At 47.2% G+C, this 144,179-nt stretch overlaps 5 long non-coding RNA genes across 11 annotated transcripts; all 5 read right to left on the bottom strand.

Moving 5' to 3' along the window:
- Positions 1–4,119: 4,119 nt before the first annotated feature.
- LOC134433297 (uncharacterized) lies at positions 4,120–8,370 on the bottom strand. Of its 3 annotated transcripts, none has more exons than XR_010031529.1 (7): positions 8,094–8,370; positions 7,500–7,564; positions 6,815–6,878; positions 6,050–6,125; positions 5,669–5,928; positions 5,161–5,278; positions 4,120–4,566 (listed from the first exon to the last, which is right to left on the bottom strand). It is a non-coding gene; the product is annotated as an uncharacterized LOC134433297 (long non-coding RNA). The 3 variants fall into 3 exon arrangements; XR_010031530.1 differs by having other exon boundaries at positions 4,120–4,500; XR_010031531.1 differs by having other exon boundaries at positions 4,120–4,388.
- A 19,712-nt stretch (positions 8,371–28,082) lies between these two features.
- Positions 28,083–32,615, bottom strand: LOC134433302 (uncharacterized). Of its 2 annotated transcripts, none has more exons than XR_010031540.1 (3): positions 31,691–32,615; positions 30,925–31,000; positions 28,083–30,156 (listed from the first exon to the last, which is right to left on the bottom strand). It is a non-coding gene; the product is annotated as an uncharacterized LOC134433302 (long non-coding RNA). The 2 variants fall into 2 exon arrangements; XR_010031539.1 differs by having other exon boundaries at positions 28,083–31,000; positions 31,691–31,865; positions 32,373–32,615.
- Positions 32,616–52,394: 19,779 nt separating this feature from the next.
- LOC134433300 (uncharacterized) lies at positions 52,395–56,927 on the bottom strand. 2 transcript variants are annotated; one of them, XR_010031536.1, is made up of 4 exons: positions 56,685–56,927; positions 56,003–56,177; positions 55,237–55,312; positions 52,395–54,468 (listed from the first exon to the last, which is right to left on the bottom strand). It is a non-coding gene; the product is annotated as an uncharacterized LOC134433300 (long non-coding RNA). The 2 variants fall into 2 exon arrangements; XR_010031535.1 differs by having other exon boundaries at positions 56,003–56,927.
- Positions 56,928–76,640: 19,713 nt separating this feature from the next.
- On the bottom strand, positions 76,641–81,173 carry LOC134433301 (uncharacterized). 2 transcript variants are annotated; one of them, XR_010031538.1, is made up of 4 exons: positions 80,931–81,173; positions 80,249–80,423; positions 79,483–79,558; positions 76,641–78,714 (listed from the first exon to the last, which is right to left on the bottom strand). It is a non-coding gene; the product is annotated as an uncharacterized LOC134433301 (long non-coding RNA). The 2 variants fall into 2 exon arrangements; XR_010031537.1 differs by having other exon boundaries at positions 80,249–81,173.
- Positions 81,174–100,953: 19,780 nt separating this feature from the next.
- On the bottom strand, positions 100,954–105,486 carry LOC134433299 (uncharacterized). Of its 2 annotated transcripts, none has more exons than XR_010031534.1 (3): positions 104,562–105,486; positions 103,796–103,871; positions 100,954–103,027 (listed from the first exon to the last, which is right to left on the bottom strand). It is a non-coding gene; the product is annotated as an uncharacterized LOC134433299 (long non-coding RNA). The 2 variants fall into 2 exon arrangements; XR_010031533.1 differs by having other exon boundaries at positions 100,954–103,871; positions 104,562–104,736; positions 105,244–105,486.
- Positions 105,487–144,179: the final 38,693 nt, after the last annotated feature.

Below are 144,179 nucleotides of genomic sequence, written 5' to 3'. Positions count from 1 at the left end.
CAAGTACAGCCCACGTCACAAATTCCAACTCCCCATGGTTTGTCCTACTGAAGCACACCATGCGGCAGGGCAGAACAGCTCCGGCACAAATACCTGCAGACACCCGTGACACAGAACGTGACAAACAGGGGGACATGAAACACGACACATCATGCTTGTGGTGGGGGCCTCGAGGGAAGAGGGCAAAAGGGACCCCAAAGACACACTAGGGAACACGGCACACCGGACAACACGACGCACACCGGAGCTGTTCTGCACTGCCCACCTGAAAGCTGCCATCAAAAGTAGAGCCTCTCCCTTTAGCTGTCCTAAGAGGCCCTTGGACAAGATTGCCTTTCCCTCTGCTCATTTTTAAATCTGCCCCAAGAACTCCCAACCCACTATTCACTCATCTCCAGGCCATGGCCCCCGACTTATCTTTTGGATGATCGGTGACGTGGATCCACGTTGCACCTGAAATGAGTCTGCCTCCGAGGGCCTCGTGAGCGCCTATGAGCCTCTTGGTCAGCTACAATAAAGTAAACCGAAACCAAAGTGTGAGTCCAGAGTTATGCGGGCCAAATCCCTGCAAGGCAGCTACTTGCCCTTTCCTGAGTGTGCCTGGCTCCCTCAGGCTCCAGCTTCATCCTGATTCCAAGGCTGTGGCCTTCATTAGGGTTGGTACCTGGGTAAGAGAAAGGCAAAGTTAAATGGCATTGCTGTGAGTGCAGTGGATGACCTTGTGTGCTGTAAGACACGGGAATGCCTCTGCTAGGCTTCTGAACAGCCTTGTGTGGGGGGGCCCTCAAATAAACAAATAAACACCCTTTCTCACCCTGCTGCCTGCAAACCTCCCTCCATCCACAATAACTCCTAACTGGACACGTGCTCACCCTCCCTCTCCCCATCACAATCCTCAACTCATCAGAAGCCTCAGTCTCAAACATCATCTTGGACACTGGGCAGATCCCTCTTAAGACATCATGAATCTGCTGAAAATTTGTTGTGCTTGACACAGCTTGGTATTTCAGGGAGTCTCACTCCTCAATTAAAAAAAAAAAAAAAAAAAAAAAAAAAAAAAAAAAAAAAAAAACCAAAAAAAAAACCAGGGCAAAACCAAAAATTACAAAGGCACCTTACCACCCCTAAACACAAAACCCAAAATCACAAACCTAAACATTCCCTGTGTTCTATGCTGTTTTCTTCACAGAATCTTCCAAGCCTCTGTGCTTTAGATGGCCAGCAACACCTGCTGAAAACAAGCTGAGACGAGATGAAAGAGCCTCTTCGCTGAAATGGGAGGAGAGCTCTTACCCCAACACATCCCAGACAGGGTATGAAGCCCCTCAGCCACGGCTGGGGTTAATAACCCCTGGTGGTGCCCGCCTCTCGTTCCCATGCCACCCAGGAAAAGGGAGGGAGCTAATCCCACCAAGCCCTCAGAGCAGCTGCAGCTGTTTAGCTCTGACTCAGATTCAAGGGGAGTAAAGGGCTTGTTAGAGAAGCAAGTTCTTCAGAAAAATAGCAGTACTTTCTTTTTTGCAACAACTACTTGGAGTAGAAGAACAGAAAACTGGCAAGATATAAAACTTTGTGGTAAGGTTACATAGCTGGATAAATTGGGTAATTGAGTAATTTGCTGTTACCTTCTATAATTATTCTGTGTTTAACAAAAGCCATCTAATAAATTCACACCCAAAACTCCAGCAGCCCAGCTGGCCCTACCAAATCTCTATGTTTATGCATACAGTAAACAAAACCAAAATCCCAGTAATACCTATCAGAAGTCTATGAAAGAAACCTATTGAAATTAATCCTACCTCAAATACAAAACAACCCATCCAAAGTTAGCTTCACTCAAAAAACAATTTACACAGAGTTAATAACACCAAGAAATAAAACAACACACCATATACCACCAATGAATATAACAGTGAAGAAAAAAAAACCACTTTTTTTTTTTTTTTGTTTTTTAAACTAACTTCTTTTATTAGCTAGAACAAAAGATTTTGCCAGGACTGTAACAACAACAACTTCTTCTTCTGAAATGTCCCTTCTTCTTCCCAAATTCCTTAAAACTTCTGAGTTTCCATCCAAGCAAAAAGCAAAATTCGTGCACTTGTGCATTCGATGCTCCTGTCAGATTCTCTGTTTCCCTCCACATCTTCTTACACTTTCAGTCTTCACGCTGTGCTGCCGTGATGAGTTTGACGGAAGAATTGGTAAACGTTAAGAGAGGATTTCCCTGCCTCCCTCCCCAAAGCTGGTTTCCTTAGTGCATTTCACTCAATCCCAAACCGGCAATGATGCACGCTCACCTCAAGGCTCACAGCTGCTCGGCTAAACTCGGCTATTGTCGGCTGCATTCGGCTGTACTCGCCTCTTCAGCGCGGCTCTGCTCTCTGCGCTTCGGCCGAACTCGGAGCCGCTCTCTGCGCTCGGCGCGGCTCGACTCGCTTCGGCAGAACTCGGAGCCGCTCAGCGCACTCGGCGCGGCTCGGCTCGCCTCGCTTCGGCGGAACTCGGAGCCGCTCTGTACGTTCGGCGCGGCTCGGCTCGCCTCGCTTCGGCCGAACTCGGAGCCGCTCAGTGCGCTCGACGCGACTCCGCTCGGCTCCCTGAGAGCGGGCAAGCGGCGGCGCCTCACGTTAAACTCGCCCGGCTCGGGGCTCTCCTGCTGCCGCGTCCCGCGGGCGGCCCGGCCATCACACCGACACGATCGGGAGCGCGGCGTGCCGCAGGAGCTCATTAGGCTGTGACCGCGCTCGCGCTAATTAGCGCGCACGAGAGCAGCGGGCTCGGTTCGGCTGAGCTCGGCTCGGTTCAGGCAGCCTCGCAAGCCTGGCCTCGGTTCGCTCGAGGCCGTCAGGTTCGGCCGGTCTCGCCTTGGTTCGGCTGAGCTCGTTCCATTCGGCCGAAGGCGGCGTCGTTCGTTCGTGTTTTTATAAATATCTTTCTATATTGACTGTATATTTCTATATTTAGATTTATATTTCTATAATATTTCTTTTATTCAAAATAAAACCCCCATCTCTAGCCAAATAAATACAAAAAACCACCTTCTTTCAAACGATATTGAAATATTTTTATACTTAGTATAATTATACGCACATTTATAGTTAGTTTCTTTTGATGCAGTGTATTATTAATTACATATAATATACATAAAATTCTAGAAATGGATTTAAATTATTATTTATGTATCATATCTACTGCTACAACTAATTTTTTCTTGTTTTTAAACTTTTTATATATATATATATCTGTATTTATTTATGATATATTCCTATACTTACATTTCTACCTTCATATTATTTGTATTTATAATTTTTATAATCAAAACCCTGCCTATTGACAAATAAAAAAAGCCTGCTTTATGTAACGATTTTAAAAAATACTTTCATATTTATAATTTTCATATTTATATTTATAATTTATTCTATATTACATGAGAACACATCTGCTCCTGCACCCCAGTGGGGCTCCCTCTCCTGGGGACCTTGGGGTGCCCCAACGGCATCAGAGCCCAGAGTCTTCACCCTCTTCTCCTCTATTTAGAAACTACACTACAACTCTTTTCTGGAAACAAAGATATTACCTAAATCCTCTCCCCATGTCCCAGACAGATAGATATTCAGTTATTAGTTGGCTGGGCAGCAGTTTCTTAAATAGAATGATAAACAAGACGTGAACATTTTAGCTACAAGCAAATAGGCAAATCTGAACAAGGTACTGATGGCCAGCCACAGAAGTTATTTTGAAGCAATTTTTTAAACAATAAAATACTGATACCACAAAAATAAAGCAAAAAGCTAACTACTGGCTAAAAAAAAATTAACTTTTGACAGCAACAACATTCCAACCACACAGGTTTTTTCCCGATGTCATACTTTATAACTACCTCTCTTGGGAATTCTCATCATGTATCCCAAAAGGAATAAATACCTTAGAGCGTCCTAAAGCAAAAAGTAGCACACATGAGCTCCTCACACTCCCGGGAGGCCAGCACAGCGTGCACTGAGTCAGCAATGAATTCTGCTCAGTGAAGGTCTGCAAACAAAGGTTCAACTGATGAATTTAACTGATTTTAAAGGGAGGTTTTCTAAGCACTGAAGCACAACAAAGAACAAGCAACAACAATTCTTAAAAAAATCTGCAAGTTTTATTTAGCATATATGTGACTGATTTCCACGCTGTGGCTTCTCACTTTGATTTGTCTGTAGGTTCAGGAAGATGACAATGCACACTCTGCCCTCCCTGAGCCCCCCACAGCAGCTGAGCGCTGCTCTGTGTGCTCAGATCATCAGGAACTGGATTACACGTGCCCGGATGGACTGGAACTGCTCTGCTGCAGATTCAGGAGACGATGGCACAGAGGGGCTGGCCGAGGCGTCGTCCCAATTCCATTTCTGTGTGACGAGAAGCAGTTCGTTCCCAACAGCTGCAACAATCCCCAGCTCCCTTCCACGGTGAGTACCGATGGCACACAAATGGCAGCCCGAGGAAATCGTGTTCTGGGCTCTAAGTGGTTGGGACAGGGTCTGATTTGTTGTTTTGTACTTGTATGAAGATTAGTACAACAGGGCTCTGATTGATGACATGGCAACACAGAATTAAAAACTCCTCGATAGGATTACATCGACTTCTAGGAAAAGACAAAAGCTTAGGACCCTTCTGAAATCTACTTTTAATCCAAAGCACGGGGATTGTCAGCATGCTGCACCTTCCAGCTTTTCAAAGCAGCTTCCCTCTGAAGACCAGGAAACATTGATTTCTACAGAAACAACGGGCAACCCCCAGGCTAATCTCAGCACTACTGTTTAATAGGGGACCTGCCAGCGTGCCAGTCCAGCTTCAAGTGTGCTTTACTTCAGTCTAACATCCCCACAAAATTCTTCTCACAACTTCCAACCCTGAAATCTTATCTTCCCCTAAAGCTTCTCTTCATTAGCAATTTCCAAGTAACATGGTATTTTTACAACATTCAAAAATGTCATGCTGGACTGTGCTAGAGAGTAATCTGCAAATATAAGCTTAGCAAAGTTTGAATTGACTTGTCCAGAGAAAAAAACTACAAGTGAACACCTACACCTGCCTACAAAGAGCTAACAAGCCCCTGGCAGCTGCCAGCATCAAAGCGCAGCGGATGTCTCTAATACAGGGTAAGGATAACAATATCACCTTCTGTTCTCTCCAGCTTCTTTTCCCTGCAGTCGTATTTTGCTTCTTATGATTTTTTTAGTCCCCGTATCTTCTTGGACAGCACCGAGCCCGACGACAAGGACACGAGAGTCTTTCCCTGCCGGGCGGAGAGAACCAGGAAAACAGTTAAAATAAGAACAGGGCAGTTTGAAATTCATACTTGCAACGAGAAGCAGCGCCTAACCAACAGAACAAAAGTAAACAAAGCATGACACCTCCCTGGGGACAGAAGACTCACAAACTCTCCAGGATTTACAATTCTAGCCACCAACCCCTTCAGGACAGCAGCCAAGTGTCCCCTGGGGTGGTGCTGCACCAAAGAACCATCTGAGAGGTTCCAAAGAGTGAAATGCACAGTATTTTGCAAAGACAAAAAATCTTGCAAAATAACAAAAATACAATAGATGTAAACTACAGGGTAAGAGTACAAGTGTTCACTTTAAGAGCTGGAACCATCCAGGTGAGCACCTGATAACTGGATCCTCACCAGAGTTTGAACCCTTCAGGACACAGAAGGGTTTTCCCCAGAAACTTCACAGACTGAGTTTTGATAGAGGCACGCTCGCCGGATCCTCAGAAACGTCGCCCATTCTCCAGGCGTCTGGAGAGAACTGCAAATGGCTCTCACGTAGTTGGAGCTGCTTCTGTAAGGTCTCAGGGTGAATTTCACCAGATGCAACCAAATTGGGCAACTCCCAGTGGGACAGAAGGAACCCAAAGCTTGGGTAAGCAGAGCTGCAGCAAATACTGAGGAAACAAACATAACAGCGTAAAAGATAATAAACCATCCTTTTTTTTCCCTTGCTTTTGTTTTTTTTTTTTCTTATTCAGATCAGCATAGCAATTAAAGAGAAGGTGAAAAACTCACCATTACTGAACATTTCATCACCTGTAAGCTGAGCATCCTTAGCATAGGGGACTCCAAAGTTAAAATTCACCGATCCCTGGGAAATGAAACCAAATATCGTATGGTAAACAATCAAACAGCAGACATAAAAATTTGTTTCCTCTAAGGACTTTCAGGTACGTATGTATCTTTGCATTACACATTAGAACATACACTTTATACCATCACCTAATACATAATAATTTACCTTTAAATTTTGATAGTATAGCATGAATTTTTAACTTAAACTGGTGATCTATTATTATTAAGTTGGTGCTTAAAGTTATTTCTGCTGTCACGTTCAAAAAAACATGAATTTTTTTTACTGGAATGAGCAATTGATTTCAAAGTCATCAAAAGCCCACCAAAACACAAAGCTGGGTTCACTGGACGGGTCTGTGAGCTAGAAGTAGTTAGGCTTGTACTTCCCTCTTGTTCTTCCAGAACCAATAAATGCTGTCAACAAAACCAGGATCTTTAGCCCACTGCTGTGAAAGATTCTACAAGGATGATGGTTTGATTTGTGTTTAGAAGTTTTGATTTGAAATGGCCAGTCCAATGGATAAAGACAGTTTAAGTAGTATTACATTACTATTGTTATTATTTCTATTATGATTTTTACTAGTACTACTACTATTATTATCACCTGCTACTGGAAGAAACAAACCAGTAGTACCTATACTTAATTACTTTTATTTCCAGAAAATAATAAAGAAAAAGAACCAAACCAAAAAAGTCACTTCCTACCTTTTATATCAAGGGATGAAAAATTTCTCTTGGGCTCTTCTCCAATTGATCAAGACTCATAGCACTGAAAGGCAAACAAAACAGTGCTTTATAGAAGGCCAAGTGCACGTTTCAAGGCTGAACCACCAACTGACTGCAGTGACAGCACTTACAACATGAATCGTTCCCAGAGCCTCTGTTCAATGGAATGTTCTGTGGAACTGCCATTTCTTTCCCAAAACACTAACTTCCAACACTTCCTAAACTTATCTTGTATTTTAAAACCACAGAAGTTAGTGAGACTCTGTGCGGAGGTCAGCTTTAAATTTATTTCCTTCTAAAGCACAGAGCTCTGTTCCATCACCCTTCCCTTCGGCTCTACACTGGATCATGGTGAGCATTTGAGGAGTGCTCAAGAACCAATTCGATTTCTCTCTTTTTCTAGTTCTCTCTACTCTTAAATAATGCAAGACAAGTCAAATGAAAAATGACAAGTTCAGCATCAAAGCCACACTTTTTCCCTTTGTCTGCTCAAGAACAGGCTCTAAATCCACTTCTTGCTGCCTTCAACGATTCAGACTTGCAAAACCATTTTGACATGTTTTACAGCTTTATCATAAAACCCACAGAACGCAAGCTCTGTATTACAGGAAAAGGTAATTCACAGGCCAATATCTAAAGAGACCACTTACTTGTAAATACATACCTTGATAGAGATCGCACTGAGAACGTTTCTGTGGGACTCTAAGGGAGACATATTTTCTGAGTATCCTGTAAACAAGAAAAGCTACGATATATTACAAGACATCCCCACTTTTTCTACATATTCAAATAGGATTTTTAATAAAAACAATTCAGTTGAAAAAGAAGGAAGAAAATCAAGGTAATTTTACTCAGCTATATTTACTCCTGATTTAGAGGGAAAAAAAAGTCACGGGTGCTGCAAAGAAAAAAAAAGTGAACCATAAACGCTTACAGTAGAATTTTAAAACAAGTGCTTGCATAAAAGAATCTTACGGAACGTGAAGTAGAACAAAAAGTGAAACCACTATCAGACCTGCCTATTTTCTCACCATTGTACAAGAAAATCCTAAAAGCATTATAAAGTCGCTGCCTAAAACCGGTCATGGGATGTAACCAAGAACAATTGAGGCATTTGCTAATCTAGACAGAAACCTTTTCTGGATGCAAGTGTCAGATCACAAGTTTTGTCTTTCAGAAGCTCGACAATGCTGGAAAGCATTTTCCCTGGGGCTCGGGAGGGCAGGGGCAGAAGGGGGGGTGACTTTGCAGCTCGCACCTGTGCCATCCGAAGCATACAGCCCGCCCGCTCCCTGCGCTGGGCATTCTCCCGGCCATCTCTGGCTTTACCGCTCAGCGCCGCTCCATCCGCTGTCACGGCACAAAGAGCCACGAGCACTAACGCAGGCAGCAACCCCGTCATGCCGGCGATACCGCAGCGCTCCCTGCTCGCAGCGCCCAACACGCGGCGGAGCCGCCTCCGCCCGCAGCACCGGCAGCAGCCCGAGGGAGACGGCTGCAGCTCGGGGGCTCCTCCGGCGCCTCCGCCAGCCCGAGGGCGGCCGCCCCACTGGGACCGCGGCAGCGCCCGGCGCCGCTCGCCCGGGGCGGCTCCTGCAGCTCCCGGCCCGCGGCAGCAAAGCACTGCCTCGCCCTCCGCCATCGGCGGGCGGCAGCGCCCCCGCCCCCGGCACCGCTGAGTGCGGCCGAGGAACCGGGCGGACGCTCCTTCCGCGCTGCTCAGCTCCGGGCGGGCGGCCAGACGGAGGCTGCGCCCCTCCAGCGTCGCTGTCCCGCGCGGGAGAGGCGCCGGCAGCTGCGCGCGCACAGCCCCGCGCGGCCGCCTGGCACGCCAGCCACTCATGTGCCGCGTCAGCCGTTGCGTCACACGCCGCGCCAGCAGCACGGCCTGCCGGGAGTTGTAGTCTCGGGCTGACAGCCACGGCTCCGTCCCCCGCCACCGGGAGCTGCAGTCCCTCCTGGGCATCAAACAGGTCCTTCGCCCCAGGGCTGGGAAGGACCTGAGGCAGCACCGCTCCTCTCCAATGCCCTCTCTTTTTCCCTCCAACTCTTTTTACTTTTTTCACTCTGTTTTTCACCACTTCCCTTCCCCTTCCCTTCCCCTTTCCTTCCCCTTTCCTTTCCTTCCCCTTTCCTTTCCTTTCCTTTCCTTTCCTTTCCTTTCCTTTCCTTTCCTTTCCTTTCCTTTCCTTTCCTTTCCTTTCCTTTCCTTTCCTTTCCTTTCCTTTCCTTTCCTTCCCCTTTCCTTCCCCTTCCCTTTCCCTTCCCCTTTCTTGTATTTCTAATCTTGGTTTACCTTTCCACCTTTAGAATAAAAAAGCAGCAGTAGAAACTTTCAGGCTACCCGAGAGTAAAAAAAAAAAAAATCCAAAACGAAAATGATTTAAAGAAAACTATTTATTCCCTGGGAGCCTGAAATTTTCTACTGCTGCACGTGACATAGAGCTTTTATTCCTTCTTACAGATAGTTGATATTTTATATATATTTATCGTTTATATTGATGCATTATATTAATAACTATATATAATATGCACCTTATTCAAAAAATATACGGGAAATATTTTTTAAATTATTTACCATATCTACTGCTACAACTTATTTTTCCTTATATTTCTAATTTTTATATGAATCTTTAATGTGTTTATGATATATTTCTATACTTATATTTCTACCTTTATATTATTTGTATTTGTAATTTTTACACAAAAACCCCTGCTTTGGCAAAGAAAAAACAAAACCATCCATTATTTTAAACTACCTAAATGTTTCTTTATATTAATATTTATCATAATATACAACAAATGATAGATATAGATAGATAGATATATCACATCCGTATTTATATCTATTTTATATCCATTTCCGATAATATTTTTCATAAAATAAAATATATTTTCATAAAATATAATATGCAGTATTACTTGTATTATATATTGTATCAATTTATGTTATTTTACATTTACAATTTAATATTAATTTTTTATAGATCTGCATATAGTTGCAATACATTTATATATTTGTATTTTTGTTTGGGTTGTATTTACATTTATATTCTCTATTCATATATCTAAAAACATACACAATACTCTATTAAAATCAGAATAACTTATTGTAACATATAATGACTTATGTTACATGTTAAATTTTAAAAATTGACCGAATATATAAAAATAAAATTGGCTCATTCCCATTGCTACACATCTATTTCTTTTGTTTCAATATAGTTAGAGTCATAATTGCATATTTAAAATCCAATTCCTAAATGAAACGACGAAACAAACAGCGTCAAATTCCCACCAATGTCTTCCAAAAACATCAAGATACCTCCAACAGCCAAACAAGTGTCAGCAAAAAAACAAAGAACACTCTTTTCAATAACAATTCTCATCAGGACAGAAAAATGGAACCAAAATAAAAGAAAATCCTATAGAAACACACACAGCAAATTACAAAAAGTACTAAAAAAAAGTCAAACCAATCTACTCAACTCAAGCCAGTGCCACTCACCCTGAATGACGTTACTAAAAAAAAAAACCCAACAAAATTCTACCTCTACACTAACTCAAGGAATAAACAATCCTCTGTAAAAATAACTTTAAAACCTGAACTAATTAACAAAATGGAAAAACATCTCAACCACTAAAAACTAAGAAATTAACTACCCAAATAAATAAATACTTTAAAAACCCACCATATAAATACCCATGTTCCCAAAGAAAACGCTGATAAACAATACTCAAATACATTAAAAGACAACAACAACAACAACAAGAAAATAAAGAAACCAACAACAAGAATAATACCAAAAACCAGATAAACTTAAAACTGCAACAAAAAAATTATTCCCAACTGAATAAACCCATAGTGCCTCAAGCTATCAAAATAAAAATACCACCTAGAAACAAACACAAAGACTAAAGACAAACGTAACCATAAACAATGTCCCCCAAATTACCCGTAACCATAAAACACACACTACAATCAAATAAACCAAACAAATAAAAGCCCTGGAAGACGATAAACACACATGCAATTATAAAGATTAAAAACCCGCTGCTATGAACGACAGGACGCTACCTCAAGCCCCCCAAAACAAACACTACACACTCACGCTAATAAAAGCCACCGCAACAGAATTAAAATGCGAACCGCTGCTTCACGCTACGACCCGTAAAAACCACTGCGCGCCCTTCTAAACATAATACCCGGGAAAAAAAAAAAAAAAAATCCGACTACAAAACCCAATCCAAAACAAACCATTATCATCCCTACCGGCACCGAGAACCGTGCCCCTCAGGAAGAACACCGTATCCCTTAGCAGACACCCGCTGCAAACCAAACCCAGCGATGCCACCCAGCCTCCAAAGCGCCTCCGAGCCACGGCACCGCCGAACCTGGTGCGGCCGAACCCCGCGCTCACTGCCGGCCCCGGACGGAGCGCGGCTCCCGGCAGGAAAGCGGCTCCTGCGGCGGCTGCTCCGGCACGCGGGGCCGGCGCCGCCCCGGGGAGCCCCGCCCGCTGCCCCTGCCCGGCGGGGCCGGCACCGGGCCCGGGGCTACCGGCGGCGCCCGAGCCCCGCGCCCGGAGCGGACGGAGCGGCCGGCACCGCCCGGGCCGGCGCAGCAGCGCCCGCGCCGCCTCTGCCGCCCTTGGCCGGCCCGGCCCGGCTCCCCTCGGCTCCGCGCGGCTCGCACCGGCGCGGCTCCGCCACTGCCGCCCTTGGCCGGCCCGGCCGCGCCGAATCCCCCGTGCGCCCCGGCAGCTGCCCGGGCCGTGCCAGCAGCGCTCCCGAGCGGGAACGTTCCGGGCCGGGAACGTTCCGGGCCGGGCCGCGGGCACGAGAAGCGCCCTCCAATGCAGCGGCACAGCCCCATTGCAGCCCTGCAAACGCTGCCGGAGCTGCGGCTTCCCGCAAGCCAACCCCGAAACCGCAGACGGGGCGCACCTCACTTCAACAAGGGCAAAGAAATTCTCCCCTAAAATTTCACCCCCTAGGAGAGCAGAAAAGAAGGGGCGCTCCCCAAATGAAAGCCTTCGACTGATGGGAAAGGGCGATTTCGACCTCCATTCAAACCCTTCAAAAGGAGGCACACAAGGGCTGCCCCCTCCATTTAAACCCTAGGGTGATGAAAATGGGGTGGGCTGCCTTCAAATCAAACCCATAATGCCACAAGAATACTTTTCCCATTCCCCTTAGAATAGAATGCAAGGATTCCCTGTCACCCCCGGGATACCCCTAACAGCCTGGAAAAGGCAGCTTTTCCTGCAATCAACACCCTTAAATCCACAAGTCAAGAGGGATCCCCTCAGGTCAAACGCAGACAATAAAAGAAGAGGAGCTGCTTCCTTCTCCTTAATTCCTTTTGTCTTCATAAGCTCCATTTTTGTTCCTGGGGAACCGGGGAGGGACTAGCAAGATGAAATTGCAAAGGGGAAGGAGAAAATTCCCCGCTCCAAACCCACACGGGCTCACCTGTTCGGCTGCTGCTCCCCGGCACAAAGATTCGTCCCTCGGCGCCTCCTTTAAGCGATGCTCCACGTACCCAAGCGCGGATCCAGGTGTCCCCCCGACCCTGTGGGAAGCTCTCGCAGTCCTTCCATGAGACAGCGCCGGGAGCGGCCCATAAACCCCTCCACTCAGCAGTTCCATGCAAAAGGGAGCTGAGGCAAAGCCTCCCCCTAAAACAGCCTCGTCCTGGCCCCTCATCATCCTCACACTCACACCTGGTGCTGATCTGAGCCCCCATCATCCTCACACTCACACCTGGGCTGCTCCGAGCCCCCATCATCCTAACAGCTCACACCTGGGCTGCTCCGAGCCCCCATCATCCTCACACACACCTGGTGCTGATCTGAGGCCCCATCATATATTTTTCATATTTATAGTCGCATGTATATTTAGAATTTATATTACTGTATAATAAAAATTATATTATATATTGCATCTCTTCATGTTAGTTACATAGATTTCTATTTCTATTCATAGTTTGGTATTATATTTTTGTATCTCTATATATTTATTATATATTTCTGTGTGTCAATTTACATTTCTATAGTACTTATATTATTTAAAATAAAACCCTGCCTCTAACGAAATAAAAAGCAAAGACACCCCTTTATTTAAAACACATTTAAAAGTTTAAAAATAATTTTGTTTGTCATAATTCTATTCACATCTATATTTGTAATTTTCATTTGTTATATTTATAGATATTATATATATTGGAGAGAATACCTTTTTATATAATAATAGATATTTTCTTTTGACACAATAGATTTCTTTTACTTATATTTATATGTATTAAATATTTATTGATATCGACATATATATATGGTATATTTGGATTTCTAGTTTTATATTTTTTATGAAATCTCCAGCCCATACCCCAACAAAAGCCAAACAATCCCCAATTTATTTAAACTATATTTAAACATAAATCCTGTCACGGCCGCATTGCACAGCAGTGCCCCAAACTAATCTGACACTTGCTCATCTCCTGGACCTGAAACTGAACCCGCTCACCTTGATCGCACCTGGCAGAACCATTTTCGTACCTTTTTCTGGCATATCTTGTTTTTGTTTTTTTTTGTCTTGAGTTTTTGTGGCCTTCATTGCCACTCTTTCTTGCCTTGTTTCTTGGGGCTTTTACTCCCTTTTTCCTTGATTTTTTTCTGGCATTTCTTGGGGTTTTTTCTTCATTTCTTCTTGCCCATCTTGTTGGGGATTTTTTTGGTTTTTCCTTGCCCCCCTTTGGGTTTTTTTTTTCAGGTGTTTTTTGTTTTTTGTTGTTTTTTTTTTTTTTCCCTGGGTTTTCTTGGCCTTTTTTTTTTTCTTTTCTGGATTTTTTCTTCCCCATCTTGGTTTTTTGTTCTGATTTTATTTCTTGCCCACTTTGGGGTTTTTCTCTGGTCTGTTTTCAGGGATTTTTCTTGCCCGTCTTGGGTTCTTTTGTGGGTTTTTTTTTTTTTTTTCTCTGCCTTTCTTACGGTTTTTTCTGTTTCTTTTTATTTTTTTTTTTCCTGGGATTTTTCTCCCCCATCTTGGGGGTTTATTCTGGACTTTTTCATGCCCATCTTGGGGTTTTCTTCTGCGTTTTTTTCTTGCCCATCTTGTTCTTGTTTTTGGTTTTTTTTTTTTTTTTTTTTTTTTTTTTTTTATTTTCTTTATTTTGTTTTTTTCCTGTTTTTTTTTTTCTGTGGTATTTCTGGGATTTTTCTTGCCCATCTTGGATTTTTCGGGGAGGGGAGGTTTCTCACCCATCTCGAGGTTTTTTTTTATGTTGGTTTGTTTTTTGTTGTTTTTTTTTTTTTTTTTCTTTTTCGTTTTCTTTTTTGTTTTGTTTTTTTTTCCCCTAGGTTTCTCCTTGCCCTCCTCGTTTTTGGGTTTTTTGTCTGTCTCCCTTCCTCCCTTCCTGTCCTTCCTTCTTTCTTCCTTTCATTTCATTTCCTTTCCTTATTTTCTTTTATTCTTTTTCTTTCTTTCTTTCCCTGCATTTCTAATCTTGGTTTTCCTTTCTAGCTTTAGAATAAAAGAGCAGCAGTAGTAACTTTCAAGCTACCTGGGATTAAAAAAACTCCAAAACGAAAATGATTTAAAGAAAACGAGTTATTCCCTGGGAGCCTGAAATTTTCTACTGCTGACCCTGATATAGAGCTTTTATTCCTTCTTATAGATAGTTGATATTTTACACTTTATACAGCGCCCCCTGCCGTGTGCATGGGCGCACTGCAGGCACAGCGCTCCCTGCCGTCTGCACAGGCGCACTGCAGGCACAGCGCTGCGGCGTCGCCTTTTACGACAGTCGCGCTTTACGGCAGTCTTTACGACAGTCGCGCTTTACGGCAGTCTTTACGGCAGTCGCGCTTTACGGCACCTTTTGCGACAGTCGCGCTTTACGGCACCTTTTGCGACAGTCGCGCTTTACGGCACCTTTTGCGACAGTCGCGCTTCACAGCAGTCTTTGCGACAGCTTTGCTTTACGGCACCCTTTACGACAGTCGCGCTTTACGGCAGTCTTTACGACAGTCGCGCTTTACGGTACCTTTTACGACAGTCGCGCTTTACGGCACCTTTTACGACAGTCGCGCTTTACGGCACTCTTTACGACAGTCGCGCTTTACGGCACCTTTTACGACAGTCGCGCTTTACGGCACCTTTTACGACAGTTTTTTCTTGCCCATCTTGGCGTTTTTTCTGTTTTTTTTTCTTGCCAGTCTTGGGGGGTTATTTCCAGATTGCTTCTTGCCCATCTTGGGGGATTTTTTCTGAGTTTTTTCCTGGATTGCTCTTGCCCATCCTTGGGTTTTTTTCCAGTTTTTTTTTCTGTTTTTTTTTTTTTTCTTGGTTTTTTAAGGTTTTTCTCTGGGCTATCTTGTTTTTTTTTCCTGGGAGTTTTCTCGCCCATCTTGGGGTTTTTTCCTTGGTTTTCTGTGGGTGTTTTCTGGGTTTTTTCTTGCCCATCTTGGGGTTTTTTTTCTTGTTTTTTTCCCTGTTTTTTTTTTTCCTGGTTTTCCCGGGGTTTTTTCTGGTCCATTTAGCATTTTTTTTCTGGGATTCTTCTTGCCGATCTTGGTGTTTTTTCTGGTTTTTCCTTGCCCCCTTGGGTTTTTTTTTTCAGGTTTTTTTTTTTTTTTTTCCTGGGTTTTTCTTTTCTGGATTTTTTCTTCCCCATCTTGGTTTTTTGTTGTGATTTTTTTTCTTACCCATCTTGGGATTTTTCTCTGGTCTGTTTTCAGGGATTTTTCTTGCCCCTCTTGGTTTTTTTCTGTGTTTTTTTTTTCCTCTGCCTTTCTTACGTATTTTTCTGTTTTTTTGTTTTTTTTTTTTTTTTCTGGGCTTTTTCATGCCCATCTTGAGGTTTTCTTCTGCGTTTTTTTCTTGCCCTTGATGTTGTTTTATGGGTATTTTTGGTTTTGTCTTTATTTTGTTTTTTTCCTGTTTTTTTTTCTGTGGTATTTCTGGGATTTTTCTTGCCCATCTTGGATTTTTCGGGGGGGGGGGGGGGGGTTTCCTCGCCCATCCCGAGGTTTTTTTCTGTGGGTTTTTTTTTTGGTTTTTTTTTCTTTTGTTTTTCTTTTTCCTAGGTTTCTCCTTGCCCTTCTAGTTTTTGGGTTTTTTTGTCTGTCTTTCTTTCTTTCTTTCTTTCTTTCTCTCTCTCTCTCTCTCTTTCTCTCTCTGCATTTCTAATCTTGGTTTTCCTTTCTAGCTTTAGAATAAAAAAGCAGCAGTAGTAACTTTCAGGCTACCTGGGAGTAAAAAAAACTCTTAAACAAAAATGATCTAAAGAAAACTATTCATTCCCTGGGAGCCTGAAATTTTCTACTGCTGCACTTGACAGAGAGCTTTTATCCCTTCTTATCGATAGTTGATATTTTATACTTTATACAGCGCCCCCTGCCGTCTGCACCGGCGCACTGCAGGCACAGCACTTCGCCGTCATTCAGTTCTGTTTAAACTCGGCTGAATGCGGCTTGGTTCGGCTCTTGGTCTAAACTCGTTTCAGTTCAGCTCTTCGGCTAAATTCGGTCGTATTCGGCACGTTGTCTAAATGCGGCTCAAGTCGGCTACAGTCTGCTATCGGTTCCAGTCGTCTATCATCGGCTCTTCGTGTAAACTCGGCTATTTCCGGCTGCACTGGGCTCTTCGGTTCAAGTTGGCTGTTTCCGGCCACGCTCGGCTCTTCGGTTCAAGTTGGCTGTTTCCGGCCACGCTCGGCTCTTCGGTTCAAGTAGGCTGTTTCTGGCCACACTCGGCTCTTCGGAACAATTCAGCCCGGCTCGGCTGCCTCAGGGCAGGAAAGTGGACGCGAGAGGACCCCAGCACAGCGAGGCATTTACCCAGATGCCTGTAACAAACCCGCCAAAATACGCTTGCCCGCGGCGCCCCTGAGCCCACAGCATGTCTTGAGTACACATGAAACGCCACAAAAAAATCCGTCGGGGCCGCAATGACGTCGGTATTCCGTGCAGGCAGTCCAGCTACACCCACCCAGTCCTCCACTTCCCCGCCCTTTTCGCCGCCATCTTGAGAAGGTCAACCAAAACTCCGTGACATCAGCCACGCGCCACTCCCAAGCTGGCGGCCTCTCGGTGCACGGCTGCAGTACCACGCTCTGCCCACAAGGCGGCAGCACTGCCGCCCGCCCCAGCCGGGGGCGCAGCGCGCCTCGGGGCTGCAGAAGCGAAGGCGGCAATAAAGAACAGGGGCGACCCCTGCCGAAAACTGCTCTGAAATAAATGCCCCAAAACAACCGGGAAGAGGGAAAAAAAACCATCTGCCTCTAATCTAATAGGATAAAAGACAAAACAAAAACACTACACAAGAAAAAAAAAAAAAAAAAAAAACACAAAAAGACATCAATTTATTTTAAAAATATTTAAGTTTTTTTTAAATATTTTTTCATATTAACATTCACATTTCTATTTACAATGTATATTGATGTACACTGTCCATTTATACATTTCTTTTTATAAATACATTTCTATTCCATATTGCATATATCCCTAAAACTTAAACGTATTTTTGTATTTTTATACATATTTTTACATAGTAAGTATATATTTCTGTTACGATTTTTACTTCTGTAACACTTGGATGATTTAAAATAAAACCTTTACCTCCATCCAAATTAAAGCCAAAAAGAACCCCTTTTTTCTAAAGTGTATTTAAATATTTTTTAAAATTCTATTTTTCAGGTCCATATTCACATGTACATTTAAAATGTATACTTATGTATACTGTTATTTGTATTCTTCATTACATCTCTTCCTGTTATTTGTGTTTCTTTGTATTTTGTGTTTATATATATTTATATCTTGTTTGTATATCTCAATATTTAGAAATATATGACAATAATATCTACACTCATATTATTTAAAATAAAAACCCTGCCTCTAACACAATACGACTAAAAAAGACCCCAACCCTTTATTTTAAACAAAATTTAAATAGGTTTTATCCTAATGTTCAATTTTTATATTCATATTTGTATTTATAATGTATATTTAATGTATATTGCTTACTTACACATTTATCTTTACCAATGTCAATTTAAAACTAAATTTATATTCTATATTAGATCTGATGCGAGTAGTTTTTCATAATTTTTATATCTTTTTATTCATATTTTTTTATATTTGATTAAATATTTCTGCGTCAAAATTTCTACTTCTGGAATTTTTACTACGGCAGCAGGCCATGCGGCAGGGCAGAACAGCTCCAGCACAAATGTGTGCACACACCCGTGACACAGAACGTGACAAACAGGGGGACATGAAACACGACACATCATGCTTGTGCTGAGGGGATTGAGGTGGGAAGGCAAAAGGGACCCAAAAGACACACTAGGGAACATGGCACACCGGACAACACGACACAGACCAGAGCTGTTCTGCACTGCCCGCCTGAAAGCTGCCATCAAAAGCAGAGCCTCTCCCTTTAGCCGTCCTAAGAGGCCCTTGCAGAAGATTGCTTTTCCCACTGCCAATTTTTAAATCTGCCCCAGGGATTCCCAACCTGCTACTCGCCCATCTCCAGGCCGTGGCCCTCAACTTAGCTTTTGGATGCTCGGGGATGTGCATCCACGTTGCACCTGAAATCAGTCTGCCTCGGAGGGCCCCGTGATCACCTGTTAGTCTCTGGTCAGCTACAATAAAGAAAACCAAAACCAAAGTGTGAGTCAAGAGTTATGTGGGCCAAATCCCAGGCAGTCAGCTACTTCCCCTTTCCTGAGTGTGCCTGGCTCCCTCAGGCTCCAGCTTCATCCTGATTCCAAGGCTGTGGCCTTCATTAGGGGTGGCACCTGGGTTAGAGAAAGGCAAAGTTAAATGGCATTCCTGTGAGTGCACTGGATGACCTTGTGTGCTCTAAGACATGGCAATGCCTCTGCTAGGCTTCTGAACAGCCTTGTGTGGGGGGGCCCTCAAATAAACACCCTTACTCACCCTGTTGCCTGCAAACCCCCCCCCAGTAACTCCTAACTGGATACCTGCTCACCCTCCCTCTCCCAGTCACAATCCCCAACTCACCTGAAGCCTCAATCTCAAACATCATCCTTGACACTGGGAAGATCCCTCTTGGGACACAATGAATCTGCTGAAAAATTGTTGTGCTTGAGAGCTGAGCAATAACAACCACTTCTCTCCGCTGCTCACCTTGGCTGCTGGTATCCAGATTGACTTCCTAAAAGAAAGACAAAGAACAGTGCTGTAACACAGTCACCATACACACTTCTGCTGCAGAGACAAATGGGGCCTCACCTGCTTGGGGCAATCCCCTCACCTGGGATGGGGCCCTCTGGCACAGATTTAATCCATCTCAATCTGAAAAGAAAGTTAGGACAAGAGTCAAACTGTTGCAGGATAACTGATGAGCTCCAGATATGATGAGTCCATCTACAAATCCCATCTAGAGTCCAACTACACCCCACATTACACATTCCAGGTCCCCGGGCCCTCTCCTATTGCAGCTGGCTATGCGGCAGGGCAGAGCAGCCCCGTCCCAAATGCGTGCAGACACCCGTGACACAGGACACACAAGACATGACAAACACCGGGGACACAACAGGAACAGAAATCTCTTAGCAAGGAAAATGGCTGCAAGGACTGAGAGAACGCAAAAGAAGAAGAGTTGAAGATGATGGCGAGCTGATGAGGCTCAGAGAACCCTGGAGGAAGAAGATGCAAACGGAATGATTTATTCCAAAAACTGCAAAGATGGATGCTCGAGAATCCTACAGTCAGAATCCTCTCCCTAACATCACATCCTTACAAGTCCCAGTCTGCTATAATGGATCATTGCACAGCATGGCTGTCCGTACAGCTCAGAACAAGACCTGACAAGACATCTGACTGGATGCTTCTAAAGAGAGATGCATTTCTGATGCCTGTGTGAGCTCCCCAGTCAAAAGTTCTATGGCACGGGTGCCAGGGCGAGGAACACTGAGATCACGGATACTAGGAAAGGTTTCTGAGAGGCCCCTCACAGGGCTAAGATAAGAGACATGAGATATCCAGACAACACACAATACACAAAAGACAAGTGACACGAGACACACCGGGACTGCTCTGCCCTGCTGCGCACCTCAGCACTGTGATCAAAAGGGAGACTTTGCTTTTATAGGGCCTAAGGGGCAACATCTTGGCTACCCTCATTGCCAGAGCCAACTCAGACCCCCAACTCAGGGAGTCCTGACCCAGCACCCCACGTTCATCCCCTCTGTGGGTCACAGCCCTCTACTTATCTCTCAGACATCTGGGGATGCTGGTCCCTGTCAGGTGTGAAGGAAGGCCACCTCGTCACCTGGGAAGGTCCTGCTGGCACCGGGCTGGGGTCTCTCAGACAGCTGGATTAAAGAGAACCAAACATCAGTGCCTGACCTTGGCACCGCATCGGTCAAAACCCCACCACTCTGCTACTCACAGTGCTCCTAAGAAGGCCCGGCACCTCCTAACCCTGACCCTCTGCATGCACACCTGAAAGAAAGTTAGAACATATGTCAAACACCTCCACAATAACTCACAAGCTTCAAACGCCCTATGTCAATCTAGGAACAGCATCTAGAGCCCAAGTACAGCCCACGCCACAAATTCCAACTCCCCATGGTTTGTCCTACTGAAGCACGCCATGCGGCAGGGCAGAACAGCTCCGGCAAAAATACCTGCAGACACCCGTGACACAGAACGTGACAAACAGGGGGACATGAAACACGACACATCATGCTTGTGGTGAGGGCCTCGAGGGGAAAAGGCAAAAGGGATCCCAAAGACACACCAGGGAACACGACACACACCAGAGCTGTTCTGCACTGCCCGCCTGAAAGCTGCCATCAAAAGCAGAGCCTCTCCCTTCAGCTGTCCTAAGAGGCCCTTGCAGAAGAGATTGCTTTCCCCTCTGCTCATTTGTAAATCTGTCCCAGGGATTCCCAACCTGCTACTCCGCCATCTCCAGGCCGTGGCCCCCGACTTATCTTTTGGATGATCAGTCATGAGAATCCACGCTGCACCTGAAATGAGTCTGCCTTGGAGGGCCTCGTGATGGCCTGTGAGCCTCTCGGTCAGCTGCAATAAAGAAAACCAAACCCAAAGTATGAGTCCAGAGTTATGTGGGCCAAATCCCTGCAAGTCAGCTACTTGCCCTTTCCTGAGCGTGCCTGGCTCCCTCAGGCTCCAGCTTCATCCTGATTCCAAGGCTGTGGCCTTCATTAGGGGTGGCACCTGGGTTAGAGAAAGGCAAAGTTAAATGGCATTCCTGTGAGTGCACTGGATGACCTTGTGTGCTCTAAGACATGGCAATGCCTCTGCTAGGCTTCTGAACAGCCTTGTGGGGGGGGGGCCTCAAATAAACACCCTTACTCACCCTGCTGCCTGCAAAACCCCCCCAATAACTCCTAACTGGATACCTGCTCACCCTCCCTCTCCCAGTCACAATCCCCAACTCACCTGAAGCCTCAATCTCAAACATCATCCTTGACACTGGGAAGATCCCTCTTGGGACACAATGAATCTGCTGAAAAATTGTTGTGCTTGAGAGCTGAGCAATAACAACCACTTCTCTCCGCTGCTCACCTTGGCTGCTGGTATCCAGATTGATTTCCTAAAAGAAAGACAAAGAACAGTGCTGTAACACAGTCACCATACACACTTCTGCTGCAGAGACAAATGGGGCCTCACCTGCTTGGGGCAATCCCCTCACCTGGGATGGGGCCCTCTGGCACAGATTTAATCCATCTCAATCTGAAAAGAAAGTTAGGACAAGAGTCAAACAGTTGCAGGATAGCTGAGGAGCTCCAGATATCCTGTGTCCATCTACAAATCCCACCTAGAGTCCAACTACACCCCACATTACACATTCCAAGTCCCTGGGACTTCTCCTATCGCACCAGGCTGTGCGGCAGGGCAGAGCAGCTCCGGCACATACGTGTGCTGACACCCGTGACACAGGACAGACAGGACAGGACAGGACAAACACTGGGGACACAACAGGAACAGAAATCTCTTAGCAAGGAAAATGGCTGCAAGGACTGAGAGAACGCAAAAGAAGAAGAGTTGAAGCTGACGGTCAGCTGATGAGGCTCAGAGAACCCTGGAGGAAGAAGATGCAAACGGAATGATTTATTCCAAAAACTGCAAAGATGGTGGCTCGGGAATCCTACAGTCAGAATCCTCTCCCTAACCTCACAACCTTACAAGTCCTAGTCTGCTATAATGGATCATTGCGCAGCATGGCTGTCCATACAGCTCAGAACAAGACATGACAAGACATCTGACTGGACGCTTCTAAAGAGAGATGCATTTCTGATGCCTGTGTGAGCTCCCCAGTCAAAAGTTCCATGGCATGGGTGCCAGGGCGAGGAACACTGAGATCACGGATGCTAGGAAAGGTTTCTGAGAGGCTCCTCACAGGGCTAAGATAAGAGACATGAGATATCCAGACAACACACAATACACAAAAGACAAGTGACACGAGACACACCGGGACTGCTCTGCCCTGCTGCGCACCTCAGCACTGTGATCAAAAGGGAGACGTTGCTTTTATGGGGCCTAAGGGCCACATCTTGGCTACCCTCATTGCCAGAGCCAACTCAGACCCCCACCTCAGGGAGTCCTGACCCAGCACCCCACGTTCATCTCCTCTGTGGGTCACAGCCCTCTACTTATCTCTCAGACATCTGGGGATGCTGGTCCCTGTCAGGTGCAAAGAAAGGCCACCTCGTCACCTGGGAAGGTCCTGCTGGCACCGGGCTGGGGTCTCTCAGACAGCTGGATTAAAGAGAACCAAACATCAGTGCCTGACCTTGGCACCGCATCGGTCAAAACCCCACCATTCTGCTACTCACAGTGCTCCTAAGAAGGCCCGGCACCTCCTAACCCTGACCCTCTGCCACACATGGAATGCAGCTGCACCTGAAAGAAAGTTAGAACATATGTCAAACAACACCAGGATAACTCAAAAGCTGCGAACACCTTATGTCAATCTAGGAAGAGCAGCTAGAGCCCAAGTACAGCCCACGCCACAAATTCCAACTCCCCATGGTTTGTCCTACTGAAGCACGCCATGCAGCAGGGCAGAACAGCTCCGGCAAAAATACCTGCAGACACCCGTGACACAGAACGTGACAAACAGGGGGACATGAAACACGACACATCATGCTTGTGGTGAGGGTCTCGAGGGAAGAGGGCAAAAGGGACCCCAAAGACACACTAGGGAAGACGGCACACACCGGAGCTGTTCTGCACTGCCCACCTGAAAGCTGCCATCAAAAGTAGAGCCTCTCCCTTTAGCTGTCCTAAGAGGCACTTGGAGAAGAATGCTTTTCCCTTTGCTAATTTCTAAATCTGCCCCAAGAACTCCCAACCCACTATTCTCTCATCTCCAGGCCGTGGCCCTCAACTTATCTTTTGGATGATCGGCGATGTGGATCCACCTTGCACCTGAAATGCGTCTGCCTCGGAGGGCCTCGTGAGCACCTATGAGCCTCTTGGTCAGCTACAATAAAGAAAACCAAAACCAAAGTGTGAGTCCAGAGTTATGTGGGCCAAATCCCTGCAAGTCAGCTACTTGCCCTTTCCTGAGCGTGCCTGGCTCCCTCAGGCTCCACCTTCATCCTGATTTCAAGGCTGTGGCCTTCATTAGGGTTGGTACCTGGGTAAGAGAAAGGCAAAGTTAAATGGCATTGCTGTGAGTGCAGTGGATGACCTTGTGTGCTGCAAGACATGGGAATGCCTCTGCTAGGCTTCTGAACAGCCTTGTGTGGGAGGGCCCTCAAATAAACAAATAAACACCCTTTCTCACCCTGCTGCCTGCAAACCCCCTCCCAAGAACTCCTAACTGGATACCTGATCACCCTCCCTCTCCCAGTCACAATCCTGAATCACCTGAAGCCTCAATCTCAAACATCATCCTTGACACTGGGCAGATCTCTCTTGCGACACGATGAATCTTCTGAAAAATTGTTGTGCTTGAGAGCTGAGCAATAACAACCACTTCTCTCCGCTGCTCACCTTGGCTGCTGGTATCCAGATTGATTTCCTAAAAAGAAAGACAAAGAACAGTGCTGTAACACAGTCACCATACACACTTCTGCTGCAGAGACACACGGGGCCTCACCTGCTCGGGGCAATCCCCTCACCCGGGACGGGGCCCTCTGGCACAGATTTAATCCATCTCAACCTGAGGAAAAAATTAGGACAAGAGTCAAACAGTTGCAGGATAACTGAGGAGCTCCAGATATCCTGTGTCCATCTACAAATCCCACCTAGAGTCCAACTACACCCCACATTACACATTCCAAGTCCCCGGGCCCTCTCCTATCGCACCAGGCTGTGCGGCAGGGCAGAGCAGCTCCGGCACATACGTGTGCTGACACCCGTGACACAGGACAGACAGGACAGGACAGGACAGACAACGGGGACACAACAGGAACAGAAATCTCTTGGCAAGGAAAATGGCTGCAAGGACTGAGAGAATGCTAAGAGAGATGACTGAGTTCAAACTGACGGTCAGCTGATGAGGCTCAGAGAACCCTGGAGGAAGAAGATGCTAACTGAATGATTTATTCCAAGAACAGCAAAGATCGATGCCTAGGAATCCTATGGTCAGAATCCTCTGCCTGCCCTCACATTCTTACAAGTCCTAATCCACCATAATGGATCCAGGTGGGGCATAGCTGTCCAGACAGCTCAGAACAAGACCTGACAAGACACCTGACTGGATGCTTCCAAAGAGAGAAGAGAGTCTGATGCCTGTCTGAGCTCCCCAGTCAAAAGTTCTATGGCCTGGGTGCCAGGCCAAGGAATGCAGAGATCACAGATGCTAACAATGATGCCAAGGTTTCTGACAGGCCCCCCTAAGGTAAAAGACATGGGATACACAAACAACACATAATGCACAACAGACAAAGGACACGAGACACACCGGGACTGCTCTGCCCTGCACACCTCAGCACTGTGATCAAAAGTGAGACATGGCTATTATGGGGCCTAAGGGGCCACTTCATGAACACCCCCTACCTCCAAATTGGACTCAAAAACCCCTCCCAGTAGTTCCCAAACCAGCACCATGCCTTCATCCCCTCTGTGGGTCACAGCCCTCTACTTATCTCTCAGACATCAGGGGATGTCAGTCTGTGTCAGGTGCATAGAAAGGCCACCTCGTCACCTGGGAAGGTCCTGCTGGCACTGGGCTGGTGTCTCTCAGGTGTCAGCTACAATAAAGAAAACCAAAACCAAAGTGTGAGTCCAGAGTTATGTGGGCCAAATCCCACCAAGGCAGCTACTTGCTTTTTCCTGAGTATGCCTGGCTGCCTCAGGCTCCAGCTTCATCCTGATTCCAAGGCTGTGGCCTTCATTAGGGGTGGCACCTGGGTAAGAGAAAGGCAAAGTTAAATGGCATTGCTGTGAGTGCAGTGGCTGACCTTGTGTGCTGTATGGGAATGCCTCTGCTAGGCTTCTGAACAGCCTTGTGTGGGAGGGCCCTCAAATAAACAAATAAACACCCTTTCTCACCCTGCTGCCTGCAAACCTCCCCCCTTCCACAATAACTCCTAACTGGATACCTGATCACCCTCCCTCTCCCAGTCACAATCCTCAACTCATCAGAAGCCTGAGTCTCAAACATCATCTTGGACACTGGGCAGATCCCTCTGAAGACATGATGAATCTGCTGAGAATTTGTTGTGCTTGACACAGCTTGGAATTTCAGGGAGTCTCACTCCTCAATTTAACAAAAAAAAAAAAAAAAAAAACAAAAAAACCAAAAAACAAAACAAAACAAAACAAAAAAAAAAAACTAAATCAGAAAACAAAAATAAAAAACCCAAAACACCTAAATCCCCACAAAAAAATAAAAAAAAAATACAGAAACCACCAAAAAATCAAAGAAAGCAACGAAAACCAACCAAAAACCCCAAAAAGAAAACCTAAGAAACCAAAATTTCCACCAAAAAAAAAATCCAACAACAAAAAAAAAAAAAAAAACAGAGCAAAACCAAAAATTACAAAGGCACTTTACCACCCCTAAACACAAAACCCAAAATCACAAACCTAAACATTCCCTGTGTTCTATGCTGTTTTCTTCACAGAATCTTCCAAGCCTCTGTGCTTCAGATGCCCAGAAACACTTGCTGAAAACAAGCTGAGATGAGCTGAAAGAGCCTCTTCCCTGAAATGAGGAGAGCTCTTGCCCCAGCACATCCCAGAGAGGGTATGAAGCCCCTCAGCCACGGCTGGGGTTAATAACCCCTGATTGTGCCCCGCCTCTCGTTCCCATGGCACCCAGGAAAAGGGAGGGGGCAATCCCACCAAGCCCTCAGAGCAGCTGCAGCTGTTTGGCTCCTCTGACTCACATTCAAGGGCAGTAAAGGGCTTGTCATAGAAGAAAGTTCTTCAGAAGAATAGCAGTACTTTCTTTTTTGCAACAACTACCTGGAGCAGAAGAACAGAAAACTGGCAAGATATAAAACTTTGTGGTAAGGTTACATAGCTGGATAAATTGGGTAATTGAGTAATTTGCTGTTACCTTCTATAATTATTCTGTGTTTAACAAAAGCCATCTAATAAATTCACACCCAAAACTCCAGCAGCCCAGCTGGCCCTACCAAATCTCTATGTTTATGCATACAGTAAACAAAACCAAAATCCCAGTAATACCTATCAGAAGTCTGTGAAAGAAATCTATTGAAATTGATCCTACCTCAAATACAAAACAACCGATGCAAAGTTAGCTTCACTCAAAAAACAATTTACACAGAGCTAATAACACCAAGAAATAAAACAACACACCATATACCAGCAAAGAATATAATAGTGAAGAAAAAAGAAACCACTTTTTTTTTTTTTTAATTTAAACTAACTTCTTTTATTAGCTAGAACAAAAGCTTCCCAAATTCCTTACAACTTCTGAGTTTCCATCCAAGCAAAAAAGCAAAATTCGTGCACTTGTGCGTTCGATGCTCCTGTCAGATTCTCTGTTTCTCTCCACATCTTCTTACACTTTCAGTCTTCACGCTGTGCTGCCGTGATGAGTTTGACGGAAGAATTGGTAAACGTTAGGAGAGGATTTCCCTGCCTCCCTCCCCAAAGCTGGTTTCCTTAGTGCATTTCACTCAATCCCAGGCCGGCAACGATGCACGCTCACCTCAAGGCTCACAGCTGCTCGGCTAAATTCGGCTGTAATCGGCTAAACTCGGCCACTGTCATCTGCATTCGGCCAGACTCGACCCTTCGGCACAGCTCGGCTCGCTTCGGCCGAACTCGGAGCCGCTCAGTGCGCTCGGCGCGGCTCGGCTCGCTTCGGCCGAACTCGGAGCCGCTCTCTGCGCTCGGGCCACCTCGGCTCGCTTCGGCCGAACTCGGTACCGCTCTGTGCGCTCGGCGCGGCCCGGCTCGCTTCGGCCCAACTCGGAGCCGCTCTCTGCGCTCGGCGCGCCTCGGCTCGCCTCGCTTCGGCCGAACTCGGAGCCGCTCAGTGCGCTCGGTGCGGCTCGGCTCGCTTCGGCCGAACTCGGAGCCGCTCTCTGCGCTCGGCGCGGCTCGGCTCGCTTCGGCCGAACTCGGAGCCGCTCTCTGCGCTCGGCGCGGCCCGGCTCGCTTCGGCCGAACTCGGAGCCGCTCTCTGCGCGTTCGGCTGAGCTCGGCTCCCTGAGGGCGGGCAAGCGGCGGCGCCTCGCGTTAAACTCGCCCGGCTCGGGGCTCTCCTGCTGCCGCGTCCCGCGGGCGGCCCGGCCATCCCACGGACACGATCTGGAGCGCGGCGTGGCACAGGAGCTTATTAGGCTGTGACCGCACTCGCGCTAATTAGCGCGCACGAGAGCAGCGGGCTCGGTTCGGCTGAGCTCGGCTCGGTTCAGGCAGCCTCGCAAGCCTGGCCTCGGTTCGCTCGAGGCCGTCAGGTTCGGCCGGTCTCGCCTTGGTTCGGCTGAGCTCATTCCATTCGGCCGAAGGAGGCGTCGTTCGCTCGTGTTTTTATAAATATCTTTCTATATTGACTGTATAATTCTATATTTAGTTTTATACTTCTATAATACTTCCATTATTCCAAATAAAAACCCCGTCTCTAACCAAATATATAAAAAAACCCCTTCTTTTAAAGGATATTGAAATATTTTTTATTTATACTTTGTATAATTATACATTCATATTTTAATTTATCGTTTCTTTGGATGTATTACATTAATTATGATATATATATACAATTTTAAAATAGATTTAAATTAGTATTTAAATTATGTATAATATCTACTGCTACAACTAATTTTTTCTTATATTTTTAATTTTTATATTTATCTGTATGTATTTATTATATATTTCTAAACTTAGATTTCTACCTTTATATTATTTGTATTTATAATTTTTACAATCAAAACCCTGCCTATTGACCAATAAAGAAAACCTGCTTTATTTAAGTATTTTAAAAATATTTTCATGTTTATAATTTTCATATTTATAATTTGTTCAATATTAGATGAGAACACACCTGCTCCTGCACCGCAGTGGGGCTCCCTCTCCTGGGGACCTTGGGGTGCCCCAACGGCATCAGAGCCCAGAGTCTTCACCCCCTTCTCCTCTGTTTAGAAAGTACACTGGAACTTTTTTCTGGAAACAAAGACATTACCTAAATCCTCTCCCCGTGTCCTAGACAGATGGATATTCAGTTATTAGTTGGCTGGGCAGCAGTTTCTTAAATAGAATGATAATCAAGATGTGAACATTTCAGCTACAAGCAAATAGGCAAATCTGAACAAGGTACTGGTGGGCGACCACTGAAGTTATTTTGAAGGAATTTTTTAAACAATAAAATACTGATACCACAAAAATAAAGCAAAAAGCTAACTACTGGCTAAGAATGAAGGAAAAATTAACTTTTGACAGCAACAACATTCCAACCACACAGGCTTTTTCCCAATGTCATACCTTATAACTACCTCTCTTGGGAATTCTCATCACGTATCCCAAAAGGAATAAATACCTCAGAGCGTCCTAAAGCAAAAAGTAGCACACATGAGCTCCTCACACTCCCGGGAGGCCGGCACAGCGTGCACTGAGTCTGCAACAAATTCTGCTCACTGAGGGTCTGCAAACAAAGGTTCAACTGATGAACTGAACTGATTTTAAAGGGAGGTTTTCTAAGCACAGAAGCACAACAAAGAACAAGCAAAAACAATTCTTAAAAACAACCTGCAAGTTTTGTTTAGCATATATGCAACTGATTTCCACCCTGTGGCTTCTCACTTTGATTTGTCTGTAGGTTCAGGAAGATGACAATGCACACTCTGCCTTCCCTGAGCCCCCCACAGCAGCTGAGCACTGCTCCGTGTGCTCAGATCATCAGGAACTGGATTGCACGTGCCCGGATGGACTGGAACTGCTCTGCTGCAGATTCAGGAGACGATGGCACAGAGGGGCTGGCCGAGGCGTCGTCCCAATTCCATTTCTGTGTGACAAGAAGCGGTTTGTTCCCAACGGGTGCAACAATCCCCAGCTCGCTTCCATGGTGAGTACCGATGGCACACAAATGGCAGCCTGAGGAAATCGTATTCTGGGCTCTAAGTGCTTGGGACGGGGTCTGATTTTTTGTTTTGCATCTGTATGATGATTAGTACGACAGGGCCCTGATTGATGACATGGCAGCACAGAATTAAAAACTCCTCGACAGGATTACATCGACTTCTAGGAAAAGACAAAAGCCTAGGACCCTTCTGAAATCTATTTTTAATGCGAAGCACACGGATTGTCACTATGCTGCGCCTTCCAGCTTTTCAAAGCAGCTTACTTCTGAAGACCAGAAAACATTTATTTCTACAGAAACAATGGGCAACCCCCAGGCTAATCTCAGCACTACTGTTTAATAGGGGATCTGCCAGCATGCCAGTCCAGCTTCAAGTGTGCTTTATTTCAGTCTAACATCCCCTCAAAATTCTTCTCACATCTCCCAACACTGACATCTTATTTTCCCCTAAAGCTTCTCATCATTAGCAATTTCCAAGTAACATGGTATTTTTACAACATTCAAAAATGTCATGCTGGACTGTGCTAGAGAGTAATTTGCATATATAAGCTTAGCAAAGTTTGAATTGACTTGTCCAGAGAAAAAACCTACAAGTGAACACCTACACCTGCCTACAAAGAGCTAACAAGCCCCTGGCAGCTGCCAGCATCAAGGCACAGCGGATGTTTCTAATACAGGGTAAGGATAACAATATCACATTCTGTTCTCTCCAGCTTCTTTTCCCTGCAGTCATATTTTGCTGCTTATGATTTTTTTAGTCTCTGTATCTTCTTGGACAGCACCGAGCCCGACGACGAGGATATGAGAGTCTTTCCCTGTCGGACGGAGAGAACCAGGAAAACAGTTAAAATAAGAACAGGGCAGTTTGAAATTCATACTTGCAACGAGAAGCAGCGCCTAACAAACAGAACAAAAGTAAACAAAGCATGGTACCTCCCTGGGGACAGAAGACTTATAAACTCTCCAGAATTTACAATTCTAGTGACCATCCCCTTCAGGACAGCAGCCAAGTGTCCCATGGGGTGGTGCTGCACCAAAGAACCATCTGAGAGGTTCCAAAGAGTGAAATGCACAATATTTTGCAAAGACAAAAAATCTTGCAAAATAACAAAAATACAATAGATGTAAACTACAGGGTAAGAGTACAAGTGTTCACTTTAAGAGCTGGAACCATCCAGGTGAGCACCTGATAAATGGATCCTCACAGGAGTTTGAACCCTTCAGGACACAGAAGGGTTTTCCCCAGAAACTTCACAGACTGAGTTTTGATAGAAGTACACTTGCCAGACCCTCAGAAACGTCACCCATTCTCCAGGTGTCTGGAGAGAACTGCAAATGGCTCTCACGTAGTTTGAGCTAGTTGTGTAAGGTCTCAGGGTGAATTTCACCAGATGCAACCAAACTGGGCAACTCCCAGTGGGACAGAAGGAACACAAAGCTTGGGTAAGCAGAGCTGCAGCAAATACTGAGGAAACAAACATAACAGCGTAAAAAATAATAAACCATCCTTTTTTTTCCCTCTTGCTTTTGTTTTTTTCTTATTCAGATCAGCACAGCAATTAAAGAGAACGTGAAAAACTCACCATTACTGAACATTTCATCATCTGTAAGCTGAGCATCCTTAGCATAGAGGACTCCAAAGTTAAAATTCACCGATCCCTGGGAAATAAAACCAAATATCGTATGGTAAACAATCAAACAGCAGTCATAAAAATTTGTTTCCTCTAAGGACTATCTGGTATGTATGTATCTTTGCATTACACATTAGAACATACACTTTATACCATCTCCTAATAGGTAATAATTTACCTTTGAACTTTGTTAGTATAGCATGAATTTTTAACTTAAACTGGTGATCTATTATTATTAAGTTGGTGCTTAAAGTTATTTCTGCTGTCACGTTCAAAAAAACATGAATTTTTTTTACTGGAATGAGCAATTGATTTCAAAGTCATCAAAAGCCCACCAAAACACAAAGCTGGGTTCACTGGACGGGTCTGTGAGCTAGAAGTAGTTAGGCTTGTACTTCCCTCTTGCTCTTCCAGAACCAATAAATCCTGTCAACAAAACCAGGATCTTTAGCCCGCTGCTGTGAAAGATTCTACAAGGATGATGGTTTGATTTGTGTTTAGAAGTTTTGATTTGAAATGGCCAGTCCAATGGATAAAGACAGTTTAGGTAGTATTACATTGCTATTATTATTATTTCTATTATTATTTTTACTATTACTACTGCTATTGTTATCATCTGCTACTGGAAGAAACAAACCAGTAGTACCTATACTTAATTACTTTTATTTCCAGGAAATAATAAAGAAAAAGAACCAAACCAAAAAAAGTCACTTCCTACCTTTTATATCAAGGGATGAAAAATTTCTCTTGGGCTCTTCTCCAATTTATCAAGACTCATAGCAATGAAAGGCAAACAAAACAGCGCTTTATAGAAGGCCAAGTGCACGTTTCAAGGCTGAACCACCAACTGATTGCAGTGACAGCAGTTACAACATGAATCCTTCCTAGAGCCTCTGTGAAATGGAATGTTCTGTGGAACTGCCGTTTCTTTCCCAAAATACTAACTTCCAACACTTCCTAAACGTATTTTGTATTTTAAAACCACAGAAGTTAGTGAGACTCTGTGCGGAGATCAGGTTTAAATTTATTTCCTTCCAAAGCACAGAGCTCTGTTCCATCACCCTTCCCTTTGGCTCTACACTGAATTATGGTGAGCATTTGAGGACTGCTCAATAATCGATTCTATTTCTCTCTTTTTCTAGTTCTCTCTATTCCTAAATCATTCAAGACAAGTCAAATGAAAAATGACAAGTTCAGCATCAGAGTCACACTTTTTCCCTTTGTCTGCTCAAGAACAGGCTCTAAATCCACTTATTGCTGCCTTCAACGATTCAGACTTGCAAAACCATTCTTACATGTTTTACAGCTTTATCATACAACCCACAGAACGCAAGCTCTGAATTACAGGAAAAGGTACACAGGCAAATATCTAAAGGGATCACTTATTTGTAAATACATACCTTGATAGAGAGCGCACTGAGAACCTTTCTGTGGGACTCTAAGGGACGCATGCTTTCTGAGCACCCTGTAAACAAGAAAAGCTACGATATATTACAGGACATCCCCACTTTTTCTACATATTCAAATAGAATTTTTAATAAAAACAGTTCAGTTACAAAAGAAGGAAGAAAACCAAGCTAATTTTACTCAGCTGTATTTACTGCCGATTTAGAGAAAAATGCCGGGCCGCGTCGGCCGTTGCGTCACACGCCGCGCCGGCAGCAGGGCCTGCCGGGAGTTGGAGTCTCGGGCTGGCAGCCACTCACGTGCCGCGTCAGCCGCTGCGTCACACGCCGCGCCGGCAACAGGGCCTGCCGGGAGTTGTAGTCTCGGGCTGACAGCCACGGCTCCGTCCCCCGCCACCGGGAGCTGCAGTCCCTCCTGGGCATCAAACGGGTCCTTCGCCCCAGGGCGGGGAAGGACCTGAGGCAGCACCGCTCCTCCCGGATGCCCTCTCTTTTTTCCTCCAACTCTTTTTACTTTTTTCACTCTGTTTTTTTTTTCACCACTTCCCTTCCCCCTTGCTCTCCTGCTTCCTTTCATTTCCTTTCCTTTCCTTCCCTTCCCTTTGCCTTTCTTCTATTTCTGATCTTGGTTTACCTTTCCACCTTCAGAATAAAAAAGCAGCAGTAGAAACTTTCAGGCTACCCGGGAGTAAAAATAAAACTCCAAAACGAAAATGCTTTAAAGAAAACGATTTATTCCCTGGGAGCCTGAAATTTTCTACTGCTGCATGTGACACAGAGCTTTTATTCCTTCTTATAGATAGTTGATATTTTATATATATTTATAGTTTATGTTGATGCATTATATTAATAACTACATATAATAGGCACCTTATTCAAAAAATATACGGGAATTATTTTTTAAATTATTTACCATATCTACTGCTACAACTTATTTTTCCTTATATTTCTAATTTTTATATAAATCTTTAATGTGTTTATGATATATTTCTATACTTATATTTCTACCTTTATATTATTTGTATTTGTAATTTTTACACTAAAACCCCTGCTTTGGCAAAGAAAAAACAAAACCATCCATTATTTTAAACTACCTAAATTTTTTTTATATTTATATTTATCATAATATACAACAAATGATAGATATAAGTAGATAGATATATCACACCCGCATTTATATCTATTTTATATCCATTTCCTATAATATTTTTCATAAAATATATGCAGTATTACGTGTATTATATATTGTATCAATTTATGTTATTTTACATTTACAATTTATTAATAAGTTTTTATAGATCTGCATATAGTTGCAATACATTTATATATTTGTATTTTTGCTTGGCTTGTATTTACATTTATATTCTCTATTCATATATCTATAAACATACACAATACTCTATTAAAATTAGAGTAACTTATTGTAACATATAATGACTTATGTTACATGTTAAATTTTAAAAATTGACCGAATATATAAAAATAAAATTGGCTCATTCCCATTGCTACACATCTATTTCTTTTGTTTCACTATAGTTAGAGTCATAATTGCATATTTAAAATCCAATTCCTAAATGAAATGACAAAACAAACAGCATCAAATTCTCACCAATATCTTCCAAAAACATCAAGATACCTCCAACAGCCAAACAAGTGTCAGCGAAAAAACCAAGAACACTCTTTTCAATAACAATTCTCATCACGACAGAAAAATGGAACCAAAATAAAAGAAAATCCTATAGAAACACACACAGCAAATTACAAAAAGTACTAAAAAAAAGTCAAACCAATCTACTCAACTCAAGCCAGTGCCGCTCACCCTGAACGACATTACTAAAAAAGAAAAAACCAACAAAATTCTACCTCTACGCTAACTTAACGAATAAACAATCCTCTGTAAAAGTAACTTTAAAACCTGAACTAATTAACAAAATGGAAAAACATCTTAACCACTAAAAACTAAGAAATTAACTACCCAAATAAATAAATAGTTTTAAAAACCACCATATAAATACCCATGTTCCCAAAATAAACCCTGATAAACAATACTCAAAAAAATTAAAAGACAACAACAACAACAACAAAAAAAAAGAAAATAAAGAAACCAACAAGAATAATACCAAAAACCAGATAAACTTAAAACTGCAACAAAAAAATTATTCCCAACTGAATAAACCCATAGTGCCTCAAGCTATCAAAATAAAAATACCACCTAGAAACAAACACAAAGACTAAAGACAAACGTAACCATAAACAATGTCCCCCAAATTACCCGTAACCATAAAACATACACTACAATCAAATAAACCAACCAAATAAAAGCCCTGGAAGACGATAAACACACATGCAATTATAAAGATTAAAAACCCGCTGCTATGAACGACACGACGCTACCTCAAGCCCTCCAAAACAAACACTACAGACTCACGCTAATAAAAGCCACCACAACAGAATTAAAATCCGAACCGCTGCTTCACGCTATGACCCGTAAAAATCATTGCACGCCCTTCTAAACATAATACCCCGGGAAAAAAAAAAAAACTCCGACTACAAAACTCAATCCAAAACAAACCTTTATCATCCCTACCGGCACCGAGAACCGTACCACTCAGGAAGAACACCGTAACCCTTAGCGTACACCCGCTGCAAACCGAACACAGCGATGCAATCAACGCCTCCAAAGCGCCTCCGAGCCACGGCACCGCCGAACTATGAGCGGCCGAACCCCGCGCTCGCTGCCGGCCCCGGACGGAGCGCGGCTCCCGGCAGGAAAGCGGCTCCTGCGGCGGCCGCTCCGGCACGCGGGGCCGGCGCCGTCCCGGGGAGCCCCGCCCGCTGCCCCTGCCCGGCGGGGCCGGTACCGGGCCCGGGGCTACCGGCGGCGCCCGAGCCCCGCGCCTGGAGCGGACGGAGCGGCCAGCACCGCCCGGGCCGGTGCAGCAGCGCCCGCGCCGCCTCTGCCGCCCTTGGCCGGCCCGGCCTGGCTCCGCTCGGCTCCGCATGGCTCGCACCGGCGCGGCTCCGCCACTGCCGCCCTGGCCACGCCAAAACCCCGTGCGCCCCGGCAGCTGCTCGGGCCGTGCCAGCAGCACTCCCGAGCGGGAACGTTCCGGGCCGGGAACGTTCCGGGCCGGGAACGTTCCGGGCCGGGCCGCGGGCACGAGGAGCGCCCTCCAATGCAGCGGCACAGCCCCATTGCAGCCCTGCAAACGCTGCCGGAGCTGCGGCTTCCCGCAAGCCAACCCCGAAACCTACGCCGCAGGCGGGGCTCACCTCACTTCAACAAGGGCAAAGAAATGTGTTCTCCCCTCCAATTTCACCCCCTAGGAGAGCAGAAAAGAAGGGGTGCTCCTCAAATGAAAGCCTTCGACTGATGGGAAAGGGCGATTTCAAACCCTTGAAAAGGAGGGACACCAGGGCTGCCCCCTCCATTTAAACCCTAGGGTGATGAAAATGGGGTGGGCTGCCTTCAAATCAAACCCATAATACCACAAGAATACTTTTCCCATTCCCCTTAAAATAGAACGCAGGGATTCCCTGTCACCCCCGGGATACCCCTAACAGCCTGGAAAAGGCAGCTTTTCCTGCAATCAACACCCTTAAAACCACAAGTGAAGAGGGATCCCCTCAGTTCAAACACAGACAATAAGAGAAGAGGAGCTGCTTCCTTCTCCGTAATTCCTTTTGTCTTCATAAGCTCCACTTTTGTTCCTGGGGAACCGGGGAGGGACTGGCAAGATGAAATTGCAAAGGGGAAGGAGAAAAGTCCCCGCTCCAAACCCACACGGGCTCACCTGTTCGGCTGCTGCTCCCCGCCACAAAGATTCATCCCTCGGCACCTCCTTTAAGCGATGCTCCACGTACCCAAGCGCGGATCCAGGCGTTTCCCCGACCCTGTGGGAAGCTCCCGCAGTCCTTCCATGAGACAGCGCCGGGAGCGCCCCATAAACCCCTTCACTCAGCAGCTCCATGCAAAAGGGAGCTGAGGCAAAGCCTCGCCCCGGCAGGAGCCGGCCCCTCATCATCCTCACACTCACACCTGGGCTGCTCTGAGCCCCCATCATCCTCACACTCGCACCTGGGTTGCTCCGAGCCCCCCATCATATATTTTTCATATTTATATTTGCATGTATATTTAGAATTTATATTACTGTATAATAAAAATTATATTATATATTGCATCTCTTTATGTTACTTACATAGATTTCTATTTCTATTTCTATTCATAGTTTGGTATTATATCTTTATATCTCTATATATTTATTATATATTTCTGTATGTCGGTTTACATTTCTATAGTACTTACATTATTTAAAATAAAACCTCTGCCTCTAATGAAATAAAAAGCAAAGACACCCCTTTCTTTAAAACACATTTAAAATTTTAAAAATAATTTTGTTTGTCATAATTCTATTCACATCTATATTTGTAATTTCCATTTGTTATATTTATAGGTATTATATATATTGGAGAGAATACCTTTTTATATAATAATAGATATATTCTTTTGACACAATAGATTTCTTTTACTTATATCTATATATATTAAATATTTATTGATATTGACATATATATGATATATTTGGATTTCTAGTTTTATATTTTTTATGAAATCTCCAGCCTATACCCCAATAAAAGCCAAACAATCCCCAATTTATTTAAACTATATTTAAACATAAATCCTGTCACAGCTGCATTGCACAGCAGTGCCCCAAGCTAATCTGACACTTGTTCATCTCCTGGACCTGAATCTGAACCCGCTCACCTTGATCGCACCTGGCAGAACCATTTTCGTACCTTTTCTGGCATATCTTGTTTTTGGTTTTTTTTGTCTTGAGTTTTTGTGGCCTTTATTGCCACTCTTTCTTGCCTTGTTTCTTGGGGCTTTTACTCCCTTTTTCCTTGATTTTTTTCTGGCATTTCTTGGAGTTTTTTCTTTGTTTCTTCTTGCCCATTTTGGTGTTTTTTCTGGTTTTTCCTTGCCCCTTGGGATTTTTTTTTTCTGTTTATTTTTTTTTCTGGGTTTTTCTTTGCCATTTTGGTTTTTTTTTTTTTTTTCCTGGATTTTTCTTCCCCATCTTAGTATTTTGTTCTGATTTTATTTCTTGCCCATCTTGGGGTTTTTCCCTGGTCAGTTTCAGGGGATTTTTCTTGCCCATCTTGGGTTCTTTTCTGGTTTTTTTTTCTGGGTTTTTCTTAGGGTTTTTGTCCGTATTTTTTTTTTTCTGGGATTTTTCTCGCCCATCTCGGGGTTCTATTGTGGGCTTTTCCTTGCCCATCTTGGGGTTTTCTTCTGCTTTGTTTTCTTACCCATTTTGTTGTTGTTGTTGTTTGGGATTTTTGGTTGTTTGGTTTTGGGGTTATTTTTCCTGTTTTTTTTTTTTTTTCCTGAGGTATTTCTGGGATTTTTCTTACCCATCTTGGGGTTTTTTTCGGGGGGGGGGGCGGTTTTCTCGCCCATCTCGAGGTTTTTTCTGTGGGTTTGTTTTTTGTTGCATTTTCTTTCTTTTCTTTTTCTTTTTTTACCCCCTAGGTTACTCCGTGCCCTCCTGGTTTTTTCTTTACGGCCGTATTTACGACAGTCGCGCTTTACGGCACCTTTTACGACAGTCGCGCTTTACGGCCGTATTTACGACAGTCGCGCTTTACGGCACCTTTTACGACAGTCGCGCTTTACGGCACCTTTTACGACAGTCGCGCTTTACGGCCGTATTTACGACAGTCGCGCTTTACGGCCGTATTTACGGCAGTCGCGCTTTACGGCCGTATTTACGACAGTCGCGCTTTACGGCCGTATTTACGGCAGTCGCGCTTTACGGCCGTATTTACGACAGTCGCGCTTTACGGCCGTATTTACGACAGTCGCGATTTACGGCCGTATTTACGACAGTCGCGCTTTAGGGCCGTATTTACGACAGTCGCGATTTACGGCCGTATTTACGACAGTCGCGATTTACGGCACCTTTTACGACAGTCGCGCTTTACGGCACCTTTTACGACAGTCGCGATTTACGGCCGTATTTACGACAGTCGCGCTTTACGGCCGTATTTACGGCAGTCGCGCTTTACGGCCGTATTTACGACAGTCGCGCTTTACGGCCGTATTTTCGACAGCCGCGCTTTACGGCACCTTTTACGACAGTCGCGCTTTACGGCCGTATTTACGGCAGTCGCGCTTTACGGCCGTATTTACGGCAGTCGCGCTTTACGGCCGTATTTACGGCAGTCGCGCTTTACGGCCGTATTTACGACAGTCGCGCTTTACGGCCGTATTTACGGCAGTCGCGCTTTACGGCCGTATTTACGGCAGTCGCGCTTTACGGCACCTTTTACGACAGTCGCGATTTACGGCCGTATTTACGACAGTCGCGCTTTACGGCACCTTTTACGACAGTCGCGATTTACGGCCGTATTTACGACAGTCGCGCTTTACGGCCGTATTTACGGCAGTCGCGCTTTACGGCCGTATTTACGGCAGTCGCGCTTTACGGCCGTATTTACGACAGTCGCGCTTTACGGCCGTATTTACGGCAGTCGCGCTTTACGGCCGTATTTACGGCAGTCGCGCTTTACGGCCGTATTTACGACAGCCGCGCTTTACGGCACCTTTTGCGACAGTCGCGCTTTACGGCACCTTTTGCGACAGTCGCGCTTTACGGCACCTTTTGCGACAGTCGCGCTTCACAGCAGTCTTTGCGACAGCTTTGCTTTACGGCACCCTTTACGACAGTCGCGCTTTACGGCAGTCTTTACGACAGTCGCGCTTTACGGTACCTTTTACGACAGTCGCGCTTTACGGCACCTTTTATGACAGTCGCGCTTTACGGCACTCTTTACGACAGTCGCGCTTTACGGCACCTTTTACGACAGTCGCGCTTTACGGCACCTTTTACGACAGTTTTTTCTTGCCCATCTTGGCGTTTTTTCTGTTTTTTTTTCTTGCCAGTCTTGGGGGGTTATTTCCAGATTGCTTCTTGCCCATCTTGGGGGATTTTTTCTGAGTTTTTTCCTGGATTGCTCTTGCCCATCCTTGGGTTTTTTTCCAGTTTTTTTTTCTGTTTTTTTTTTTTTTCTTGGTTTTTTAAGGTTTTTCTCTGGGCTATCTTGTTTTTTTTTCCTGGGAGTTTTCTCGCCCATCTTGGGGTTTTTTCCTTGGTTTTCTGTGGGTGTTTTCTGGGTTTTTTCTTGCCCATCTTGGGGTTTTTTTTCTTGTTTTTTTCCCTGTTTTTTTTTTTCCTGGTTTTCCCGGGGTTTTTTCTGGTCCATTTAGCATTTTTTTTCTGGGATTCTTCTTGCCGATCTTGGTGTTTTTTCTGGTTTTTCCTTGCCCCCTTGGGTTTTTTTTTTCAGGTTTTTTTTTTTTTTTTTCCTGGGTTTTTCTTTTCTGGATTTTTTCTTCCCCATCTTGGTTTTTTGTTGTGATTTTTTTTCTTACCCATCTTGGGATTTTTCTCTGGTCTGTTTTCAGGGATTTTTCTTGCCCCTCTTGGTTTTTTTCTGTGTTTTTTTTTTCCTCTGCCTTTCTTACGTATTTTTCTGTTTTTTTGTTTTTTTTTTTTTTTTCTGGGCTTTTTCATGCCCATCTTGAGGTTTTCTTCTGCGTTTTTTTCTTGCCCTTGATGTTGTTTTATGGGTATTTTTGGTTTTGTCTTTATTTTGTTTTTTTCCTGTTTTTTTTTCTGTGGTATTTCTGGGATTTTTCTTGCCCATCTTGGATTTTTCGGGGGGGGGGGGGGGGGGTTTCCTCGCCCATCCCGAGGTTTTTTTCTGTGGGTTTTTTTTTTGGTTTTTTTTTCTTTTGTTTTTCTTTTTCCTAGGTTTCTCCTTGCCCTTCTAGTTTTTGGGTTTTTTTGTCTGTCTTTCTTTCTTTCTTTCTTTCTTTCTCTCTCTCTCTCTCTCTTTCTCTCTCTGCATTTCTAATCTTGGTTTTCCTTTCTAGCTTTAGAATAAAAAAGCAGCAGTAGTAACTTTCAGGCTACCTGGGAGTAAAAAAAACTCTTAAACGAAAATGATCTAAAGAAAACTATTCATTCCCTGGGAGCCTGAAATTTTCTACTGCTGCACTTGACAGAGAGCTTTTATCCCTTCTTATCGATAGTTGATATTTTATACTTTATACAGCGCCCCCTGCCGTCTGCACCGGCGCACTGCAGGCACAGCACTTCGCCGTCATTCAGTTCTGTTTAAACTCGGCTGAATGCGGCTTGGTTCGGCTCTTGGTCTAAACTCGTTTCAGTTCAGCTCTTCGGCTAAATTCGGTCGTATTCGGCACGTTGTCTAAATGCGGCTCAAGTCGGCTACAGTCTGCTATCGGTTCCAGTCGTCTATCATCGGCTCTTCGTGTAAACTCGGCTATTTCCGGCTGCACTGGGCTCTTCGGTTCAAGTTGGCTGTTTCCGGCCACGCTCGGCTCTTCGGTTCAAGTTGGCTGTTTCCGGCCACGCTCGGCTCTTCGGTTCAAGTAGGCTGTTTCCGGCCACGCTCGGCTCTTCGGTTCAAGTAGGCTGTTTCTGGCCACACTCGGCTCTTCGGAACAATTCAGCCCGGCTCGGCTGCCTCAGGGCAGGAAAGTGGACGCGAGAGGACCCCAGCACAGCGAGGCATTTACCCAGATGCCTGTAACAAACCCGCCAAAATACGCTTGCCCGCGGCGCCCCTGAGCCCACAGCATGTCTTGAGTACACATGAAACGCCACAAAAAAATCCGTCGGGGCCGCAATGACGTCGGTATTCCGTGCAGGCAGTCCAGCTACACCCACCCAGTCCTCCACTTCCCCGCCCTTTTCGCCGCCATCTTGAGAAGGTCAACCAAAACTCCGTGACATCAGCCACGCGCCACTCCCAAGCTGGCGGCCTCTCGGTGCACGGCTGCAGTACCACGCTCTGCCCACAAGGCGGCAGCACTGCCGCCCGCCCCAGCCGGGGGCGCAGCGCGCCTCGGGGCTGCAGAAGCGAAGGCGGCAATAAAGAACAGGGGCGACCCCTGCCGAAAACTGCTCTGAAATAAATGCCCCAAAACAACCGGGAAGAGGGAAAAAAAACCATCTGCCTCTAATCTAATAGGATAAAAGACAAAACAAAAACACTACACAAGAAAAAAAAAAAAAAAAAAAACACAAAAAGACATCAATTTATTTTAAAAATATTTAAGTTTTTTTTAAATATTTTTTCATATTAACATTCACATTTCTATTTACAATGTATATTGATGTACACTGTCCATTTATACATTTCTTTTTATAAATACATTTCTATTCCATATTGCATATATCCCTAAAACTTAAACGTATTTTTGTATTTTTATACATATTTTTACATAGTAAGTATATATTTCTGTTACGATTTTTACTTCTGTAACACTTGGATGATTTAAAATAAAACCTTTACCTCCATCCAAATTAAAGCCAAAAAGAACCCCTTTTTTCTAAAGTGTATTTAAATATTTTTTAAAATTCTATTTTTCAGGTCCATATTCACATGTACATTTAAAATGTATACTTATGTATACTGTTATTTGTATTCTTCATTACATCTCTTCCTGTTATTTGTGTTTCTTTGTATTTTGTGTTTATATATATTTATATCTTGTTTGTATATCTCAATATTTAGAAATATATGACAATAATATCTACACTCATATTATTTAAAATAAAAACCCTGCCTCTAACACAATACGACTAAAAAAGACCCCAACCCTTTATTTTAAACAAAATTTAAATAGGTTTTATCCTAATGTTCAATTTTTATATTCATATTTGTATTTATAATGTATATTTAATGTATATTGCTTACTTACACATTTATCTTTACCAATGTCAATTTAAAACTAAATTTATATTCTATATTAGATCTGATGCGAGTAGTTTTTCATAATTTTTATATCTTTTTATTCATATTTTTTTATATTTGATTAAATATTTCTGCGTCAAAATTTCTACTTCTGGAATTTTTACTACGGCAGCAGGCCATGCGGCAGGGCAGAACAGCTCCAGCACAAATGTGTGCACACACCCGTGACACAGAACGTGACAAACAGGGGGACATGAAACACGACACATCATGCTTGTGCTGAGGGGATTGAGGTGGGAAGGCAAAAGGGACCCAAAAGACACACTAGGGAACATGGCACACCGGACAACACGACACAGACCAGAGCTGTTCTGCACTGCCCGCCTGAAAGCTGCCATCAAAAGCAGAGCCTCTCCCTTTAGCCGTCCTAAGAGGCCCTTGCAGAAGATTGCTTTTCCCACTGCCAATTTTTAAATCTGCCCCAGGGATTCCCAACCTGCTACTCGCCCATCTCCAGGCCGTGGCCCTCAACTTAGCTTTTGGATGCTCGGGGATGTGCATCCACGTTGCACCTGAAATCAGTCTGCCTCGGAGGGCCCCGTGATCACCTGTTAGTCTCTGGTCAGCTACAATAAAGAAAACCAAAACCAAAGTGTGAGTCAAGAGTTATGTGGGCCAAATCCCAGGCAGTCAGCTACTTCCCCTTTCCTGAGTGTGCCTGGCTCCCTCAGGCTCCAGCTTCATCCTGATTCCAAGGCTGTGGCCTTCATTAGGGGTGGCACCTGGGTTAGAGAAAGGCAAAGTTAAATGGCATTCCTGTGAGTGCACTGGATGACCTTGTGTGCTCTAAGACATGGCAATGCCTCTGCTAGGCTTCTGAACAGCCTTGTGTGGGGGGGCCCTCAAATAAACACCCTTACTCACCCTGCTGCCTGCAAACCCCCCCCCAGTAACTCCTAACTGGATACCTGCTCACCCTCCCTCTCCCAGTCACAATCCCCAACTCACCTGAAGCCTCAATCTCAAACATCATCCTTGACACTGGGAAGATCCCTCTTGGGACACAATGAATCTGCTGAAAAATTGTTGTGCTTGAGAGCTGAGCAATAACAACCACTTCTCTCCGCTGCTCACCTTGGCTGCTGGTATCCAGATTGACTTCCTAAAAGAAAGACAAAGAACAGTGCTGTAACACAGTCACCATACACACTTCTGCTGCAGAGACAAATGGGGCCTCACCTGCTTGGGGCAATCCCCTCACCTGGGATGGGGCCCTCTGGCACAGATTTAATCCATCTCAATCTGAAAAGAAAGTTAGGACAAGAGTCAAACTGTTGCAGGATAACTGATGAGCTCCAGATATGATGAGTCCATCTACAAATCCCATCTAGAGTCCAACTACACCCCACATTACACATTCCAGGTCCCCGGGCCCTCTCCTATTGCAGCTGGCTATGCGGCAGGGCAGAGCAGCCCCGTCCCAAATGCGTGCAGACACCCGTGACACAGGACACACAAGACATGACAAACACCGGGGACACAACAGGAACAGAAATCTCTTAGCAAGGAAAATGGCTGCAAGGACTGAGAGAACGCAAAAGAAGAAGAGTTGAAGATGATGGCGAGCTGATGAGGCTCAGAGAACCCTGGAGGAAGAAGATGCAAACGGAATGATTTATTCCAAAAACTGCAAAGATGGATGCTCGAGAATCCTACAGTCAGAATCCTCTCCCTAACATCACATCCTTACAAGTCCCAGTCTGCTATAATGGATCATTGCACAGCATGGCTGTCCGTACAGCTCAGAACAAGACCTGACAAGACATCTGACTGGATGCTTCTAAAGAGAGATGCATTTCTGATGCCTGTGTGAGCTCCCCAGTCAAAAGTTCTATGGCACGGGTGCCAGGGCGAGGAACACTGAGATCACGGATACTAGGAAAGGTTTCTGAGAGGCCCCTCACAGGGCTAAGATAAGAGACATGAGATATCCAGACAACACACAATACACAAAAGACAAGTGACACGAGACACACCGGGACTGCTCTGCCCTGCTGCGCACCTCAGCACTGTGATCAAAAGGGAGACTTTGCTTTTATAGGGCCTAAGGGGCAACATCTTGGCTACCCTCATTGCCAGAGCCAACTCAGACCCCCAACTCAGGGAGTCCTGACCCAGCACCCCACGTTCATCCCCTCTGTGGGTCACAGCCCTCTACTTATCTCTCAGACATCTGGGGATGCTGGTCCCTGTCAGGTGTGAAGGAAGGCCACCTCGTCACCTGGGAAGGTCCTGCTGGCACCGGGCTGGGGTCTCTCAGACAGCTGGATTAAAGAGAACCAAACATCAGTGCCTGACCTTGGCACCGCATCGGTCAAAACCCCACCACTCTGCTACTCACAGTGCTCCTAAGAAGGCCCGGCACCTCCTAACCCTGACCCTCTGCATGCACACCTGAAAGAAAGTTAGAACATATGTCAAACACCTCCACAATAACTCACAAGCTTCAAACGCCCTATGTCAATCTAGGAACAGCATCTAGAGCCCAAGTACAGCCCACGCCACAAATTCCAACTCCCCATGGTTTGTCCTACTGAAGCACGCCATGCGGCAGGGCAGAACAGCTCCGGCAAAAATACCTGCAGACACCCGTGACACAGAACGTGACAAACAGGGGGACATGAAACACGACACATCATGCTTGTGGTGAGGGCCTCGAGGGGAAAAGGCAAAAGGGATCCCAAAGACACACCAGGGAACACGACACACACCAGAGCTGTTCTGCACTGCCCGCCTGAAAGCTGCCATCAAAAGCAGAGCCTCTCCCTTCAGCTGTCCTAAGAGGCCCTTGCAGAAGAGATTGCTTTCCCCTCTGCTCATTTGTAAATCTGTCCCAGGGATTCCCAACCTGCTACTCCGCCATCTCCAGGCCGTGGCCCCCGACTTATCTTTTGGATGATCAGTCATGAGAATCCACGCTGCACCTGAAATGAGTCTGCCTTGGAGGGCCTCGTGATGGCCTGTGAGCCTCTCGGTCAGCTGCAATAAAGAAAACCAAACCCAAAGTATGAGTCCAGAGTTATGTGGGCCAAATCCCTGCAAGTCAGCTACTTGCCCTTTCCTGAGCGTGCCTGGCTCCCTCAGGCTCCAGCTTCATCCTGATTCCAAGGCTGTGGCCTTCATTAGGGGTGGCACCTGGGTTAGAGAAAGGCAAAGTTAAATGGCATTCCTGTGAGTGCACTGGATGACCTTGTGTGCTCTAAGACATGGCAATGCCTCTGCTAGGCTTCTGAACAGCCTTGTGGGGGGGGGGCCTCAAATAAACACCCTTACTCACCCTGCTGCCTGCAAAACCCCCCCAATAACTCCTAACTGGATACCTGCTCACCCTCCCTCTCCCAGTCACAATCCCCAACTCACCTGAAGCCTCAATCTCAAACATCATCCTTGACACTGGGAAGATCCCTCTTGGGACACAATGAATCTGCTGAAAAATTGTTGTGCTTGAGAGCTGAGCAATAACAACCACTTCTCTCCGCTGCTCACCTTGGCTGCTGGTATCCAGATTGATTTCCTAAAAGAAAGACAAAGAACAGTGCTGTAACACAGTCACCATACACACTTCTGCTGCAGAGACAAATGGGGCCTCACCTGCTTGGGGCAATCCCCTCACCTGGGATGGGGCCCTCTGGCACAGATTTAATCCATCTCAATCTGAAAAGAAAGTTAGGACAAGAGTCAAACAGTTGCAGGATAGCTGAGGAGCTCCAGATATCCTGTGTCCATCTACAAATCCCACCTAGAGTCCAACTACACCCCACATTACACATTCCAAGTCCCTGGGACTTCTCCTATCGCACCAGGCTGTGCGGCAGGGCAGAGCAGCTCCGGCACATACGTGTGCTGACACCCGTGACACAGGACAGACAGGACAGGACAGGACAAACACTGGGGACACAACAGGAACAGAAATCTCTTAGCAAGGAAAATGGCTGCAAGGACTGAGAGAACGCAAAAGAAGAAGAGTTGAAGCTGACGGTCAGCTGATGAGGCTCAGAGAACCCTGGAGGAAGAAGATGCAAACGGAATGATTTATTCCAAAAACTGCAAAGATGGTGGCTCGGGAATCCTACAGTCAGAATCCTCTCCCTAACCTCACAACCTTACAAGTCCTAGTCTGCTATAATGGATCATTGCGCAGCATGGCTGTCCATACAGCTCAGAACAAGACATGACAAGACATCTGACTGGACGCTTCTAAAGAGAGATGCATTTCTGATGCCTGTGTGAGCTCCCCAGTCAAAAGTTCCATGGCATGGGTGCCAGGGCGAGGAACACTGAGATCACGGATGCTAGGAAAGGTTTCTGAGAGGCTCCTCACAGGGCTAAGATAAGAGACATGAGATATCCAGACAACACACAATACACAAAAGACAAGTGACACGAGACACACCGGGACTGCTCTGCCCTGCTGCGCACCTCAGCACTGTGATCAAAAGGGAGACGTTGCTTTTATGGGGCCTAAGGGCCACATCTTGGCTACCCTCATTGCCAGAGCCAACTCAGACCCCCACCTCAGGGAGTCCTGACCCAGCACCCCACGTTCATCTCCTCTGTGGGTCACAGCCCTCTACTTATCTCTCAGACATCTGGGGATGCTGGTCCCTGTCAGGTGCAAAGAAAGGCCACCTCGTCACCTGGGAAGGTCCTGCTGGCACCGGGCTGGGGTCTCTCAGACAGCTGGATTAAAGAGAACCAAACATCAGTGCCTGACCTTGGCACCGCATCGGTCAAAACCCCACCATTCTGCTACTCACAGTGCTCCTAAGAAGGCCCGGCACCTCCTAACCCTGACCCTCTGCCACACATGGAATGCAGCTGCACCTGAAAGAAAGTTAGAACATATGTCAAACAACACCAGGATAACTCAAAAGCTGCGAACACCTTATGTCAATCTAGGAAGAGCAGCTAGAGCCCAAGTACAGCCCACGCCACAAATTCCAACTCCCCATGGTTTGTCCTACTGAAGCACGCCATGCAGCAGGGCAGAACAGCTCCGGCAAAAATACCTGCAGACACCCGTGACACAGAACGTGACAAACAGGGGGACATGAAACACGACACATCATGCTTGTGGTGAGGGTCTCGAGGGAAGAGGGCAAAAGGGACCCCAAAGACACACTAGGGAAGACGGCACACACCGGAGCTGTTCTGCACTGCCCACCTGAAAGCTGCCATCAAAAGTAGAGCCTCTCCCTTTAGCTGTCCTAAGAGGCACTTGGAGAAGAATGCTTTTCCCTTTGCTAATTTCTAAATCTGCCCCAAGAACTCCCAACCCACTATTCTCTCATCTCCAGGCCGTGGCCCTCAACTTATCTTTTGGATGATCGGCGATGTGGATCCACCTTGCACCTGAAATGCGTCTGCCTCGGAGGGCCTCGTGAGCACCTATGAGCCTCTTGGTCAGCTACAATAAAGAAAACCAAAACCAAAGTGTGAGTCCAGAGTTATGTGGGCCAAATCCCTGCAAGTCAGCTACTTGCCCTTTCCTGAGCGTGCCTGGCTCCCTCAGGCTCCACCTTCATCCTGATTTCAAGGCTGTGGCCTTCATTAGGGTTGGTACCTGGGTAAGAGAAAGGCAAAGTTAAATGGCATTGCTGTGAGTGCAGTGGATGACCTTGTGTGCTGCAAGACATGGGAATGCCTCTGCTAGGCTTCTGAACAGCCTTGTGTGGGAGGGCCCTCAAATAAACAAATAAACACCCTTTCTCACCCTGCTGCCTGCAAACCCCCTCCCAAGAACTCCTAACTGGATACCTGATCACCCTCCCTCTCCCAGTCACAATCCTGAATCACCTGAAGCCTCAATCTCAAACATCATCCTTGACACTGGGCAGATCTCTCTTGCGACACGATGAATCTTCTGAAAAATTGTTGTGCTTGAGAGCTGAGCAATAACAACCACTTCTCTCCGCTGCTCACCTTGGCTGCTGGTATCCAGATTGATTTCCTAAAAAGAAAGACAAAGAACAGTGCTGTAACACAGTCACCATACACACTTCTGCTGCAGAGACACACGGGGCCTCACCTGCTCGGGGCAATCCCCTCACCCGGGACGGGGCCCTCTGGCACAGATTTAATCCATCTCAACCTGAGGAAAAAATTAGGACAAGAGTCAAACAGTTGCAGGATAACTGAGGAGCTCCAGATATCCTGTGTCCATCTACAAATCCCACCTAGAGTCCAACTACACCCCACATTACACATTCCAAGTCCCCGGGCCCTCTCCTATCGCACCAGGCTGTGCGGCAGGGCAGAGCAGCTCCGGCACATACGTGTGCTGACACCCGTGACACAGGACAGACAGGACAGGACAGGACAGACAACGGGGACACAACAGGAACAGAAATCTCTTGGCAAGGAAAATGGCTGCAAGGACTGAGAGAATGCTAAGAGAGATGACTGAGTTCAAACTGACGGTCAGCTGATGAGGCTCAGAGAACCCTGGAGGAAGAAGATGCTAACTGAATGATTTATTCCAAGAACAGCAAAGATCGATGCCTAGGAATCCTATGGTCAGAATCCTCTGCCTGCCCTCACATTCTTACAAGTCCTAATCCACCATAATGGATCCAGGTGGGGCATAGCTGTCCAGACAGCTCAGAACAAGACCTGACAAGACACCTGACTGGATGCTTCCAAAGAGAGAAGAGAGTCTGATGCCTGTCTGAGCTCCCCAGTCAAAAGTTCTATGGCCTGGGTGCCAGGCCAAGGAATGCAGAGATCACAGATGCTAACAATGATGCCAAGGTTTCTGACAGGCCCCCCTAAGGTAAAAGACATGGGATACACAAACAACACATAATGCACAACAGACAAAGGACACGAGACACACCGGGACTGCTCTGCCCTGCACACCTCAGCACTGTGATCAAAAGTGAGACATGGCTATTATGGGGCCTAAGGGGCCACTTCATGAACACCCCCTACCTCCAAATTGGACTCAAAAACCCCTCCCAGTAGTTCCCAAACCAGCACCATGCCTTCATCCCCTCTGTGGGTCACAGCCCTCTACTTATCTCTCAGACATCAGGGGATGTCAGTCTGTGTCAGGTGCATAGAAAGGCCACCTCGTCACCTGGGAAGGTCCTGCTGGCACTGGGCTGGTGTCTCTCAGGTGTCAGCTACAATAAAGAAAACCAAAACCAAAGTGTGAGTCCAGAGTTATGTGGGCCAAATCCCACCAAGGCAGCTACTTGCTTTTTCCTGAGTATGCCTGGCTGCCTCAGGCTCCAGCTTCATCCTGATTCCAAGGCTGTGGCCTTCATTAGGGGTGGCACCTGGGTAAGAGAAAGGCAAAGTTAAATGGCATTGCTGTGAGTGCAGTGGCTGACCTTGTGTGCTGTATGGGAATGCCTCTGCTAGGCTTCTGAACAGCCTTGTGTGGGAGGGCCCTCAAATAAACAAATAAACACCCTTTCTCACCCTGCTGCCTGCAAACCTCCCCCCTTCCACAATAACTCCTAACTGGATACCTGATCACCCTCCCTCTCCCAGTCACAATCCTCAACTCATCAGAAGCCTGAGTCTCAAACATCATCTTGGACACTGGGCAGATCCCTCTGAAGACATGATGAATCTGCTGAGAATTTGTTGTGCTTGACACAGCTTGGAATTTCAGGGAGTCTCACTCCTCAATTTAACAAAAAAAAAAAAAAAAAAAACAAAAAAACCAAAAAACAAAACAAAACAAAACAAAAAAAAAAAACTAAATCAGAAAACAAAAATAAAAAACCCAAAACACCTAAATCCCCACAAAAAAATAAAAAAAAAATACAGAAACCACCAAAAAATCAAAGAAAGCAACGAAAACCAACCAAAAACCCCAAAAAGAAAACCTAAGAAACCAAAATTTCCACCAAAAAAAAAATCCAACAACAAAAAAAAAAAAAAAAACAGAGCAAAACCAAAAATTACAAAGGCACTTTACCACCCCTAAACACAAAACCCAAAATCACAAACCTAAACATTCCCTGTGTTCTATGCTGTTTTCTTCACAGAATCTTCCAAGCCTCTGTGCTTCAGATGCCCAGAAACACTTGCTGAAAACAAGCTGAGATGAGCTGAAAGAGCCTCTTCCCTGAAATGAGGAGAGCTCTTGCCCCAGCACATCCCAGAGAGGGTATGAAGCCCCTCAGCCACGGCTGGGGTTAATAACCCCTGATTGTGCCCCGCCTCTCGTTCCCATGGCACCCAGGAAAAGGGAGGGGGCAATCCCACCAAGCCCTCAGAGCAGCTGCAGCTGTTTGGCTCCTCTGACTCACATTCAAGGGCAGTAAAGGGCTTGTCATAGAAGAAAGTTCTTCAGAAGAATAGCAGTACTTTCTTTTTTGCAACAACTACCTGGAGCAGAAGAACAGAAAACTGGCAAGATATAAAACTTTGTGGTAAGGTTACATAGCTGGATAAATTGGGTAATTGAGTAATTTGCTGTTACCTTCTATAATTATTCTGTGTTTAACAAAAGCCATCTAATAAATTCACACCCAAAACTCCAGCAGCCCAGCTGGCCCTACCAAATCTCTATGTTTATGCATACAGTAAACAAAACCAAAATCCCAGTAATACCTATCAGAAGTCTGTGAAAGAAATCTATTGAAATTGATCCTACCTCAAATACAAAACAACCGATGCAAAGTTAGCTTCACTCAAAAAACAATTTACACAGAGCTAATAACACCAAGAAATAAAACAACACACCATATACCAGCAAAGAATATAATAGTGAAGAAAAAAGAAACCACTTTTTTTTTTTTTTTAATTTAAACTAACTTCTTTTATTAGCTAGAACAAAAGCTTCCCAAATTCCTTACAACTTCTGAGTTTCCATCCAAGCAAAAAAGCAAAATTCGTGCACTTGTGCGTTCGATGCTCCTGTCAGATTCTCTGTTTCTCTCCACATCTTCTTACACTTTCAGTCTTCACGCTGTGCTGCCGTGATGAGTTTGACGGAAGAATTGGTAAACGTTAGGAGAGGATTTCCCTGCCTCCCTCCCCAAAGCTGGTTTCCTTAGTGCATTTCACTCAATCCCAGGCCGGCAACGATGCACGCTCACCTCAAGGCTCACAGCTGCTCGGCTAAATTCGGCTGTAATCGGCTAAACTCGGCCACTGTCATCTGCATTCGGCCAGACTCGACCCTTCGGCACAGCTCGGCTCGCTTCGGCCGAACTCGGAGCCGCTCAGTGCGCTCGGCGCGGCTCGGCTCGCTTCGGCCGAACTCGGAGCCGCTCTCTGCGCTCGGGCCACCTCGGCTCGCTTCGGCCGAACTCGGTACCGCTCTGTGCGCTCGGCGCGGCCCGGCTCGCTTCGGCCCAACTCGGAGCCGCTCTCTGCGCTCGGCGCGCCTCGGCTCGCCTCGCTTCGGCCGAACTCGGAGCCGCTCAGTGCGCTCGGTGCGGCTCGGCTCGCTTCGGCCGAACTCGGAGCCGCTCTCTGCGCTCGGCGCGGCTCGGCTCGCTTCGGCCGAACTCGGAGCCGCTCTCTGCGCTCGGCGCGGCCCGGCTCGCTTCGGCCGAACTCGGAGCCGCTCTCTGCGCGTTCGGCTGAGCTCGGCTCCCTGAGGGCGGGCAAGCGGCGGCGCCTCGCGTTAAACTCGCCCGGCTCGGGGCTCTCCTGCTGCCGCGTCCCGCGGGCGGCCCGGCCATCCCACGGACACGATCTGGAGCGCGGCGTGGCACAGGAGCTTATTAGGCTGTGACCGCACTCGCGCTAATTAGCGCGCACGAGAGCAGCGGGCTCGGTTCGGCTGAGCTCGGCTCGGTTCAGGCAGCCTCGCAAGCCTGGCCTCGGTTCGCTCGAGGCCGTCAGGTTCGGCCGGTCTCGCCTTGGTTCGGCTGAGCTCATTCCATTCGGCCGAAGGAGGCGTCGTTCGCTCGTGTTTTTATAAATATCTTTCTATATTGACTGTATAATTCTATATTTAGTTTTATACTTCTATAATACTTCCATTATTCCAAATAAAAACCCCGTCTCTAACCAAATATATAAAAAAACCCCTTCTTTTAAAGGATATTGAAATATTTTTTATTTATACTTTGTATAATTATACATTCATATTTTAATTTATCGTTTCTTTGGATGTATTACATTAATTATGATATATATATACAATTTTAAAATAGATTTAAATTAGTATTTAAATTATGTATAATATCTACTGCTACAACTAATTTTTTCTTATATTTTTAATTTTTATATTTATCTGTATGTATTTATTATATATTTCTAAACTTAGATTTCTACCTTTATATTATTTGTATTTATAATTTTTACAATCAAAACCCTGCCTATTGACCAATAAAGAAAACCTGCTTTATTTAAGTATTTTAAAAATATTTTCATGTTTATAATTTTCATATTTATAATTTGTTCAATATTAGATGAGAACACACCTGCTCCTGCACCGCAGTGGGGCTCCCTCTCCTGGGGACCTTGGGGTGCCCCAACGGCATCAGAGCCCAGAGTCTTCACCCCCTTCTCCTCTGTTTAGAAAGTACACTGGAACTTTTTTCTGGAAACAAAGACATTACCTAAATCCTCTCCCCGTGTCCTAGACAGATGGATATTCAGTTATTAGTTGGCTGGGCAGCAGTTTCTTAAATAGAATGATAATCAAGATGTGAACATTTCAGCTACAAGCAAATAGGCAAATCTGAACAAGGTACTGGTGGGCGACCACTGAAGTTATTTTGAAGGAATTTTTTAAACAATAAAATACTGATACCACAAAAATAAAGCAAAAAGCTAACTACTGGCTAAGAATGAAGGAAAAATTAACTTTTGACAGCAACAACATTCCAACCACACAGGCTTTTTCCCAATGTCATACCTTATAACTACCTCTCTTGGGAATTCTCATCACGTATCCCAAAAGGAATAAATACCTCAGAGCGTCCTAAAGCAAAAAGTAGCACACATGAGCTCCTCACACTCCCGGGAGGCCGGCACAGCGTGCACTGAGTCTGCAACAAATTCTGCTCACTGAGGGTCTGCAAACAAAGGTTCAACTGATGAACTGAACTGATTTTAAAGGGAGGTTTTCTAAGCACAGAAGCACAACAAAGAACAAGCAAAAACAATTCTTAAAAACAACCTGCAAGTTTTGTTTAGCATATATGCAACTGATTTCCACCCTGTGGCTTCTCACTTTGATTTGTCTGTAGGTTCAGGAAGATGACAATGCACACTCTGCCTTCCCTGAGCCCCCCACAGCAGCTGAGCACTGCTCCGTGTGCTCAGATCATCAGGAACTGGATTGCACGTGCCCGGATGGACTGGAACTGCTCTGCTGCAGATTCAGGAGACGATGGCACAGAGGGGCTGGCCGAGGCGTCGTCCCAATTCCATTTCTGTGTGACAAGAAGCGGTTTGTTCCCAACGGGTGCAACAATCCCCAGCTCGCTTCCATGGTGAGTACCGATGGCACACAAATGGCAGCCTGAGGAAATCGTATTCTGGGCTCTAAGTGCTTGGGACGGGGTCTGATTTTTTGTTTTGCATCTGTATGATGATTAGTACGACAGGGCCCTGATTGATGACATGGCAGCACAGAATTAAAAACTCCTCGACAGGATTACATCGACTTCTAGGAAAAGACAAAAGCCTAGGACCCTTCTGAAATCTATTTTTAATGCGAAGCACACGGATTGTCACTATGCTGCGCCTTCCAGCTTTTCAAAGCAGCTTACTTCTGAAGACCAGAAAACATTTATTTCTACAGAAACAATGGGCAACCCCCAGGCTAATCTCAGCACTACTGTTTAATAGGGGATCTGCCAGCATGCCAGTCCAGCTTCAAGTGTGCTTTATTTCAGTCTAACATCCCCTCAAAATTCTTCTCACATCTCCCAACACTGACATCTTATTTTCCCCTAAAGCTTCTCATCATTAGCAATTTCCAAGTAACATGGTATTTTTACAACATTCAAAAATGTCATGCTGGACTGTGCTAGAGAGTAATTTGCATATATAAGCTTAGCAAAGTTTGAATTGACTTGTCCAGAGAAAAAACCTACAAGTGAACACCTACACCTGCCTACAAAGAGCTAACAAGCCCCTGGCAGCTGCCAGCATCAAGGCACAGCGGATGTTTCTAATACAGGGTAAGGATAACAATATCACATTCTGTTCTCTCCAGCTTCTTTTCCCTGCAGTCATATTTTGCTGCTTATGATTTTTTTAGTCTCTGTATCTTCTTGGACAGCACCGAGCCCGACGACGAGGATATGAGAGTCTTTCCCTGTCGGACGGAGAGAACCAGGAAAACAGTTAAAATAAGAACAGGGCAGTTTGAAATTCATACTTGCAACGAGAAGCAGCGCCTAACAAACAGAACAAAAGTAAACAAAGCATGGTACCTCCCTGGGGACAGAAGACTTATAAACTCTCCAGAATTTACAATTCTAGTGACCATCCCCTTCAGGACAGCAGCCAAGTGTCCCATGGGGTGGTGCTGCACCAAAGAACCATCTGAGAGGTTCCAAAGAGTGAAATGCACAATATTTTGCAAAGACAAAAAATCTTGCAAAATAACAAAAATACAATAGATGTAAACTACAGGGTAAGAGTACAAGTGTTCACTTTAAGAGCTGGAACCATCCAGGTGAGCACCTGATAAATGGATCCTCACAGGAGTTTGAACCCTTCAGGACACAGAAGGGTTTTCCCCAGAAACTTCACAGACTGAGTTTTGATAGAAGTACACTTGCCAGACCCTCAGAAACGTCACCCATTCTCCAGGTGTCTGGAGAGAACTGCAAATGGCTCTCACGTAGTTTGAGCTAGTTGTGTAAGGTCTCAGGGTGAATTTCACCAGATGCAACCAAACTGGGCAACTCCCAGTGGGACAGAAGGAACACAAAGCTTGGGTAAGCAGAGCTGCAGCAAATACTGAGGAAACAAACATAACAGCGTAAAAAATAATAAACCATCCTTTTTTTTCCCTCTTGCTTTTGTTTTTTTCTTATTCAGATCAGCACAGCAATTAAAGAGAACGTGAAAAACTCACCATTACTGAACATTTCATCATCTGTAAGCTGAGCATCCTTAGCATAGAGGACTCCAAAGTTAAAATTCACCGATCCCTGGGAAATAAAACCAAATATCGTATGGTAAACAATCAAACAGCAGTCATAAAAATTTGTTTCCTCTAAGGACTATCTGGTATGTATGTATCTTTGCATTACACATTAGAACATACACTTTATACCATCTCCTAATAGGTAATAATTTACCTTTGAACTTTGTTAGTATAGCATGAATTTTTAACTTAAACTGGTGATCTATTATTATTAAGTTGGTGCTTAAAGTTATTTCTGCTGTCACGTTCAAAAAAACATGAATTTTTTTTACTGGAATGAGCAATTGATTTCAAAGTCATCAAAAGCCCACCAAAACACAAAGCTGGGTTCACTGGACGGGTCTGTGAGCTAGAAGTAGTTAGGCTTGTACTTCCCTCTTGCTCTTCCAGAACCAATAAATCCTGTCAACAAAACCAGGATCTTTAGCCCGCTGCTGTGAAAGATTCTACAAGGATGATGGTTTGATTTGTGTTTAGAAGTTTTGATTTGAAATGGCCAGTCCAATGGATAAAGACAGTTTAGGTAGTATTACATTGCTATTATTATTATTTCTATTATTATTTTTACTATTACTACTGCTATTGTTATCATCTGCTACTGGAAGAAACAAACCAGTAGTACCTATACTTAATTACTTTTATTTCCAGGAAATAATAAAGAAAAAGAACCAAACCAAAAAAAGTCACTTCCTACCTTTTATATCAAGGGATGAAAAATTTCTCTTGGGCTCTTCTCCAATTTATCAAGACTCATAGCAATGAAAGGCAAACAAAACAGCGCTTTATAGAAGGCCAAGTGCACGTTTCAAGGCTGAACCACCAACTGATTGCAGTGACAGCAGTTACAACATGAATCCTTCCTAGAGCCTCTGTGAAATGGAATGTTCTGTGGAACTGCCGTTTCTTTCCCAAAATACTAACTTCCAACACTTCCTAAACGTATTTTGTATTTTAAAACCACAGAAGTTAGTGAGACTCTGTGCGGAGATCAGGTTTAAATTTATTTCCTTCCAAAGCACAGAGCTCTGTTCCATCACCCTTCCCTTTGGCTCTACACTGAATTATGGTGAGCATTTGAGGACTGCTCAATAATCGATTCTATTTCTCTCTTTTTCTAGTTCTCTCTATTCCTAAATCATTCAAGACAAGTCAAATGAAAAATGACAAGTTCAGCATCAGAGTCACACTTTTTCCCTTTGTCTGCTCAAGAACAGGCTCTAAATCCACTTATTGCTGCCTTCAACGATTCAGACTTGCAAAACCATTCTTACATGTTTTACAGCTTTATCATACAACCCACAGAACGCAAGCTCTGAATTACAGGAAAAGGTACACAGGCAAATATCTAAAGGGATCACTTATTTGTAAATACATACCTTGATAGAGAGCGCACTGAGAACCTTTCTGTGGGACTCTAAGGGACGCATGCTTTCTGAGCACCCTGTAAACAAGAAAAGCTACGATATATTACAGGACATCCCCACTTTTTCTACATATTCAAATAGAATTTTTAATAAAAACAGTTCAGTTACAAAAGAAGGAAGAAAACCAAGCTAATTTTACTCAGCTGTATTTACTGCCGATTTAGAGAAAAATGCCGGGCCGCGTCGGCCGTTGCGTCACACGCCGCGCCGGCAGCAGGGCCTGCCGGGAGTTGGAGTCTCGGGCTGGCAGCCACTCACGTGCCGCGTCAGCCGCTGCGTCACACGCCGCGCCGGCAACAGGGCCTGCCGGGAGTTGTAGTCTCGGGCTGACAGCCACGGCTCCGTCCCCCGCCACCGGGAGCTGCAGTCCCTCCTGGGCATCAAACGGGTCCTTCGCCCCAGGGCGGGGAAGGACCTGAGGCAGCACCGCTCCTCCCGGATGCCCTCTCTTTTTTCCTCCAACTCTTTTTACTTTTTTCACTCTGTTTTTTTTTTCACCACTTCCCTTCCCCCTTGCTCTCCTGCTTCCTTTCATTTCCTTTCCTTTCCTTCCCTTCCCTTTGCCTTTCTTCTATTTCTGATCTTGGTTTACCTTTCCACCTTCAGAATAAAAAAGCAGCAGTAGAAACTTTCAGGCTACCCGGGAGTAAAAATAAAACTCCAAAACGAAAATGCTTTAAAGAAAACGATTTATTCCCTGGGAGCCTGAAATTTTCTACTGCTGCATGTGACACAGAGCTTTTATTCCTTCTTATAGATAGTTGATATTTTATATATATTTATAGTTTATGTTGATGCATTATATTAATAACTACATATAATAGGCACCTTATTCAAAAAATATACGGGAATTATTTTTTAAATTATTTACCATATCTACTGCTACAACTTATTTTTCCTTATATTTCTAATTTTTATATAAATCTTTAATGTGTTTATGATATATTTCTATACTTATATTTCTACCTTTATATTATTTGTATTTGTAATTTTTACACTAAAACCCCTGCTTTGGCAAAGAAAAAACAAAACCATCCATTATTTTAAACTACCTAAATTTTTTTTATATTTATATTTATCATAATATACAACAAATGATAGATATAAGTAGATAGATATATCACACCCGCATTTATATCTATTTTATATCCATTTCCTATAATATTTTTCATAAAATATATGCAGTATTACGTGTATTATATATTGTATCAATTTATGTTATTTTACATTTACAATTTATTAATAAGTTTTTATAGATCTGCATATAGTTGCAATACATTTATATATTTGTATTTTTGCTTGGCTTGTATTTACATTTATATTCTCTATTCATATATCTATAAACATACACAATACTCTATTAAAATTAGAGTAACTTATTGTAACATATAATGACTTATGTTACATGTTAAATTTTAAAAATTGACCGAATATATAAAAATAAAATTGGCTCATTCCCATTGCTACACATCTATTTCTTTTGTTTCACTATAGTTAGAGTCATAATTGCATATTTAAAATCCAATTCCTAAATGAAATGACAAAACAAACAGCATCAAATTCTCACCAATATCTTCCAAAAACATCAAGATACCTCCAACAGCCAAACAAGTGTCAGCGAAAAAACCAAGAACACTCTTTTCAATAACAATTCTCATCACGACAGAAAAATGGAACCAAAATAAAAGAAAATCCTATAGAAACACACACAGCAAATTACAAAAAGTACTAAAAAAAAGTCAAACCAATCTACTCAACTCAAGCCAGTGCCGCTCACCCTGAACGACATTACTAAAAAAGAAAAAACCAACAAAATTCTACCTCTACGCTAACTTAACGAATAAACAATCCTCTGTAAAAGTAACTTTAAAACCTGAACTAATTAACAAAATGGAAAAACATCTTAACCACTAAAAACTAAGAAATTAACTACCCAAATAAATAAATAGTTTTAAAAACCACCATATAAATACCCATGTTCCCAAAATAAACCCTGATAAACAATACTCAAAAAAATTAAAAGACAACAACAACAACAACAAAAAAAAAGAAAATAAAGAAACCAACAAGAATAATACCAAAAACCAGATAAACTTAAAACTGCAACAAAAAAATTATTCCCAACTGAATAAACCCATAGTGCCTCAAGCTATCAAAATAAAAATACCACCTAGAAACAAACACAAAGACTAAAGACAAACGTAACCATAAACAATGTCCCCCAAATTACCCGTAACCATAAAACATACACTACAATCAAATAAACCAACCAAATAAAAGCCCTGGAAGACGATAAACACACATGCAATTATAAAGATTAAAAACCCGCTGCTATGAACGACACGACGCTACCTCAAGCCCTCCAAAACAAACACTACAGACTCACGCTAATAAAAGCCACCACAACAGAATTAAAATCCGAACCGCTGCTTCACGCTATGACCCGTAAAAATCATTGCACGCCCTTCTAAACATAATACCCCGGGAAAAAAAAAAAAACTCCGACTACAAAACTCAATCCAAAACAAACCTTTATCATCCCTACCGGCACCGAGAACCGTACCACTCAGGAAGAACACCGTAACCCTTAGCGTACACCCGCTGCAAACCGAACACAGCGATGCAATCAACGCCTCCAAAGCGCCTCCGAGCCACGGCACCGCCGAACTATGAGCGGCCGAACCCCGCGCTCGCTGCCGGCCCCGGACGGAGCGCGGCTCCCGGCAGGAAAGCGGCTCCTGCGGCGGCCGCTCCGGCACGCGGGGCCGGCGCCGTCCCGGGGAGCCCCGCCCGCTGCCCCTGCCCGGCGGGGCCGGTACCGGGCCCGGGGCTACCGGCGGCGCCCGAGCCCCGCGCCTGGAGCGGACGGAGCGGCCAGCACCGCCCGGGCCGGTGCAGCAGCGCCCGCGCCGCCTCTGCCGCCCTTGGCCGGCCCGGCCTGGCTCCGCTCGGCTCCGCATGGCTCGCACCGGCGCGGCTCCGCCACTGCCGCCCTGGCCACGCCAAAACCCCGTGCGCCCCGGCAGCTGCTCGGGCCGTGCCAGCAGCACTCCCGAGCGGGAACGTTCCGGGCCGGGAACGTTCCGGGCCGGGAACGTTCCGGGCCGGGCCGCGGGCACGAGGAGCGCCCTCCAATGCAGCGGCACAGCCCCATTGCAGCCCTGCAAACGCTGCCGGAGCTGCGGCTTCCCGCAAGCCAACCCCGAAACCTACGCCGCAGGCGGGGCTCACCTCACTTCAACAAGGGCAAAGAAATGTGTTCTCCCCTCCAATTTCACCCCCTAGGAGAGCAGAAAAGAAGGGGTGCTCCTCAAATGAAAGCCTTCGACTGATGGGAAAGGGCGATTTCAAACCCTTGAAAAGGAGGGACACCAGGGCTGCCCCCTCCATTTAAACCCTAGGGTGATGAAAATGGGGTGGGCTGCCTTCAAATCAAACCCATAATACCACAAGAATACTTTTCCCATTCCCCTTAAAATAGAACGCAGGGATTCCCTGTCACCCCCGGGATACCCCTAACAGCCTGGAAAAGGCAGCTTTTCCTGCAATCAACACCCTTAAAACCACAAGTGAAGAGGGATCCCCTCAGTTCAAACACAGACAATAAGAGAAGAGGAGCTGCTTCCTTCTCCGTAATTCCTTTTGTCTTCATAAGCTCCACTTTTGTTCCTGGGGAACCGGGGAGGGACTGGCAAGATGAAATTGCAAAGGGGAAGGAGAAAAGTCCCCGCTCCAAACCCACACGGGCTCACCTGTTCGGCTGCTGCTCCCCGCCACAAAGATTCATCCCTCGGCACCTCCTTTAAGCGATGCTCCACGTACCCAAGCGCGGATCCAGGCGTTTCCCCGACCCTGTGGGAAGCTCCCGCAGTCCTTCCATGAGACAGCGCCGGGAGCGCCCCATAAACCCCTTCACTCAGCAGCTCCATGCAAAAGGGAGCTGAGGCAAAGCCTCGCCCCGGCAGGAGCCGGCCCCTCATCATCCTCACACTCACACCTGGGCTGCTCTGAGCCCCCATCATCCTCACACTCGCACCTGGGTTGCTCCGAGCCCCCCATCATATATTTTTCATATTTATATTTGCATGTATATTTAGAATTTATATTACTGTATAATAAAAATTATATTATATATTGCATCTCTTTATGTTACTTACATAGATTTCTATTTCTATTTCTATTCATAGTTTGGTATTATATCTTTATATCTCTATATATTTATTATATATTTCTGTATGTCGGTTTACATTTCTATAGTACTTACATTATTTAAAATAAAACCTCTGCCTCTAATGAAATAAAAAGCAAAGACACCCCTTTCTTTAAAACACATTTAAAATTTTAAAAATAATTTTGTTTGTCATAATTCTATTCACATCTATATTTGTAATTTCCATTTGTTATATTTATAGGTATTATATATATTGGAGAGAATACCTTTTTATATAATAATAGATATATTCTTTTGACACAATAGATTTCTTTTACTTATATCTATATATATTAAATATTTATTGATATTGACATATATATGATATATTTGGATTTCTAGTTTTATATTTTTTATGAAATCTCCAGCCTATACCCCAATAAAAGCCAAACAATCCCCAATTTATTTAAACTATATTTAAACATAAATCCTGTCACAGCTGCATTGCACAGCAGTGCCCCAAGCTAATCTGACACTTGTTCATCTCCTGGACCTGAATCTGAACCCGCTCACCTTGATCGCACCTGGCAGAACCATTTTCGTACCTTTTCTGGCATATCTTGTTTTTGGTTTTTTTTGTCTTGAGTTTTTGTGGCCTTTATTGCCACTCTTTCTTGCCTTGTTTCTTGGGGCTTTTACTCCCTTTTTCCTTGATTTTTTTCTGGCATTTCTTGGAGTTTTTTCTTTGTTTCTTCTTGCCCATTTTGGTGTTTTTTCTGGTTTTTCCTTGCCCCTTGGGATTTTTTTTTTCTGTTTATTTTTTTTTCTGGGTTTTTCTTTGCCATTTTGGTTTTTTTTTTTTTTTTCCTGGATTTTTCTTCCCCATCTTAGTATTTTGTTCTGATTTTATTTCTTGCCCATCTTGGGGTTTTTCCCTGGTCAGTTTCAGGGGATTTTTCTTGCCCATCTTGGGTTCTTTTCTGGTTTTTTTTTCTGGGTTTTTCTTAGGGTTTTTGTCCGTATTTTTTTTTTTCTGGGATTTTTCTCGCCCATCTCGGGGTTCTATTGTGGGCTTTTCCTTGCCCATCTTGGGGTTTTCTTCTGCTTTGTTTTCTTACCCATTTTGTTGTTGTTGTTGTTTGGGATTTTTGGTTGTTTGGTTTTGGGGTTATTTTTCCTGTTTTTTTTTTTTTTTCCTGAGGTATTTCTGGGATTTTTCTTACCCATCTTGGGGTTTTTTTCGGGGGGGGGGGCGGTTTTCTCGCCCATCTCGAGGTTTTTTCTGTGGGTTTGTTTTTTGTTGCATTTTCTTTCTTTTCTTTTTCTTTTTTTACCCCCTAGGTTACTCCGTGCCCTCCTGGTTTTTTCTTTACGGCCGTATTTACGACAGTCGCGCTTTACGGCACCTTTTACGACAGTCGCGCTTTACGGCCGTATTTACGACAGTCGCGCTTTACGGCACCTTTTACGACAGTCGCGCTTTACGGCACCTTTTACGACAGTCGCGCTTTACGGCCGTATTTACGACAGTCGCGCTTTACGGCCGTATTTACGGCAGTCGCGCTTTACGGCCGTATTTACGACAGTCGCGCTTTACGGCCGTATTTACGGCAGTCGCGCTTTACGGCCGTATTTACGACAGTCGCGCTTTACGGCCGTATTTACGACAGTCGCGATTTACGGCCGTATTTACGACAGTCGCGCTTTAGGGCCGTATTTACGACAGTCGCGATTTACGGCCGTATTTACGACAGTCGCGATTTACGGCACCTTTTACGACAGTCGCGCTTTACGGCACCTTTTACGACAGTCGCGATTTACGGCCGTATTTACGACAGTCGCGCTTTACGGCCGTATTTACGGCAGTCGCGCTTTACGGCCGTATTTACGACAGTCGCGCTTTACGGCCGTATTTTCGACAGCCGCGCTTTACGGCACCTTTTACGACAGTCGCGCTTTACGGCCGTATTTACGGCAGTCGCGCTTTACGGCCGTATTTACGGCAGTCGCGCTTTACGGCCGTATTTACGGCAGTCGCGCTTTACGGCCGTATTTACGACAGTCGCGCTTTACGGCCGTATTTACGGCAGTCGCGCTTTACGGCCGTATTTACGGCAGTCGCGCTTTACGGCACCTTTTACGACAGTCGCGATTTACGGCCGTATTTACGACAGTCGCGCTTTACGGCACCTTTTACGACAGTCGCGATTTACGGCCGTATTTACGACAGTCGCGCTTTACGGCCGTATTTACGGCAGTCGCGCTTTACGGCCGTATTTACGGCAGTCGCGCTTTACGGCCGTATTTACGACAGTCGCGCTTTACGGCCGTATTTACGGCAGTCGCGCTTTACGGCCGTATTTACGACAGCCGCGCTTTACGGCACCTTTTGCGACAGTCGCGCTTTACGGCACCTTTTGCGACAGTCGCGCTTTACGGCACCTTTTGCGACAGTCGCGCTTCACAGCAGTCTTTGCGACAGCTTTGCTTTACGGCACCCTTTACGACAGTCGCGCTTTACGGCAGTCTTTACGACAGTCGCGCTTTACGGTACCTTTTACGACAGTCGCGCTTTACGGCACCTTTTACGACAGTCGCGCTTTACGGCACTCTTTACGACAGTCGCGCTTTACGGCACCTTTTACGACAGTCGCGCTTTACGGCACCTTTTACGACAGTTTTTTCTTGCCCATCTTGGCGTTTTTTCTGTTTTTTTTTCTTGCCAGTCTTGGGGGGTTATTTCCAGATTGCTTCTTGCCCATCTTGGGGGATTTTTTCTGAGTTTTTTCCTGGATTGCTCTTGCCCATCCTTGGGTTTTTTTCCAGTTTTTTTTTCTGTTTTTTTTTTTTTTCTTGGTTTTTTAAGGTTTTTCTCTGGGCTATCTTGTTTTTTTTTCCTGGGAGTTTTCTCGCCCATCTTGGGGTTTTTTCCTTGGTTTTCTGTGGGTGTTTTCTGGGTTTTTTCTTGCCCATCTTGGGGTTTTTTTTCTTGTTTTTTTCCCTGTTTTTTTTTTTCCTGGTTTTCCCGGGGTTTTTTCTGGTCCATTTAGCATTTTTTTTCTGGGATTCTTCTTGCCGATCTTGGTGTTTTTTCTGGTTTTTCCTTGCCCCCTTGGGTTTTTTTTTTCAGGTTTTTTTTTTTTTTTTTCCTGGGTTTTTCTTTTCTGGATTTTTTCTTCCCCATCTTGGTTTTTTGTTGTGATTTTTTTTCTTACCCATCTTGGGATTTTTCTCTGGTCTGTTTTCAGGGATTTTTCTTGCCCCTCTTGGTTTTTTTCTGTGTTTTTTTTTTCCTCTGCCTTTCTTACGTATTTTTCTGTTTTTTTGTTTTTTTTTTTTTTTTCTGGGCTTTTTCATGCCCATCTTGAGGTTTTCTTCTGCGTTTTTTTCTTGCCCTTGATGTTGTTTTATGGGTATTTTTGGTTTTGTCTTTATTTTGTTTTTTTCCTGTTTTTTTTTCTGTGGTATTTCTGGGATTTTTCTTGCCCATCTTGGATTTTTCGGGGGGGGGGGGGGGGGGTTTCCTCGCCCATCCCGAGGTTTTTTTCTGTGGGTTTTTTTTTTGGTTTTTTTTTCTTTTGTTTTTCTTTTTCCTAGGTTTCTCCTTGCCCTTCTAGTTTTTGGGTTTTTTTGTCTGTCTTTCTTTCTTTCTTTCTTTCTTTCTCTCTCTCTCTCTCTCTTTCTCTCTCTGCATTTCTAATCTTGGTTTTCCTTTCTAGCTTTAGAATAAAAAAGCAGCAGTAGTAACTTTCAGGCTACCTGGGAGTAAAAAAAACTCTTAAACAAAAATGATCTAAAGAAAACTATTCATTCCCTGGGAGCCTGAAATTTTCTACTGCTGCACTTGACAGAGAGCTTTTATCCCTTCTTATCGATAGTTGATATTTTATACTTTATACAGCGCCCCCTGCCGTCTGCACCGGCGCACTGCAGGCACAGCACTTCGCCGTCATTCAGTTCTGTTTAAACTCGGCTGAATGCGGCTTGGTTCGGCTCTTGGTCTAAACTCGTTTCAGTTCAGCTCTTCGGCTAAATTCGGTCGTATTCGGCACGTTGTCTAAATGCGGCTCAAGTCGGCTACAGTCTGCTATCGGTTCCAGTCGTCTATCATCGGCTCTTCGTGTAAACTCGGCTATTTCCGGCTGCACTGGGCTCTTCGGTTCAAGTTGGCTGTTTCCGGCCACGCTCGGCTCTTCGGTTCAAGTTGGCTGTTTCCGGCCACGCTCGGCTCTTCGGTTCAAGTAGGCTGTTTCTGGCCACACTCGGCTCTTCGGAACAATTCAGCCCGGCTCGGCTGCCTCAGGGCAGGAAAGTGGACGCGAGAGGACCCCAGCACAGCGAGGCATTTACCCAGATGCCTGTAACAAACCCGCCAAAATACGCTTGCCCGCGGCGCCCCTGAGCCCACAGCATGTCTTGAGTACACATGAAACGCCACAAAAAAATCCGTCGGGGCCGCAATGACGTCGGTATTCCGTGCAGGCAGTCCAGCTACACCCACCCAGTCCTCCACTTCCCCGCCCTTTTCGCCGCCATCTTGAGAAGGTCAACCAAAACTCCGTGACATCAGCCACGCGCCACTCCCAAGCTGGCGGCCTCTCGGTGCACGGCTGCAGTACCACGCTCTGCCCACAAGGCGGCAGCACTGCCGCCCGCCCCAGCCGGGGGCGCAGCGCGCCTCGGGGCTGCAGAAGCGAAGGCGGCAATAAAGAACAGGGGCGACCCCTGCCGAAAACTGCTCTGAAATAAATGCCCCAAAACAACCGGGAAGAGGGAAAAAAAACCATCTGCCTCTAATCTAATAGGATAAAAGACAAAACAAAAACACTACACAAGAAAAAAAAAAAAAAAAAAAAACACAAAAAGACATCAATTTATTTTAAAAATATTTAAGTTTTTTTTAAATATTTTTTCATATTAACATTCACATTTCTATTTACAATGTATATTGATGTACACTGTCCATTTATACATTTCTTTTTATAAATACATTTCTATTCCATATTGCATATATCCCTAAAACTTAAACGTATTTTTGTATTTTTATACATATTTTTACATAGTAAGTATATATTTCTGTTACGATTTTTACTTCTGTAACACTTGGATGATTTAAAATAAAACCTTTACCTCCATCCAAATTAAAGCCAAAAAGAACCCCTTTTTTCTAAAGTGTATTTAAATATTTTTTAAAATTCTATTTTTCAGGTCCATATTCACATGTACATTTAAAATGTATACTTATGTATACTGTTATTTGTATTCTTCATTACATCTCTTCCTGTTATTTGTGTTTCTTTGTATTTTGTGTTTATATATATTTATATCTTGTTTGTATATCTCAATATTTAGAAATATATGACAATAATATCTACACTCATATTATTTAAAATAAAAACCCTGCCTCTAACACAATACGACTAAAAAAGACCCCAACCCTTTATTTTAAACAAAATTTAAATAGGTTTTATCCTAATGTTCAATTTTTATATTCATATTTGTATTTATAATGTATATTTAATGTATATTGCTTACTTACACATTTATCTTTACCAATGTCAATTTAAAACTAAATTTATATTCTATATTAGATCTGATGCGAGTAGTTTTTCATAATTTTTATATCTTTTTATTCATATTTTTTTATATTTGATTAAATATTTCTGCGTCAAAATTTCTACTTCTGGAATTTTTACTACGGCAGCAGGCCATGCGGCAGGGCAGAACAGCTCCAGCACAAATGTGTGCACACACCCGTGACACAGAACGTGACAAACAGGGGGACATGAAACACGACACATCATGCTTGTGCTGAGGGGATTGAGGTGGGAAGGCAAAAGGGACCCAAAAGACACACTAGGGAACATGGCACACCGGACAACACGACACAGACCAGAGCTGTTCTGCACTGCCCGCCTGAAAGCTGCCATCAAAAGCAGAGCCTCTCCCTTTAGCCGTCCTAAGAGGCCCTTGCAGAAGATTGCTTTTCCCACTGCCAATTTTTAAATCTGCCCCAGGGATTCCCAACCTGCTACTCGCCCATCTCCAGGCCGTGGCCCTCAACTTAGCTTTTGGATGCTCGGGGATGTGCATCCACGTTGCACCTGAAATCAGTCTGCCTCGGAGGGCCCCGTGATCACCTGTTAGTCTCTGGTCAGCTACAATAAAGAAAACCAAAACCAAAGTGTGAGTCAAGAGTTATGTGGGCCAAATCCCAGGCAGTCAGCTACTTCCCCTTTCCTGAGTGTGCCTGGCTCCCTCAGGCTCCAGCTTCATCCTGATTCCAAGGCTGTGGCCTTCATTAGGGGTGGCACCTGGGTTAGAGAAAGGCAAAGTTAAATGGCATTCCTGTGAGTGCACTGGATGACCTTGTGTGCTCTAAGACATGGCAATGCCTCTGCTAGGCTTCTGAACAGCCTTGTGTGGGGGGGCCCTCAAATAAACACCCTTACTCACCCTGTTGCCTGCAAACCCCCCCCCAGTAACTCCTAACTGGATACCTGCTCACCCTCCCTCTCCCAGTCACAATCCCCAACTCACCTGAAGCCTCAATCTCAAACATCATCCTTGACACTGGGAAGATCCCTCTTGGGACACAATGAATCTGCTGAAAAATTGTTGTGCTTGAGAGCTGAGCAATAACAACCACTTCTCTCCGCTGCTCACCTTGGCTGCTGGTATCCAGATTGACTTCCTAAAAGAAAGACAAAGAACAGTGCTGTAACACAGTCACCATACACACTTCTGCTGCAGAGACAAATGGGGCCTCACCTGCTTGGGGCAATCCCCTCACCTGGGATGGGGCCCTCTGGCACAGATTTAATCCATCTCAATCTGAAAAGAAAGTTAGGACAAGAGTCAAACTGTTGCAGGATAACTGATGAGCTCCAGATATGATGAGTCCATCTACAAATCCCATCTAGAGTCCAACTACACCCCACATTACACATTCCAGGTCCCCGGGCCCTCTCCTATTGCAGCTGGCTATGCGGCAGGGCAGAGCAGCCCCGTCCCAAATGCGTGCAGACACCCGTGACACAGGACACACAAGACATGACAAACACCGGGGACACAACAGGAACAGAAATCTCTTAGCAAGGAAAATGGCTGCAAGGACTGAGAGAACGCAAAAGAAGAAGAGTTGAAGATGATGGCGAGCTGATGAGGCTCAGAGAACCCTGGAGGAAGAAGATGCAAACGGAATGATTTATTCCAAAAACTGCAAAGATGGATGCTCGAGAATCCTACAGTCAGAATCCTCTCCCTAACATCACATCCTTACAAGTCCCAGTCTGCTATAATGGATCATTGCACAGCATGGCTGTCCGTACAGCTCAGAACAAGACCTGACAAGACATCTGACTGGATGCTTCTAAAGAGAGATGCATTTCTGATGCCTGTGTGAGCTCCCCAGTCAAAAGTTCTATGGCACGGGTGCCAGGGCGAGGAACACTGAGATCACGGATACTAGGAAAGGTTTCTGAGAGGCCCCTCACAGGGCTAAGATAAGAGACATGAGATATCCAGACAACACACAATACACAAAAGACAAGTGACACGAGACACACCGGGACTGCTCTGCCCTGCTGCGCACCTCAGCACTGTGATCAAAAGGGAGACTTTGCTTTTATAGGGCCTAAGGGGCAACATCTTGGCTACCCTCATTGCCAGAGCCAACTCAGACCCCCAACTCAGGGAGTCCTGACCCAGCACCCCACGTTCATCCCCTCTGTGGGTCACAGCCCTCTACTTATCTCTCAGACATCTGGGGATGCTGGTCCCTGTCAGGTGTGAAGGAAGGCCACCTCGTCACCTGGGAAGGTCCTGCTGGCACCGGGCTGGGGTCTCTCAGACAGCTGGATTAAAGAGAACCAAACATCAGTGCCTGACCTTGGCACCGCATCGGTCAAAACCCCACCACTCTGCTACTCACAGTGCTCCTAAGAAGGCCCGGCACCTCCTAACCCTGACCCTCTGCATGCACACCTGAAAGAAAGTTAGAACATATGTCAAACACCTCCACAATAACTCACAAGCTTCAAACGCCCTATGTCAATCTAGGAACAGCATCTAGAGCCCAAGTACAGCCCACGCCACAAATTCCAACTCCCCATGGTTTGTCCTACTGAAGCACGCCATGCGGCAGGGCAGAACAGCTCCGGCAAAAATACCTGCAGACACCCGTGACACAGAACGTGACAAACAGGGGGACATGAAACACGACACATCATGCTTGTGGTGAGGGCCTCGAGGGGAAAAGGCAAAAGGGATCCCAAAGACACACCAGGGAACACGACACACACCAGAGCTGTTCTGCACTGCCCGCCTGAAAGCTGCCATCAAAAGCAGAGCCTCTCCCTTCAGCTGTCCTAAGAGGCCCTTGCAGAAGAGATTGCTTTCCCCTCTGCTCATTTGTAAATCTGTCCCAGGGATTCCCAACCTGCTACTCCGCCATCTCCAGGCCGTGGCCCCCGACTTATCTTTTGGATGATCAGTCATGAGAATCCACGCTGCACCTGAAATGAGTCTGCCTTGGAGGGCCTCGTGATGGCCTGTGAGCCTCTCGGTCAGCTGCAATAAAGAAAACCAAACCCAAAGTATGAGTCCAGAGTTATGTGGGCCAAATCCCTGCAAGTCAGCTACTTGCCCTTTCCTGAGCGTGCCTGGCTCCCTCAGGCTCCAGCTTCATCCTGATTCCAAGGCTGTGGCCTTCATTAGGGGTGGCACCTGGGTTAGAGAAAGGCAAAGTTAAATGGCATTCCTGTGAGTGCACTGGATGACCTTGTGTGCTCTAAGACATGGCAATGCCTCTGCTAGGCTTCTGAACAGCCTTGTGGGGGGGGGGCCTCAAATAAACACCCTTACTCACCCTGCTGCCTGCAAAACCCCCCCAATAACTCCTAACTGGATACCTGCTCACCCTCCCTCTCCCAGTCACAATCCCCAACTCACCTGAAGCCTCAATCTCAAACATCATCCTTGACACTGGGAAGATCCCTCTTGGGACACAATGAATCTGCTGAAAAATTGTTGTGCTTGAGAGCTGAGCAATAACAACCACTTCTCTCCGCTGCTCACCTTGGCTGCTGGTATCCAGATTGATTTCCTAAAAGAAAGACAAAGAACAGTGCTGTAACACAGTCACCATACACACTTCTGCTGCAGAGACAAATGGGGCCTCACCTGCTTGGGGCAATCCCCTCACCTGGGATGGGGCCCTCTGGCACAGATTTAATCCATCTCAATCTGAAAAGAAAGTTAGGACAAGAGTCAAACAGTTGCAGGATAGCTGAGGAGCTCCAGATATCCTGTGTCCATCTACAAATCCCACCTAGAGTCCAACTACACCCCACATTACACATTCCAAGTCCCTGGGACTTCTCCTATCGCACCAGGCTGTGCGGCAGGGCAGAGCAGCTCCGGCACATACGTGTGCTGACACCCGTGACACAGGACAGACAGGACAGGACAGGACAAACACTGGGGACACAACAGGAACAGAAATCTCTTAGCAAGGAAAATGGCTGCAAGGACTGAGAGAACGCAAAAGAAGAAGAGTTGAAGCTGACGGTCAGCTGATGAGGCTCAGAGAACCCTGGAGGAAGAAGATGCAAACGGAATGATTTATTCCAAAAACTGCAAAGATGGTGGCTCGGGAATCCTACAGTCAGAATCCTCTCCCTAACCTCACAACCTTACAAGTCCTAGTCTGCTATAATGGATCATTGCGCAGCATGGCTGTCCATACAGCTCAGAACAAGACATGACAAGACATCTGACTGGACGCTTCTAAAGAGAGATGCATTTCTGATGCCTGTGTGAGCTCCCCAGTCAAAAGTTCCATGGCATGGGTGCCAGGGCGAGGAACACTGAGATCACGGATGCTAGGAAAGGTTTCTGAGAGGCTCCTCACAGGGCTAAGATAAGAGACATGAGATATCCAGACAACACACAATACACAAAAGACAAGTGACACGAGACACACCGGGACTGCTCTGCCCTGCTGCGCACCTCAGCACTGTGATCAAAAGGGAGACGTTGCTTTTATGGGGCCTAAGGGCCACATCTTGGCTACCCTCATTGCCAGAGCCAACTCAGACCCCCACCTCAGGGAGTCCTGACCCAGCACCCCACGTTCATCTCCTCTGTGGGTCACAGCCCTCTACTTATCTCTCAGACATCTGGGGATGCTGGTCCCTGTCAGGTGCAAAGAAAGGCCACCTCGTCACCTGGGAAGGTCCTGCTGGCACCGGGCTGGGGTCTCTCAGACAGCTGGATTAAAGAGAACCAAACATCAGTGCCTGACCTTGGCACCGCATCGGTCAAAACCCCACCATTCTGCTACTCACAGTGCTCCTAAGAAGGCCCGGCACCTCCTAACCCTGACCCTCTGCCACACATGGAATGCAGCTGCACCTGAAAGAAAGTTAGAACATATGTCAAACAACACCAGGATAACTCAAAAGCTGCGAACACCTTATGTCAATCTAGGAAGAGCAGCTAGAGCCCAAGTACAGCCCACGCCACAAATTCCAACTCCCCATGGTTTGTCCTACTGAAGCACGCCATGCAGCAGGGCAGAACAGCTCCGGCAAAAATACCTGCAGACACCCGTGACACAGAACGTGACAAACAGGGGGACATGAAACACGACACATCATGCTTGTGGTGAGGGTCTCGAGGGAAGAGGGCAAAAGGGACCCCAAAGACACACTAGGGAAGACGGCACACACCGGAGCTGTTCTGCACTGCCCACCTGAAAGCTGCCATCAAAAGTAGAGCCTCTCCCTTTAGCTGTCCTAAGAGGCACTTGGAGAAGAATGCTTTTCCCTTTGCTAATTTCTAAATCTGCCCCAAGAACTCCCAACCCACTATTCTCTCATCTCCAGGCCGTGGCCCTCAACTTATCTTTTGGATGATCGGCGATGTGGATCCACCTTGCACCTGAAATGCGTCTGCCTCGGAGGGCCTCGTGAGCACCTATGAGCCTCTTGGTCAGCTACAATAAAGAAAACCAAAACCAAAGTGTGAGTCCAGAGTTATGTGGGCCAAATCCCTGCAAGTCAGCTACTTGCCCTTTCCTGAGCGTGCCTGGCTCCCTCAGGCTCCACCTTCATCCTGATTTCAAGGCTGTGGCCTTCATTAGGGTTGGTACCTGGGTAAGAGAAAGGCAAAGTTAAATGGCATTGCTGTGAGTGCAGTGGATGACCTTGTGTGCTGCAAGACATGGGAATGCCTCTGCTAGGCTTCTGAACAGCCTTGTGTGGGAGGGCCCTCAAATAAACAAATAAACACCCTTTCTCACCCTGCTGCCTGCAAACCCCCTCCCAAGAACTCCTAACTGGATACCTGATCACCCTCCCTCTCCCAGTCACAATCCTGAATCACCTGAAGCCTCAATCTCAAACATCATCCTTGACACTGGGCAGATCTCTCTTGCGACACGATGAATCTTCTGAAAAATTGTTGTGCTTGAGAGCTGAGCAATAACAACCACTTCTCTCCGCTGCTCACCTTGGCTGCTGGTATCCAGATTGATTTCCTAAAAAGAAAGACAAAGAACAGTGCTGTAACACAGTCACCATACACACTTCTGCTGCAGAGACACACGGGGCCTCACCTGCTCGGGGCAATCCCCTCACCCGGGACGGGGCCCTCTGGCACAGATTTAATCCATCTCAACCTGAGGAAAAAATTAGGACAAGAGTCAAACAGTTGCAGGATAACTGAGGAGCTCCAGATATCCTGTGTCCATCTACAAATCCCACCTAGAGTCCAACTACACCCCACATTACACATTCCAAGTCCCCGGGCCCTCTCCTATCGCACCAGGCTGTGCGGCAGGGCAGAGCAGCTCCGGCACATACGTGTGCTGACACCCGTGACACAGGACAGACAGGACAGGACAGGACAGACAACGGGGACACAACAGGAACAGAAATCTCTTGGCAAGGAAAATGGCTGCAAGGACTGAGAGAATGCTAAGAGAGATGACTGAGTTCAAACTGACGGTCAGCTGATGAGGCTCAGAGAACCCTGGAGGAAGAAGATGCTAACTGAATGATTTATTCCAAGAACAGCAAAGATCGATGCCTAGGAATCCTATGGTCAGAATCCTCTGCCTGCCCTCACATTCTTACAAGTCCTAATCCACCATAATGGATCCAGGTGGGGCATAGCTGTCCAGACAGCTCAGAACAAGACCTGACAAGACACCTGACTGGATGCTTCCAAAGAGAGAAGAGAGTCTGATGCCTGTCTGAGCTCCCCAGTCAAAAGTTCTATGGCCTGGGTGCCAGGCCAAGGAATGCAGAGATCACAGATGCTAACAATGATGCCAAGGTTTCTGACAGGCCCCCCTAAGGTAAAAGACATGGGATACACAAACAACACATAATGCACAACAGACAAAGGACACGAGACACACCGGGACTGCTCTGCCCTGCACACCTCAGCACTGTGATCAAAAGTGAGACATGGCTATTATGGGGCCTAAGGGGCCACTTCATGAACACCCCCTACCTCCAAATTGGACTCAAAAACCCCTCCCAGTAGTTCCCAAACCAGCACCATGCCTTCATCCCCTCTGTGGGTCACAGCCCTCTACTTATCTCTCAGACATCAGGGGATGTCAGTCTGTGTCAGGTGCATAGAAAGGCCACCTCGTCACCTGGGAAGGTCCTGCTGGCACTGGGCTGGTGTCTCTCAGGTGTCAGCTACAATAAAGAAAACCAAAACCAAAGTGTGAGTCCAGAGTTATGTGGGCCAAATCCCACCAAGGCAGCTACTTGCTTTTTCCTGAGTATGCCTGGCTGCCTCAGGCTCCAGCTTCATCCTGATTCCAAGGCTGTGGCCTTCATTAGGGGTGGCACCTGGGTAAGAGAAAGGCAAAGTTAAATGGCATTGCTGTGAGTGCAGTGGCTGACCTTGTGTGCTGTATGGGAATGCCTCTGCTAGGCTTCTGAACAGCCTTGTGTGGGAGGGCCCTCAAATAAACAAATAAACACCCTTTCTCACCCTGCTGCCTGCAAACCTCCCCCCTTCCACAATAACTCCTAACTGGATACCTGATCACCCTCCCTCTCCCAGTCACAATCCTCAACTCATCAGAAGCCTGAGTCTCAAACATCATCTTGGACACTGGGCAGATCCCTCTGAAGACATGATGAATCTGCTGAGAATTTGTTGTGCTTGACACAGCTTGGAATTTCAGGGAGTCTCACTCCTCAATTTAACAAAAAAAAAAAAAAAAAAAACAAAAAAACCAAAAAACAAAACAAAACAAAACAAAAAAAAAAAACTAAATCAGAAAACAAAAATAAAAAACCCAAAACACCTAAATCCCCACAAAAAAATAAAAAAAAAATACAGAAACCACCAAAAAATCAAAGAAAGCAACGAAAACCAACCAAAAACCCCAAAAAGAAAACCTAAGAAACCAAAATTTCCACCAAAAAAAAAATCCAACAACAAAAAAAAAAAAAAAAACAGAGCAAAACCAAAAATTACAAAGGCACTTTACCACCCCTAAACACAAAACCCAAAATCACAAACCTAAACATTCCCTGTGTTCTATGCTGTTTTCTTCACAGAATCTTCCAAGCCTCTGTGCTTCAGATGCCCAGAAACACTTGCTGAAAACAAGCTGAGATGAGCTGAAAGAGCCTCTTCCCTGAAATGAGGAGAGCTCTTGCCCCAGCACATCCCAGAGAGGGTATGAAGCCCCTCAGCCACGGCTGGGGTTAATAACCCCTGATTGTGCCCCGCCTCTCGTTCCCATGGCACCCAGGAAAAGGGAGGGGGCAATCCCACCAAGCCCTCAGAGCAGCTGCAGCTGTTTGGCTCCTCTGACTCACATTCAAGGGCAGTAAAGGGCTTGTCATAGAAGAAAGTTCTTCAGAAGAATAGCAGTACTTTCTTTTTTGCAACAACTACCTGGAGCAGAAGAACAGAAAACTGGCAAGATATAAAACTTTGTGGTAAGGTTACATAGCTGGATAAATTGGGTAATTGAGTAATTTGCTGTTACCTTCTATAATTATTCTGTGTTTAACAAAAGCCATCTAATAAATTCACACCCAAAACTCCAGCAGCCCAGCTGGCCCTACCAAATCTCTATGTTTATGCATACAGTAAACAAAACCAAAATCCCAGTAATACCTATCAGAAGTCTGTGAAAGAAATCTATTGAAATTGATCCTACCTCAAATACAAAACAACCGATGCAAAGTTAGCTTCACTCAAAAAACAATTTACACAGAGCTAATAACACCAAGAAATAAAACAACACACCATATACCAGCAAAGAATATAATAGTGAAGAAAAAAGAAACCACTTTTTTTTTTTTTTAATTTAAACTAACTTCTTTTATTAGCTAGAACAAAAGCTTCCCAAATTCCTTACAACTTCTGAGTTTCCATCCAAGCAAAAAAGCAAAATTCGTGCACTTGTGCGTTCGATGCTCCTGTCAGATTCTCTGTTTCTCTCCACATCTTCTTACACTTTCAGTCTTCACGCTGTGCTGCCGTGATGAGTTTGACGGAAGAATTGGTAAACGTTAGGAGAGGATTTCCCTGCCTCCCTCCCCAAAGCTGGTTTCCTTAGTGCATTTCACTCAATCCCAGGCCGGCAACGATGCACGCTCACCTCAAGGCTCACAGCTGCTCGGCTAAATTCGGCTGTAATCGGCTAAACTCGGCCACTGTCATCTGCATTCGGCCAGACTCGACCCTTCGGCACAGCTCGGCTCGCTTCGGCCGAACTCGGAGCCGCTCAGTGCGCTCGGCGCGGCTCGGCTCGCTTCGGCCGAACTCGGAGCCGCTCTCTGCGCTCGGGCCACCTCGGCTCGCTTCGGCCGAACTCGGTACCGCTCTGTGCGCTCGGCGCGGCCCGGCTCGCTTCGGCCCAACTCGGAGCCGCTCTCTGCGCTCGGCGCGCCTCGGCTCGCCTCGCTTCGGCCGAACTCGGAGCCGCTCAGTGCGCTCGGTGCGGCTCGGCTCGCTTCGGCCGAACTCGGAGCCGCTCTCTGCGCTCGGCGCGGCTCGGCTCGCTTCGGCCGAACTCGGAGCCGCTCTCTGCGCTCGGCGCGGCCCGGCTCGCTTCGGCCGAACTCGGAGCCGCTCTCTGCGCGTTCGGCTGAGCTCGGCTCCCTGAGGGCGGGCAAGCGGCGGCGCCTCGCGTTAAACTCGCCCGGCTCGGGGCTCTCCTGCTGCCGCGTCCCGCGGGCGGCCCGGCCATCCCACGGACACGATCTGGAGCGCGGCGTGGCACAGGAGCTTATTAGGCTGTGACCGCACTCGCGCTAATTAGCGCGCACGAGAGCAGCGGGCTCGGTTCGGCTGAGCTCGGCTCGGTTCAGGCAGCCTCGCAAGCCTGGCCTCGGTTCGCTCGAGGCCGTCAGGTTCGGCCGGTCTCGCCTTGGTTCGGCTGAGCTCATTCCATTCGGCCGAAGGAGGCGTCGTTCGCTCGTGTTTTTATAAATATCTTTCTATATTGACTGTATAATTCTATATTTAGTTTTATACTTCTATAATACTTCCATTATTCCAAATAAAAACCCCGTCTCTAACCAAATATATAAAAAAACCCCTTCTTTTAAAGGATATTGAAATATTTTTTATTTATACTTTGTATAATTATACATTCATATTTTAATTTATCGTTTCTTTGGATGTATTACATTAATTATGATATATATATACAATTTTAAAATAGATTTAAATTAGTATTTAAATTATGTATAATATCTACTGCTACAACTAATTTTTTCTTATATTTTTAATTTTTATATTTATCTGTATGTATTTATTATATATTTCTAAACTTAGATTTCTACCTTTATATTATTTGTATTTATAATTTTTACAATCAAAACCCTGCCTATTGACCAATAAAGAAAACCTGCTTTATTTAAGTATTTTAAAAATATTTTCATGTTTATAATTTTCATATTTATAATTTGTTCAATATTAGATGAGAACACACCTGCTCCTGCACCGCAGTGGGGCTCCCTCTCCTGGGGACCTTGGGGTGCCCCAACGGCATCAGAGCCCAGAGTCTTCACCCCCTTCTCCTCTGTTTAGAAAGTACACTGGAACTTTTTTCTGGAAACAAAGACATTACCTAAATCCTCTCCCCGTGTCCTAGACAGATGGATATTCAGTTATTAGTTGGCTGGGCAGCAGTTTCTTAAATAGAATGATAATCAAGATGTGAACATTTCAGCTACAAGCAAATAGGCAAATCTGAACAAGGTACTGGTGGGCGACCACTGAAGTTATTTTGAAGGAATTTTTTAAACAATAAAATACTGATACCACAAAAATAAAGCAAAAAGCTAACTACTGGCTAAGAATGAAGGAAAAATTAACTTTTGACAGCAACAACATTCCAACCACACAGGCTTTTTCCCAATGTCATACCTTATAACTACCTCTCTTGGGAATTCTCATCACGTATCCCAAAAGGAATAAATACCTCAGAGCGTCCTAAAGCAAAAAGTAGCACACATGAGCTCCTCACACTCCCGGGAGGCCGGCACAGCGTGCACTGAGTCTGCAACAAATTCTGCTCACTGAGGGTCTGCAAACAAAGGTTCAACTGATGAACTGAACTGATTTTAAAGGGAGGTTTTCTAAGCACAGAAGCACAACAAAGAACAAGCAAAAACAATTCTTAAAAACAACCTGCAAGTTTTGTTTAGCATATATGCAACTGATTTCCACCCTGTGGCTTCTCACTTTGATTTGTCTGTAGGTTCAGGAAGATGACAATGCACACTCTGCCTTCCCTGAGCCCCCCACAGCAGCTGAGCACTGCTCCGTGTGCTCAGATCATCAGGAACTGGATTGCACGTGCCCGGATGGACTGGAACTGCTCTGCTGCAGATTCAGGAGACGATGGCACAGAGGGGCTGGCCGAGGCGTCGTCCCAATTCCATTTCTGTGTGACAAGAAGCGGTTTGTTCCCAACGGGTGCAACAATCCCCAGCTCGCTTCCATGGTGAGTACCGATGGCACACAAATGGCAGCCTGAGGAAATCGTATTCTGGGCTCTAAGTGCTTGGGACGGGGTCTGATTTTTTGTTTTGCATCTGTATGATGATTAGTACGACAGGGCCCTGATTGATGACATGGCAGCACAGAATTAAAAACTCCTCGACAGGATTACATCGACTTCTAGGAAAAGACAAAAGCCTAGGACCCTTCTGAAATCTATTTTTAATGCGAAGCACACGGATTGTCACTATGCTGCGCCTTCCAGCTTTTCAAAGCAGCTTACTTCTGAAGACCAGAAAACATTTATTTCTACAGAAACAATGGGCAACCCCCAGGCTAATCTCAGCACTACTGTTTAATAGGGGATCTGCCAGCATGCCAGTCCAGCTTCAAGTGTGCTTTATTTCAGTCTAACATCCCCTCAAAATTCTTCTCACATCTCCCAACACTGACATCTTATTTTCCCCTAAAGCTTCTCATCATTAGCAATTTCCAAGTAACATGGTATTTTTACAACATTCAAAAATGTCATGCTGGACTGTGCTAGAGAGTAATTTGCATATATAAGCTTAGCAAAGTTTGAATTGACTTGTCCAGAGAAAAAACCTACAAGTGAACACCTACACCTGCCTACAAAGAGCTAACAAGCCCCTGGCAGCTGCCAGCATCAAGGCACAGCGGATGTTTCTAATACAGGGTAAGGATAACAATATCACATTCTGTTCTCTCCAGCTTCTTTTCCCTGCAGTCATATTTTGCTGCTTATGATTTTTTTAGTCTCTGTATCTTCTTGGACAGCACCGAGCCCGACGACGAGGATATGAGAGTCTTTCCCTGTCGGACGGAGAGAACCAGGAAAACAGTTAAAATAAGAACAGGGCAGTTTGAAATTCATACTTGCAACGAGAAGCAGCGCCTAACAAACAGAACAAAAGTAAACAAAGCATGGTACCTCCCTGGGGACAGAAGACTTATAAACTCTCCAGAATTTACAATTCTAGTGACCATCCCCTTCAGGACAGCAGCCAAGTGTCCCATGGGGTGGTGCTGCACCAAAGAACCATCTGAGAGGTTCCAAAGAGTGAAATGCACAATATTTTGCAAAGACAAAAAATCTTGCAAAATAACAAAAATACAATAGATGTAAACTACAGGGTAAGAGTACAAGTGTTCACTTTAAGAGCTGGAACCATCCAGGTGAGCACCTGATAAATGGATCCTCACAGGAGTTTGAACCCTTCAGGACACAGAAGGGTTTTCCCCAGAAACTTCACAGACTGAGTTTTGATAGAAGTACACTTGCCAGACCCTCAGAAACGTCACCCATTCTCCAGGTGTCTGGAGAGAACTGCAAATGGCTCTCACGTAGTTTGAGCTAGTTGTGTAAGGTCTCAGGGTGAATTTCACCAGATGCAACCAAACTGGGCAACTCCCAGTGGGACAGAAGGAACACAAAGCTTGGGTAAGCAGAGCTGCAGCAAATACTGAGGAAACAAACATAACAGCGTAAAAAATAATAAACCATCCTTTTTTTTCCCTCTTGCTTTTGTTTTTTTCTTATTCAGATCAGCACAGCAATTAAAGAGAACGTGAAAAACTCACCATTACTGAACATTTCATCATCTGTAAGCTGAGCATCCTTAGCATAGAGGACTCCAAAGTTAAAATTCACCGATCCCTGGGAAATAAAACCAAATATCGTATGGTAAACAATCAAACAGCAGTCATAAAAATTTGTTTCCTCTAAGGACTATCTGGTATGTATGTATCTTTGCATTACACATTAGAACATACACTTTATACCATCTCCTAATAGGTAATAATTTACCTTTGAACTTTGTTAGTATAGCATGAATTTTTAACTTAAACTGGTGATCTATTATTATTAAGTTGGTGCTTAAAGTTATTTCTGCTGTCACGTTCAAAAAAACATGAATTTTTTTTACTGGAATGAGCAATTGATTTCAAAGTCATCAAAAGCCCACCAAAACACAAAGCTGGGTTCACTGGACGGGTCTGTGAGCTAGAAGTAGTTAGGCTTGTACTTCCCTCTTGCTCTTCCAGAACCAATAAATCCTGTCAACAAAACCAGGATCTTTAGCCCGCTGCTGTGAAAGATTCTACAAGGATGATGGTTTGATTTGTGTTTAGAAGTTTTGATTTGAAATGGCCAGTCCAATGGATAAAGACAGTTTAGGTAGTATTACATTGCTATTATTATTATTTCTATTATTATTTTTACTATTACTACTGCTATTGTTATCATCTGCTACTGGAAGAAACAAACCAGTAGTACCTATACTTAATTACTTTTATTTCCAGGAAATAATAAAGAAAAAGAACCAAACCAAAAAAAGTCACTTCCTACCTTTTATATCAAGGGATGAAAAATTTCTCTTGGGCTCTTCTCCAATTTATCAAGACTCATAGCAATGAAAGGCAAACAAAACAGCGCTTTATAGAAGGCCAAGTGCACGTTTCAAGGCTGAACCACCAACTGATTGCAGTGACAGCAGTTACAACATGAATCCTTCCTAGAGCCTCTGTGAAATGGAATGTTCTGTGGAACTGCCGTTTCTTTCCCAAAATACTAACTTCCAACACTTCCTAAACGTATTTTGTATTTTAAAACCACAGAAGTTAGTGAGACTCTGTGCGGAGATCAGGTTTAAATTTATTTCCTTCCAAAGCACAGAGCTCTGTTCCATCACCCTTCCCTTTGGCTCTACACTGAATTATGGTGAGCATTTGAGGACTGCTCAATAATCGATTCTATTTCTCTCTTTTTCTAGTTCTCTCTATTCCTAAATCATTCAAGACAAGTCAAATGAAAAATGACAAGTTCAGCATCAGAGTCACACTTTTTCCCTTTGTCTGCTCAAGAACAGGCTCTAAATCCACTTATTGCTGCCTTCAACGATTCAGACTTGCAAAACCATTCTTACATGTTTTACAGCTTTATCATACAACCCACAGAACGCAAGCTCTGAATTACAGGAAAAGGTACACAGGCAAATATCTAAAGGGATCACTTATTTGTAAATACATACCTTGATAGAGAGCGCACTGAGAACCTTTCTGTGGGACTCTAAGGGACGCATGCTTTCTGAGCACCCTGTAAACAAGAAAAGCTACGATATATTACAGGACATCCCCACTTTTTCTACATATTCAAATAGAATTTTTAATAAAAACAGTTCAGTTACAAAAGAAGGAAGAAAACCAAGCTAATTTTACTCAGCTGTATTTACTGCCGATTTAGAGAAAAATGCCGGGCCGCGTCGGCCGTTGCGTCACACGCCGCGCCGGCAGCAGGGCCTGCCGGGAGTTGGAGTCTCGGGCTGGCAGCCACTCACGTGCCGCGTCAGCCGCTGCGTCACACGCCGCGCCGGCAACAGGGCCTGCCGGGAGTTGTAGTCTCGGGCTGACAGCCACGGCTCCGTCCCCCGCCACCGGGAGCTGCAGTCCCTCCTGGGCATCAAACGGGTCCTTCGCCCCAGGGCGGGGAAGGACCTGAGGCAGCACCGCTCCTCCCGGATGCCCTCTCTTTTTTCCTCCAACTCTTTTTACTTTTTTCACTCTGTTTTTTTTTTCACCACTTCCCTTCCCCCTTGCTCTCCTGCTTCCTTTCATTTCCTTTCCTTTCCTTCCCTTCCCTTTGCCTTTCTTCTATTTCTGATCTTGGTTTACCTTTCCACCTTCAGAATAAAAAAGCAGCAGTAGAAACTTTCAGGCTACCCGGGAGTAAAAATAAAACTCCAAAACGAAAATGCTTTAAAGAAAACGATTTATTCCCTGGGAGCCTGAAATTTTCTACTGCTGCATGTGACACAGAGCTTTTATTCCTTCTTATAGATAGTTGATATTTTATATATATTTATAGTTTATGTTGATGCATTATATTAATAACTACATATAATAGGCACCTTATTCAAAAAATATACGGGAATTATTTTTTAAATTATTTACCATATCTACTGCTACAACTTATTTTTCCTTATATTTCTAATTTTTATATAAATCTTTAATGTGTTTATGATATATTTCTATACTTATATTTCTACCTTTATATTATTTGTATTTGTAATTTTTACACTAAAACCCCTGCTTTGGCAAAGAAAAAACAAAACCATCCATTATTTTAAACTACCTAAATTTTTTTTATATTTATATTTATCATAATATACAACAAATGATAGATATAAGTAGATAGATATATCACACCCGCATTTATATCTATTTTATATCCATTTCCTATAATATTTTTCATAAAATATATGCAGTATTACGTGTATTATATATTGTATCAATTTATGTTATTTTACATTTACAATTTATTAATAAGTTTTTATAGATCTGCATATAGTTGCAATACATTTATATATTTGTATTTTTGCTTGGCTTGTATTTACATTTATATTCTCTATTCATATATCTATAAACATACACAATACTCTATTAAAATTAGAGTAACTTATTGTAACATATAATGACTTATGTTACATGTTAAATTTTAAAAATTGACCGAATATATAAAAATAAAATTGGCTCATTCCCATTGCTACACATCTATTTCTTTTGTTTCACTATAGTTAGAGTCATAATTGCATATTTAAAATCCAATTCCTAAATGAAATGACAAAACAAACAGCATCAAATTCTCACCAATATCTTCCAAAAACATCAAGATACCTCCAACAGCCAAACAAGTGTCAGCGAAAAAACCAAGAACACTCTTTTCAATAACAATTCTCATCACGACAGAAAAATGGAACCAAAATAAAAGAAAATCCTATAGAAACACACACAGCAAATTACAAAAAGTACTAAAAAAAAGTCAAACCAATCTACTCAACTCAAGCCAGTGCCGCTCACCCTGAACGACATTACTAAAAAAGAAAAAACCAACAAAATTCTACCTCTACGCTAACTTAACGAATAAACAATCCTCTGTAAAAGTAACTTTAAAACCTGAACTAATTAACAAAATGGAAAAACATCTTAACCACTAAAAACTAAGAAATTAACTACCCAAATAAATAAATAGTTTTAAAAACCACCATATAAATACCCATGTTCCCAAAATAAACCCTGATAAACAATACTCAAAAAAATTAAAAGACAACAACAACAACAACAAAAAAAAAGAAAATAAAGAAACCAACAAGAATAATACCAAAAACCAGATAAACTTAAAACTGCAACAAAAAAATTATTCCCAACTGAATAAACCCATAGTGCCTCAAGCTATCAAAATAAAAATACCACCTAGAAACAAACACAAAGACTAAAGACAAACGTAACCATAAACAATGTCCCCCAAATTACCCGTAACCATAAAACATACACTACAATCAAATAAACCAACCAAATAAAAGCCCTGGAAGACGATAAACACACATGCAATTATAAAGATTAAAAACCCGCTGCTATGAACGACACGACGCTACCTCAAGCCCTCCAAAACAAACACTACAGACTCACGCTAATAAAAGCCACCACAACAGAATTAAAATCCGAACCGCTGCTTCACGCTATGACCCGTAAAAATCATTGCACGCCCTTCTAAACATAATACCCCGGGAAAAAAAAAAAAACTCCGACTACAAAACTCAATCCAAAACAAACCTTTATCATCCCTACCGGCACCGAGAACCGTACCACTCAGGAAGAACACCGTAACCCTTAGCGTACACCCGCTGCAAACCGAACACAGCGATGCAATCAACGCCTCCAAAGCGCCTCCGAGCCACGGCACCGCCGAACTATGAGCGGCCGAACCCCGCGCTCGCTGCCGGCCCCGGACGGAGCGCGGCTCCCGGCAGGAAAGCGGCTCCTGCGGCGGCCGCTCCGGCACGCGGGGCCGGCGCCGTCCCGGGGAGCCCCGCCCGCTGCCCCTGCCCGGCGGGGCCGGTACCGGGCCCGGGGCTACCGGCGGCGCCCGAGCCCCGCGCCTGGAGCGGACGGAGCGGCCAGCACCGCCCGGGCCGGTGCAGCAGCGCCCGCGCCGCCTCTGCCGCCCTTGGCCGGCCCGGCCTGGCTCCGCTCGGCTCCGCATGGCTCGCACCGGCGCGGCTCCGCCACTGCCGCCCTGGCCACGCCAAAACCCCGTGCGCCCCGGCAGCTGCTCGGGCCGTGCCAGCAGCACTCCCGAGCGGGAACGTTCCGGGCCGGGAACGTTCCGGGCCGGGAACGTTCCGGGCCGGGCCGCGGGCACGAGGAGCGCCCTCCAATGCAGCGGCACAGCCCCATTGCAGCCCTGCAAACGCTGCCGGAGCTGCGGCTTCCCGCAAGCCAACCCCGAAACCTACGCCGCAGGCGGGGCTCACCTCACTTCAACAAGGGCAAAGAAATGTGTTCTCCCCTCCAATTTCACCCCCTAGGAGAGCAGAAAAGAAGGGGTGCTCCTCAAATGAAAGCCTTCGACTGATGGGAAAGGGCGATTTCAAACCCTTGAAAAGGAGGGACACCAGGGCTGCCCCCTCCATTTAAACCCTAGGGTGATGAAAATGGGGTGGGCTGCCTTCAAATCAAACCCATAATACCACAAGAATACTTTTCCCATTCCCCTTAAAATAGAACGCAGGGATTCCCTGTCACCCCCGGGATACCCCTAACAGCCTGGAAAAGGCAGCTTTTCCTGCAATCAACACCCTTAAAACCACAAGTGAAGAGGGATCCCCTCAGTTCAAACACAGACAATAAGAGAAGAGGAGCTGCTTCCTTCTCCGTAATTCCTTTTGTCTTCATAAGCTCCACTTTTGTTCCTGGGGAACCGGGGAGGGACTGGCAAGATGAAATTGCAAAGGGGAAGGAGAAAAGTCCCCGCTCCAAACCCACACGGGCTCACCTGTTCGGCTGCTGCTCCCCGCCACAAAGATTCATCCCTCGGCACCTCCTTTAAGCGATGCTCCACGTACCCAAGCGCGGATCCAGGCGTTTCCCCGACCCTGTGGGAAGCTCCCGCAGTCCTTCCATGAGACAGCGCCGGGAGCGCCCCATAAACCCCTTCACTCAGCAGCTCCATGCAAAAGGGAGCTGAGGCAAAGCCTCGCCCCGGCAGGAGCCGGCCCCTCATCATCCTCACACTCACACCTGGGCTGCTCTGAGCCCCCATCATCCTCACACTCGCACCTGGGTTGCTCCGAGCCCCCCATCATATATTTTTCATATTTATATTTGCATGTATATTTAGAATTTATATTACTGTATAATAAAAATTATATTATATATTGCATCTCTTTATGTTACTTACATAGATTTCTATTTCTATTTCTATTCATAGTTTGGTATTATATCTTTATATCTCTATATATTTATTATATATTTCTGTATGTCGGTTTACATTTCTATAGTACTTACATTATTTAAAATAAAACCTCTGCCTCTAATGAAATAAAAAGCAAAGACACCCCTTTCTTTAAAACACATTTAAAATTTTAAAAATAATTTTGTTTGTCATAATTCTATTCACATCTATATTTGTAATTTCCATTTGTTATATTTATAGGTATTATATATATTGGAGAGAATACCTTTTTATATAATAATAGATATATTCTTTTGACACAATAGATTTCTTTTACTTATATCTATATATATTAAATATTTATTGATATTGACATATATATGATATATTTGGATTTCTAGTTTTATATTTTTTATGAAATCTCCAGCCTATACCCCAATAAAAGCCAAACAATCCCCAATTTATTTAAACTATATTTAAACATAAATCCTGTCACAGCTGCATTGCACAGCAGTGCCCCAAGCTAATCTGACACTTGTTCATCTCCTGGACCTGAATCTGAACCCGCTCACCTTGATCGCACCTGGCAGAACCATTTTCGTACCTTTTCTGGCATATCTTGTTTTTGGTTTTTTTTGTCTTGAGTTTTTGTGGCCTTTATTGCCACTCTTTCTTGCCTTGTTTCTTGGGGCTTTTACTCCCTTTTTCCTTGATTTTTTTCTGGCATTTCTTGGAGTTTTTTCTTTGTTTCTTCTTGCCCATTTTGGTGTTTTTTCTGGTTTTTCCTTGCCCCTTGGGATTTTTTTTTTCTGTTTATTTTTTTTTCTGGGTTTTTCTTTGCCATTTTGGTTTTTTTTTTTTTTTTCCTGGATTTTTCTTCCCCATCTTAGTATTTTGTTCTGATTTTATTTCTTGCCCATCTTGGGGTTTTTCCCTGGTCAGTTTCAGGGGATTTTTCTTGCCCATCTTGGGTTCTTTTCTGGTTTTTTTTTCTGGGTTTTTCTTAGGGTTTTTGTCCGTATTTTTTTTTTTCTGGGATTTTTCTCGCCCATCTCGGGGTTCTATTGTGGGCTTTTCCTTGCCCATCTTGGGGTTTTCTTCTGCTTTGTTTTCTTACCCATTTTGTTGTTGTTGTTGTTTGGGATTTTTGGTTGTTTGGTTTTGGGGTTATTTTTCCTGTTTTTTTTTTTTTTTCCTGAGGTATTTCTGGGATTTTTCTTACCCATCTTGGGGTTTTTTTCGGGGGGGGGGCGGTTTTCTCGCCCATCTCGAGGTTTTTTCTGTGGGTTTGTTTTTTGTTGCATTTTCTTTCTTTTCTTTTTCTTTTTTTACCCCCTAGGTTACTCCGTGCCCTCCTGGTTTTTTCTTTACGGCCGTATTTACGACAGTCGCGCTTTACGGCACCTTTTACGACAGTCGCGCTTTACGGCCGTATTTACGACAGTCGCGCTTTACGGCACCTTTTACGACAGTCGCGCTTTACGGCACCTTTTACGACAGTCGCGCTTTACGGCCGTATTTACGACAGTCGCGCTTTACGGCCGTATTTACGGCAGTCGCGCTTTACGGCCGTATTTACGACAGTCGCGCTTTACGGCCGTATTTACGGCAGTCGCGCTTTACGGCCGTATTTACGACAGTCGCGCTTTACGGCCGTATTTACGACAGTCGCGATTTACGGCCGTATTTACGACAGTCGCGCTTTAGGGCCGTATTTACGACAGTCGCGATTTACGGCCGTATTTACGACAGTCGCGATTTACGGCACCTTTTACGACAGTCGCGCTTTACGGCACCTTTTACGACAGTCGCGATTTACGGCCGTATTTACGACAGTCGCGCTTTACGGCCGTATTTACGGCAGTCGCGCTTTACGGCCGTATTTACGACAGTCGCGCTTTACGGCCGTATTTTCGACAGCCGCGCTTTACGGCACCTTTTACGACAGTCGCGCTTTACGGCCGTATTTACGGCAGTCGCGCTTTACGGCCGTATTTACGGCAGTCGCGCTTTACGGCCGTATTTACGGCAGTCGCGCTTTACGGCCGTATTTACGACAGTCGCGCTTTACGGCCGTATTTACGGCAGTCGCGCTTTACGGCCGTATTTACGGCAGTCGCGCTTTACGGCACCTTTTACGACAGTCGCGATTTACGGCCGTATTTACGACAGTCGCGCTTTACGGCACCTTTTACGACAGTCGCGATTTACGGCCGTATTTACGACAGTCGCGCTTTACGGCCGTATTTACGGCAGTCGCGCTTTACGGCCGTATTTACGGCAGTCGCGCTTTACGGCCGTATTTACGACAGTCGCGCTTTACGGCCGTATTTACGGCAGTCGCGCTTTACGGCCGTATTTACGGCAGTCGCGCTTTACGGCCGTATTTACGACAGCCGCGCTTTACGGCACCTTTTGCGACAGTCGCGCTTTACGGCACCTTTTGCGACAGTCGCGCTTTACGGCACCTTTTGCGACAGTCGCGCTTCACAGCAGTCTTTGCGACAGCTTTGCTTTACGGCACCCTTTACGACAGTCGCGCTTTACGGCAGTCTTTACGACAGTCGCGCTTTACGGTACCTTTTACGACAGTCGCGCTTTACGGCACCTTTTATGACAGTCGCGCTTTACGGCACTCTTTACGACAGTCGCGCTTTACGGCACCTTTTACGACAGTCGCGCTTTACGGCACCTTTTACGACAGTTTTTTCTTGCCCATCTTGGCGTTTTTTCTGTTTTTTTTTCTTGCCAGTCTTGGGGGGTTATTTCCAGATTGCTTCTTGCCCATCTTGGGGGATTTTTTCTGAGTTTTTTCCTGGATTGCTCTTGCCCATCCTTGGGTTTTTTTCCAGTTTTTTTTTCTGTTTTTTTTTTTTTTCTTGGTTTTTTAAGGTTTTTCTCTGGGCTATCTTGTTTTTTTTTCCTGGGAGTTTTCTCGCCCATCTTGGGGTTTTTTCCTTGGTTTTCTGTGGGTGTTTTCTGGGTTTTTTCTTGCCCATCTTGGGGTTTTTTTTCTTGTTTTTTTCCCTGTTTTTTTTTTTCCTGGTTTTCCCGGGGTTTTTTCTGGTCCATTTAGCATTTTTTTTCTGGGATTCTTCTTGCCGATCTTGGTGTTTTTTCTGGTTTTTCCTTGCCCCCTTGGGTTTTTTTTTTCAGGTTTTTTTTTTTTTTTTTTCCTGGGTTTTTCTTTTCTGGATTTTTTCTTCCCCATCTTGGTTTTTTGTTGTGATTTTTTTTCTTACCCATCTTGGGATTTTTCTCTGGTCTGTTTTCAGGGATTTTTCTTGCCCCTCTTGGTTTTTTTCTGTGTTTTTTTTTTCCTCTGCCTTTCTTACGTATTTTTCTGTTTTTTTGTTTTTTTTTTTTTTTTCTGGGCTTTTTCATGCCCATCTTGAGGTTTTCTTCTGCGTTTTTTTCTTGCCCTTGATGTTGTTTTATGGGTATTTTTGGTTTTGTCTTTATTTTGTTTTTTTCCTGTTTTTTTTTCTGTGGTATTTCTGGGATTTTTCTTGCCCATCTTGGATTTTTCGGGGGGGGGGGGGGGGGTTTCCTCGCCCATCCCGAGGTTTTTTTCTGTGGGTTTTTTTTTTGGTTTTTTTTTCTTTTGTTTTTCTTTTTCCTAGGTTTCTCCTTGCCCTTCTAGTTTTTGGGTTTTTTTGTCTGTCTTTCTTTCTTTCTTTCTTTCTTTCTCTCTCTCTCTCTCTCTTTCTCTCTCTGCATTTCTAATCTTGGTTTTCCTTTCTAGCTTTAGAATAAAAAAGCAGCAGTAGTAACTTTCAGGCTACCTGGGAGTAAAAAAAACTCTTAAACGAAAATGATCTAAAGAAAACTATTCATTCCCTGGGAGCCTGAAATTTTCTACTGCTGCACTTGACAGAGAGCTTTTATCCCTTCTTATCGATAGTTGATATTTTATACTTTATACAGCGCCCCCTGCCGTCTGCACCGGCGCACTGCAGGCACAGCACTTCGCCGTCATTCAGTTCTGTTTAAACTCGGCTGAATGCGGCTTGGTTCGGCTCTTGGTCTAAACTCGTTTCAGTTCAGCTCTTCGGCTAAATTCGGTCGTATTCGGCACGTTGTCTAAATGCGGCTCAAGTCGGCTACAGTCTGCTATCGGTTCCAGTCGTCTATCATCGGCTCTTCGTGTAAACTCGGCTATTTCCGGCTGCACTGGGCTCTTCGGTTCAAGTTGGCTGTTTCCGGCCACGCTCGGCTCTTCGGTTCAAGTTGGCTGTTTCCGGCCACGCTCGGCTCTTCGGTTCAAGTAGGCTGTTTCCGGCCACGCTCGGCTCTTCGGTTCAAGTAGGCTGTTTCTGGCCACACTCGGCTCTTCGGAACAATTCAGCCCGGCTCGGCTGCCTCAGGGCAGGAAAGTGGACGCGAGAGGACCCCAGCACAGCGAGGCATTTACCCAGATGCCTGTAACAAACCCGCCAAAATACGCTTGCCCGCGGCGCCCCTGAGCCCACAGCATGTCTTGAGTACACATGAAACGCCACAAAAAAATCCGTCGGGGCCGCAATGACGTCGGTATTCCGTGCAGGCAGTCCAGCTACACCCACCCAGTCCTCCACTTCCCCGCCCTTTTCGCCGCCATCTTGAGAAGGTCAACCAAAACTCCGTGACATCAGCCACGCGCCACTCCCAAGCTGGCGGCCTCTCGGTGCACGGCTGCAGTACCACGCTCTGCCCACAAGGCGGCAGCACTGCCGCCCGCCCCAGCCGGGGGCGCAGCGCGCCTCGGGGCTGCAGAAGCGAAGGCGGCAATAAAGAACAGGGGCGACCCCTGCCGAAAACTGCTCTGAAATAAATGCCCCAAAACAACCGGGAAGAGGGAAAAAAAACCATCTGCCTCTAATCTAATAGGATAAAAGACAAAACAAAAACACTACACAAGAAAAAAAAAAAAAAAAAAAAAACACAAAAAGACATCAATTTATTTTAAAAATATTTAAGTTTTTTTTAAATATTTTTTCATATTAACATTCACATTTCTATTTACAATGTATATTGATGTACACTGTCCATTTATACATTTCTTTTTATAAATACATTTCTATTCCATATTGCATATATCCCTAAAACTTAAACGTATTTTTGTATTTTTATACATATTTTTACATAGTAAGTATATATTTCTGTTACGATTTTTACTTCTGTAACACTTGGATGATTTAAAATAAAACCTTTACCTCCATCCAAATTAAAGCCAAAAAGAACCCCTTTTTTCTAAAGTGTATTTAAATATTTTTTAAAATTCTATTTTTCAGGTCCATATTCACATGTACATTTAAAATGTATACTTATGTATACTGTTATTTGTATTCTTCATTACATCTCTTCCTGTTATTTGTGTTTCTTTGTATTTTGTGTTTATATATATTTATATCTTGTTTGTATATCTCAATATTTAGAAATATATGACAATAATATCTACACTCATATTATTTAAAATAAAAACCCTGCCTCTAACACAATACGACTAAAAAAGACCCCAACCCTTTATTTTAAACAAAATTTAAATAGGTTTTATCCTAATGTTCAATTTTTATATTCATATTTGTATTTATAATGTATATTTAATGTATATTGCTTACTTACACATTTATCTTTACCAATGTCAATTTAAAACTAAATTTATATTCTATATTAGATCTGATGCGAGTAGTTTTTCATAATTTTTATATCTTTTTATTCATATTTTTTTATATTTGATTAAATATTTCTGCGTCAAAATTTCTACTTCTGGAATTTTTACTACGGCAGCAGGCCATGCGGCAGGGCAGAACAGCTCCAGCACAAATGTGTGCACACACCCGTGACACAGAACGTGACAAACAGGGGGACATGAAACACGACACATCATGCTTGTGCTGAGGGGATTGAGGTGGGAAGGCAAAAGGGACCCAAAAGACACACTAGGGAACATGGCACACCGGACAACACGACACAGACCAGAGCTGTTCTGCACTGCCCGCCTGAAAGCTGCCATCAAAAGCAGAGCCTCTCCCTTTAGCCGTCCTAAGAGGCCCTTGCAGAAGATTGCTTTTCCCACTGCCAATTTTTAAATCTGCCCCAGGGATTCCCAACCTGCTACTCGCCCATCTCCAGGCCGTGGCCCTCAACTTATCTTTTGGATGATCGGGGATGTGCATCCACGTTGCACCTGAAATCAGTCTGCCTCGGAGGGCCCCGTGATCACCTGTTAGTCTCTGGTCAGCTACAATAAAGAAAACCAAAACCAAAGTGTGAGTCAAGAGTTATGTGGGCCAAATCCCAGGCAGTCAGCTACTTCCCCTTTCCTGAGTGTGCCTGGCTCCCTCAGGCTCCAGCTTCATCCTGATTCCAAGGCTGTGGCCTTCATTAGGGGTGGCACCTGGGTTAGAGAAAGGCAAAGTTAAATGGCATTCCTGTGAGTGCACTGGATGACCTTGTGTGCTCTAAGACATGGCAATGCCTCTGCTAGGCTTCTGAACAGCCTTGTGTGGGGGGGCCCTCAAATAAACACCCTTACTCACCCTGCTGCCTGCAAACCCCCCCCCAGTAACTCCTAACTGGATACCTGCTCACCCTCCCTCTCCCAGTCACAATCCCCAACTCACCTGAAGCCTCAATCTCAAACATCATCCTTGACACTGGGAAGATCCCTCTTGGGACACAATGAATCTGCTGAAAAATTGTTGTGCTTGAGAGCTGAGCAATAACAACCACTTCTCTCCGCTGCTCACCTTGGCTGCTGGTATCCAGATTGACTTCCTAAAAGAAAGACAAAGAACAGTGCTGTAACACAGTCACCATACACACTTCTGCTGCAGAGACAAATGGGGCCTCACCTGCTTGGGGCAATCCCCTCACCTGGGATGGGGCCCTCTGGCACAGATTTAATCCATCTCAATCTGAAAAGAAAGTTAGGACAAGAGTCAAACTGTTGCAGGATAACTGATGAGCTCCAGATATGATGAGTCCATCTACAAATCCCATCTAGAGTCCAACTACACCCCACATTACACATTCCAGGTCCCCGGGCCCTCTCCTATTGCAGCTGGCTATGCGGCAGGGCAGAGCAGCCCCGTCCCAAATGCGTGCAGACACCCGTGACACAGGACACACAAGACATGACAAACACCGGGGACACAACAGGAACAGAAATCTCTTAGCAAGGAAAATGGCTGCAAGGACTGAGAGAACGCAAAAGAAGAAGAGTTGAAGATGATGGCGAGCTGATGAGGCTCAGAGAACCCTGGAGGAAGAAGATGCAAACGGAATGATTTATTCCAAAAACTGCAAAGATGGATGCTCGAGAATCCTACAGTCAGAATCCTCTCCCTAACATCACATCCTTACAAGTCCCAGTCTGCTATAATGGATCATTGCACAGCATGGCTGTCCGTACAGCTCAGAACAAGACCTGACAAGACATCTGACTGGATGCTTCTAAAGAGAGATGCATTTCTGATGCCTGTGTGAGCTCCCCAGTCAAAAGTTCTATGGCACGGGTGCCAGGGCGAGGAACACTGAGATCACGGATACTAGGAAAGGTTTCTGAGAGGCTCCTCACAGGGCTAAGATAAGAGACATGAGATATCCAGACAACACACAATACACAAAAGACAAGTGACACGAGACACACCGGGACTGCTCTGCCCTGCTGCGCACCTCAGCACTGTGATCAAAAGGGAGACTTTGCTTTTATAGGGCCTAAGGGGCAACATCTTGGCTACCCTCATTGCCAGAGCCAACTCAGACCCCCAACTCAGGGAGTCCTGACCCAGCACCCCACGTTCATCCCCTCTGTGGGTCACAGCCCTCTACTTATCTCTCAGACATCTGGGGATGCTGGTCCCTGTCAGGTGTGAAGGAAGGCCACCTCGTCACCTGGGAAGGTCCTGCTGGCACCGGGCTGGGGTCTCTCAGACAGCTGGATTAAAGAGAACCAAACATCAGTGCCTGACCTTGGCACCGCATCGGTCAAAACCCCACCACTCTGCTACTCACAGTGCTCCTAAGAAGGCCCGGCACCTCCTAACCCTGACCCTCTGCATGCACACCTGAAAGAAAGTTAGAACATATGTCAAACACCTCCACAATAACTCACAAGCTTCAAACGCCCTATGTCAATCTAGGAACAGCATCTAGAGCCCAAGTACAGCCCACGCCACAAATTCCAACTCCCCATGGTTTGTCCTACTGAAGCACGCCATGCGGCAGGGCAGAACAGCTCCGGCAAAAATACCTGCAGACACCCGTGACACAGAACGTGACAAACAGGGGGACATGAAACACGACACATCATGCTTGTGGTGAGGGCCTCGAGGGGAAAAGGCAAAAGGGATCCCAAAGACACACCAGGGAACACGACACACACCAGAGCTGTTCTGCACTGCCCGCCTGAAAGCTGCCATCAAAAGCAGAGCCTCTCCCTTCAGCTGTCCTAAGAGGCCCTTGCAGAAGAGATTGCTTTCCCCTCTGCTCATTTGTAAATCTGTCCCAGGGATTCCCAACCTGCTACTCCGCCATCTCCAGGCCGTGGCCCCCGACTTATCTTTTGGATGATCAGTCATGAGAATCCACGCTGCACCTGAAATGAGTCTGCCTTGGAGGGCCTCGTGATGGCCTGTGAGCCTCTCGGTCAGCTGCAATAAAGAAAACCAAACCCAAAGTATGAGTCCAGAGTTATGTGGGCCAAATCCCTGCAAGTCAGCTACTTGCCCTTTCCTGAGCGTGCCTGGCTCCCTCAGGCTCCAGCTTCATCCTGATTCCAAGGCTGTGGCCTTCATTAGGGGTGGCACCTGGGTTAGAGAAAGGCAAAGTTAAATGGCATTCCTGTGAGTGCACTGGATGACCTTGTGTGCTCTAAGACATGGCAATGCCTCTGCTAGGCTTCTGAACAGCCTTGTGGGGGGGGGGCCTCAAATAAACACCCTTACTCACCCTGCTGCCTGCAAAACCCCCCCAATAACTCCTAACTGGATACCTGCTCACCCTCCCTCTCCCAGTCACAATCCCCAACTCACCTGAAGCCTCAATCTCAAACATCATCCTTGACACTGGGAAGATCCCTCTTGGGACACAATGAATCTGCTGAAAAATTTTTGTGCTTGAGAGCTGAGCAATAACAACCACTTCTCTCCGCTGCTCACCTTGGCTGCTGGTATCCAGATTGATTTCCTAAAAGAAAGACAAAGAACAGTGCTGTAACACAGTCACCATACACACTTCTGCTGCAGAGACAAATGGGGCCTCACCTGCTTGGGGCAATCCCCTCACCTGGGATGGGGCCCTCTGGCACAGATTTAATCCATCTCAATCTGAAAAGAAAGTTAGGACAAGAGTCAAACAGTTGCAGGATAGCTGAGGAGCTCCAGATATCCTGTGTCCATCTACAAATCCCACCTAGAGTCCAACTACACCCCACATTACACATTCCAAGTCCCTGGGACTTCTCCTATCGCACCAGGCTGTGCGGCAGGGCAGAGCAGCTCCGGCACATACGTGTGCTGACACCCGTGACACAGGACAGACAGGACAGGACAGGACAAACACTGGGGACACAACAGGAACAGAAATCTCTTAGCAAGGAAAATGGCTGCAAGGACTGAGAGAACGCAAAAGAAGAAGAGTTGAAGCTGACGGTCAGCTGATGAGGCTCAGAGAACCCTGGAGGAAGAAGATGCAAACGGAATGATTTATTCCAAAAACTGCAAAGATGGTGGCTCGGGAATCCTACAGTCAGAATCCTCTCCCTAACCTCACAACCTTACAAGTCCTAGTCTGCTATAATGGATCATTGCGCAGCATGGCTGTCCATACAGCTCAGAACAAGACATGACAAGACATCTGACTGGACGCTTCTAAAGAGAGATGCATTTCTGATGCCTGTGTGAGCTCCCCAGTCAAAAGTTCCATGGCATGGGTGCCAGGGCGAGGAACACTGAGATCACGGATGCTAGGAAAGGTTTCTGAGAGGCTCCTCACAGGGCTAAGATAAGAGACATGAGATATCCAGACAACACACAATACACAAAAGACAAGTGACACGAGACACACCGGGACTGCTCTGCCCTGCTGCGCACCTCAGCACTGTGATCAAAAGGGAGACGTTGCTTTTATGGGGCCTAAGGGCCACATCTTGGCTACCCTCATTGCCAGAGCCAACTCAGACCCCCACCTCAGGGAGTCCTGACCCAGCACCCCACGTTCATCTCCTCTGTGGGTCACAGCCCTCTACTTATCTCTCAGACATCTGGGGATGCTGGTCCCTGTCAGGTGCAAAGAAAGGCCACCTCGTCACCTGGGAAGGTCCTGCTGGCACCGGGCTGGGGTCTCTCAGACAGCTGGATTAAAGAGAACCAAACATCAGTGCCTGACCTTGGCACCGCATCGGTCAAAACCCCACCATTCTGCTACTCACAGTGCTCCTAAGAAGGCCCGGCACCTCCTAACCCTGACCCTCTGCCACACATGGAATGCAGCTGCACCTGAAAGAAAGTTAGAACATATGTCAAACAACACCAGGATAACTCAAAAGCTGCGAACACCTTATGTCAATCTAGGAAGAGCAGCTAGAGCCCAAGTACAGCCCACGCCACAAATTCCAACTCCCCATGGTTTGTCCTACTGAAGCACGCCATGCAGCAGGGCAGAACAGCTCCGGCAAAAATACCTGCAGACACCCGTGACACAGAACGTGACAAACAGGGGGACATGAAACACGACACATCATGCTTGTGGTGAGGGTCTCGAGGGAAGAGGGCAAAAGGGACCCCAAAGACACACTAGGGAAGACGGCACACACCGGAGCTGTTCTGCACTGCCCACCTGAAAGCTGCCATCAAAAGTAGAGCCTCTCCCTTTAGCTGTCCTAAGAGGCACTTGGAGAAGAATGCTTTTCCCTTTGCTAATTTCTAAATCTGCCCCAAGAACTCCCAACCCACTATTCTCTCATCTCCAGGCCGTGGCCCTCAACTTATCTTTTGGATGATCGGCGATGTGGATCCACCTTGCACCTGAAATGCGTCTGCCTCGGAGGGCCTCGTGAGCACCTATGAGCCTCTTGGTCAGCTACAATAAAGAAAACCAAAACCAAAGTGTGAGTCCAGAGTTATGTGGGCCAAATCCCTGCAAGTCAGCTACTTGCCCTTTCCTGAGCGTGCCTGGCTCCCTCAGGCTCCACCTTCATCCTGATTTCAAGGCTGTGGCCTTCATTAGGGTTGGTACCTGGGTAAGAGAAAGGCAAAGTTAAATGGCATTGCTGTGAGTGCAGTGGATGACCTTGTGTGCTGCAAGACATGGGAATGCCTCTGCTAGGCTTCTGAACAGCCTTGTGTGGGAGGGCCCTCAAATAAACAAATAAACACCCTTTCTCACCCTGCTGCCTGCAAACCCCCTCCCAAGAACTCCTAACTGGATACCTGATCACCCTCCCTCTCCCAGTCACAATCCTGAATCACCTGAAGCCTCAATCTCAAACATCATCCTTGACACTGGGCAGATCTCTCTTGCGACACGATGAATCTTCTGAAAAATTGTTGTGCTTGAGAGCTGAGCAATAACAACCACTTCTCTCCGCTGCTCACCTTGGCTGCTGGTATCCAGATTGATTTCCTAAAAAGAAAGACAAAGAACAGTGCTGTAACACAGTCACCATACACACTTCTGCTGCAGAGACACACGGGGCCTCACCTGCTCGGGGCAATCCCCTCACCCGGGACGGGGCCCTCTGGCACAGATTTAATCCATCTCAACCTGAGGAAAAAATTAGGACAAGAGTCAAACAGTTGCAGGATAACTGAGGAGCTCCAGATATCCTGTGTCCATCTACAAATCCCACCTAGAGTCCAACTACACCCCACATTACACATTCCAAGTCCCCGGGCCCTCTCCTATCGCACCAGGCTGTGCGGCAGGGCAGAGCAGCTCCGGCACATACGTGTGCTGACACCCGTGACACAGGACAGACAGGACAGGACAGGACAGACAACGGGGACACAACAGGAACAGAAATCTCTTGGCAAGGAAAATGGCTGCAAGGACTGAGAGAATGCTAAGAGAGATGACTGAGTTCAAACTGACGGTCAGCTGATGAGGCTCAGAGAACCCTGGAGGAAGAAGATGCTAACTGAATGATTTATTCCAAGAACAGCAAAGATCGATGCCTAGGAATCCTATGGTCAGAATCCTCTGCCTGCCCTCACATTCTTACAAGTCCTAATCCACCATAATGGATCCAGGTGGGGCATAGCTGTCCAGACAGCTCAGAACAAGACCTGACAAGACACCTGACTGGATGCTTCCAAAGAGAGAAGAGAGTCTGATGCCTGTCTGAGCTCCCCAGTCAAAAGTTCTATGGCCTGGGTGCCAGGCCAAGGAATGCAGAGATCACAGATGCTAACAATGATGCCAAGGTTTCTGACAGGCCCCCCTAAGGTAAAAGACATGGGATACACAAACAACACATAATGCACAACAGACAAAGGACACGAGACACACCGGGACTGCTCTGCCCTGCACACCTCAGCACTGTGATCAAAAGTGAGACATGGCTATTATGGGGCCTAAGGGGCCACTTCATGAACACCCCCTACCTCCAAATTGGACTCAAAAACCCCTCCCAGTAGTTCCCAAACCAGCACCATGCCTTCATCCCCTCTGTGGGTCACAGCCCTCTACTTATCTCTCAGACATCAGGGGATGTCAGTCTGTGTCAGGTGCATAGAAAGGCCACCTCGTCACCTGGGAAGGTCCTGCTGGCACTGGGCTGGTGTCTCTCAGGTGTCAGCTACAATAAAGAAAACCAAAACCAAAGTGTGAGTCCAGAGTTATGTGGGCCAAATCCCACCAAGGCAGCTACTTGCTTTTTCCTGAGTATGCCTGGCTGCCTCAGGCTCCAGCTTCATCCTGATTCCAAGGCTGTGGCCTTCATTAGGGGTGGCACCTGGGTAAGAGAAAGGCAAAGTTAAATGGCATTGCTGTGAGTGCAGTGGCTGACCTTGTGTGCTGTATGGGAATGCCTCTGCTAGGCTTCTGAACAGCCTTGTGTGGGAGGGCCCTCAAATAAACAAATAAACACCCTTTCTCACCCTGCTGCCTGCAAACCTCCCCCCTTCCACAATAACTCCTAACTGGATACCTGATCACCCTCCCTCTCCCAGTCACAATCCTCAACTCATCAGAAGCCTGAGTCTCAAACATCATCTTGGACACTGGGCAGATCCCTCTGAAGACATGATGAATCTGCTGAGAATTTGTTGTGCTTGACACAGCTTGGAATTTCAGGGAGTCTCACTCCTCAATTTAACAAAAAAAAAAAAAAAAAAAAACAAAAAAACCAAAAAACAAAACAAAACAAAACAAAAAAAAAAACTAAATCAGAAAACAAAAATAAAAAACCCAAAACACCTAAATCCCCACAAAAAAATAAAAAAAAAATACAGAAACCACCAAAAAATCAAAGAAAGCAACGAAAACCAACCAAAAACCCCAAAAAGAAAACCTAAGAAACCAAAATTTCCACCAAAAAAAAAATCCAACAACAAAAAAAAAAAAAAAAAACAGAGCAAAACCAAAAATTACAAAGGCACTTTACCACCCCTAAACACAAAACCCAAAATCACAAACCTAAACATTCCCTGTGTTCTATGCTGTTTTCTTCACAGAATCTTCCAAGCCTCTGTGCTTCAGATGCCCAGAAACACTTGCTGAAAACAAGCTGAGATGAGCTGAAAGAGCCTCTTCCCTGAAATGAGGAGAGCTCTTGCCCCAGCACATCCCAGAGAGGGTATGAAGCCCCTCAGCCACGGCTGGGGTTAATAACCCCTGATTGTGCCCCGCCTCTCGTTCCCATGGCACCCAGGAAAAGGGAGGGGGCAATCCCACCAAGCCCTCAGAGCAGCTGCAGCTGTTTGGCTCCTCTGACTCACATTCAAGGGCAGTAAAGGGCTTGTCATAGAAGAAAGTTCTTCAGAAGAATAGCAGTACTTTCTTTTTTGCAACAACTACCTGGAGCAGAAGAACAGAAAACTGGCAAGATATAAAACTTTGTGGTAAGGTTACATAGCTGGATAAATTGGGTAATTGAGTAATTTGCTGTTACCTTCTATAATTATTCTGTGTTTAACAAAAGCCATCTAATAAATTCACACCCAAAACTCCAGCAGCCCAGCTGGCCCTACCAAATCTCTATGTTTATGCATACAGTAAACAAAACCAAAATCCCAGTAATACCTATCAGAAGTCTGTGAAAGAAATCTATTGAAATTGATCCTACCTCAAATACAAAACAACCGATGCAAAGTTAGCTTCACTCAAAAAACAATTTACACAGAGCTAATAACACCAAGAAATAAAACAACACACCATATACCAGCAAAGAATATAATAGTGAAGAAAAAAGAAACCACTTTTTTTTTTTTTTAATTTAAACTAACTTCTTTTATTAGCTAGAACAAAAGCTTCCCAAATTCCTTACAACTTCTGAGTTTCCATCCAAGCAAAAAAGCAAAATTCGTGCACTTGTGCGTTCGATGCTCCTGTCAGATTCTCTGTTTCTCTCCACATCTTCTTACACTTTCAGTCTTCACGCTGTGCTGCCGTGATGAGTTTGACGGAAGAATTGGTAAACGTTAGGAGAGGATTTCCCTGCCTCCCTCCCCAAAGCTGGTTTCCTTAGTGCATTTCACTCAATCCCAGGCCGGCAACGATGCACGCTCACCTCAAGGCTCACAGCTGCTCGGCTAAATTCGGCTGTAATCGGCTAAACTCGGCCACTGTCATCTGCATTCGGCCAGACTCGACCCTTCGGCACAGCTCGGCTCGCTTCGGCCGAACTCGGAGCCGCTCAGTGCGCTCGGCGCGGCTCGGCTCGCTTCGGCCGAACTCGGAGCCGCTCTCTGCGCTCGGGCCACCTCGGCTCGCTTCGGCCGAACTCGGTACCGCTCTGTGCGCTCGGCGCGGCCCGGCTCGCTTCGGCCCAACTCGGAGCCGCTCTCTGCGCTCGGCGCGCCTCGGCTCGCCTCGCTTCGGCCGAACTCGGAGCCGCTCAGTGCGCTCGGTGCGGCTCGGCTCGCTTCGGCCGAACTCGGAGCCGCTCTCTGCGCTCGGCGCGGCTCGGCTCGCTTCGGCCGAACTCGGAGCCGCTCTCTGCGCTCGGCGCGGCCCGGCTCGCTTCGGCCGAACTCGGAGCCGCTCTCTGCGCGTTCGGCTGAGCTCGGCTCCCTGAGGGTGGGCAAGCGGCGGCGCCTCGCGTTAAACTCGCCCGGCTCGGGGCTCTCCTGCTGCCGCGTCCCGCGGGCGGCCCGGCCATCCCACGGACACGATCTGGAGCGCGGCGTGGCACAGGAGCTTATTAGGCTGTGACCGCACTCGCGCTAATTAGCGCGCACGAGAGCAGCGGGCTCGGTTCGGCTGAGCTCGGCTCGGTTCAGGCAGCCTCGCAAGCCTGGCCTCGGTTCGCTCGAGGCCGTCAGGTTCGGCCGGTCTCGCCTTGGTTCGGCTGAGCTCATTCCATTCGGCCGAAGGAGGCGTCGTTCGCTCGTGTTTTTATAAATATCTTTCTATATTGACTGTATAATTCTATATTTAGTTTTATACTTCTATAATACTTCCATTATTCCAAATAAAAACCCCGTCTCTAACCAAATATATAAAAAAACCCCTTCTTTTAAAGGATATTGAAATATTTTTTATTTATACTTTGTATAATTATACATTCATATTTTAATTTATCGTTTCTTTGGATGTATTACATTAATTATGATATATATATACAATTTTAAAATAGATTTAAATTAGTATTTAAATTATGTATAATATCTACTGCTACAACTAATTTTTTCTTATATTTTTAATTTTTATATTTATCTGTATGTATTTATTATATATTTCTAAACTTAGATTTCTACCTTTATATTATTTGTATTTATAATTTTTACAATCAAAACCCTGCCTATTGACCAATAAAGAAAACCTGCTTTATTTAAGTATTTTAAAAATATTTTCATGTTTATAATTTTCATATTTATAATTTGTTCAATATTAGATGAGAACACACCTGCTCCTGCACCGCAGTGGGGCTCCCTCTCCTGGGGACCTTGGGGTGCCCCAACGGCATCAGAGCCCAGAGTCTTCACCCCCTTCTCCTCTGTTTAGAAAGTACACTGGAACTTTTTTCTGGAAACAAAGACATTACCTAAATCCTCTCCCCGTGTCCTAGACAGATGGATATTCAGTTATTAGTTGGCTGGGCAGCAGTTTCTTAAATAGAATGATAATCAAGATGTGAACATTTCAGCTACAAGCAAATAGGCAAATCTGAACAAGGTACTGGTGGGCGACCACTGAAGTTATTTTGAAGGAATTTTTTAAACAATAAAATACTGATACCACAAAAATAAAGCAAAAAGCTAACTACTGGCTAAGAATGAAGGAAAAATTAACTTTTGACAGCAACAACATTCCAACCACACAGGCTTTTTCCCAATGTCATACCTTATAACTACCTCTCTTGGGAATTCTCATCACGTATCCCAAAAGGAATAAATACCTCAGAGCGTCCTAAAGCAAAAAGTAGCACACATGAGCTCCTCACACTCCCGGGAGGCCGGCACAGCGTGCACTGAGTCTGCAACAAATTCTGCTCACTGAGGGTCTGCAAACAAAGGTTCAACTGATGAACTGAACTGATTTTAAAGGGAGGTTTTCTAAGCACAGAAGCACAACAAAGAACAAGCAAAAACAATTCTTAAAAACAACCTGCAAGTTTTGTTTAGCATATATGCAACTGATTTCCACCCTGTGGCTTCTCACTTTGATTTGTCTGTAGGTTCAGGAAGATGACAATGCACACTCTGCCTTCCCTGAGCCCCCCACAGCAGCTGAGCACTGCTCCGTGTGCTCAGATCATCAGGAACTGGATTGCACGTGCCCGGATGGACTGGAACTGCTCTGCTGCAGATTCAGGAGACGATGGCACAGAGGGGCTGGCCGAGGCGTCGTCCCAATTCCATTTCTGTGTGACAAGAAGCGGTTTGTTCCCAACGGGTGCAACAATCCCCAGCTCGCTTCCATGGTGAGTACCGATGGCACACAAATGGCAGCCTGAGGAAATCGTATTCTGGGCTCTAAGTGCTTGGGACGGGGTCTGATTTTTTGTTTTGCATCTGTATGATGATTAGTACGACAGGGCCCTGATTGATGACATGGCAGCACAGAATTAAAAACTCCTCGACAGGATTACATCGACTTCTAGGAAAAGACAAAAGCCTAGGACCCTTCTGAAATCTATTTTTAATGCGAAGCACACGGATTGTCACTATGCTGCGCCTTCCAGCTTTTCAAAGCAGCTTACTTCTGAAGACCAGAAAACATTTATTTCTACAGAAACAATGGGCAACCCCCAGGCTAATCTCAGCACTACTGTTTAATAGGGGATCTGCCAGCATGCCAGTCCAGCTTCAAGTGTGCTTTATTTCAGTCTAACATCCCCTCAAAATTCTTCTCACATCTCCCAACACTGACATCTTATTTTCCCCTAAAGCTTCTCATCATTAGCAATTTCCAAGTAACATGGTATTTTTACAACATTCAAAAATGTCATGCTGGACTGTGCTAGAGAGTAATTTGCATATATAAGCTTAGCAAAGTTTGAATTGACTTGTCCAGAGAAAAAACCTACAAGTGAACACCTACACCTGCCTACAAAGAGCTAACAAGCCCCTGGCAGCTGCCAGCATCAAGGCACAGCGGATGTTTCTAATACAGGGTAAGGATAACAATATCACATTCTGTTCTCTCCAGCTTCTTTTCCCTGCAGTCATATTTTGCTGCTTATGATTTTTTTAGTCTCTGTATCTTCTTGGACAGCACCGAGCCCGACGACGAGGATATGAGAGTCTTTCCCTGTCGGACGGAGAGAACCAGGAAAACAGTTAAAATAAGAACAGGGCAGTTTGAAATTCATACTTGCAACGAGAAGCAGCGCCTAACAAACAGAACAAAAGTAAACAAAGCATGGTACCTCCCTGGGGACAGAAGACTTATAAACTCTCCAGAATTTACAATTCTAGTGACCATCCCCTTCAGGACAGCAGCCAAGTGTCCCATGGGGTGGTGCTGCACCAAAGAACCATCTGAGAGGTTCCAAAGAGTGAAATGCACAATATTTTGCAAAGACAAAAAATCTTGCAAAATAACAAAAATACAATAGATGTAAACTACAGGGTAAGAGTACAAGTGTTCACTTTAAGAGCTGGAACCATCCAGGTGAGCACCTGATAAATGGATCCTCACAGGAGTTTGAACCCTTCAGGACACAGAAGGGTTTTCCCCAGAAACTTCACAGACTGAGTTTTGATAGAAGTACACTTGCCAGACCCTCAGAAACGTCACCCATTCTCCAGGTGTCTGGAGAGAACTGCAAATGGCTCTCACGTAGTTTGAGCTAGTTGTGTAAGGTCTCAGGGTGAATTTCACCAGATGCAACCAAACTGGGCAACTCCCAGTGGGACAGAAGGAACACAAAGCTTGGGTAAGCAGAGCTGCAGCAAATACTGAGGAAACAAACATAACAGCGTAAAAAATAATAAACCATCCTTTTTTTTCCCTCTTGCTTTTGTTTTTTTCTTATTCAGATCAGCACAGCAATTAAAGAGAACGTGAAAAACTCACCATTACTGAACATTTCATCATCTGTAAGCTGAGCATCCTTAGCATAGAGGACTCCAAAGTTAAAATTCACCGATCCCTGGGAAATAAAACCAAATATCGTATGGTAAACAATCAAACAGCAGTCATAAAAATTTGTTTCCTCTAAGGACTATCTGGTATGTATGTATCTTTGCATTACACATTAGAACATACACTTTATACCATCTCCTAATAGGTAATAATTTACCTTTGAACTTTGTTAGTATAGCATGAATTTTTAACTTAAACTGGTGATCTATTATTATTAAGTTGGTGCTTAAAGTTATTTCTGCTGTCACGTTCAAAAAAACATGAATTTTTTTTACTGGAATGAGCAATTGATTTCAAAGTCATCAAAAGCCCACCAAAACACAAAGCTGGGTTCACTGGACGGGTCTGTGAGCTAGAAGTAGTTAGGCTTGTACTTCCCTCTTGCTCTTCCAGAACCAATAAATCCTGTCAACAAAACCAGGATCTTTAGCCCGCTGCTGTGAAAGATTCTACAAGGATGATGGTTTGATTTGTGTTTAGAAGTTTTGATTTGAAATGGCCAGTCCAATGGATAAAGACAGTTTAGGTAGTATTACATTGCTATTATTATTATTTCTATTATTATTTTTACTATTACTACTGCTATTGTTATCATCTGCTACTGGAAGAAACAAACCAGTAGTACCTATACTTAATTACTTTTATTTCCAGGAAATAATAAAGAAAAAGAACCAAACCAAAAAAAGTCACTTCCTACCTTTTATATCAAGGGATGAAAAATTTCTCTTGGGCTCTTCTCCAATTTATCAAGACTCATAGCAATGAAAGGCAAACAAAACAGCGCTTTATAGAAGGCCAAGTGCACGTTTCAAGGCTGAACCACCAACTGATTGCAGTGACAGCAGTTACAACATGAATCCTTCCTAGAGCCTCTGTGAAATGGAATGTTCTGTGGAACTGCCGTTTCTTTCCCAAAATACTAACTTCCAACACTTCCTAAACGTATTTTGTATTTTAAAACCACAGAAGTTAGTGAGACTCTGTGCGGAGATCAGGTTTAAATTTATTTCCTTCCAAAGCACAGAGCTCTGTTCCATCACCCTTCCCTTTGGCTCTACACTGAATTATGGTGAGCATTTGAGGACTGCTCAATAATCGATTCTATTTCTCTCTTTTTCTAGTTCTCTCTATTCCTAAATCATTCAAGACAAGTCAAATGAAAAATGACAAGTTCAGCATCAGAGTCACACTTTTTCCCTTTGTCTGCTCAAGAACAGGCTCTAAATCCACTTATTGCTGCCTTCAACGATTCAGACTTGCAAAACCATTCTTACATGTTTTACAGCTTTATCATACAACCCACAGAACGCAAGCTCTGAATTACAGGAAAAGGTACACAGGCAAATATCTAAAGGGATCACTTATTTGTAAATACATACCTTGATAGAGAGCGCACTGAGAACCTTTCTGTGGGACTCTAAGGGACGCATGCTTTCTGAGCACCCTGTAAACAAGAAAAGCTACGATATATTACAGGACATCCCCACTTTTTCTACATATTCAAATAGAATTTTTAATAAAAACAGTTCAGTTACAAAAGAAGGAAGAAAACCAAGCTAATTTTACTCAGCTGTATTTACTGCCGATTTAGAGAAAAATGCCGGGCCGCGTCGGCCGTTGCGTCACACGCCGCGCCGGCAGCAGGGCCTGCCGGGAGTTGGAGTCTCGGGCTGGCAGCCACTCACGTGCCGCGTCAGCCGCTGCGTCACACGCCGCGCCGGCAACAGGGCCTGCCGGGAGTTGTAGTCTCGGGCTGACAGCCACGGCTCCGTCCCCCGCCACCGGGAGCTGCAGTCCCTCCTGGGCATCAAACGGGTCCTTCGCCCCAGGGCGGGGAAGGACCTGAGGCAGCACCGCTCCTCCCGGATGCCCTCTCTTTTTTCCTCCAACTCTTTTTACTTTTTTCACTCTGTTTTTTTTTTCACCACTTCCCTTCCCCCTTGCTCTCCTGCTTCCTTTCATTTCCTTTCCTTTCCTTCCCTTCCCTTTGCCTTTCTTCTATTTCTGATCTTGGTTTACCTTTCCACCTTCAGAATAAAAAAGCAGCAGTAGAAACTTTCAGGCTACCCGGGAGTAAAAATAAAACTCCAAAACGAAAATGCTTTAAAGAAAACGATTTATTCCCTGGGAGCCTGAAATTTTCTACTGCTGCATGTGACACAGAGCTTTTATTCCTTCTTATAGATAGTTGATATTTTATATATATTTATAGTTTATGTTGATGCATTATATTAATAACTACATATAATAGGCACCTTATTCAAAAAATATACGGGAATTATTTTTTAAATTATTTACCATATCTACTGCTACAACTTATTTTTCCTTATATTTCTAATTTTTATATAAATCTTTAATGTGTTTATGATATATTTCTATACTTATATTTCTACCTTTATATTATTTGTATTTGTAATTTTTACACTAAAACCCCTGCTTTGGCAAAGAAAAAACAAAACCATCCATTATTTTAAACTACCTAAATTTTTTTTATATTTATATTTATCATAATATACAACAAATGATAGATATAAGTAGATAGATATATCACACCCGCATTTATATCTATTTTATATCCATTTCCTATAATATTTTTCATAAAATATATGCAGTATTACGTGTATTATATATTGTATCAATTTATGTTATTTTACATTTACAATTTATTAATAAGTTTTTATAGATCTGCATATAGTTGCAATACATTTATATATTTGTATTTTTGCTTGGCTTGTATTTACATTTATATTCTCTATTCATATATCTATAAACATACACAATACTCTATTAAAATTAGAGTAACTTATTGTAACATATAATGACTTATGTTACATGTTAAATTTTAAAAATTGACCGAATATATAAAAATAAAATTGGCTCATTCCCATTGCTACACATCTATTTCTTTTGTTTCACTATAGTTAGAGTCATAATTGCATATTTAAAATCCAATTCCTAAATGAAATGACAAAATAAACAGCATCAAATTCTCACCAATATCTTCCAAAAACATCAAGATACCTCCAACAGCCAAACAAGTGTCAGCGAAAAAACCAAGAACACTCTTTTCAATAACAATTCTCATCACGACAGAAAAATGGAACCAAAATAAAAGAAAATCCTATAGAAACACACACAGCAAATTACAAAAAGTACTAAAAAAAAGTCAAACCAATCTACTCAACTCAAGCCAGTGCCGCTCACCCTGAACGACATTACTAAAAAAGAAAAAACCAACAAAATTCTACCTCTACGCTAACTTAACGAATAAACAATCCTCTGTAAAAGTAACTTTAAAACCTGAACTAATTAACAAAATGGAAAAACATCTTAACCACTAAAAACTAAGAAATTAACTACCCAAATAAATAAATAGTTTTAAAAACCACCATATAAATACCCATGTTCCCAAAATAAACCCTGATAAACAATACTCAAAAAAATTAAAAGACAACAACAACAACAACAAAAAAAAAGAAAATAAAGAAACCAACAAGAATAATACCAAAAACCAGATAAACTTAAAACTGCAACAAAAAAATTATTCCCAACTGAATAAACCCATAGTGCCTCAAGCTATCAAAATAAAAATACCACCTAGAAACAAACACAAAGACTAAAGACAAACGTAACCATAAACAATGTCCCCCAAATTACCCGTAACCATAAAACATACACTACAATCAAATAAACCAACCAAATAAAAGCCCTGGAAGACGATAAACACACATGCAATTATAAAGATTAAAAACCCGCTGCTATGAACGACACGACGCTACCTCAAGCCCTCCAAAACAAACACTACAGACTCACGCTAATAAAAGCCACCACAACAGAATTAAAATCCGAACCGCTGCTTCACGCTATGACCCGTAAAAATCATTGCACGCCCTTCTAAACATAATACCCCGGGAAAAAAAAAAAAACTCCGACTACAAAACTCAATCCAAAACAAACCTTTATCATCCCTACCGGCACCGAGAACCGTACCACTCAGGAAGAACACCGTATCCCTTAGCGTACACCCGCTGCAAACCGAACACAGCGATGCAATCAACGCCTCCAAAGCGCCTCCGAGCCACGGCACCGCCGAACTATGAGCGGCCGAACCCCGCGCTCGCTGCCGGCCCCGGACGGAGCGCGGCTCCCGGCAGGAAAGCGGCTCCTGCGGCGGCCGCTCCGGCACGCGGGGCCGGCGCCGTCCCGGGGAGCCCCGCCCGCTGCCCCTGCCCGGCGGGGCCGGTACCGGGCCCGGGGCTACCGGCGGCGCCCGAGCCCCGCGCCTGGAGCGGACGGAGCGGCCAGCACCGCCCGGGCCGGTGCAGCAGCGCCCGCGCCGCCTCTGCCGCCCTTGGCCGGCCCGGCCTGGCTCCGCTCGGCTCCGCATGGCTCGCACCGGCGCGGCTCCGCCACTGCCGCCCTGGCCACGCCAAAACCCCGTGCGCCCCGGCAGCTGCTCGGGCCGTGCCAGCAGCACTCCCGAGCGGGAACGTTCCGGGCCGGGAACGTTCCGGGCCGGGAACGTTCCGGGCCGGGCCGCGGGCACGAGGAGCGCCCTCCAATGCAGCGGCACAGCCCCATTGCAGCCCTGCAAACGCTGCCGGAGCTGCGGCTTCCCGCAAGCCAACCCCGAAACCTACGCCGCAGGCGGGGCTCACCTCACTTCAACAAGGGCAAAGAAATGTGTTCTCCCCTCCAATTTCACCCCCTAGGAGAGCAGAAAAGAAGGGGTGCTCCTCAAATGAAAGCCTTCGACTGATGGGAAAGGGCGATTTCAAACCCTTGAAAAGGAGGGACACCAGGGCTGCCCCCTCCATTTAAACCCTAGGGTGATGAAAATGGGGTGGGCTGCCTTCAAATCAAACCCATAATACCACAAGAATACTTTTCCCATTCCCCTTAAAATAGAACGCAGGGATTCCCTGTCACCCCCGGGATACCCCTAACAGCCTGGAAAAGGCAGCTTTTCCTGCAATCAACACCCTTAAAACCACAAGTGAAGAGGGATCCCCTCAGTTCAAACACAGACAATAAGAGAAGAGGAGCTGCTTCCTTCTCCGTAATTCCTTTTGTCTTCATAAGCTCCACTTTTGTTCCTGGGGAACCGGGGAGGGACTGGCAAGATGAAATTGCAAAGGGGAAGGAGAAAAGTCCCCGCTCCAAACCCACACGGGCTCACCTGTTCGGCTGCTGCTCCCCGCCACAAAGATTCATCCCTCGGCACCTCCTTTAAGCGATGCTCCACGTACCCAAGCGCGGATCCAGGCGTTTCCCCGACCCTGTGGGAAGCTCCCGCAGTCCTTCCATGAGACAGCGCCGGGAGCGCCCCATAAACCCCTTCACTCAGCAGCTCCATGCAAAAGGGAGCTGAGGCAAAGCCTCGCCCCGGCAGGAGCCGGCCCCTCATCATCCTCACACTCACACCTGGGCTGCTCTGAGCCCCCATCATCCTCACACTCGCACCTGGGTTGCTCCGAGCCCCCCATCATATATTTTTCATATTTATATTTGCATGTATATTTAGAATTTATATTACTGTATAATAAAAATTATATTATATATTGCATCTCTTTATGTTACTTACATAGATTTCTATTTCTATTTCTATTCATAGTTTGGTATTATATCTTTATATCTCTATATATTTATTATATATTTCTGTATGTCGGTTTACATTTCTATAGTACTTACATTATTTAAAATAAAACCTCTGCCTCTAATGAAATAAAAAGCAAAGACACCCCTTTCTTTAAAACACATTTAAAATTTTAAAAATAATTTTGTTTGTCATAATTCTATTCACATCTATATTTGTAATTTCCATTTGTTATATTTATAGATATTATATATATTGGAGAGAATACCTTTTTATATAATAATAGATATATTCTTTTGACACAATAGATTTCTTTTACTTATATCTATATATATTAAATATTTATTGATATTGACATATATATGATATATTTGGATTTCTAGTTTTATATTTTTTATGAAATCTCCAGCCTATACCCCAATAAAAGCCAAACAATCCCCAATTTATTTAAACTATATTTAAACATAAATCCTGTCACAGCTGCATTGCACAGCAGTGCCCCAAGCTAATCTGACACTTGTTCATCTCCTGGACCTGAATCTGAACCCGCTCACCTTGATCGCACCTGGCAGAACCATTTTCGTACCTTTTCTGGCATATCTTGTTTTTGGTTTTTTTTGTCTTGAGTTTTTGTGGCCTTTATTGCCACTCTTTCTTGCCTTGTTTCTTGGGGCTTTTACTCCCTTTTTCCTTGATTTTTTTCTGGCATTTCTTGGAGTTTTTTCTTTGTTTCTTCTTGCCCATTTTGGTGTTTTTTCTGGTTTTTCCTTGCCCCTTGGGATTTTTTTTTTCTGTTTATTTTTTTTTCTGGGTTTTTCTTTGCCATTTTGGTTTTTTTTTTTTTTTTCCTGGATTTTTCTTCCCCATCTTAGTATTTTGTTCTGATTTTATTTCTTGCCCATCTTGGGGTTTTTCCCTGGTCAGTTTCAGGGGATTTTTCTTGCCCATCTTGGGTTCTTTTCTGGTTTTTTTTTCTGGGTTTTTCTTAGGGTTTTTGTCCGTATTTTTTTTTTTCTGGGATTTTTCTCGCCCATCTCGGGGTTCTATTGTGGGCTTTTCCTTGCCCATCTTGGGGTTTTCTTCTGCTTTGTTTTCTTACCCATTTTGTTGTTGTTGTTGTTTGGGATTTTTGGTTGTTTGGTTTTGGGGTTATTTTTCCTGTTTTTTTTTTTTTTCCTGAGGTATTTCTGGGATTTTTCTTACCCATCTTGGGGTTTTTTTCGGGGGGGGGGCGGTTTTCTCGCCCATCTCGAGGTTTTTTCTGTGGGTTTGTTTTTTGTTGCATTTTCTTTCTTTTCTTTTTCTTTTTTTACCCCCTAGGTTACTCCGTGCCCTCCTGGTTTTTTCTTTACGGCCGTATTTACGACAGTCGCGCTTTACGGCACCTTTTACGACAGTCGCGCTTTACGGCCGTATTTACGACAGTCGCGCTTTACGGCACCTTTTACGACAGTCGCGCTTTACGGCACCTTTTACGACAGTCGCGCTTTACGGCACCTTTTACGACAGTCGCGCTTTACGGCCGTATTTACGACAGTCGCGCTTTACGGCCGTATTTACGGCAGTCGCGCTTTACGGCCGTATTTACGACAGTCGCGCTTTACGGCCGTATTTACGGCAGTCGCGCTTTACGGCCGTATTTACGACAGTCGCGCTTTACGGCCGTATTTACGACAGTCGCGATTTACGGCCGTATTTACGACAGTCGCGCTTTAGGGCCGTATTTACGACAGTCGCGATTTACGGCCGTATTTACGACAGTCGCGATTTACGGCACCTTTTACGACAGTCGCGCTTTACGGCACCTTTTACGACAGTCGCGATTTACGGCCGTATTTACGACAGTCGCGCTTTACGGCCGTATTTACGGCAGTCGCGCTTTACGGCCGTATTTACGACAGTCGCGCTTTACGGCCGTATTTTCGACAGCCGCGCTTTACGGCACCTTTTACGACAGTCGCGCTTTACGGCCGTATTTACGGCAGTCGCGCTTTACGGCCGTATTTACGACAGTCGCGCTTTACGGCCGTATTTACGGCAGTCGCGCTTTACGGCCGTATTTACGACAGTCGCGCTTTACGGCCGTATTTACGGCAGTCGCGCTTTACGGCCGTATTTACGACAGTCGCGCTTTACGGCACCTTTTACGACAGTCGCGATTTACGGCCGTATTTACGACAGTCGCGCTTTACGGCCGTATTTACGACAGTCGCGATTTACGGCCGTATTTACGACAGTCGCGCTTTACGGCACCTTTTACGACAGTCGCGATTTACGGCCGTATTTACGACAGTCGCGCTTTACGGCCGTATTTACGGCAGTCGCGCTTTACGGCCGTATTTACGGCAGTCGCGCTTTACGGCCGTATTTACGACAGTCGCGCTTTACGGCCGTATTTACGGCAGTCGCGCTTTACGGCCGTATTTACGGCAGTCGCGCTTTACGGCCGTATTTACGACAGCCGCGCTTTACGGCACCTTTTACGACAGTCGCGCTTTACGGCCGTATTTACAGCAGTCGCGCTTTACGGCCGTATTTACGACAGTCGCTATTTACGGCCGTATTTACGGCAGTCGCGCTTTACGGCCGTATTTACGGCAGTCGCGCTTTACGGCCGTATTTACGACAGTCGCGCTTTACGGCCGTATTTACGACAGTCGCGATTTACGGCCGTATTTACGACAGTCGCGCTTTACGGCACCTTTTACGACAGTCGCGATTTACGGCCGTATTTACGACAGTCGCGCTTTACGGCACCTTTTACGAGAGTCGCGCTTTACGGCCGTATTTACGGCAGTCGCGCTTTACGGCCGTATTTACGGCAGTCGCGCTTTACGGCCGTATTTACGACAGTCGCGCTTTACGGCCGTATTTACGACTGTCGCGCTTTACGGCCGTATTTACGGCAGTCGCGCTTTACGGCCGTATTTACGACAGTCGCGATTTACGGCCATATTTACGACAGTCGCGCTTTACGGCCGTATTTACGGCAGTCGCGCTTTACGGCCGTATTTACGGCAGTCCCGCTTTACGGCCGTATTTACGACAGTCGCGCTTTACGGCCGTATTTACGGCAGTCGCGCTTTACGGCCGTATTTACGACAGTCGCGATTTAGGGCCGTATTTACGGCAGTCGCGCTTTACGGCCGTATTTACGGCAGTCGCGCTTTACGGCCGTATTTACGACAGTCGCGCTTTACGGCACCTTTTACGACAGTCGTGCTTTACGGCCGTATTTACGACAGTCGCGCTTTACGGCCGTATTTACGACAGTCGCGCTTTACAGCCGTATTTACGGCAGTCGCGCTTTACGGCCGTATTTACGACAGTCGCGCTTTACGGCCGTATTTACGGCAGTCGCGCTTTACGGCCGTATTTACGACAGTCGCGCTTTACGGCCGTATTTACGGCAGTCGCGCTTTACGGCCGTATTTACGACAGTCGCGATTTACGGCACCTTTTACGACAGTCGCGCTTTACGGCACCTTTTACGACAGTCGCGATTTACGGCCGTATTTACGACAGTCGCGCTTTACGGCCGTATTTACGGCAGTCGCGCTTTACGGCCGTATTTACGACAGTCGCGCTTTACGGCCGTATTTACGACAGTCGCGCTTTACGGCCGTATTTACGGCAGTCGCGCTTTACGGCCGTATTTACGGCAGTCGCGCTTTACGGCCGTATTAACGACAGTCGCGCTTTACGGCCGTATTTACGACAGTCGCGATTTACGGCCGTATTTACGACAGTCGCGCTTTACGGCCGTATTTACGACAGTCGCGATTTACGGCCGTATTTACGACAGTCGCGCTTTACGGCACCTTTTACGACAGTCGCGCTTTACGGCCGTATTTACGACAGTCGCGCTTTACGGCCGTATTTACGGCAGTCGCGCTTTACGGCACCTTTTACGACAGTCGCGCTTTACGGCCGTATTTACGGCAGTCGCGCTTTACGGCCGTATTTACGGCAGTCGCGCTTTACGGCCGTATTTACGGCAGTCGCGCTTTACGGCCGTATTTACGACAGTCGCGCTTTACGGCCGTATTTACGACAGTCGCGCTTTACGGCACCTTTTACGACAGTCGCGCTTTACGGCCGTATTTACGGCAGTCGCGATTTACGGCCGTATTTACGACAGTCGCGCTTTACGGCCGTATTTACGGCAGTCGCGCTTTACGGCCGTATTTACGGCAGTCGCGCTTTACGGCCGTACTTACGACAGTCGCGCTTTACGGCCGTATTTACGACAGTCGCGATTTACGGCCGTATTTACGACAGTCGCGCTTTACGGCCGTATTTACGGCAGTCGCGCTTTACGGCCGTATTTACGACAGTCGCGCTTTACGGCCGTATTTACGACAGTCGCGCTTTACGGCCGTATTTACGGCAGTCGCGCTTTACGGCCGTATTTACGACAGTCGCGCTTTACGGCCGTATTTACGGCAGTCGCGCTTTACGGCCGTATTTTCGACAGCCGCGCTTTACGGCACCTTTTACGACAGTCGCGCTTTACGGCACCTTTTACGACAGTCGCGCTTTACGGCCGTATTTACGGCAGTCGCGCTTTACGGCCGTATTTACGACAGTCGCGCTTTACGGCCGTATTTACGGCAGTCGCGCTTTACGGCCGTATTTTCGACAGCCGCGCTTTACGGCACCTTTTACGACAGTCGCGCTTTACGGCACCTTTTACGACAGTCGCGCTTTACGGCCGTATTTACGGCAGTCGCGCTTTACGGCCGTTTTTACGACAGTCGCGCTTTACGGCCGTATTTACGACAGTCGCGCTTTACGGCCGTATTTACGACAGTCGCGCTCTACGGCCGTATTTACGACAGTCGCGCTTTACGGCCGTATTTACGACAGTCGCGATTTACGGCCGTATTTACGACAGTCGCGCTTTACGGCCGTATTTACGACAGTCGCGCTTTACGGCCGTATTTACGGCAGTCGCGCTTTACGGCCGTATTTACGACAGTCGCGCTCTACGGCCGTATTTACGACAGTCGCGCTTTACGGCCGTATTTACGACAGTCGCGCTTTACGGCCGTATTTACGACAGTCGCGCTTTACGGCCGTATTTACGGCAGTCGCGCTTTACGGCCGTATTTACGACAGTCGCGATTTACGGCCGTATTTACGGCAGTCGCGCTTTACGGCCGTATTTACGGCAGTCGCGCTTTACGGCCGTATTTACGGCAGTCGCGCTTTACGGCCGTATTTACGGCAGTCGCGCTTTACGGCCGTATTTACGACAGTCGCGCTTTACGGCCGTATTTACGGCAGTCGCGCTTTACGGCCGTATTTAAGGCAGTCGCGATTTACGGCCGTATTTACGACAGTCGCGCTTTACGGCCGTATTTACGGCAGTCGCGCTTTACGGCCGTATTTACGACAGTCGCGCTTTACGGCCGTATTTACGACAGTCGCGCTTTACGGCCGTATTTACGGCAGTCGCGCTTTACGGCCGTATTTACGGCAGTCGCGCTTTACGGCCGTATTTACGGCAGTCGCGCTTTACGGCCGTATTTACGACAGTCGCGCTTTACGGCCGTATTTACGGCAGTCGCGCTTTACGGCCGTATTTACGGCAGTCGCGCTTTACGGCCGTATTTACGGCAGTCGCGCTTTACGGCCGTATTTACGGCAGTCGCGCTTTACGGCCGTATTTACCGCAGTCGCGCTTTACGGCCGTATTTACGGCAGTCGCGCTTTACGGCCGTATTTACCGCAGTCGCGCTTTACGGCCGTATTTACTACAGTCGCGCTTTACGGCCGTATTTACGGCAGTCGCGCTTTACGGCCGTATTTACCGCAGTCGCGATTTACGGCCGTATTTACGACAGTCGCGCTTTACGGCCGTATTTACGACAGTCGCGCTTTACGGCCGTATTTACGGCAGTCGCGCTTTACGGCCGTATTTACGACAGTCGCGATTTACGGCCGTATTTACGACAGTCGCTATTTACGGCCGTATTTACGACAGTCGCGCTTTACGGCCGTATTTACGACAGTCGCTATTTACGGCCGTATTTACGACAGTCGCGCTTTACGGCCGTATTTACGGCAGTCGCGCTTTACGGCCGTATTTACGACAGTCGCGCTTTACGGCCGTATTTACGGCAGTCGCGCTTTACGGCCGTATTTACGGCAGTCGTGCTTTACGGCCGTATTTACGACAGTCGCGCTTTACGGCACCTTTTACGACAGTCGCGCTTTACGGCCGTATTTACGACAGTCGCGATTTACGGCCGTATTTACGGCAGTCGCGCTTTACGGCCGTATTTACGGCAGTCGCGCTTTACGGCCGTATTTACGACAGTCGCGCTTTACGGCCGTATTTACGGCAGTCGCGCTTTACGGCCGTATTTACGGCAGTCGCGCTTTACGGCCGTATTTACGACAGTCGCGCTTTACGGCCGTATTTACGACAGTCGCGCTTTACGGCCGTATTTACGGCAGTCGCGCTTTACGGCCGTATTTACGACAGTCGCGATTTACGGCCGTATTTACGACAGTCGCGCTTTACGGCCGTATTTACGGCAGTCGCGCTTTACGGCCGTATTTACGGCAGTCGCGCTTTACGGCCGTATTTACGGCAGTCGCGCTTTACGGCCGTATTTACGACAGTCGCGATTTACGGCCGTATTTACGACAGTCGCGCTTTACGGCCGTATTTACGGCAGTCGCGCTTTACGGCCGTATTTACGGCAGTCGCGCTTTACGGCCGTATTTACGGCAGTCGCGCTTTACGGCCGTATTTACGACAGTCGCGCTTTACGGCACCTTTTACGACAGTCGCGCTTTACGGCCGTATTTACGACAGTCGCGCTTTACGGCCGTATTTACGGCAGTCGCGCTTTACGGCCGTATTTACGGCAGTCGCGCTTTACGGCCGTATTTACGACAGTCGCGCTTTACGGCCGTATTTACGGCAGTCGCGCTTTACGGCCGTATTTACGGCAGTCGCGCTTTACGGCCGTATTTACGACAGTCGCGCTTTACGGCCGTATTTACGACAGTCGCGCTTTACGGCCGTATTTACGGCAGTCGCGCTTTACGGCCGTATTTACGACAGTCGCGATTTACGGCCGTATTTACGACAGTCGCGCTTTACGGCCGTATTTACGGCAGTCGCGCTTTACGGCCGTATTTACGGCAGTCGCGCTTTACGGCCGTATTTACGACAGTCGCGCTTTACGGCCGTATTTACGACAGTCGCGCTTTACGGCCGTATTTACGGCAGTCGCGCTTTACGGCCGTATTTACGACAGTCGCGATTTACGGCCGTATTTACGACAGTCGCGCTTTACGGCCGTATTTACGGCAGTCGCGCTTTACGGCCGTATTTACGGCAGTCGCGCTTTACGGCCGTATTTACGACAGTCGCGCTTTACGGCCGTATTTACGGCAGTCGCGCTTTACGGCCGTATTTACGGCAATCGCGCTTTACGGCCGTATTTACGGCAGTCGCGCTTTACGGCCGTATTTACGGCAGTCGCGCTTTACGGCCGTATTTACGGCAGTCGCGCTTTACGGCCGTATTTACGACAGTCGCGCTTTACGGCCGTATTTACGGCAGTCGCGCTTTACGGCCGTATTTACGGCAGTCGCGCTTTACGGCCGTATTTACGACAGTCGCGCTTTACGGCACCTTTTACGACAGTCGCGCTTTACGGCCGTATTTACGACAGTCGCGCTTTACGGCCGTATTTACGGCAGTCGCGCTTTACGGCCGTATTTACGGCAGTCGCGCTTTACGGCCGTATTTACGACAGTCGCGCTTTACGGCCGTATTTACGGCAGTCGCGCTTTACGGCCGTATTTACGGCAGTCGCGCTTTACGGCCGTATTTACGACAGTCGCGCTTTACGGCCGTATTTACGACAGTCGCGCTTTACGGCCGTATTTACGGCAGTCGCGCTTTACGGCCGTATTTACGACAGTCGCGATTTACGGCCGTATTTACGACAGTCGCGCTTTACGGCCGTATTTACGGCAGTCGCGCTTTACGGCCGTATTTACGGCAGTTGCGCTTTACGGCCGTATTTACGACAGTCGCGCTTTACGGCCGTATTTACGACAGTCGCGCTTTACGGCCGTATTTACGGCAGTCGCGCTTTACGGCCGTATTTACGACAGTCGCGCTTTACGGCCGTATTTACGGCAGTCGCGCTTTACGGCCGTATTTACGGCAGTCGCGCTTTACGGCCGTATTTACGGCAGTCGCGCTTTACGGCCGTATTTACGGCAGTCGCGATTTACGGCCGTATTTACGGCAGTCGCGCTTTACGGCCGTATTTACGGCAGTCGCGCTTTACGGCCGTATTTACGGCAGTCGCGCTTTACGGCCGTATTTACGGCAGTCGCGCTTTACGGCCGTATTTACGGCAGTCGCGCTTTACGGCCGTATTTACGGCAGTCGCGCTTTACGGCCGTATTTACGGCAGTCGCGATTTACGGCCGTATTTACGGCAGTCGCGCTTTACGGCCGTATTTACGACAGTCGCGCTTTACGGCCGTATTTACGGCAGTCGCGCTTTACGGCCGTATTTACGGCAGTCGCGCTTTACGGCCGTATTTACGGCAGTCGCGCTTTACGGCCGTATTTACGGCAGTCGCGCTTTACGGCCGTATTTACGGCAGTCGCGCTTTACGGCCGTATTTACGACAGTCGCGATTTACGGCCGTATTTACGGCAGTCGCGCTTTACGGCCGTATTTACGGCAGTCGCGCTTTACGGCCGTATTTACGGCAGTCGCGCTTTACGGCCGTATTTACGACAGTCGCGCTTTACGGCACCTTTTACGACAGTCGCGCTTTACGGCCGTATTTACGACAGTCGCGCTTTACGGCCGTATTTACGGCAGTCGCGCTTTACGGCCGTATTTACGGCAGTCGCGCTTTACGGCCGTATTTACGACAGTCGCGCTTTACGGCCGTATTTACGGCAGTCGCGCTTTACGGCCGTATTTACGGCAGTCGCGCTTTACGGCCGTATTTACGACAGTCGCGCTTTACGGCCGTATTTACGACAGTCGCGCTTTACGGCCGTATTTACGGCAGTCGCGCTTTACGGCCGTATTTACGACAGTCGCGATTTACGGCCGTATTTACGGCAGTCGCGCTTTACGGCCGTATTTACGGCAGTCGCGCTTTACGGCCGTATTTACGACAGTCGCGCTTTACGGCCGTATTTACGACAGTCGCGCTTTACGGCCGTATTTACGGCAGTCGCGCTTTACGGCCGTATTTACGACAGTCGCGATTTACGGCCGTATTTACGGCAGTCGCGCTTTACGGCCGTATTTACGGCAGTCGCGCTTTACGGCCGTATTTACGGCAGTCGCGCATTACGGCCGTATTTACGGCAGTCGCGCTTTACGGCCGTATTTACGGCAGTCGCGCTTTACGGCCGTATTTACGGCAGTCGCGCTTTACGGCCGTATTTACGGCAGTCGCGATTTACGGCCGTATTTACGGCAGTCGCGCTTTACGGCCGTATTTACGGCAGTCGCGCTTTACGGCCGTATTTACGGCAGTCGCGCTTTACGGCCGTATTTACGGCAGTCGCGCTTTACGGCCGTATTTACGGCAGTCGCGCTTTACGGCCGTATTTACCGCAGTCGCGCTTTACGGCCGTATTTACGGCAGTCGCGCTCTACGGCCGTATTTACGGCAGTCGCGCTTTACGGCCGTATTTACTACAGTCGCGCTTTACGGCCGTATTTACGGCAGTCGCGCTTTACGGCCGTATTTACGGCAGTCGCGATTTACGGCCGTATTTACGACAGTCGCGCTTTACGGCCGTATTTACGGCAGTCGCGCTTTACGGCCGTATTTACGGCAGTCGCGCTTTACGGCCGTATTTACGGCAGTCGCGCTTTACGGCCGTATTTACGGCAGTCGCGCTTTACGGCCGTATTTACGGCAGTCGCGCTTTACGGCCGTATTTACGACAGTCGCGCTTTACGGCCGTATTTACGACAGTCGCGCTTTACGGCCGTATTTACGACAGTCGCGCTTTACGGCCGTACTTACGACAGTCGCGCTTTACGGCCGTATTTACGACAGTCGCGCTTTACGGCCGTATTTACGACAGTCGCGCTTTACGGCCGTATTTACGGCAGTCGCGCTTTACGGCCGTATTTACGACAGTCGCGCTTTACGGCCGTATTTACGGCAGTCGCGCTTTACGGCCGTATTTACGACAGTCGCGCTTTACGGCCGTATTTACGACAGTCGCGCTTTACGGCCGTATGTACGACAGTCGCGCTTTACGGCCGTATTTACGGCAGTCGCGCTTTACGGCCGTATTTACGACAGTCGCGCTTTACGGCCGTATTTACGACAGTCGCGCTTTACGGCCGTATTTACGACAGTCGCTATTTACGGCCGTATTTACGACAGTCGCGCTTTACGGCCGTATTTACGACAGTCGCTATTTACGGCCGTATTTACGACAGTCGCGCTTTACGGCCGTATTTACGACAGTCGCGCTTTACGGCCGTATTTACGGCAGTCGCGCTTTACGGCCGTATTTACGGCAGTCGCGCTTTACGGCCGTATTTACGACAGTCGCGCTTTACGGCCGTATTTACGACAGTCGCGCTTTACGGCCGTATTTACGACAGTCGCGATTTACGGCCGTATTTACGGCAGTCGCGCTTTACGGCCGTATTTACGACAGTCGCGCTTTACGGCCGTATTTACGACAGTCGCGCTTTACGGCACCTTTTACGACAGTCGCGATTTACGGCCGTATTTACGACAGTCGCGCTTTACGGCCGTATTTACGACAGTCGCGCTTTACGGCCGTATTTACGACAGTCGCGATTTACGGCCGTATTTACGGCAGTCGCGCTTTACGGCCGTATTTACGACAGTCGCTATTTACGGCCGTATTTACGGCAGTCGCGCTTTACGGCCGTATTTACGGCAGTCGCGCTTTACGGCCGTATTTACGGCAGTCGCGCTTTACGGCCGTATTTACGGCAGTCGCGCTTTACGGCCGTATTTACGGCAGTCGCGCTTTACGGCCGTATTTACGACATTCGCGCTTTACGGCCGTATTTACGACATTCGCGCTTTACGGCCGTATTTACGGCAGTCGCGCTTTTCGGCCGTATTTACGACAGTCGCGCTTTACGGCCGTATTTACGGCAGTCGCGCTTTACGGCCGTATTTACGGCAGTCGCGCTTTACGGCCGTATTTACGACAGTCGCGCTTTACGGCCGTATTTACGGCAGTCGCGCTTTACGGCCGTATTTACGGCAGTCGCGCTTTACGGCCGTATTTACCGCAGTCGCGCTTTACGGCCGTATTTACGGCAGTCGCGCCTTACGGCCGTATTTACGGCAGTCGCGCTTTACGGCCGTATTTACGGCAGTCGCGCTTTACGGCCGTATTTACGGCAGTCGCGCTTTACGGCCGTATTTACGACAGTCGCGCTTTACGGCCGTATTTACGACAGTCGCGCTTTACGGCCGTATTTACGGCAGTCGCGCTTTACGGCCGTATTTACGACAGTCGCGATTTACGGCCGTATTTACGACAGTCGCGCTTTACGGCCGTATTTACGGAAGTCGCGCTTTACGGCCGTATTTACGGCAGTCGCGCTTTACGGCCGTATTTACGGCAGTCGCGCTTTACGGCCGTATTTACGGCAGTCGCGCTTTACGGCCGTATTTACGGCAGTCGCGCTTTACGGCCGTATTTACGGCAGTCGCGCTTTACGGCCGTATTTACGGCAGTCGCGATTTACGGCCGTATTTACGGCAGTCGCGCTTTACGGCCGTATTTACGGCAGTCGCGCTTTACGGCCGTATTTACGGCAGTCGCGCTTTACGGCCGTATTTACGGCAGTCGCGCTTTACGGCCGTATTTACGGCAGTCGCGCTTTACGGCCGTATTTACGGCAGTCGCGCTTTACGGCCGTATTTACGGCAGTCGCGCTTTACGGCCGTATTTACGGCAGTCGCGATTTACGGCCGTATTTACGGCAGTCGCGCTTTACGGCCGTATTTACGACAGTCGCGCTTTACGGCCGTATTTACGGCAGTCGCGCTTTACGGCCGTATTTACGGCAGTCGCGCTTTACGGCCGTATTTACGGCAGTCGCGCTTTACGGCCGTATTTACGGCAGTCGCGCTTTACGGCCGTATTTACGGCAGTCGCGCTTTACGGCCGTATTTACGACAGTCGCGATTTACGGCCGTATTTACGACAGTCGCGCTTTACGGCCGTATTTACGGCAGTCGCGCTTTACGGCCGTATTTACGGCAGTCGCGCTTTACGGCCGTATTTACGACAGTCGCGCTTTACGGCACCTTTTACGACAGTCGCGCTTTACGGCCGTATTTACGACAGTCGCGCTTTACGGCCGTATTTACGGCAGTCGCGCTTTACGGCCGTATTTACGGCAGTCGCGCTTTACGGCCGTATTTACGACAGTCGCGCTTTACGGCCGTATTTACGGCAGTCGCGCTTTACGGCCGTATTTACGACAGTCGCGCTTTACGGCCGTATTTACGACAGTCGCGCTTTACGGCCGTATTTACGGCAGTCGCGCTTTACGGCCGTATTTACGACAGTCGCGATTTACGGCCGTATTTACGACAGTCGCGCTTTACGGCCGTATTTACGGCAGTCGCGCTTTACGGCCGTATTTACGGCAGTCGCGCTTTACGGCCGTATTTACGACAGTCGCGCTTTACGGCCGTATTTACGACAGTCGCGCTTTACGGCCGTATTTACGGCAGTCGCGCTTTACGGCCGTATTTACGACAGTCGCGATTTACGGCCGTATTTACGGCAGTCGCGCTTTACGGCCGTATTTACGGCAGTCGCGCTTTACGGCCGTATTTACGGCAGTCGCGCTTTACGGCCGTATTTACGGCAGTCGCGCTTTACGGCCGTATTTACGACAGTCGCGCTTTACGGCCGTATTTACGGCAGTCGCGCTTTACGGCCGTATTTACGGCAGTCGCGCTTTACGGCCGTATTTACGGCAGTCGCGCTTTACGGCCGTATTTACGGCAGTCGCGATTTACGGCCGTATTTACGGCAGTCGCGCTTTACGGCCGTATTTACGGCAGTCGCGCTTTACGGCCGTATTTACGGCAGTCGCGCTTTACGGCCGTATTTACGGCAGTCGCGCTTTACGGCCGTATTTACGGCAGTCGCGCTTTACGGCCGTATTTACCGCAGTCGCGCTTTACGGCCGTATTTACGGCAGTCGCGCTCTACGGCCGTATTTACGGCAGTCGCGCTTTACGGCCGTATTTACTACAGTCGCGCTTTACGGCCGTATTTACGGCAGTCGCGCTTTACGGCCGTATTTACGGCAGTCGCGCTTTACGGCCGTATTTACGGCAGTCGCGCTTTACGGCCGTATTTACGACAGTCGCGATTTACGGCCGTATTTACGACAGTCGCGCTTTACGGCCGTATTTACGACAGTCGCGCTTTACGGCCGTATTTACGACAGTCGCGCTTTACGGCCGTACTTACGACAGTCGCGCTTTACGGCCGTATTTACGACAGTCGCGCTTTACGGCCGTATTTACGACAGTCGCGCTTTACGGCCGTATTTACGGCAGTCGCGCTTTACGGCCGTATTTACGACAGTCGCGCTTTACGGCCGTATTTACGGCAGTCGCGCTTTACGGCCGTATTTACGACAGTCGCGCTTTACGGCCGTATTTACGACAGTCGCGCTTTACGGCCGTATGTACGACAGTCGCGCTTTACGGCCGTATTTACGGCAGTCGCGCTTTACGGCCGTATTTACGACAGTCGCGCTTTACGGCCGTATTTACGACAGTCGCGCTTTACGGCCGTATTTACGACAGTCGCTATTTACGGCCGTATTTACGACAGTCGCGCTTTACGGCCGTATTTACGACAGTCGCTATTTACGGCCGTATTTACGACAGTCGCGCTTTACGGCCGTATTTACGACAGTCGCGCTTTACGGCCGTATTTACGGCAGTCGCGCTTTACGGCCGTATTTACGGCAGTCGCGCTTTACGGCCGTATTTACGACAGTCGCGCTTTACGGCCGTATTTACGACAGTCGCGCTTTACGGCCGTATTTACGACAGTCGCGATTTACGGCCGTATTTACGGCAGTCGCGCTTTACGGCCGTATTTACGACAGTCGCGCTTTACGGCCGTATTTACGACAGTCGCGCTTTACGGCACCTTTTACGACAGTCGCGATTTACGGCCGTATTTACGACAGTCGCGCTTTACGGCCGTATTTACGACAGTCGCGCTTTACGGCCGTATTTACGACAGTCGCGATTTACGGCCGTATTTACGGCAGTCGCGCTTTACGGCCGTATTTACGACAGTCGCTATTTACGGCCGTATTTACGGCAGTCGCGCTTTACGGCCGTATTTACGGCAGTCGCGCTTTACGGCCGTATTTACGGCAGTCGCGCTTTTCGGCCGTATTTACGACAGTCGCGCTTTACGGCCGTATTTACGGCAGTCGCGCTTTACGGCCGTATTTACGGCAGTCGCGCTTTACGGCCGTATTTACGACAGTCGCGCTTTACGGCCGTATTTACGGCAGTCGCGCTTTACGGCCGTATTTACGGCAGTCGCGCTTTACGGCCGTATTTACCGCAGTCGCGCTTTACGGCCGTATTTACGGCAGTCGCGCCTTACGGCCGTATTTACGGCAGTCGCGCTTTACGGCCGTATTTACGACAGTCGCGCTTTACGGCCGTATTTACGACAGTCGCGCTTTACGGCCGTATTTACGACAGTCGCGCTTTACGGCCGTATTTACGGCAGTCGCGCTTTACGGCCGTATTTACGACAGTCGCGCTTTACGGCCGTATTTACGGCAGTCGCGCTTTACGGCCGTATTTACGGCAGTCGCGCTTTACGGCCGTATTTACGACAGTCGCGCTTTACGGCCGTATTTACGACAGTCGCGCTTTACGGCCGTATTTACGGCAGTCGCGCTTTACGGCCGTATTTACGACAGTCGCGCTTTACGGCCGTATTTACGGCAGTCGCGCTTTACGGCCGTATTTACGGCAGTCGCGCTTTACGGCCGTATTTACGACAGTCGCGCTTTACGGCCGTATTTACGGCAGTCGCGCTTTACGGCCGTATTTACGGCAGTCACGATTTACGGCCGTATTTACGACAGTCGCGCTTTACGGCCGTATTTACGACAGTCGCGCTTTACGGCCGTATTTACGACAGTCGCGCTTTACGGCCGTATTTACGGCAGTCGCGCTTTACGGCCGTATTTACGACAGTCGCGCTTTACGGCCGTATTTACGGCAGTCGCGCTTTACGGCCGTATTTACGGCAGTCGCGCTTTACGGCCGTATTTACGACAGTCGCGATTTACGGCCGTATTTACGACAGTCGCGCTTTACGGCACCTTTTACGACAGTCGCGATTTACGGCCGTATTTACGGCAGTCGCGCTTTACGGCCGTATTTACGGCAGTCGCGCTTTACGGCCGTATTTACGACAGTCGCGCTTTACGGCCGTATTTACGACAGTCGCGCTTTACGGCCGTATTTACGGCAGTCGCGCTTTACGGCCGTATTTACGGCAGTCGCGCTTTACTGCCGTATTTACGACAGTCGCGCTTTACGGCCGTATTTACAGCAGTCGCGCTTTACGGCCGTATTTACGACAGTCGCGATTTACGGCCGTATTTACGGCAGTCGCGCTTTACGGCCGTATTTACCACAGTCGCGCTTTACGGCCGTATTTACGACAGTCGCGCTTTACGGCACCTTTTACGACAGTCGCGATTTACGGCCGTATTTACGACAGTCGCGCTTTACGGCCGTATTTACGACAGTCGCGATTTACGGCCGTATTTACGGCAGTCGCGCTTTACGGCCGTATTTACGACAGTCGCTATTTACGGCCGTATTTACGACAGTCGCTATTTACGGCCGTATTTACGACAGTCGCGCTTTACGGCCGTATTTACGGCAGTCGCGATTTACGGCCGTATTTACGGCAGTCACGCTTTACGGCCGTATTTACGGCAGTCGCGCTTTACGGCCGTATTTACGGCAGTCGCGCTTTACGGCCGTATTTACGACAGTCGCGCTTTACGGCCGTATTTACGGCAGTCGCGCTTTACGGCCGTATTTACGGCAGTCGCGCTTTACGGCCGTATTTACTGCAGTCGCGCTTTACGGCCGTATTTACGGCAGTCGCGCTTTACGGCCGTATTTACGGCAGTCGCGCTTTACGGCCGTATTTACGACAGTCGCGCTTTACGGCCGTATTTACGGCAGTCGCGCTTTACGGCCGTATTTACGGCAGTCGCGCTTTACGGCCGTATTTACGGCAGTCGCGCTTTACGGCCGTATTTACGGCAGTCGCGCTTTACGGCCGTATTTACGACAGTCGCGCTTTACGGCCGTATTTACGGCAGTCGCGCTTTACGGCCGTATTTACGGCAGTCGCGCTTTACGGCACCTTTTCGACAGTCGCGCTTTACGGCCGTATTTACGGCAGTCGCGCTTTACGGCCGTATTTACGGCAGTCGCGCTTTACGGCCGTATTTACGGCAGTCGCGCTTTACGGCCGTATTTACGACAGTCGCGCTTTACGGCCGTATTTACGACAGTCGCGCTTTACGGCCGTATTTACGACAGTCGCGCTTTACGGCCGTATTTACGGCAGTCGCGCTTTACGGCCGTATTTACGGCAGTCGCGCTTTACGGCCGTATTTACGGCAGTCGCGCTTTACGGCCGTATTTACGACAGTCGCGCTTTACGGCCGTATTTACGACAGTCGCGCTTTACGGCCGTATTTACGGCAGTCGCGCTTTACGGCCGTATTTACGGCAGTCGCGCTTTACGGCCGTATTTACGACAGTCGCGATTTACGGCCGTATTTACGACAGTCGCGCTTTACGGCCGTATTTACGACAGTCGCGCTTTACGGCCGTATTTACGACAGTCGCGATTTACGGCCGTATTTACGACAGTCGCGCTTTACGGCCGTATTTACGGCAGTCGCGCTTTACGGCCGTATTTACGACAGTCGCGCTTTACGGCCGTATTTACGACAGTCGCGCTTTACGGCCGTATTTACGGCAGTCGCGGTTTACGGCCGTATTTACGGCAGTCGCGCTTTACGGCCGTATTTACGGCAGTCGCGCTTTACGGCCGTATTTACGACAGTCGCGCTTTACGCCGTATTTACGACAGTCGCGCTTTACGGCCGTATTTACGACAGTCGCTATTTACGGCCGTATTTACGACAGTCGCGCTTTACGGCCGTATTTACGGCAGTCGCGCTTTACGGCCGTATTTACGGCAGTCGCGATTTACGGCCGTATTGACGGCAGTCGCGCTTTACGGCCGTATTTACGGCAGTCGCGCTTTACGGCCGTATTTACGACAGTCGCGCTTTACGGCCGTATTTACGACAGTCGCGCTTTACGGCCGTATTTACGACAGTCGCGCTTTACGGCACCTTTTACGACAGTCGCGATTTACGGCCGTATTTACGACAGTCGCGCTTTACGGCCGTATTTACGGCAGTCGCGCTTTACGGCACCTTTTACGACAGTCGCGATTTACGGCCGTATTTACGACAGTCGCGCTTTACGGCCGTATTTACGACAGTCGCGATTTACGGCCGTATTTACGACAGTCGCGCTTTACGGCCGTATTTACGACAGTCGCGATTTACGGCCGTATTTACGACAGTCGCGCTTTACGGCACCTTTTACGACAGTCCCGATTTACGGCCGTATTTACGGCAGTCGCGCTTTACGGCCGTATTTACGGCAGTCGCGCTTTACGGCACCTTTTACGACAGTCGCGCTTTACGGCCGTATTTACGGCAGTCGCGCTTTACGGCCGTATTTACGACAGTCGCGATTTACGGCCGTATTTACGACACTCGCGCTTTACGGCCGTATTTACGACAGTCGCGCTTTACGGCCGTATTTACGGCAGTCGCGCTTTACGGCCGTATTTACGGCAGTCGCGCTTTACGGCCGTATTTACGGCAGTCGCGCTTTACGGCCGTATTTACGACAGTCGCGCTTTACGGCCGTATTTACGACAGTCGCGCTTTACGGCCGTATTTACGGCAGTCGCGCTTTACGGCCGTATTTACGGCAGTCGCGCTTTACGGCCGTATTTACGACAGTCGCGCTTTACGGCCGTATTTACGACAGTCGCGCTTTACGGCACCTTTTACGACAGTCGCGATTTACGGCCGTATTTACGACAGTCGCGCTTTACGGCCGTATTTACGACAGTCGCGCTTTACGGCACCTTTTACGACAGTCGCGATTTACGGCCGTATTTACGACAGTCGCGCTTTACGGCCGTATTTACGACAGTCGCGATTTACGGCCGTATTTGCGACAGTCGCGCTTTACGGCACCTTTTACGACAGTCGCGATTTACGGCCGTATTTACGGCAGTCGCGCTTTACGGCCGTATTTACGGCAGTCGCGCTTTACGGCACCTTTTACGACAGTCGCGCTTTACGGCCGTATTTACGGCAGTCGCGCTTTACGGCCGTATTTACGACAGTCGCGATTTACGGCCGTATTTACGACACTCGCGCTTTACGGCCGTATTTACGACAGTCGCGCTTTACGGCCGTATTTACGGCAGTCGCGCTTTACGGCCGTATTTACGGCAGTCGCGCTTTACGGCCGTATTTACGGCAGTCGCGCTTTACGGCCGTATTTACGACAGTCGCGCTTTACGGCCGTATTTACGACAGTCGCGCTTTACGGCCGTATTTACGACAGTCGCGCTTTACGGCCATATTTACGGCAGTCGCGCTTTACGGCCGTATTTACGGCAGTCGCGCTTTACGGCCGTATTTACGACAGTCGCGCTTTACGGCCGTATTTACAGCAGTCGCGCTTTACGGCCGTATTTACGACAGTCGCGATTTACGGCCGTATTTACGGCAGTCGCGCTTTACGGCCGTATTTACGACAGTCGCGCTTTACGGCCGTATTTACGACAGTCGCGCTTTACGGCCGTATTTACGACAGTCGCGATTTACGGCCGTATTTACGACAGTCGCGCTTTACGGCCGTATTTACGACAGTCGCGATTTACGGCCGTATTTACGGCAGTCGCGCTTTACGGCCGTATTTACGACAGTCGCTATTTACGGCCGTATTTACGACAGTCGCTATTTACGGCCGTATTTACGACAGTCGCGCTTTACGGCCGTATTTACGGCAGTCGCGATTTACGGCCGTATTTACGGCAGTCACGCTTTACGGCCGTATTTACGGCAGTCGCGCTTTACGGCCGTATTTACGGCAGTCGCGCTTTACGGCCGTATTTCCGACAGTCGCGCTTTACGGCCGTATTTACGGCAGTCGCGCTTTACGGCCGTATTTACGGCAGTCGCGCTTTACGGCCGTATTTACGGCAGTCGCGCTTTACGGCCGTATTTACGGCAGTCGCGCTTTACGGCCGTATTTACGGCAGTCGCGCTTTACGGCCGTATTTACGACAGTCGCGCTTTACGGCCGTATTTACGGCAGTCGCGCTTTACGGCCGTATTTACGGCAGTCGCGCTTTACGGCCGTATTTACGGCAGTCGCGCTTTACGGCCGTATTTACGACAGTCGCGCTTTACGGCCGTATTTACGGCAGTCGCGCTTTACGGCCGTATTTACGGCAGTCGCGCTTTACGGCCGTATTTACGGCAGTCGCGCTTTACGGCACCTTTTACGACAGTCGCGCTTTACGGCCGTATTTACGGCAGTCGCGCTTTACGGCCGTATTTACGGCAGTCGCGCTTTACGGCCGTATTTACGGCAGTCGCGCTTTACGGCCGTATTTACGACAGTCGCGCTTTACGGCCGTATTTACGACAGTCGCGCTTTACGGCCGTATTTACGGCAGTCGCGCTTTACGGCCGTATTTACGGCAGTCGCGCTTTACGGCCGTATTTACGGCAGTCGCGCTTTACGGCCGTATTTACGACAGTCGCGCTTTACGGCCGTATTTACGACAGTCGCGCTTTACGGCCGTATTTACGGCAGTCGCGCTTTACGGCCGTATTTACGGCAGTCGCGCTTTACGGCCGTATTTACGACAGTCGCGCTTTACGGCCGTATTTACGACAGTCGCGCTTTACGGCCGTATTTACGACAGTCGCGCTTTACGGCCGTATTTACGACAGTCGCGCTTTACGGCCGTATTTACGACAGTCGCGATTTACGGCCGTATTTACGACAGTCGCGCTTTACGGCCGTATTTACGGCAGTCGCGCTTTACGGCCGTATTTACGACAGTCGCGATTTACGGCCGTATTTACGACAGTCGCGCTTTACGGCCGTATTTACGACAGTCGCGCTTTACGGCCGTATTTACGGCAGTCGCGCTTTACGGCCGTATTTACGGCAGTCGCGCTTTACGGCCGTATTTACGGCAGTCGCGCTTTACGGCCGTATTTACGACAGTCGCGCTTTACGGCCGTATTTACGACAGTCGCTATTTACGGCCGTATTTACGACAGTCGCGCTTTACGGCCGTATTTACGGCAGTCGCGCTTTACGGCCGTATTTACGGCAGTCGCGATTTACGGCCGTATTTACGGCAGTCGCGCTTTACGGCCGTATTTACGGCAGTCGCGCTTTACGGCCGTATTTACGACAGTCGCGCTTTACGGCACCTTTTACGACAGTCGCGATTTACGGCCGTATTTACGACAGTCGCGCTTTACGGCCGTATTTACGACAGTCGCGATTTACGGCCGTATTTACGACACTCGCGCTTTACGGCACCTTTTACGACAGTCGCGATTTACGGCCGTATTTACGACAGTCGCGCTTTACGGCCGTATTTACGGCAGTCGCGCTTTACGGCCGTATTTACGGCAGTCGCGCTTTACGGCACCTTTTACGACAGTCGCGCTTTACGGCCGTATTTACGGCAGTCGCGCTTTACGGCCGTATTTACGACAGTCGCGATTTACGGCCGTATTTACGACACTCGCGCTTTACGGCCGTATTTACGACAGTCGCGCTTTACGGCCGTATTTACGGCAGTCGCGCTTTACGGCCGTATTTACGGCAGTCGCGCTTTACGGCCGTATTTACGGCAGTCGCGGTTTACGGCCGTATTTACGACAGTCGCGCTTTACGGCCGTATTTACGACAGTCGCGCTTTACGGCCGTATTTACGACAGTCGCGATTTACTGCCGTATTTACGGCAGTCGCGCTTTACGGCCGTATTTACGACAGTCGCTATTTACGGCCGTATTTACGACAGTCGCTATTTACGGCCGTATTTACGACAGTCGCGCTTTACGGCCGTATTTACGGCAGTCGCGATTTACGGCCGTATTTACGGCAGTCACGCTTTACGGCCGTATTTACGACAGTCGCGCTTTACGGCCGTATTTACGGCAGTCGCGCTTTACGGCCGTATTTACGGCAGTCGCGCTTTACGGCCGTATTTACGGCAGTCGCGCTTTACGGCCGTATTTACGGCAGTCGCGCTTTACGGCCGTATTTACGGCAGTCGCGCTTTACGGCCGTATTTACGGCAGTCGCGCTTTACGGCCGTATTTACGGCAGTCGCGCTTTACGGCCGTATTTACGACAGTCGCGCTTTACGGCCGTATTTACGGCAGTCGCGCTTTACGGCCGTATTTACGGCAGTCGCGCTTTACGGCCGTATTTACGGCAGTCGCGCTTTACGGCCGTATTTACGGCAGTCGCGCTTTACGGCACCTTTTACGACAGTCGCGCTTTACGGCCGTATTTACGGCAGTCGCGCTTTACGGCACCTTTTACGACAGTCGCGCTTTACGGCCGTATTTACGGCAGTCGCGCTTTACGGCCGTATTTACGGCAGTCGCGCTTTACGGCCGTATTTACGGCAGTCGCGCTTTACGGCCGTATTTACGACAGTCGCGCTTTACGGCCGTATTTACGACAGTCGCGCTTTACGGCCGTATTTACGGCAGTCGCGCTTTACGGCCGTATTTACGGCAGTCGCGCTTTACGGCCGTATTTACGACAGTCGCGCTTTACGGCCGTATTTACGGCAGTCGCGCTTTACGGCCGTATTTACGGCAGTCGCGCTTTACGGCCGTATTTACGACAGTCGCGCTTTACGGCCGTATTTACGACAGTCGCGCTTTACGGCCGTATTTACGGCAGTCGCGCTTTACGGCCGTATTTACGGCAGTCGCGCTTTACGGCCGTATTTACGACAGTCGCGATTTACGGCCGTATTTACGACAGTCGCGCTTTACGGCCGTATTTACGACAGTCGCGATTTACGGCCGTATTTACGACAGTCGCGCTTTACGGCCGTATTTACAGCAGTCGCGCTTTACGGCCGTATTTACGACAGTCGCGATTTACGGCCGTATTTACGACAGTCGCGCTTTACGGCCGTATTTACGGCAGTCGCGCTTTACGGCCGTATTTACGGCAGTCGCGCTTTACGGCACCTTTTACGACAGTCGCGCTTTACGGCCGTATTTACGGCAGTCGCGCTTTACGGCACCTTTAACGACAGTCGCGCTTTACGGCCGTATTTACGGCAGTCGCGCTTTACGGCACCTTTTACGACAGTCGCGCTTTACGGCCGTATTTACGGCAGTCGCGCTTTACGGCCGTATTTACGGCAGTCGCGCTTTACGGCCGTATTTACGGCAGTCGCGCTTTACGGCCGTATTTACGGCAGTCGCGCTTTACGGCCGTATTTACGACAGTCGCGCTTTACGGCCGTATTTACGACAGTCGCGCTTTACGGCCGTATTTACGACAGTCGCTATTTACGGCCGTATTTACGACAGTCGCGCTTTACGGCCGTATTTACGGCAGTCGCGCTTTACGGCCGTATTTACGGCAGTCGCGATTTACGGCCGTATTTACGGCAGTCGCGCTTTAGGGCCGTATTTACGGCAGTCGCACTTTACGGCCGTATTTACGACAGTCGCGCTTTACGGCCGTATTTACGGCAGTCGCGCTTTACGGCCGTATTTACGGCAGTCGCGCTTTACGGCACCTTTTACGACAGTCGCGCTTTACGGCCGTATTTAGGGCAGTCGCGCTTTACGGCCGTATTTACGGCAGTCGCGCTTTACGGCCGTATTTACGACAGTCGCGCTTTACGGCCGTATTTACGACAGTCGCGCTTTACGGCCGTATTTACGGCAGTCGCGCTTTACGGCCGTATTTACGGCAGTCGCGCTTTACGGCCGTATTTACGACAGTCGCGCTTTACGGCCGTATTTACGGCAGTCGCGATTTACGGCCGTATTTACGGCAGTCGCGCTTTACGGCCGTATTTACGACAGTCGCGCTTTACGGCCGTATTTACGGCAGTCGCACTTTACGGCCGTATTTACGGCAGTCGCGCTTTACGGCCGTATTTACGACACTCGCGCTTTACGGCCGTATTTACGACAGTCGCTATTTACGGCCGTATTTACGACAGTCGCGCTTTACGGGCGTATTTACGGCAGTCGCGCTTTACGGCCGTATTTACGACAGTCGCGATTTACGGCCGTATTTACGACAGTCGCGCTTTACGGCCGTATTTACGACAGTCGCGCTTTACGGCCGTATTTACGGCAGTCGCGCTTTACGGCACCTTTTACGACAGTCGCGCTTTACGGCCGTATTTACGGCAGTCGCGCTTTACGGCCGTATTTACGGCAGTCGCGCTTTACGGCACCTTTTACGACAGTCGGGCTTTACGGCCGTATTTAGGGCAGTCGCGCTTTACGGCCGTATTTACGGCAGTCGCGCTTTACGGCCGTATTTACGACAGTCGCGCTTTACGGCCGTATTTACGGCAGTCGCGCTTTACGGCCGTATTTACGGCAGTCGCGCTTTACGGCCGTATTTACGGCAGTCGCGCTTTACGGCCGTATTTACGACAGTCGCGCTTTACGGCCGTATTTACGACAGTCGCGCTTTACGGCCGTATTTACGACAGTCGCGCTTTACGGCCGTATTTACGGCAGTCGCGCTTTACGGCCGTATTTACGACAGTCGCGCTTTACGGCCGTATTTACGGCAGTCGCGCTTTACGGCCGTATTTACGACAGTCGCGCTTTACGGCCGTATTTACGACAGTCGCGCTTTACGGCCGTATTTACGGCAGTCGCGCTTTACGGCCGTATTTACGGCAGTCGCGCTTTACGGCCGTATTTACGACAGTCGCGCTTTACGGCCGTATTTACGACAGTCGCGATTTACGGCCGTATTTACGACAGTCGCGCTTTACGGCCGTATTTACGACAGTCGCGATTTACGGCCGTATTTACGACAGTCGCGCTTTACGGCCGTATTTACAGCAGTCGCGCTTTACGGCCGTATTTACGACAGTCGCGATTTACGGCCGTATTTACGACAGTCGCGATTTACGGCCGTATTTACGGCAGTCGCGCTTTACGGCCGTATTTACGGCAGTCGCGGTTTACGGCCGTATTTACGGCAGTCGCGCTTTACGGCCGTATTTACGGCAGTCGCGCTTTACGGCACCTTTTACGACAGTCGCGCTTTACGGCCGTATTTACGGCAGTCGCGCTTTACGGCACCTTTTACGACAGTCGCGCTTTACGGCCGTATTTACGGCAGTCGCGCTTTACGGCCGTATTTACGGCAGTCGCGCTTTACGGCCGTATTTACGGCAGTCGCGCTTTACGGCCGTATTTACGACAGTCGCGCTTTACGGCCGTATTTACGACAGTCGCGCTTTACGGCCGTATTTACGGCAGTCGCGCTTTACGGCCGTATTTACGACAGTCGCGCTTTACGGCCGTATTTACGGCAGTCGCGCTTTACGGCCGTATTTACGACAGTCGCGCTTTACGGCCGTATTTACGACAGTCGCGCTTTACGGCCGTATTTACGGCAGTCGCGCTTTACGGCCGTATTTACGGCAGTCGCGCTTTACGGCCGTATTTACGGCAGTCGCGATTTACGGCCGTATTTACGACAGTCGCGCTTTACGGCCGTATTTACGACAGTTGCGCTTTACGGCCGTATTTACGACAGTCGCGATTTACGGCCGTATTTACGACAGTCGCGCTTTACGGCCGTATTTACGGCAGTCGCGCTTTACGGCCGTATTTACGACAGTCGCGATTTACGGCCGTATTTACGACAGTCGCGCTTTACGGCCGTATTTACGACAGTCGCGCTTTACGGCCGTATTTACGGCAGTCGCAGTTTACGGCCGTATTTACGGCAGTCGCCCTTTACGGCCGTATTTACGGCAGTCGCGCTTTACGGCCGTATTTACGGCAGTCGCGCTTTACGGCCGTATTTACGACAGTCGCGCTTTACGGCCGTATTTACGACAGTCGCGCTTTACGGCCGTATTTACGACAGTCGCTATTTACGGCCGTATTTACGACAGTCGCGCTTTACGGCCGTATTTACGGCAGTCGCGCTTTACGGCCGTATTTACGGCAGTCGCGATTTACGGCCGTATTTACGGCAGTCGCGCTTTACGGCCGTATTTACGGCAGTCGCGCTTTACGGCCGTATTTACGACAGTCGCGCTTTACGGCCGTATTTACGGCAGTCGCGCTTTACGGCCGTATTTACGGCAGTCGCGCTTTACGGCACCTTTTACGACAGTCGCGCTTTACGGCCGTATTTAGGGCAGTCGCGCTTTACGGCCGTATTTACGGCAGTCGCGCTTTACGGCCGTATTTACGACAGTCGCGCTTTACGGCCGTATTTACGACAGTCGCGCTTTACGGCCGTATTTACGGCAGTCGCGCTTTACGGCCGTATTTACGGCAGTCGCGCTTTACGGCCGTATTTACGGCAGTCGCGCTTTACGGCCGTATTTACGGCAGTCGCGATTTACGGCCGTATTTACGGCAGTCGCGCTTTACGGCCGTATTTACGACAGTCGCGCTTTACGGCCGTATTTACGGCAGTCGCGCTTTACGGCCGTATTTACGGCAGTCGCGCTTTACGGCCGTATTTACGACACTCGCGCTTTACGGCCGTATTTACGACAGTCGCTATTTACGGCCGTATTTACGACAGTCGCGCTTTACGGGCGTATTTACGGCAGTCGCGCTTTACGGCCGTATTTACGACAGTCGCGATTTACGGCCGTATTTACGACACTCGCGCTTTACGGCCGTATTTACGACAGTCGCGATTTACGGCCGTATTTACGGCAGTCGCGCTTTACGGCACCTTTTACGACAGTCGCGCTTTACGGCCGTATTTACGGCAGTCGCGCTTTACGGCCGTATTTACGGCAGTCGCGCTTTACGGCACCTTTTACGACAGTCGGGCTTTACGGTTGTATTTAGGGCAGTCGCGCTTTACGGCCGTATTTACGGCAGTCGCGCTTTACGGCCGTATTTACGACAGTCGCGCTTTACGGCCGTATTTACGACAGTCGCGCTTTACGGCCGTATTTACGACAGTCGCGCTTTACGGCCGTATTTACGGCAGTCGCGCTTTACGGCCGTATTTACGGCAGTCGCGCTTTACGGCCGTATTTACGGCAGTCGCGCTTTACGGCCGTATTTACGACAGTCGCGCTTTACGGCCGTATTTACGGCAGTCGCGCTTTACGGCCGTATTTACGACAGTCGCGCTTTACGGCCGTATTTACGGCAGTCGCGCTTTACGGCCGTATTTACGACAGTCGCGATTTACGGCCGTATTTACGACAGTCGCGCTTTACGGCCGTATTTACGACAGTCGCGCTTTACGGCCGTCTTTACGACAGTCGCGCTTTACGGCCGTATTTACGACACTCGCGCTTTACGGCCGTATTTACGACAGTCGCGCTTTACGGCCGCATTTACGACATTCGCGCTTTACGGCCGCATTTACGGCAGTCGCGATTTACGGCCGTATTTACGGCAGTCGCGCTTTACGGCCGTATTTACGGCAGTCGCGCTTTACGGCCGTATTTACGACAGTCGCGATTTACGGCCGTATTTACGGCAGTCGCGCTTTACGGCCGTATTTACGGCAGTCGCGCTTTACGGCCGTATTTACGACAGTCGCGCTTTACGGCCGTATTTACGACAGTCGCGCTTTACGGCACCTTTTACGACAGTCGCGATTTACGGCCGTATTTACGACAGTCGCGCTTTACAGCCGTATTTACGACAGTCGCGCTTTACGGCCGTATTTACGGCAGTCGCGATTTACGGCCGTATTTACGGCAGTCGCGCTTTACGGCCGTATTTACGACAGTCGCGCTTTACGGCACCTTTTACGACAGTCGCGCTTTACGGCCGTATTTACGACAGTCGCACTTTACGGCCGTATTTACGACAGTCGCGCTTTACGGCCGTATTTACGGCAGTCGCGATTTACGGCCGTATTTACGGCAGTCGCGCTTTACGGCCGTATTTACGGCAGTCGCGCTTTACGGCCGTATTTACGACAGTCGCGCTTTACGGCCGTATTTACGACAGTCGCGCTTTACGGCCGTATTTACGGCAGTCGCGCTTTACGGCCGTATTTACGGCAGTCGCGCTTTACGGCCGTATTTACGGCAGTCGCGCTTTACGGCCGTATTTACGACAGTCGCGCTTTACGGCCGTATTTACGGCAGTCGCGCTTTACGGCCGTATTTACGGCAGTCGCGCTTTACGGCCGTATTTACGGCAGTCGCGCTTTACGGCACCTTTTACGACAGTCGCGCTTTACAGCCGTATTTACGGCAGTCGCGCTTTACGGCCGTATTTACGACAGTCGCGCTTTACGGCCGTATTTACGGCAGTCGCGCTTTACGGCCGTATTTACGGCAGTCGCGCTTTACGGCCGTATTTACGGCAGTCGCGCTTTACGGCCGTATTTACGACAGTCGCGCTTTACGGCCGTATTTACGACACTCGCGCTTTACGGCCGTATTTACGACAGTCGCGCTTTACGGCCGTATTTACGGCAGTCGCGCTTTACGGCCGTATTTACGACAGTCGCGCTTTACGGCCGTATTTACGGCAGTCGCGCTTTACGGCCGTATTTACGACAGTCGCGCTTTACGGCCGTATTTACGGCAGTCGCGGTTTACGGCCGTATTTACGGCAGTCGCGCTTTACGGCCGTATTTACGGCAGTCGCGCTTTACGGCACCTTTTACGACAGTCGCGCTTTACGGCCGTATTTACGGCAGTCGCGCTTTACGGCCGTATTTACGACAGTCGCGATTTACGGCCGTATTTACGACAGTCGCGCTTTACGGCCGTATTTACGACAGTCGCGCTTAACGGCCGTCTTTACGACAGTCGCGCTTTACGGCCGTATTTACGACACTCGCGCTTTACGGCCGTATTTACGACAGTCGCGCTTTACGGCCGTATTTACGACAGTCGCGCTTTACGGCACCTTTTACGACAGTCGCGATTTACGGCCGTATTTACGACAGTCGCGCTTTACAGCCGTATTTACGACAGTCGCGCTTTACGGCCGTATTTACGGCAGTCGCGATTTACGGCCGTATTTACGGCAGTCGCGCTTTACGGCCGTATTTACGACAGTCGCGCTTTACGGCCGTATTTACGACAGTCGCGCTTTACGGCCGTATTTACGGCAGTCGCGCTTTACGGCCGTATTTACGACAGTCGCTATTTCCGGCCGTATTTACGACAGTCGCGCTTTACGGCCGTATTTACGACAGTCGCTATTTACGGCCGTATTTACGACAGTCGCGCTTTACGGGCGTATTTACGGCAGTCGCGCTTTACGGCCGTATTTACGACAGTCGCGATTTACGGCCGTATTTACGGCAGTCGCGCTTTACGGCCGTATTTACGACAGTCGCGATTTACGGCCGTATTTACGGCAGTCACGCTTTACGGCCGTATTTACGACAGTCGCGCTTTACGGCCGTATTTACGACAGTCGCGATTTACGGCCGTATTTACGACAGTCGCGCTTTACGGCCGTATTTACGGCAGTCGCGCTTTACGGCCGTATTTACGGCAGTCGCGCTTTACGGCCGTATTTACGACAGTCGCGCTTTACGGCCGTATTTACGACAGTCGCGCTTTACGGCCGTATTTACGACAGTCGCGCTTTACGGCCGTATTTGCGACAGTCGCGATTTACGGCCGTATTTACGACAGTCGCGCTTTACGGCCGTATTTACGACAGTCGCGCTTTACGGCCGTATTTACGGCAGTCGCGATTTACGGCCGTATTTACGGCAGTCGCGCTTTACGGCCGTATTTACGACAGTCGCGCTTTACGGCCGTATTTACGGCAGTCGCGCTTTACGGCCGTATTTACGGCAGTCGCGCTTTACGGCACCTTTTACGACAGTCGCGCTTTACGGCCGTATTTACGGCAGTCGCGCTTTACGGCCGTATTTACGGCAGTCGCGCTTTACGGCCGTATTTACGGCAGTCGCGCTTTACGGCACCTTTTACGACAGTCGCGCTTTACGGCCGTATTTACGGCAGTCGCGCTTTACGGCCGTATTTACGACAGTCGCGCTTTACGGCCGTATTTACGGCAGTCGCGCTTTACGGCCGTATTTACGACAGTCGCGCTTTACGGCCGTATTTACGACAGTCGCGCTTTACGGCCGTATTTACGGCAGTCGCGCTTTACGGCCGTATTTACGACAGTCGCGCTTTACGGCCGTATTTACGGCAGTCGCGCTTTACGGCCGTATTTACGGCAGTCGCGCTTTACGGCCGTATTTACGACAGTCGCGATTTACGGCCGTATTAACGACAGTCGCGCTTTACGGCCGTATTTACGACAGTCGCGCTCTACGGCCGTAATTACGACAGTCGCGCTTTACGGCCGTATTTACGACAGTCGCGCTTCACGGCCGTATTAACGACAGTCGCGCTTTACGGCCGTATTTACGACAGTCGCGATTTACGGCCGTATTTACGACAGTCGCGCTTTACGGCCGTATTTACGACAGTCGCGCTCTACGGCCGTAATTACGACAGTCGCGCTTTACGGCCGTATTTACGACAGTCGCTATTTACGGCCGTATTTACGACAGTCGCGCTTCACGGCCGTATTTACGGCAGTCGCGCTTTACGGCCGTATTTACGACAGTCGCGCTTTACGGCCGTATTTACGACAGTCGCGCTTTACGGCCGTATTTACGGCAGTCGCGCTTTACGGCCGTATTTACGGCAGTCGCGCTTTACGGCCGTATTTACGGCAGTCGCGCTTTACGGCCGTATTTACGGCAGTCGCGCTTTACGGCCGTATTTACGACAGTCGCTATTTACGGCCGTATTTACGACAGTCGCGCTTTACGGCCGTATTTACGACAGTCGCTATTTACGGCCGTATTTACGACAGTCGCGCTTTACGGCCGTATTTACGGCAGTCGCGCTTTACGGCCGTATTTACGGCAGTCGCGCTTTACGGCCGTATTTACGACACTCGCGCTTTACGGCCGTATTTACGACAGTCACGCTTTACGGCCGTATTTACGACACTCGCGCTTTACGGCCGTATTTACGACAGTCGCGATTTACGGCCGTATTTACGGCAGTCGCGCTTTACGGCCGTATTTACGACAGTCGCGCTTTACGGCCGTATTTACGACAGTCGTGATTTACGGCCGTATTTACGACAGTCGCGCTTTAACGGCCGTATTTACGGCAGTCGCGCTTTACGGCCGTATTTACGGCAGTCGCGCTTTACGGCCGTATTTACGACAGTCGCGATTTACGGCCGTATTTACGGCAGTCACGCTTTACGGCCGTATTTACGACAGTGGCGCTTTACGGCCGTATTTACGACAGTCGCGATTTACGGCCGTATTTACGACAGTCGCGCTTTACGGCCGTATTTACGGCAGTCGCGCTTTACGGCCGTATTTACGACAGTCGCGATTTACGGCCGTATTTACGGCAGTCGCGCTTTACGGCCGTATTTACGACAGTCGCGCTTTACGGCCGTATTTGCGACAGTCGCGATTTACGGCCGTATTTACGACAGTCGCGCTTTACGGCCGTATTTACGGCAGTCGCGCTTTACGGCACCTTTTTCGACAGTCGCGCTTTACGGCCGTATTTACGGCAGTCGCGCTTTACGGCCGTATTTACGGCAGTCGCGCTTTACGGCACCTTTTACGACAGTCGCGCTTTACGGCCGTATTTACGGCAGTCGCGCTTTACGGCCGTATTTACGGCAGTCGCGCTTTACGGCCGTATTTACGACAGTCGCGCTTTACGGCCGTATTTACGACAGTCGCGCTTTACGGCCGTATTTACGACAGTCGCGCTTTACGGCCGTATTTACGGCAGTCGCGCTTTACGGCCGTATTTACGGCAGTCGCGCTTTACGGCCGTATTTACGGCAGTCGCGCTTTACGGCCGTATTTACGACAGTCGCGCTTTACGGCCGTATTTACGGCAGTCGCGATTTACGGCCGTATTTACGGCAGTCGCGCTTTACGGCACCTTTTACGACAGTCGCGCTTTACGGCCGTATTTACGGCAGTCGCGCTTTACGGCCGTATTTACGACAGTCGCGATTTACGGCACCTTTTACGACAGTCGCGCTTTACGGCCGTATTTAGGGCAGTCGCGCTTTACGGCCGTATTTACGGCAGTCGCGCTTTACGGCCGTATTTACGACAGTCGCGCTTTACGGCCGTATTTACGGCAGTCGCGCTTTACGGCCGTATTTACGGCAGTCGCGCTTTACGGCCGTATTTACGGCAGTCGCGCTTTACGGCCGTATTTACGACAGTCGCGCTTTACGGCCGTATTTACGGCAGTCGCGATTTACGGCCGTATTTACGGCAGTCGCGCTTTACGGCCGTATTTACGACAGTCGCGCTTTACGGCCGTATTTACGACAGTCGCGCTTTACGGCCGTATTTACGGCAGTCGCGCTTTACGGCCGTATTTACGGCAGTCGCGCTTTACGGCCGTATTTACGACACTCGCGCTTTACGGCCGTATTTACGACAGTCGCTATTTACGGCCGTATTTACGACAGTCGCGCTTTACGGGCGTATTTACGGCAGTCGCGCTTTACGGCCGTATTTACGACAGTCGCGATTTACGGCCGTATTTACGGCAGTCGCGCTTTACGGCCGTATTTACGACAGTCGCGCTTTACGGCCGTATTTACGGCAGTCGCGCTTTACGGCCGTATTTACGACAGTCGCGATTTACGGCCGTATTTACGGCAGTCACGCTTTACGGCCGTATTTACGACAGTCGCGCTTTACGGCCGTATTTACGACAGTCGCGATTTACGGCCGTATTTACGACAGTCGCGCTTTACGGCCGTATTTACGACAGTCGCGCTTTACGGCCGTATTTACGGCAGTCGCGCTTTACGGCCGTATTTACGACAGTCGCGATTTACGGCCGTATTTACGACAGTCGCGCTTTACGGCCGTATTTACGACAGTCGCGCTTTACGGCCGTATTTGCGACAGTCGCGATTTACGGCCGTATTTACGACAGTCGCGCTTTACGGCCGTATTTACGACAGTCGCGCTTTACGGCCTTATTTACGGCAGTCGCGATTTACGGCCGTATTTACGGCAGTCGCGCTTTACGGCCGTATTTACGACAGTCGCGCTTTACGGCCGTATTTACGGCAGTCGCGCTTTACGGCCGTATTTACGGCAGTCGCGCTTTACGGCACCTTTTACGACAGTCGCGCTTTACGGCCGTATTTACGGCAGTCGCGCTTTACGGCCGTATTTACGGCAGTCGCGCTTTACGGCCGTATTTACGGCAGTCGCGCTTTACGGCACCTTTTACGACAGTCGCGCTTTACGGCCGTATTTACGGCAGTCGCGCTTTACGGCCGTATTTACGACAGTCGCGCTTTACGGCCGTATTTACGGCAGTCGCGCTTTACGGCCGTATTTACGGCAGTCGCGCTTTACGGCCGTATTTACGACAGTCGCGCTTTACGGCCGTATTTACGACAGTCGCGCTTTACGGCCGTATTTACGGCAGTCGCGCTTTACGGCCGTATTTACGACAGTCGCGCTTTACGGCCGTATTTACGGCAGTCGCGCTTTACGGCCGTGTTTACGACAGTCGCGATTTACGGCCGTATTAACGACAGTCGCGCTTTACGGCCGTATTTACGACAGTCGCGATTTACGGCCGTATTAACGACAGTCGCGCTTTACGGCCGTATTTACGACAGTCGCGCTCTACGGCCGTAATTACGACAGTCGCGCTTTACGGCCGTATTTACGACAGTCGCGCTTCACGGCCGTATTAACGACAGTCGCGCTTTACGGCCGTATTTACGACAGTCGCGATTTACGGCCGTATTAACGACAGTCGCGCTTTACGGCCGTATTTACGACAGTCGCGCTTTACGGCCGTAATTACGACAGTCGCGCTTTACGGCCGTATTTACGACAGTCGCGCTTCACGGCCGTATTTACGGCAGTCGCGCTTTACGGCCGTATTTACGACAGTCGCGCTTTACGGCCGTATTTACGACAGTCGCGCTTTACGGCCGTATTTACGGCAGTCGCGCTTTACGGCCGTATTTACGGCAGTCGCGCTTTACGGCCGTATTTACGACAGTCGCGCTTTACGGCCGTATTTACGACAGTCGCTATTTACGGCCGTATTTACGACAGTCGCGCTTTACGGCCGTATTTACGACAGTCGCTATTTACGGCCGTATTTACGACAGTCGCGCTTTACGGCCGTATTTACGGCAGTCGCGCTTTACGGCCGTATTTACGGCAGTCGCGCTTTACGGCCGTATTTACGACACTCGCGCTTTACGGCCGTATTTACGACAGTCACGCTTTACGGCCGTATTTACGACACTCGCGCTTTACGGCCGTATTTACGACAGTCGCGATTTACGGCCGTATTTACGGCAGTCGCGCTTTACGGCCGTATTTACGACAGTCGCGCTTTACGGCCGTATTTACGACAGTCGCGATTTACGGCCGTATTTACGACAGTCGCGCTTTACGGCCGTATTTACGACAGTCGCGCTTTACGGCCGTATTTACGGCAGTCGCGCTTTACGGCCGTATTTACGGCAGTCGCGCTTTACGGCCGTATTTACGGCAGTCGCGCTTTACGGCCGTATTTACGACAGTCGCGCTTTACGGCCGTATTTACGGCAGTCGCGCTTTACGGCCGTATTTACGGCAGTCGCGCTTTACGGCCGTATTTACGGCAGTCGCGCTTTACGGCCGTATTTACGGCAGTCGCGCTTTACGGCCGTATTTACGACAGTCGCGCTTTACGGCCGTATTTACGGCAGTCGCGCTTTACGGCCGTATTTACGGCAGTCGCGCTTTACGGCCGTATTTACCGCAGTCGCGCTTTACGGCCGTATTTACGGCAGTCGCGCTTTACGGCCGTATTTACGGCAGTCGCGCTTTACGGCCGTATTTACGACAGTCGCGCTTTACGGCCGTATTTACGACACTCGCGCTTTACGGCCGTATTTACGACAGTCGCTATTTACGGCCGTATTTACGACAGTCGCGCTTTACGGGCGTATTTACGGCAGTCGCGCTTTACGGCCGTATTTACGACAGTCGCGATTTACGGCCGTATTTACGACACTCGCGCTTTACGGCCGTATTTACGACAGTCGCGATTTACGGCCGTATTTACGGCAGTCGCGCTTTACGGCACCTTTTACGACAGTCGCGCTTTACGGCCGTATTTACGGCAGTCGCGCTTTACGGCCGTATTTACGGCAGTCGCGCTTTACGGCACCTTTTACGACAGTCGGGCTTTACGGTTGTATTTAGGGCAGTCG

This window comes from Melospiza melodia, unplaced genomic scaffold (assembly GCF_035770615.1).
Source record: "Melospiza melodia melodia isolate bMelMel2 unplaced genomic scaffold, bMelMel2.pri scaffold_178, whole genome shotgun sequence".
NCBI lineage: Eukaryota > Metazoa > Chordata > Aves > Passeriformes > Passerellidae > Melospiza > Melospiza melodia.
Note: the sequence above shows the minus strand (reverse complement) of the source record. Positions and strands in the feature narration are given on the sequence as shown.